Raw genomic sequence first — 142,250 nt, 5'->3', positions numbered from 1 at the left:
CTGCCAGGCGGGCCAGGGCTATATTTAGGGTTGCTGTGAAAGAGCGAATACGGAGGGTCCAGTTGCATGTGGGGCTGCGTTAAGGCTCCCCTGGGGAGTTCACTTGTACCCAAAGCCTTCCTCTGGGGGCACTTTTGGATGGGCGAATTAGGCTTTTAACGCATTTTCTGGGGCCCGAGTTTTCAGTCGACTGCCAGGCGGGCCACGGCTATATTTAGCGTTGCTGTGAAAGAGCGAATACGGAGGGTCCAGTTGCATGTGGGGCTGCATAAAGGCTCCCCTGGGGAGTTCAGTTGTACCCAAAGCCTTCCTTTGGGGGCACTTCTGGATGGGCGAAAGGGGCTTGAAACGCTTTTTCTGTGGCCCGAGTTTTCAGTCTTCTGCCATGCTGGCTAGGGTTAAATTTAGGGTTGCTGTAAAGAGCGAACACGGAGGGTCCAGTTGCATGTGGGGCTGCGTAAAGGCTCCCCTGGGGAGTTCAGATGTACCCAAAGCCTTCCTTTGGGGGCACTTTTGGATGGGCGAATGGGGCTCGTAACACATTTTCTGTGGCCCGAGCTTTCAGTCGACTGCCAGGCGGGCCAGGGCTCTATTTAGGCTTGCGGTGAAAGAGTGAACCCGGAGGGTCCAGTTGCATGTGGGGCTGCGTAAAGGCTCCCCTGGGGAGTTCAGTTGTACCCAAAGCCTTCCTCTGGGGGCACTTTTGAATGGGCGAATTAGGCTTTTAACGCATTTTCTGGGGCTCGAGTTTTATATATAGCCCTGCCAGGCGGGCCAGGGATATATTTAGGGTTGCTGTGAAAGAGCGAATATGGAGGGTCCAGTTGCATGTGGGGCTGCGTTAAGGCTCCCCTGGGGAGTCCAGTTGTACCCAAAGCCTTCCTTTGGGGGCACTTTTGGATGGTCCAAGGGGAATCGAAATGCGTTTTCTGAGGCCCGCATTTTCAGTATTTTCCCATTGCGCCGAGGGCTATATTTAGGCCTGCGGTGAAAGAGTGAACGCGGAGGGTCCAGTTGCATGTGGGGCTGCATAAAGGCTCCCCTGGGGAGTTCAGTTGTACCCAAAGCCTTCCTTTGGGGGCACTTCTGGTTGGGTGAATGGGGCTTGAAACGCATTTTCTGGAGCCCGAGTTTTCAGTCTTCTGCCCTGGTGGCTAGGGGTATATTTAGGGTTGCTCGTAAACAGTGAACAAGGAGGGTCCAGTTGCATGTGGGGCTGCATAAAGGCTCCCCTGGGGAGTTCAGATGTACCCAAAGCCTTCCTTTGGGGCACTTTTGGATGGGCGAATGGGGCTCGTAACACATTTTCTGTGGCCCGAGCTTGCAGTCGACTGCCAGGCGTGCTAGGGCTCTATTTAGGCTTGCGGTGAAAGAGTGAACCCGGAGGGTCCAGTTGCATGTGGGGCTGCATAAAGGCTCCCCTGGGGAGTTCACTTGTACCCAAAGCCTTCCTTTGGGGGCACTTTTGGATGGGCGAATTAGGCTTTTAATGCATTTTCTGGGGCCCGAGTTTTCAGTCGACTGCCAGGCGGGCAAGGGTTATATTTAGGGTTGCTGTGAAAGAGCGAATACGGAGGGTCCAGTTGCATGTGGGGCTGCGTTAAGGCTCCCCTGGGGAGTTCACTTGTACCCAAAGCCTTCCTCTGGTGGCACTTTTGGATGGGCGTATTAGGCTTTTAACGCATTTTCTGGGTCCCGAGTTTTCAGTCGACTGCCAGGCGGGCCACGGCTATATTTAGGGTTGCTGTGAAAGAGCGAATACGGAGGGTCCAGTTCCATGTGGGGCTGCATAAAGGCTCCCCTGGGGAGTTCAGTTGTACCCAAAGCCTTCCTTTGGGGGCACTTCTGGATGGGCGAAAGGGGCTTGAAACGCTTTTTCTGTGGCCCGAGTTTTCAGTCTTCTGCCATGCTGGCTAGGGTTAAATTTAGGGTTGCTGTAAAGAGCGAACACGAAGGGTCCAGTTGCATGTGGGGCTGCGTAAAGGCTTGTCCTGGTTTCAGTTAGCACAGAATTAATTTTCTTCCTAGTAGCTGGTGGAATGCTGTGTTTTGGCTTAGAATGAGAAGAGTGCTGATAACACCCCGATGCTTTAATTGTTGCAGAGCAGTGCTTATACTAAGCCAAGGACATCTCAGCCTTTTGCTCTGTCCTGCCAACGGGCAGGCTGGGGGTGCAGTAAGAGCTGGGAGGGGACAGACCCAGGACAGGTGACCCAAACTAGCCAAAGGGGTATTCCATACCATCTGACGTCATGCTAAACAATATATAGGGGTGGCTAGCCGGGGGGGAAGGGGCCGGACTGCTCGGGGTTAGGCTGGGCATCGGTCAGCGAGTGGTGAGCAATTGCATTGTGCATCACTTGTTTGTACATACTATTATTACTTTCCTATTATCATCATTGTATTATTATTGTTATTATTTTTATTATTATTTTGTTATTATTATTTTCCTGTCTTATTAAACTGTCTTTATCTCAACTCACGGGCTTCACTTTCCATTTCTCTCCCCCGTCCCGGAGAGGGAGGGGGGAGGGTGAGCGAACGGCTGCGTGGTGTTTAGCTGCCGGCCGGGTTAAACCACAACAGCCTTTTTGGCGCCCAACGTGGGGCCCGAAAGGTTGAGATAACGGCAGATCTGACCAGAGTGTGTTAAACTAAAATTGGTGTAAGGATTAGACCTGCTTAATAGTCACTTGTCATAATGCTGATTGCTTTAATCTCAACTTTGCTGCGCCTGTTTTCCAAATTGAGTATTATAGTACATTATTTTCCGTATTTACTCTCTGTCGTGTTGTTTATCCTCTCCGGGCCCTGGTTTCAGATCATTATGGTGCTGTGTGTTGTAGCAATGGCTTATGAGACGATGAAATATGTGGTCATGACTCTAACTTGTTATTTGTATTCAGTAACATCGTCGACTCTGTACTTTGGAAACTGTATCTTGGAAACTATTAGCAATTATACCTATTGTTTTTTTCCATTAAGGAGTCAATCTGTGGAGGGGAAAGGGGAGGATATTTTTCCTTACTTGCTTACTCTCCCTTTCTCCTTCACCACCCCTGTATCCTCCTGGGTCACTCTGCCTTCCTCCTTCACCACCCTCTTATCCCCTGAGCTTGTCACAATAGCTCTCCAAGATATTGAATATTTCTGGAATACTCAGAGTACCATAGTCTTGTTGTTCTGCCTCATGAATGCACTTCAGGTTCTGCTTAAAGTTAAACAACTACTTGGGAAGCTCTTCTGGAGATCTGCCCGGGGGCAGGATAGTTGTGGGTGGCAGGGAGTATGGGCGGATATGGGCAGGCATCTAGAGCAGTTGGCACCCCCAGTGTGTTGGAAATTCACCCCTGAACAATGGCAAAATCCTCAAAAACTGGCAGAATGCTTGAAAAAAAGGTGTCATGATTCTGGCAGTTCTAAAGTAACACAAATCATTGTAACGTGCTGGGGCCTGGCTCATGCCTATCGAGCTGCCATTGATACTGCTATCAACTTAGTGACAGACCCTGCGGCCACTCCAAGCCCTGTGACAGATCCAACGGCCACTGTGACCCCTACGGTGGACTCGGCAGCCGCTCCAGATCCGGTTCCTGCAGCCGCTCCAGATCCGGTTCCTGCAGCCGCCCCAGCTCCAGCTCCTGCAGCCGCCCCAGCTCCAGCTCCTGCAGCCGCTCCAGTCCCAGCTCCTGCAGCCGCTCCAGTCCCAGCTCCTGCAGCCGCTCCAGTCCCAGCTCCTGCAGCCGCTCCAGATCCGGTTCCTGCAGCCGCCCCAGCTCCAGCTCCTGCAGCCGCTCCAGTCCCAGCTCCTGCAGCCGCTCCAGTCCCAGCTCCTGCAGCCGCTCCAGTCCCAGCTCCTGCAGCCGCTCCAGTTCCAGCTCCTGCAGCCGCTCCAGTTCCAGCTCCTGCAGCCGCTCCAGCTCCAGCTCCTGCAGCCGCTCCAGCTCCAGTTCCTGCAGCCGCTCCAGCTCCAGCTCCTGCAGCCGCTCCAGTCCCAGTTCCTGCAACTGCTCCAGCTCCAGCTCCAGCTCCTGTAGCCGCTACAGCTCCGGTTCCTGCAACTGCTCCAGCTCCTGCAGCCGCTCCAGCTCCTGTGGCCGTGTCAGAGAAACGAGCTGTAGCAGTGCAAGTTGACCCTGCAGAGGGTATTCCAATCCCTGTGGCAGACCCTGTAACAAAGTCAGAGAAACGAGCAGTAGCAGTGCAAGCTGCCCCTGTAGAGAAGGTGAAAATATGGTACAGAAATTCAAGTCGTTTAGAACGCAGAGAGTCTTCTGCCAATCCAGGTAAGGCTTCTGCCAAAACTAAGTATAGAGATGACGAAGATGATGACGACGCTGGGCCATCAAGGATTCAGGAGGAGGAAGATGAGGATGCCGAAAGAGCAACAGTAACTACGCGAAGCCTAAACGAGCGCGAGCTACGAGATGTGCGAAAAGATTTTGGTCGCTGTATAGGTGAGCAGCTTGTCACCTGGCTGCTCCGGTGCTGGGACTCTGGAGCCAATTGTGTGGAATTAGACGGCAGGGAAGCCAGACGGTTGGGATCCCTTGCTCGAGACGCCGGCATTGACAAAGCAATTGCAGATGGAGCACGACCCACCAGCCTCTGGAGGCGTCTCCTCTCAGCTGTGAGGGAAAGGTATCCCTTCAAGGAAGATATTTTATGTGTACCAGGCAAGTGGACCACTATGGAGAAGGGAATCCAGTACCTGAGGGAATTAGCCGTACGGGAAGTGATTTATGAGGATCCAGACCAGACACAAACATCCAAAGATCCAGATGGAGTCAAGTGTACACGACCCATGTGGCGGAAGTTTGTACGGAGTGCACCATCATCATATGCCAGCTCATTGGCAGTAATGGCCTGGAAAGAGGATGAGGAACCCACAGTGGATGAAGCGGCTAAACAACTCCGGCAGTACGAAGAAAGTCTCTCCTCTTCCTTACAGGCCTGCGTCTCAGCTGTGGAGAAACTGTCTGAAGAGGTCCACCAACTTAAAGAGAATCTATCTTCCCCCCAACCTGAACCAACCAGTGTCCAACGACCGAAAGAGAACACCTGGGAGAAACTTTCTGAAAAGTTTCACCAACTTGAAGAGAGATTATTCTCCTCCGCACCTGTACAAAGCAGTGTCTCAGCTATCAGGGGTAGGCGTTCATCCACACAAGGAAGACGATATAGTGGGTACTCACCCCGTGCCACCCTGTGGTTTTACTTACGAGACCATGGAGAGGACATGAGAAAATGGGATGGAAAATCTACCGCGACCCTAGAGGCACGGGTACGTGAGTTGCAAAAGAAAACAATCAGGAAAAAAGGATTCTCCGAAAAGTTTGCTGCTCCAACTTCCAGCAGACAATCCTTCAAACACAGAAACGAAGAAGATTCTGACCAGGATTAGGGGGGCCCTGCCTCCAGCCAGGGGGAGGAAAGGGACAATCGAGTTTATTGGACTGTGTGGATTCGATGGCCTGGCACATCACGCGCACAGAAGTATAAGGCTTTAGTAGACACCGGTGCACAATGTACTATAATGCCATCGAGCTATAAAGGACCAGAGCCCATCTATATTTGTGGAGTGACAGGAGGATCTCAGCAGTTGACTGTATTGGAGGCTGAAGTAAGTCTGACTGGGAATGAGTGGGAAAAGCACCGCATTGTGACTGGCCCGGATGCTCCATGTATCCTTGGCATAGACTATCTTAGAAGAGGATATTGCAAGGACCCAAAAGGGTTCCGGTGGGCTTTTGGTATAGCTGCCTTAGAGACAGAGGGCATTAAACAATTATCTACCTTGCCTGGTCTCTCAGAGGACCCCTCTGTTGTGGGGTTGCTGAGGGTCGAAGAACAGCAAGTGCCAATCGCTACCACAACTGTGCACCGGCGGCAATATCGCACTAACCGAGACTCCCTGATTCCCATCCATAAGCTAATTCGTCAATTGGAGAGCCAAGGAGTGATCAGCAAGACCCATTCACCTTTCAATAGCCCCATATGGCCAGTGCGAAAGTCTAATGGCGAGTGGAGACTAACAGTGGACTATCGTGGCCTGAACGAAGTCACGCCACCACTGAGTGCTGCAGTGCCGGACATGCTGGAACTTCAGTATGAACTTGAATCGAGGGCAGCCAAGTGGTACGCCACAATTGATATCGCTAATGCATTTTTCTCCATCCCTCTAGCAGCAGAGTGCAGGCCACAATTTGCCTTCACTTGGAGGGGAGTTCAATATACTTGGAATAGGCTGCCCCAGGGGTGGAAACACAGCCCTACCATTTGCCATGGGCTGATCCAGTCTGCGCTAGAGCAGGGGGAAGCTCCTGAACACCTGCAGTACATCGATGACATTATTGTGTGGGGTGACACAGCAGAGGAAGTTTTCGAGAAAGGGAAGAAAATAGTCCAAATCCTTCTGAAAGCCGGTTTTGCCATAAAACAGAATAAAGTCAAAGGACCTGCACGAGAGATCCAGTTTTTAGGAATAAAATGGCAAGATGGACGTCGTCAAATCCCAATGGATGTGATCAACAAAATAACAGCTATGTCTCCACCAACTAACAAAAAAGAAACACAGACTTTCCTAGGTGTTGTGGGGTTTTGGAGAATGCACATCCCAAATTACAGTCTGATTGTAAACCCGCTCTACCAAGTAACCCGTAAGAAGAATGAGTTTGAATGGGGCCCTGAACAACGACAAGCCTTTGAACAAATCAAGCAGGAAATAGTCCATGCAGTAGCCCTTGGGCCAGTTCGAACAGGACCAGATGTAAAGAATGTGCTCTACACTGCAGCCGGGGAGAACGGCCCCACCTGGAGCCTCTGGCAGAAAGAACCTGGGGAAACTCGAGGTCGGCCCCTGGGGTTTTGGAGTCGGGGATACAGAGGATCTGAGGCCCGCTATACTCCAACTGAAAAGGAGATATTGGCAGCATATGAAGGAGTTCGATCTGCTTCGGAGGTGGTCGGTACTGAAGCGCAACTCCTCCTAGCACCCCGATTGCCAGTACTAGGCTGGATGTTCAAGGGAAGGGTCCCCTCTACGCATCATGCAACTGATGCTACATGGAGCAAGTGGGTTGCATTGATTACTCAGCGGGCTCGAATAGGAAACCCCAGTCGCCCAGGAATATTGGAAGTGATCATGGACTGGCCAGAAGGCAAATACTTTGGGATATCATCAGAGGAGGAGGTGGGTCGTGCTGAAGAAGCCCCACTGTACAACCAGTTGCCAGAGAATGAAAAGAAATATGCCCTGTTCACTGATGGGTCCTGTCGTATTGTGGGGAAGCATCGGAGATGGAAGGCTGCTGTATGGAGTCCTACGCGACGAGTTGCAGAAGCTGCTGAGGGAGAAGGTGAATCGAGTCAGTTTGCAGAAGTGAAAGCCATTCAGCTGGTTTTAGACATTGCTGAACGAGAAAAATGGCCAGTTCTCTATCTCTACACCGATTCATGGATGGTAGCAAATGCCCTGTGGGGATGGTTACAGCAATGGAAGCAAAACAACTGGCAGCGTAGGGGCAAACCCATCTGGGCTGCTGCATTGTGGCAAGATATTGCTGCTCGGGTAGAGAACCTGGCTGTGAAAGTACGCCACGTAGATGCTCATGTGCCCAAAAATCGGGCTACTGAAGAACATCAAAACAACCAGCAGGTGGATCAGGCTGCTAAGATTGAAGTAGCTCAGGTGGACTTGGATTGGCAGCATAAAGGTGAATTATTTATAGCCCGATGGGCCCATGACACCTCAGGCCATCAAGGTAGAGATGCAACATACAGATGGGCTCGTGATCGAGGGGTGGACTTGACCATGGATGCTATAGCACAGGTTATTCATGACTGTGAAACATGTGCTGCAATCAAGCAAGCCAAACGGTCAAAGCCTCTTTGGTATGGAGGACGATGGCTGAAATATAAATATGGAGAGGCCTGGCAGATTGATTACATCACACTCCCTCAAACTCGCAATGGCAAGCGCCACGTACTTACAATGGTGGAAGCAACCACCGGATGGCTGGAAACATATCCTGTGCCTCATGCCACCGCCCGGAACACCATCCTGGGCCTTGAAAAGCAAGTCCTATGGCGACATGGCACCCCAGAAAGAATAGAATCAGACAATGGGACTCACTTCCGAAACAACCTTATAGACACTTGGGCCAAAGAACATGGTATTGAATGGGTGTATCACATCCCCTATCATGCACCAGCCTCCGGGAAAGTTGAACGATACAATGGCCTGTTAAAGACTACCTTGAAAGCAATGGGCGCTGGGACGTTCAAAAACTGGGATACGCATTTAGCAAAGGCCACTTGGTTAGTCAATACTAGGGGATCTACCAACCGAGCTGGACCTGCCCAATCAAACCTGTTACGTACTGTAGATGGGGATAAAGTTCCTGTAGTGCATGTAAAAAATATGCTGGGTAAAACAGTCTGGGCTACTCCTGCCTCAGGAAAAGGCAAACCTATTCGTGGAATTGTTTTCGCTCAGGGACCTGGATACACTTGGTGGGTGATGCAAAAGAACGGAGAGGTCCGGTGTGTACCTCAAGGAGATTTAATACTGGGTGAGAATAGCCCATGAACTGAATTGTACCATGTTAAATAGTATATTATACTGTATGTTATCACTACCATGATTACTATAGGTGACTAATTAGAATGTATGGAAAAGAGTGTAACCTGAGCATGACATAAATGGTATGGAATAAGGGGTGGATAGATGTCCTGGTTTCAGTTAGCACAGAATTAATTTTCTTCCTAGTAGCTGGTGGAATGCTGTGTTTTGGCTTAGGATGAGAAGAGTGCTGATAACACCCCGATGCTTTAATTGTTGCAGAGCAGTGCTTATACTAAGCCAAGGACATCTCAGCCTTTTGCTCTGTCCTGCCAACGGGCAGGCTGGGGGTGCAGTAAGAGCTGGGAGGGGACAGACCCAGGACAGGTGACCCAAACTAGCCAAAGGGGTATTCCATACCATCTGACGTCATGCTAAACAATATATAGGGGTGGCTAGCTGGGGGGAGGGGGCCGGACTGCTCGGGGTTAGGCTGGGCATCGGTCAGCGAGTGGTGAGCAATTGCATTGTGCATCACTTGTTTGTACATACTATTATTACTTTCCTATTATCATCATTGTATTATTATTGTTATTATTTTTATTATTATTTTGTTATTATTATTTTCCTGTCTTATTAAACTGTCTTTATCTCAACTCACGGGCTTCACTTTCCATTTCTCTCCCCCGTCCCGGAGAGGGAGGGGGGAGGGTGAGCGAACGGCTGCGTGGTGTTTAGCTGCCGGCCGGGTTAAACCACAACAAGGCTCCCCTGGGGAGTTCAGATGTACCCAAAGCCTTCCTTTGGGGGCACTTTTGGATGGGCGAATGGGGCTCGTAACACATTTTTTGTTGCCCGAGCTTTCATTCGACTGCCAGGCGGGCCAGGGCTCTATTTAGGCTTGCGGTGAAAGAGTGAACCCGGAGGGTCCAGTTGCATGTGGGGCTGCGTAAAGGCTCCCCTGGGGAGTTCAGTTGTACCCAAAGCCTTCCTCTGGGGGCACTTTTGAATGGGCGAATTAGGCTTTTAACGCATTTTCTGGGGCTCGAGTTTTATATATAGCCCTGCCAGGCGGGCCAGGGCTATATTTAGGGTTGCTGTGAAAGAGCGAATATGGAGGGTCCAGTTGCATGTGGGGCTGCGTTAAGGCTCCCCTGGGGAGTCCAGTTGTACCCAAAGCCTTCCTTTGGGGGCACTTTTGGATGGTCCAAGGGGAATCGAAATGCGTTTTCTGAGGCCCGCATTTTCAGTATTTTCCCATTGCGCCGAGGGCTATATTTAGGCCTGCGGTGAAAGAGTGAACGCGGAGGGTCCAGTTGCATGTGGGGCTGCATAAAGGCTCCCCTGGGGAGTTCACTTGTACCCAAAGCCTTCCTTTGGGGGCACTTCTGGTTGGGTGAATGGGGCTTGAAACGCATTTTCTGGAGCCCGAGTTTTCAGTCTTCTGCCATGCTGGCTAGGGGTATATTTAGGGTTGCTCGTAAACAGTGAACAAGGAGGGTCCAGTTGCATGTGGGGCTGCATAAAGGCTCCCCTGTGGAGTTCACTTGTACCCAAAGCCTTCCTTTGGGGGCACTTTTGGATGGGCGAAAGGGGCTTGAAACGCTTTTTCTGTGGCCCGAGTTTTCAGTCTTCTGCCATGCTGGCTAGGGTTATATTTAGGGTTGCTGTAAAGAGCGAACACGGAGGGTCCAGTTGCATGTGGGGCTGCGTAAAGGCTCCCCTGGGGAGTTCAGATGTACCCAAAGCCTTCCTTTGGGGTCACTTCTGGATGGGTGAATGGGGCTTGAAACGCATTTTCTGGAGCCCGAGTTTTCAGTCTTCTGCCATGCTTGCTAGGGGTATATTTAGGGTTGCTCGTAAACAGTGAACAAGGAGGGTCCAGTTGCATGTGGGGCTGCGTAAAGGCTCCCCTGGGGAGTTCACTTGTACCCAAAGCCTTCCTTTGGGGGCACTTTTGGATGGGCGAATTAGGCTTTTAACGCATTTTCTGGGGCCCGAGTTTTCAGTCGACTGCCAGGCGGGCCAGGGCTATATTTAGGGTTGCTGTGAAAGAGCGAATACGGAAGGTCCAGTTGCATGTGGGGCTGCGTTAAGGCTCCCCTGGGGAGTTCAGTTGTACCCAAAGCCGTCCTTTGGGGGCACTTCTGGATGGGTGAATGGGGCTTGAAACGCATTTTCTGGAGCCCGAGTTTTCAGTCTTCTGCCATGGTGGCTAGGGGTATATTTAGGGTTGCTCGTAAACAGTGAACAAGGAGGGTCCAGTTGCATGTGGGGCTGCATAAAGGCTCCCCTGGGGAGTTCACTTGTACCCAAAGCCTTCCTTTGGGGGCACTTTTCGATGGGCGAAAGGGGCTTGAAACGCTTTTTCTGTGGCCCGAGTTTTCAGTCTTCTGCCATGCTGGCTAGGGTTATATTTAGGGTTGCTGTAAAGAGCGAACACGGAGGGTCCAGTTGCAAGTGGGGCTGCGTAAAGGCTCCCCTGGGGAGTTCAGATGTACCCAAAGCCTTCCTTTGGGGGCACTTTGGGATGGGCGAATGGGGCTCGTAACACATTTTCTGTGGCCCGAGCTTTCAGTCGACTGCCAGGCGTGCTAGGGCTATATTTAGGCTTGCGGTGAAAGAGTGAACCCGGAGGGTCCAGTTGCATGTGGGGCTGCATAAAGGCTCCCCTGGGGAGTTCACTTGTACCCAAAGCGTTCCTTTGGGGGCACCTCTGGATGGGTGAATGGGGCTTGAAACGCATTTTCTGGAGCCCGAGTTTTAAGACTTCTGCCATGGTGGCTAGGGGTATATTTAGGGTTGCTCGTAAACAGTGAACAAGGAGGGTCCAGTTGCATGTGGGGCTGGGTTAAGGCTCCCCTGGGGAGTCCAGTTGTACCCAAAGCCTTCCTTTGGGGGCACTTTTGGATGGTCCAAGGGGAATCGAAATGCGTTTTCTGAGGCCCGCATTTTGAGTATTTTCCCAATTCGCCGAGGGCTATATTTAGGCCTGCGGTGAAAGACTGAACGCGGAGGGTCCAGTTGCATGTGGGGCTGCATAAAGGCTCCCCTGGGGAGTTCACTTGTACTCAAAGCCTTCCTTTGGGGGCACTTCTGGATGGGTGAATGGGGCTTGAAACGCATTTTCTAGAGCCCGAGTTTTCAGTCTTCTGCCCTGGTGGCTAGGGGTATATTTAGGGTTGGTCGTAAACAGTGAACAAGGAGGGTCCAGTTGCATGTGGGGCTGCGTAAAGGCTCCCCTGGGGAGTTCAGATGTACCCAAAGCCTTCCTTTGGGGCACTTTTGGATGGGCGAATGGGGCTCGTAACACATTTTCTGTGGCCCGAGCTTGCAGTCGACTGCCAGGCGTGCTAGGGCTCTATTTAGGCTTGCGGTGAAAGAGTGAACCCGGAGGGTCCAGTTGCATGTGGGGCTGCATAAAGGCTCCCCTGGGGAGTTCAGTTGTACCCAAAGCCTTCCTTTGGGGGCACTTTTGGATGGGCGAATTAGGCTTTTAACGCATTTTCTGGGGCCCGAGTTTTCAGTCGACTGCCAGGCGTGCTAGGGCTATATTTAGGGTTGCTGTGAAAGAGCGAATACGGAGGGTCCAGTTGCATGTGGGGCTGCGTTAAGGCTCCCCTGGGGAGTTCAGTTGTACCCAAAGCCGTCCTTTGGGGGCACTTCTGGATGGGTGAATGGGGCTTGAAACGCATTTTCTGGAGCCCGAGTTTTCAGTCCTCTGCCATGGTGGCTAGGGGTATATTTAGGGTTGCTCGTAAACAGTGAACAAGGAGGGTCCAGTTGCATGTGGGGCTGCATAAAGGCTCCCCTGGGGAGTTCACTTGTACCCAAAGCCTTCCTTTGGGGGCACTTTTGGATGGGCGAAAGGGGCTTGAAACGCTTTTTCTGTGGCCCGAGTTTTCAGTCTTCTGCCATGCTGGCTAGGGTTATATTTAGGGTTGCTGTAAAGAGCGAACACGGAGGGTCCAGTTGCATGTGGGGCTGCGTAAAGGCTCCCCTGGGGAGTTCAGATGTACCCAAAGCCTTCCTTTGGGGTCACTTCTGGATGGGTGAATGGGGCTTGAAACGCATTTTCTGGAGCCCGAGTTTTCAGTCTTCTGCCATGCTTGCTAGGGGTATATTTAGGGTTGCTCGTAAACAGTGAACAAGGAGGGTCCAGTTGCATGTGGGGCTGCGTAAAGGCTCCCCTGGGGAGTTCACTTGTACCCAAAGCCTTCCTTTGGGGGCACTTTTGGATGGGCGAATTAGGCTTTTAACGCATTTTCTGGGGCCCGAGTTTTCAGTCGACTTCCAGGCGGGCCAGGGCTATATTTAGGGTTGCTGTGAAAGAGCGAATACGGAAGGTCCAGTTGCATGTGGGGCTGCGTTAAGGCTCCCCTGGGGAGTTCAGTTGTACCCAAAGCCGTCCTTTGGGGGCACTTCTGGATGGGTGAATGGGGCTTGAAACGCATTTTCTGGAGCCCGAGTTTTCAGTCTTCTGCCATGGTGGCTAGGGGTATATTTAGGGTTGATCGTAAACAGTGAACAAGGAGGGTCCAGTTGCATGTGGGGCTGCATAAAGGCTCCCCTGGGGAGTTCACTTGTACCCAAAGCCTTCCTTTGGGGGCACTTTTCGATGGGCGAAAGGGGCTTGAAACGCTTTTTCTGTGGCCCGAGTTTTCAGTCTTCTGCCATGCTGGCTAGGGTTATATTTAGGGTTGCTGTAAAGAGCGAACACGGAGGGTCCAGTTGCAAGTGGGGCTGCGTAAAGGCTCCCCTGGGGAGTTCAGATGTACCCAAAGCCTTCCTTTGGGGGCACTTTGGGATGGGCGAATGGGGCTCGTAACACATTTTCTGTGGCCCGAGCTTTCAGTCGACTGCCAGGCGTGCTAGGGCTATATTTAGGCTTGCGGTGAAAGAGTGAACCCGGAGGGTCCAGTTGCATGTGGGGCTGCATAAAGGCTCCCCTGGGGAGTTCACTTGTACCCAAAGCGTTCCTTTGGGGGCACCTCTGGATGGGTGAATGGGGCTTGAAACGCATTTTCTGGAGCCCGAGTTTTAAGACTTCTGCCATGGTGGCTAGGGGTATATTTAGGGTTGCTCGTAAACAGTGAACAAGGAGGGTCCAGTTGCATGTGGGGCTGGGTTAAGGCTCCCCTGGGGAGTCCAGTTGTACCCAAAGCCTTCCTTTGGGGGCACTTTTGGATGGTCCAAGGGGAATCGAAATGCGTTTTCTGAGGCCCGCATTTTGAGTATTTTCCCAATTCGCCGAGGGCTATATTTAGGCCTGAGGTGAAAGAGTGAACGCGGAGGGTCCAGTTGCATGTGGGGCTGCATAAAGGCTCCCCTGGGGAGTTCAGTTGTACCCAAAGCCTTCCTCTGGGGGCACTTTTGGATGGGCGAATTAGGCTTTTAATGCATTTTCTCTGGCCCGATTTTTCAGTCGACTGCCAGGCGGGCAAGGGATATATTTAGGGTTGCTGTGAAAGAGTGAACCCGGAGGGTCCAGTTGCATGTGGGGCTGCATAAAGGCTCCCCTGGGGAGTTCAGTTGTACCCAAAGCCTTCCTCTTGGGGCACTTTTGGATGGGCGAATTAGGCTTTTAACAGTTTTTCTGGGGCCCGAGTTTTCAGTCGACTGCCAGGCGGGCCAGGGCTATATATAGGGTTGCTGTGAAAGAGCGAATACGGAGGGTCCAGTTGCATGTGGGGCTGCGTTAAGGCTCCCCTGGGGAGTTCAGTTGTACCCAAAGCGTTCCTTTAGGGGCACTTCTGGATGGGTGAATGGGGCTTGCAACGCATTTTCTGGAGCCCGAGTTTTCAGTCGACTGCCAGGCGTGCTAGGGTTATATTTAGGGTTGCTGTGAAAGAGTGAACCCGGAGGGTCCAGTTGAATGTGGGGCTGCATAAAGGCTCCCCTGGGGAGTTCAGATGTACCCAAAGCCTTCCTCTGGGGGCACTTTTGGATGGGCGAATTAGGCTTTTAACGGATTTTCTGGGGCCCGAGTTTTCAGTCTTCTGCCATGCTGGCTAGGGTTATATTTAGGGTTGCTGTAAAGAGCGAACACGGAGGGTCCAGTTGCATGTGGGGCTGCGTAAAGGCTCCCCTGGGGAGTTCAGATGTACCCAAAGCCTTCCTTTGGGGGCACTTCTGGATGGGCGAATGGGGCTCGTAACACATTTTCTGTGGCCCGAGCTTTCAGTCGACTGCCAGGCGTGCTAGGGCTATATTTAGGCTTGCGGTGAAAGAGTGAACCTGGAGGGTCCAGTTGCATGTGGGGCTGCGTAAAGGCTCCCCTGGGGAGTTCACTTGTACCCAAAGCCTTCCTCTGGGGGCACTCTTGGATGGGCGAATTAGGCTTTTAATGCATTTTCTGGGGCCCGAGTTTTCAGTCGACTGCCAGGCGGGCCAGGGCTATATTTAGGGTTGCTGTGAAAGAGCGAATACGGAGGGTCCAGTTGCATGTGGGGCTGCGTTAAGGCTCCCCTGGGGAGTCCAGCTGTACCCAAAGCCTTCCTCTTGGGGCACTTTTGGATGGTCCAAGGGGAATCGCAATGCGTTTTCTGAGGCCCGCTTTTTCAGTCTTCTCCCATTGCGCCGAGGGCTATATTTAGGCTTGCGGGGAAAGAGTGAACCCGGAGGGTCCAGTTGCATGTGGGGCTGCGTTAAGGCTCCCCTGGGGAGTTCAGTTGTACCCAAAGCCTTCCTTTGGGGGCACTTCTGGATGGGTGAATGGGGCTTGAAACGCATTTTCTGGAGCCCCAGTTTTCAGTCTTCTGCCATGGTGGCTAGGGGTATATTTAGGGTTGGTCGTAAACAGTGAACAAGGAGGGTCCAGTTGCATGTGGGGCTGCGTAAAGGCTCCCCTGGGGAGTTCAGTTGTACCCAAAGCCTTCCTTTGGGGGCACTTCTGGATGGTGAATGGGGCTTGAAACGCTTTTTCTGTGGACCGAGTTTTCAGTCTTCTGACATGCTGGCTAGGGTTATATTTAGGGTTGCTGTAAAGAGCGAACACGGAGGGTGCAGTTGCATGTGGGGCTGCGTAAAGGCTCCCCTGGGGAGTTCAGATGTACCCAAAGCCTTCCTTTGGGGGCACTTTTGGATGGGCGAATGGGGCTCGTAACACATTTTCTGTGGCCCGAGCTTTCAGTCGACTGCCAGGCATGCTAGGGATATATTTAGGCTTGCGGTGAAAGAGTGAACCCGGAGGGTCCAGTTGCATGTGGGGCTGCATAAAGGCTCCCCTGGGGAGTTCAGTTTTACCCAAAGCCTTCCTTTGGGGGCACTTCTGGATGGGTGAATGGGGCTTGAAACACATTTTCTGGAGCCCGAGTTTTCAGTCTTCTGCCATGGTGGCTAGGGGTATATTTAGGGTTGCTTGTAAACAGTGAAAAAGGAGGGTCCAGTTGCATGTGGGGCTGCGTAAAGGCTCCCCTGGGGAGTTCAGATGTACCCAAAGCCTTCCTTTGGGGGCACTTTGGGATGGGCGAATGGGGCTCGTAACACATTTTCTGTGGCCCGAGCTTTCAGTCGACTGCCAGGCGTTCTAGGGTTATATTTAGGCTTGCCGTGAAAGAGTGAACCCGGAGGGTCCAGTTGCATGTGGGGCTGCATAAAGGCTCCCCTGGGGAGTTCACTTGTACCCAAAGCCTTCCTTTGGGGGCACTTCTGGATGGGTGAATGGGGCTTGAAACGCATTTTCTGGAGCCCGAGTTTTCAGTCTTCTGCCATGGTGGCTAGGGGTATATTTAGGGTTGCTCGTAAACAGTGAACAAGGAGGGTCCAGTTGCATGTGGGGCTGCATAAAGGCTCCCCTGGGGAGTTCAGATGTACCCAAAGCCTTCCTTTGGGGGCACTTTTGGATGGTCGAATGTGGCTGTAGCACGTTTTCTGGGGCCCGATTTTTCAGTCGTCTGCCATGCGGGCCAGGGTTATATTTAGGGTCGCTGTGAAAGAGCGAATACGGAGTGTCCAGTTGCATGTGGGGCTGCATAAAGGCTCCCCTGGGGAGTTCAGTTGTACCCAAAGCCTTCCTTTGGGGGCACTTCTGGATGGGCGAATGGGGCTCGTAACACATTTTCTGTGGCCCGAGCTTTCAGTCGACTGCCAGGCGTGGTAGGGCTATATTTAGGCTTGCGGTGAAAGAGTGAACCCGGAGGGTCCAGTTGCATGTGGGGCTGCGTAAAGGCTCCCCTGGGGAGTTCAGATGTACCCAAAGCCTTCCTTTGGGGGCACTTTGGGATGGGCGAATGGGGCTCGTAACACATTTTCTGTGGCCCGAGCTTTCAGTCGACTGCCAGGCGTGCTAGGGCTATATTTAGGCTTGCGGTGAAAGAGTGAACCCGGAGGGTCCAGTTGCATGTGGGGCTGCATAAAGGCTCCCCTGGGGAGTTCACTTGTACCCAAAGCCTTCATTTGGGGGCACTTCTGGATGGGTGAATGGGGCTTGAAACACATTTTCTGGAGGCCGAGTTTTCAGTCTTCTGCCATGGTGGCTAGGGGTATATTTAGGTTTGCTCGTAAACAGTGAACAAGGAGGGTCCAGTTGCATGTGGGGCTGCATAAAGGCTCCCCTGGGGAGTTCACTTGTACCCAAAGCCTTCCTTTGGGGGCACTTCTGGATGGGCGAAAGGGGCTTGAAACGCTTTTTCTGTGGCCCGAGTTTTCAGTCTTCTGCCATGCTGGCTAGGGTTATATTTAGGGTTGCTGTAAAGAGCGAACACGGAGGGTCCAGTTGCATGTGGGGCTGCATAAAGGCTCCCCTGGGGAGTTCAGTTGTACCCAAAGCCTTCCTCTGGGGGCACTTTTGGATGGGTGAATGGGGCTTGAAACTCTTTTTCTGTGGCCCGAGTTTTCAGTTTTCTGCCATGCTGGCTAGGGTTATACATAGGGTTGCTTGTAAACAGCGAACAAGGGGGTCCAGTTGCGTATGGGCCTGCATAAAGGCTCCCCTGGGGAGTTCAGTTGTACCCAAAGCCTTCCTTTGGGGGCACTTTTGGATGGTCGAATGTGGCTTGTAGCACGTTTTCTGGGGCCCGAGTTTTCAGTCTTCTGCCATGCTGGCTAGGGTTATATTTAGGGTTGCTGTGAAAGAGCGAATACGGAGGGTCCAGTTGCATGTGGGGCTGCATAAAGGCTCCCCTGGGGAGTTCAGTTGTACCCAAAGCCTTTCTTTGGGGGCACCTCTGGATGGGCGAAAGGGGCTCGTAACACATTTTCTGTGGCCCGAGCTTTCAGTCTTCTGCCATGCTGGCTAGGGTTATATTTAGGGTTGCTGTAAAGAGCGAACACGGAGGGTCCAGTTGCATGTGGGGCTGCGTAAAGGCTCCCCTGGGGAGTTCAGATGTACCCAAAGCCTTCCTTTTGGGGCACTTCTGGATGGGCGAATGGGGCTCGTAACACATTTTCTGTGGCCCGAGATTTCAGACGACTGCCAGGCGTGCTAGGGCTCTATTTAGGCTTGCGGTGAAAGAGTGAACGCGGAGGGTCCAGTTGCATGTGGGGCTGCGTAAAGGCTCCCCTGGGGAGTTCACTTGTACCCAAAGCCTTCCTCTGGGGGCACTTTTGGATGGGCGAATTAGGCTTTTAATGCATTTTCTCTGGCCCGAGTTTTCAGTCGACTGCCAGGCGGGCCAGGGCTATATTTAGGGTTGCTGTGAAAGAGCGAATACGGAGGGTCCAGTTGCGTGTGGGGCTGCGTTAAGGCTCCCCTGGGGAGTCCATCTGTACCCAAAGCCTTCCTCTGGGGGCACTTTTGGATGGGCAAAAGGGGCTTGAAACGCTTTTTCTGAGGCCCGAGTTTTCAGTCTTCTGCCATGCTGGCTAGGGTTATATTTAGGGTTGCTGTAAAGAGCGAACACGGAGGGTCCAGTTGCATGTGGGGCTGCATAAAGGCTCCCCTGGGGAGTTCAGTTGTACCCAAAGCCTTCCTTTGGGGGCACTTCTGGATGGGTGAATGTGGCTTGAAACGCATTTTCTGGAGCCCGAGTTTTCAGGCTTCTGCCATGGTGGCTAGGGTTATATTTAGGGTTGCTGTAAAGAGCGAACACGGAGGGTCCAGTTGCATGTGGGGCTGCGTAAAGGCTCCCCTGGGGAGTTCAGTTGTACCCAAAGCCTTCCTCTGGGGGCACTTTTGGAGGGGCGAAATAGGCTTTTATTGCATTTTCTGGGGCCTGAGTTTTCATTCGACTGCCAGGCGGGCCAGGGCTATATTTAGGGTTGCTGTGAAAGAGAGAATACGGAGGGTCCAGTTGCATGTGGGGCTGCGTTAAGGCTCCCCTGGGGAGTCCAATTGTACCCAAAGCCTTCCTTTGGGGGCACTTTTGTATGGTACAAGGGGAATCGCAATGCGTTTTCTGAGGCCCGCTTTTTCAGTCTTCTCCCATTGCGCCGAGGGCTATATTTAGGCTTGCGGTGAAAGAGTGAACCCGGAGGGTCCAGTTGCATGTGGGGCTGCATAAAGGCTCCCCTGGGGAGTTCACTTGTACCCAAAGCCTTCCTTTGGGAGCACTTCTGGTTGGGCGAAAGGGGCTTGAAACGCTTTTTCTGTGGCCCGAGTTTTCAGTCTTCTGCCATGCTGGCTAGGGTTATATTTAGGGTTGCTGTAAAGAGCGAATACGGAGGGTCCAGTTGCATGTGGGGCTGTGTAAAGGGTCCCCTGTGGAGTTCAGATGTACCCAAAGCCTTCCTTTGGAGGAACTTTTGGATGGGCGAATGGGGCTCGTAACACATTTTCTGTGTCCCGAGCTGTCAGTCGACTGCCAGGCGTGCTAGTGCTATATTTAGGCTTGCGGTGAAAGAGTGAACCCGGAGGGTCCAGTTGCATGTGGGGCTGCATAAAGGCTCCCCTGGGGAGTTCACTTGTACCCAAAGCCTTCCTTTGGGGGCACTTCTGGATGGGTGAATGGGGCTTGAAACGCATTTTCTAGAGCCCGAGTTTTCAGTCTTCTGCCATGGTGGCTAGGGGTATATTTAGGGTTGCTCGTAAACGGTGAACAAGGAGGGTCCAGTTGCATGTGGGGCTGCGTTAAGGCTCCCCTGGGGAGTCCAGTTGTACCCAAAGCCTTCCTTTGGGGGCACTTTGGGATGGTCCAAGGGGAATCGCATTGCTTTTTCTGAGGCCCGCTTTTTCAGTCTTCTCCCATTGCGCCGAGGGCTATATTTAGGCTTGCGGTGAAAGAGTCAACCCGGAGGGTCCAGTTGCATGTGGGGCTGCATAAAGGCTCCCCTGGGGAGTTCACTTGTACCCAAAGCCTTCCTTTGGGGGCACTTCTGGATGGGTGAATGGGGCTTGAAACGCATTTTCTAGAGCCCGAGTTTTCAGTATTCTGCCATGGTGGCTAGGGGTATATTTAGGGTTGCTCGTAAACAGTGAACAAGGAGGGTCCAGTTGCATGTGGGGCTGCGTAAAGGCTCCCCTGGGGAGTTCACTTGTACCCAAAGCCTTCCTCTGGGGGCACTTTTGGATGGGCGAATTAGGCTTTTAATGCATATTCTGGGGCCCGAATTTTCAGTCGACTGCCAGGCGGGCTAGGGCTATATTTAGGGTTGCTGTGAAAGAGCGAATACGGACGGTCCAGTTGCATGTGGGGCTGCGTTAAGGCTCCCCTGGGGAGTTCAGTTGTACCCAAAGCCATCCTCTGGGGGCACTTTTGGATGGTCCATGGGGAATCGCAATGCGTTTTCTGAGGCCCGCTTTTTCAGTCTTCTCCCATTGCGCCGAGGGCTATATTTAGGCTTGCGGTGTAAGAGTGAACCCGGAGGGTCCAGTTGCATGTGGGGCTGCATAGAGGCTCCCCTGGGGAGTTCAGTTGTACCCAAAGCCTTCCTTTGGGGGCACTTCTGGATGGGTGAATGGGGCTTGAAACGCATTTTCTGGAGCCCGAGTTTTCAGTCTTCTGCCATGGTGGCTAGGGGTATATTTAGGGTTGCTCGTAAACAGTGAACAAGGAGGGTCCAGTTGCATGTGGGGCTGCGTAAAGGCTCCCCTGGGGAGTTCAGTTGTACCCAAAGCCTTCTTCTGGGGGCACTTCTGGATGGGCGAAAGGGGCTTGAATCGCTTTTTCTGTGGCCCGAGTTTTCAGTCTTCTGCCATGCTGGCTAGGGTTATATTTAGGTTTGCTGTAAAGAGCGAAAACGGAGGGTCCATTTGCATGTGGGGCTGTGTAAAGGGTCCCCTGTGGAGTTCAGATGTACCCAAAGCCTTCCTTTGGAGGCACTTTGGGATGGGCGAATGGGGCTCGTAACACATTTTCTGTGGCCTGAGCTTTCAGTCGACTGCCAGGCGTGCTAGGGCTATATTTAGGCTTGCGGTGAAAGAGTGAACCCGGAGGGTCCAGTTGCATGTGGGGCTGCATAAAGGCTCCCCTGGGGAGTTCAGTTGTACCCAAAGCCTTCCTTTGGGGGCACTTCTGGATGGGTGAATGGGGCTTGAAACGCATTTTCTGGAGCCCGAGTTTTCAGTCTTCTGCCATGGTGGCTAGGGGTATATTTTGGGTTGCTCGTAAACGGTGAACAATGTTATAAATGGCTCAGGATTCAAATTAGGATTAAATAAAAAAATAGGATTTATTAAAAGAATATAAAGGAATAGAGGTAAGCAAACAGCGCTGGGTGCACCGGGAGTCTCCGCTCCACCAGGACGCACACCAGTTACATCAAGCAGCTGATTTTTATGCACCTAGACTAATACATATTCATTACTACTTCTAAAAAAGTAGATTATTATAATTAGCTTCCGGGGTCCAGTTCCTCCTACTGGAGCATGCGCATCAGTCTCCTCTGGGGGTCTCTAGGGGTCTTTCATGCTGAAGGCTCGTAGTCTTCCTCTCACCCTTTGTACTTACTTGGCACTATTCCAAGTTTATGGAACACTCTCTGTACACTCTCCACAGGTCTTGTCTCCCAACCGTCCTTCAGCTTCTTTTTCCTTCCTCTTAATCTCTTGGCCCCCCTGGCCAGATACCAAGGATCCTCATAGTATCCCATAACAGTCACTAGTTGTTATCAGTTGTTCTGAAACTCCCAGACATCAAACACAAACAGCTTTCTTATTTGACGCTTCACGAGTAATTAAAACATTCTTCCCCAGCCATTCACAGACACATCTATAGCAGTGTTAAGTTAATCTCGAAGAAGACAGGAAAAAAGGCTGTAACTGTTAGAACTAGAAGTCAGGAATAACAAAAGCAAACAGGTTCATAAATTTAAGGAGTGTTTTCTGAAGACGTGATAAATTGACTGGAATGAGGGGGAGACTGGGGCACACTGCATCTGTGGTTCAAGAATTAAACTGCCAGTGCAGGGCCCAGAGGCAGACAGGATTCAAACAGAATTATTCTTTATGGACACGAATTTATGGACACGAATTGGAATTGTTAAAACATTCCTCACAATCCCTTATCTTCTTTTTAATATCCCCAATTCGTGTCTCTTCTGTTATTAATAATTGGATTTCATCAGTTTGTTCTTGGAGGGTCCAATTCTTAAGCATCATAATTGACATATTCCCTTCCTTTTTTAATGAAATTATTACCAATGTACTATTTATCACCCAGTGTATCAATAATGTAAGACAAGGTATCATACAAGGTATAGACAATAACATCTTTACACCACATAACAATAAAAATAACACTCTTTTAACCCATGGTCCACCAGGCAGCCATGAAAATAAATCCCATTCCATATCCTTCCAGGTTTGTGTTTGCTCGCTCACCTCCCCTTTCTCCTTCTCTGGGATGGGAGAGAGAAATGGGAAAGTGAAGCCTGTGAGTTGAGATAAAAACAAGAAAATAATAATAATAATAATAATAACAATAATGATTATAATAGCACTACTAGTAATAATGTGTACGAAACAAGTGATGCACAATGCAATTGCTCACCACCTGCTGTCCGATGCCCAACCTAACCCCGAGCAGTCCGGCCCTCCTCCCAGCCTGCCTGCTGACAGGACAGTGAGAAGCTGAATTTAGCTTGGTCCTTGGCTTGATGTAAGCACTGCTCTGTAACAATTAAAAACAATTAAAACATCAGCATATTATTAACATTCTTCTCATCCTAAACCAGAACATAACATTCTATCAGCTACTAGGAAGAAACACCCTTTTTATCAATCTTTAAACAGCAATTACTAAAGCTAAATTTTCCACAGACTTCTCCTTCTTGAGCTAGTAAATAATCCAAAGCTAGGCAATTTTGATACAAAGCAGTTCTCATCATTTATAACTATTTCTATTACAGCTAATAACCTAATTATTCTATTAAGTATATATACTGGGGTCCTATAGTCCCACGATCTGTCTTCTGCCCACGTATCTGGATCATAATAGGCAAACACCTTCAGGGTTGATTCAGGCTTGTGTTACCATTCGGCCTGTCAGGGTGATCCAGCTCCTTAGTGTGGGAGAAGTCCAGTCGAGGCCCTCTCACTCGGCAGTCAATACCCATAGGGGTTGCTTCCCTCGGTAGACCATACACACCGCAGTGGAGGGTCCTGCCCTGGTCTTGCCTTCTCCCTTTCCTCCCTTCAGGCTTGTCCCCTTTATTTGGCATCCTTAATTCATGCAGAGCCTCGTTGCCAGAATATTAGTTCTTCCTTAGCTTGAGTTTCAGTTTCCCAGGAGTGGACTCATCCCTCCAAGTTTCAGTAGTTACTGGTCCTTTTATTCTGGATGCATGGGTCCCTTCCTGCAGTCCTCACAGCTGTTTCAGTAGTCAGTAAAACAAGGTACAGTCCCTCACACCGAGGGTTCAGTGATTCTTCCCTCCCGTGGCTGCTTGTTGAAACACTTTCTTTTTTATCTTCTGACAAGTTAAATAACAGTTATCTAATTTGCTTTGCCGTATGGCCCTTTTCAGGTTCCCGTAGCAGGATTCATCTGATAGCCTTTCAGGTTGATACAGATTTGACTACAGATACCAGGGTTTTGGCATTCATCACTATCTCCACAGTTTCCCAGCTGGACAGTCACATTCATTTTTGTTGCATTCCTTCAGGGGCTCATCACCCCAGTCCTTGCAGTCTCTCTGCTGGTTACACACTTTATTGATCTGCACTTGAATTTGCCAGGTCCAGAGCACTGAATAACATTGTTACAGTTTGCTTCATCAGTGCCATCCAGACCACTGCACTGTCTACCCCCATGGACACAGTTCCCATCTTCACATCCAGGAAGGGCAGTTAATTTCATCACTTCCATCCTTGCAATAAGGATCTCTGTCACATCACCACTTGTAGATACATTCACCTGAGCCACACTGCACCTCACTCACAGAACACTTCACCGGAGGTGCAGGCTGGCAGCCACACTGCTCCAAAGATTCATCTGAGTGGTCAGAGCAGTCACCTTGACCATTGCAGACAAAGCTTTTGGAAATACATTGTCCACTACTGCATGTGAACTCTGCTGCACTACAAGTCACATTGCCACAATTCTCTTCATCTTCTCCACTGTCACAGTCTCTTTAGTCTCTTTCACCATCACATTTCCACGACACTGGGATACACTGGGTCAACTGAGGACCACAGCTGATTTCATTTACCTGGCATGTTCTCATATGACACAGCTCAGCACTTTCGTCAGACCCATCTTCACAGTCCGGATCCCCATCACACTGCCATCTATTTGGCACACACTGACCACTGTTGCACACAAAGTCAGATTCAGCACACATCTTTTTCACATATCTTCTTCACACAAGCACTCTCATCACTGCCATCTGAGCAGTCTTCACATTTTACTCTAGCACTGTCGTCAGCAGTGCACAGTCAGGTGAGGGCGAGCAGCAGGCAGAGTGCCCTGCACCGTCACCTGTGTCACTTATACTACTCCTATTACCCATGCTGTTAGTGTCAGTGGCATCCTCCTTGTACCGTTTCTGTCTTTGTCTCCCCCCTTTTCTTTTTGTCACTGGCCATTCACCACAAATGGATGAGACACATGATTACTAGTTAGGAAAGAGAGTGTAACGTCTGCTATACGGCTGCAGGCAGTGCCAGCTGCAACCTTAGGTTTGTGAAAGAGCCTGCCGGTGGTCATTTGGCAGTGTGATCTGCGTCTCTGCACTCCTGCCCCGCAATAGAGCTAAGTCGTCATTAGTAATAGTTATAACACCGATCTGGGGACGAATAGTCTTTTTTACATTGCAAGATAAACCTTTTATAAAAAGAATGCTAGAGTGAAGCAGCACAGCCGCTGCTGCCGCTGCCTCCATGGTTATGTCAGACAGGCTGCAGGGTCCTGATGTCCGCCCCTCTGCTCTGTGCCGACTCGCCACACGGTGAGGGTCAGCTACCGGTGTCCACTGACGCCTCTGGTCTCCCGTAGCAACTCGATCTCGGATGTTCCGCAATTACTTCAATTTCCCCGCGTTTTGCAGCTTCTGTCAGGTCTATTCTGTGTCTCTCAGAGCCGTCCGTGGCTCTGCAGCGTCTCTCAGAGCTCTCTCCATCCAGCGGTAGTCCCTCCGTAGTGTCTCGGGTCTCCCAGCACCGCTCCGGTCTCTCGGCGCCGCTCAGGTCTCTCGGCCTGTTCAGGTCTCAGCGAGTCTGGGTCTCAGCGAGTCCAGGTCTCGGCCTGTGCGGGCCTCATATGTTGCAGGAAGCATGTCATATCATGCTCCTGCCTTTTTCTTGTCACAGTCAAAACATTTAAGAGCAAAAATAGGATACACAAGATACACAAGATACACCGGGCCCATATATTAGGCACCACCACTCAAAACTTGGATAAAACAGCACTTCTTTTCAGTCTGTCAAGCACTTTGTTTGTCTCTGCCCACTCCCTTTGCGGAGAGTACGGAACAACGGATCGGAACTCTGCACTCGCTTTGCAGCAACGCTGCGTCTCACTCACACAGCACACTCGCACACGGAGGCCTCCAGCACATCTCATTCATACCACAGGAATATAATTTAGAATGATAACCAACCAAATAAGTATTGTCTCTGACTGTGTTTTTCATGAAGTGACTTGTAACACTTTGTTTCAAACCCTTACATTTACACAAATACTTTCAACACAAAATACATACATAAAAACACATACAGTTATTAACACTCCAGATAGTATCCCTCCAGCAGCCGAAAACATACCGTTTGTCTGCAGTTTCAGGAGATCTTTGCTCCTGCGGTGAGCAGCTGAGAGTGGAGTCCCCTCCGAGCAAAAACACTCAGGGTGCACCTAGGGGCGTCCACGCTGCAGCCGATCCCGCAGCCGAGCAGAGTGTCTCCTGCCTGGCTCACCAAAATGACTCACAGAAAGCTGACTCCACAGTCAGTAAGATTGTAAAGTAGGTATGTTTACTCAGTTCCGTGCAGCACGGGGCGGGTAGTCCCCCCAAAGTCGTGCAGGCCTAACGTGACAAATTGCTTTAGTAAAGAGTTACATATACATAAACATTCCTATACATATACATAACCTGTCCCTTTGTGAACAGTCCTCCTTATCTTAGACCCCTTGGTTAAAGTCTGAACCATGAGGTTGTTTTTGATCTGGTTCTCTGGGTCCGAGAGGCTCCTGTTATCTGGTGGTATAAGTGCAGCACAGGCACAAATGGAGCACATATTCATTCTTAATCAATTGCTCTCTAAATTCTAATTCCAATGTTTCAGCTTGCTCTTTTCGGGATCCACAGGTATTCTACTATTAATGTTCAAAGCCTGACAGACCCCGTCCTCCGTGGATCAAAATACAGGGGGTCTTAAGGGTTCTTTTGGTCATTCTATCATAAAATACTGGATCATTTTTAATTTACTCTTTAATTTTCTGGGGCCCCTATTGTTCCAATTTCTAATCATTATTCATAATGGACTTTTTGGACATATATCTAGTAATTTGCTCCCTTTCTGGTCCTTGGTCTTCGATTTTATCTGACCCATCCGGGAATTTTACTAGTGGCAATTCCCACAGCCCTTGGCTGCCCAGTGAGAGTGTCTTGCAGGGGGTTTAGGACCTATCACCCACCCACGTATCCCTCTTCTCACCAGCCCAGCCCCCCCGACAGGAGATTAGAACCAGTGAGAAAACAAAAAGACCTCCACGCTGACTTTAAAAGTCTCAGTTACACTCTCACACACAAAAACTGGCAACCGTACCCTTACCCAACCGGACGGTATCTTACAGAATCACAGAATCACAGAATCACAGAATCTCTAGGTTGGAAGAGACCTCAAGATCATCGAGTCCAACCTCTGACCTAACACTAACAGTCCCCACTAAACCATATCCCTAAGTTCTACATCTAAACGTCTTTTGAAGACTTCCAGGGATGGTGACACAACCACCTCCCTGGGCAGCCTGTTCCAATGTCTAACAACCCTTTCAGTAAAGAAATTCTTCCTAACATCTAACCTAAAACTCCCCTGGCGCAACTTTAGCCCATTCCCCCTCGTCCTGTCACCAGGCACATGGGAGAACAGGCCAACCCCCATCTCGCTAGAGCCTCCTTTAATATACTTATACAGAGTGATAAGGTCACCCCTGAGCCTCCTTTTCTCTAGGCTGAACAAGCCCAGCTCCTTCAGCCGCTCCTCATAGGACTTGCTCTCCAGGCCCCTCACCAGCTTCGTCGCCCTTCTCTGGACCCGCTCAAGCACCTCGATGTCCTTCTTGTAGCGAGGGGCCCAGAACTGAACACAGTACTCGAGGTGCGGCCTCACCAGAGCCGAGTACAGGGGGATGATCACCTCCCTAGCCCTGCTGGTCACAGTGTTTCTGATACAAGCCAGGATGCCGTTGGCCTTCTTGGCCACCTGAGCACACTGCTGGCTCATATTCAGCCGACTGTCCACCATCACTCCCAGGTCCTTCTCTGCCTGGCAGCTCTCCAGCCATTCCTCTCCCAGCCTGTAGCTCTTCTTGGGGTTATTGCGCCCCAGGTGCAGGACCCGGCACTTGGCCTTGTTAAACTTCATACAGTTGACCTCAGCCCATCGGTGCAGCCTATCCAGATCCTCCTGCAGAGCCTTCCTACCCTCAAGCAGATCGACACACGCACCTAGCTTGGTGTCATCTGCAAACTTACTGAGGGTGCACTCAATGCCCTCATCCAGATCATTGATGAAGATGTTAAAGAGGACCGGCCCCAGCACCGAGCCCTGGGGGACGCCACTAGTGACTGGCCTCCAACTGGACTTGGCTCCATTTACCACAACTCTCTGGGCCCGGCTATCCAGCCAGTTTCTAACCCAACGAAGCGTGCGCCAGTCCAAGCCAAGAGCAGCCAGTTTCTTGAGGAGAATGCTGTGGGAAACGGTGTCAAAAGCCTTGCTGAAGTCAAGGTAGACCACATCCACAGCCTTTCCCTCGTCCACCCAGCGCGTCACTTTGTCGTAGAAGGAGATCAGGTTCGTCAAGCAGGATCTGCCTTCCATAAACCCATGCTGACTGGGCCTGATCACCTGCTTGCCCTTCAAGTGCCGCATGATGACTCCCAAGAGGATCTGCTCCATGAGCTTCCCTGGTACTGAGGTCAAACTGACCGGCCTGTAGTTCCCCGGGTCTGCCCTCCGGCCCTTCTTGTAGATGGGCGTCACGTTTGCTAGCCGCCAGTCAGCTGGGACCTCCCCCGATAGCCAGGACTGCTGATAAATGATGGATAGGGGCTTGGCCAGCTCCTCTGCCAGTTCTCTCAGTACCCTTGGGTGGATCCCATCCGGCCCCATCGACTTGTGCACATCCAAGTGCCGTAGCAGGTCACCAACCAGTTCTTCGTGGATGGTGAGGGCCACATCCTGCTCCCCGTCCCCTTCCACCAGTTCTGGGTACTGGGTATCCAGAGAGCAACCGGTTTTACCACTAAAGACTGAGGCAAAGAAGGCATTGAGCACCTCCGCCTTTTCCTCATCTCTTGTAACTAAGTTTCCCCCCGCATCCAGTAAAGGATGGAGATTCTCCTTAGTCCTCCTTTTTGTGTTGATGTATTTATAAAAGCGTTTTTTGTTATCTTTAACGGCAGTAGCCAGCTTGAGCTCCAGATGAGCTTTGGCCTTCCTAATTTTGTCCCTGCACAGCCTCGCTACATCCTTATAGTCCTCCCTAGTGGCCTGCCCAATTTTCCAAAGATTATAAACCCTCTTTTTCCTCCTAAGCTCAAGCCACAATTCTCTGTTGAGCCAGGCTGGTCGTCTTCCCCGCTGGCTCATCTTTGGGCACATGGGGATAGACCGCTCCTGTGCCATTAGGATTTGCCTCTTGAATAGCACCCAGCCTTCCTGAACCCCTCTGCCCTTCAGAACCGCCTCCCATGGGACTCCACCAACCAGTGTCCTGAGCAGCCCAAAGTCAGCCCTCCGAAAGTCCAATACAGTGGTTTTACTGGTTCCCTTCCTGGCCCCGCCAAGAATAGAGAACTCCACCATTTCGTGGTCACTCTGCCCAAGACTGTTCCCGACAATCACATCCTCCACCAGTCCTTCTCTGTTTGTGAAGAGAAGGTCTAGCAGGGCACCACCCCTGGTAGGTTCACTAATCAGCTGCGTCAGGAAGCTATCTTCCACTTTCTCCAGAAACCTCCTAGACTGCTTCCTCTGGGCTGTGTTGTGCTTCCAGGATATGTCAGGGAAGTTGAAGTCCCCCACGAGTACAAGCGCTGACGATTTTGCAACTTCTGTCAGCTGCCTGTAGAACTCCTCATCCGTCTCCTCATCCTGGTTCGGCGGTCTATAGCAGACCCCGACCAGGACACTAGCCTTGTTGTCCCTGCCGATCCTAACCCAAAGGGACTCGATCTTGTCATTCCTAGCCTCGAGTTCTACAACATCGAAAGACTCTCTAATATAGAGAGCCACACCGCCACCCCTTCTGTGCTGCCTGTCCCTTCTGAAGAGCCTATAGCCAGGCATCGCAGCACTCCAGTCATGAGACTGGTCCCACCACGTTTCCGTGATGGCAACCAAGTCGTAGCCTGCCCGCTGCACGATGGCTTCCAGCTCCTCCTGTTTGTTACCCATGCTGCGTGCATTGGTGTAGATGCACTTCAGCTGGGCCTTTACCTTATCCTCCGGCCTTGCCACTGCTCCCCCTGGTACAGCCCCAACAGTCCTCGCTCCAGCCCCATCCCCCTTCTTACCTAGTTTAAAGCCCTATCAATGAGCCCCGCCAGCTCCTGGCCCAGGATCCTTTTTCCCCTAAAGGATAGGGACCCGTCTACGGCCACCAGACCAGGTGCTGAGTAAACTGCCCCATGGTCGAAAAACCCAAGATTTCTGCGTAGGCACCAGCCCCGGAGCCACATGTTTAACAGGTGGGCTTTCGTTGTCCTCTCCGTACCCCTCCCTGTCAACGTAGGGACGGACGAAAAAACTACTTGCACTCCTGCTCCGTCCACTAACCGTCCCAGTCCCCTAAAGTCTCTTTTGATAGCCTTCAGGCTTCTGTTGTCAATGTCATCAGTGCCCGCCTGGATTATCAGGAGCGGATAATAATCAGAGGGGCGCACCAGGTTGGGGAGCTTCCTGGCCACGTCCCTGACCCTGGCCCCAGGGAGGCAGCAGACTTCCCTACGGGTAGGGTCAGGCCGACAAATAGGGCCCTCTGTCCCCCTAAGGACAGAGTCTCCCACGACAATCACCTTTCTTTCTTTCTTGGTGGAGGCAGTTCTGATGCGTGGAGTCGACCTCCTCGCCCTAGGCATCCTCCTGGGAACACTTTCTATCTCTTCCTCAGCTACCGGTCTCTCAATCTCCAGGGCCTCAAACCTGTTTTGTAAGGGCACCTGGGAAGGTGGGGCCGGAGGGGGAGGGCATCGCCTGCCAGGTCGCACAGGGACCTGTCTCCACTCCTCCTCAGTTCCCAGATCCCCTCCCTCAGCCCGACGGCGACAGGGCAAGGGGTCCACCCCCGTTTGGGGTGTCTCACCCCGGTACCTCTCCTTGATGCCCTGCAGGGAGTTGCTCCAGAAGTCAATCTCCCGCTCACACTCCCTGATGGCCCTCAGCCTCTCCACCTCCTCCTTGCTCCGCCACCATGCGGACCAGGTCATCCACCTGCTCACACCTCACACACGCAGCGTCTCTGCCTCCCGTTGATGGCAGCAGCAGGCTCTGACACTCCCTGCATCCTGCATTACGAATCAGTCGTCTTCGTCCAGACTCCAATCGGACGGTATCCACCAGCGTCTCTGCTGTCTTCGTCTGGGATCGAACCAGACGGTATCCAAACGACTGTCGTCTTCATCCGGTTCGATTCCGGACACCAGAATCCAACCGAACGGTATCCAAACGACCCTGTCGTCTTCGTCCGGATCTTCGCGCGCAGAATTACGGGCAAAAAACAGCCGGCAACACGGGAGCTCAAAAAAAATTAAATTCTTTGCTTACCTTTATTCAGGTTCAGGATGGCATTAGTCCCGATCTGACTCAAACAGGAGCCACCAAATGGTGGGGCGCCTCTCCTAGATTAAATCAGAATTCAGGAACTATAGCCATCCCGGACGAGCCCCCAAATTGTTATAAATGGCTCAGGATTCAAATTAGGATTAAATAAAAAAATAGGATTTATTAAAAGAATATAAAGGAATAGAGGTAAGCAAACAGCGCTGGGTGCACCGGGAGTCTCCGCTCCACCAGGACGCACACCAGTTACATCAAGCAGCTGATTTTTATGCACCTAGACTAATACATATTCATTACTACTTCTAAAAAAGTAGATTATTATAATTAGCTTCCGGGGTCCAGTTCCTCCTACTGGAGCATGCGCATCAGTCTCCTCTGGGGGTCTCTAGGGGTCTTTCATGCTGAAGGCTCGTAGTCTTCCTCTCACCCTTTGTACTTACTTGGCACTATTCCAAGTTTATGGAACACTCTCTGTACACTCTCCACAGGTCTTGTCTCCCAACCGTCCTTCAGCTTCTTTTTCCTTCCTCTTAATCTCTTGGCCCCCCTGGCCAGATACCAAGGATCCTCATAGTATCCCATAACAGTCACTAGTTGTTATCAGTTGTTCTGAAACTCCCAGACATCAAACACAAACAGCTTTCTTATTTGACGCTTCACGAGTAATTAAAACATTCTTCCCCAGCCATTCACAGACACATCTATAGCAGTGTTAAGTTAATCTCGAAGAAGACAGGAAAAAAGGCTGTAACTGTTAGAACTAGAAGTCCGGAATAACAAAAGCAAACAGGTTCATAAATTTAAGGAGTGTTTTCTGAAGACGTGATAAATTGACTGGAATGAGGGGGAGACTGGGGCACACTGCATTTGTGGTTCAAGAATTAAACTGCCAGTGCAGGGCCAAGAGGCAGACAGGATTCAAACAGAATTATTCTTTATGGACACGAATTTATGGACACGAATTGGAATTGTTAAAACATTCCTCACAACAAGGAGGGTCCAGTTGCATGTGGGGCTGCGTTAAGGCACCCCTGGGGAGTTCACTTGTACCCAAAGCCTTCCTCTGGGGGCACTTCTGGATGGGTGAATGGGGCTTGAAACGCTTTTTCTGTGGCCCGAATTTTCAGTTTTCTGCCATGCTGGCTAGTGTTATATTTAGGGTTGCTTGTAAACAGCGAACACGGGGGGTCCAGTTGCGTATGGGCCTGAATAAAAGCTCCCCTGGGGAGTTCAGATGTACCCAAAGCCTTCCTTTGGAGGCACTTTTGGATGGTCAAATGGCGCTTGTAGCACGTTTTCTGTGGCCTGATTTTTCAGTCGTCTGCCATGCGGGCCAGGGTTATATTTAGGTTTGCTGTGAAAGTGCGAATACGGAGGGTCCAGTTGCATGTGGGGCTGCATAAAGGCTCCCCTGGGGAGTTCACTTGTACCCAAAGCCTTCCTTTGGGGGCACTTTTGGATGGGCGAAAGGGGCTTGAAACGCTTTTTCTGTGGCCCGAGTTATCAGTCTTCTGACATGCTGGCTAGGGTTATATTTAGGGTTGCTGTAAAGAGCGAACACGGAGGGTCCAGTTGCATGTGGGGCTGCGTAAAGGCTCCCCTGGGGAGTTCACTTGTACCCAAAGCCTTCCTCTGGGGGCACTTTTGGATGGGCGAATGGGGCTTCTAGCACGTTTTCTGGGGCCCGAGTTTTCAGTCGTCTGCCAGGCGGGCCAGGGCTATATTAAGGCTTGCTGTGAACGAGCAAATACGGAGGGTCCAGTTGCATGTGGGGCTGCGTAAAGGCTCCCCTGGGGAGTTCAGTTGTACCCAAAGCCATCCTCTGGGGGTACTTTTGGATGGGCGAATTAGGCTTTTAACGCATTTTCTGTGGCCCGAGTTTTCAGTCGACTTCCAGGCGGGCCAGGGCTATATTTAGGGTTGCTGTGAAAGAGTGAACCCGGAGGGTCCAGTTGCATGTGGGGCTGCATAAAGGCTCCCCTGGGGAGTTCACTTGTACCCAAAGCCTTCCTTTGGGGGCACTTCTGGATGGGTGAATGGGGCTTGTAGCACGTTTTCTGGGGCCCGATTTTTCAGTCCTCTGCCATGCTGGCTAGGGTTATATTTAGGGTTGCTGAAAAGAGCGAACACGGAGGGTCCAGTTGCATGTGGGGCTGCGTAAAGGCTCCCCTGGGGAGTTCACTTGTACCCAAAGCCTTCCTCTGGGGGCACTTTTGGATGGGCGAATTAGGCTTTTAATGCATTTTCTGGAGCCCGAGTTTTCAGTCTTCTGCCATGGTGGCTAGGGCTATATTTAGGGTTGCTGTGAAAGAGCGAATACGGAGGGTCCAGTTGCATGTGGGGCTGCGTTAAGGCTCCCCTGGGGAGTCCAGTTGTACCCAAAGCCTTCCTTTGGGGGCAGTTTTGGATGGTCCAAGGGGAATCGCAATGCGTTTTCTGAGGCCCGCTTTTTCAGTCTTCTCCCATTGCGCCGAGGGCTATATATAGGCTTGCGGTGAAAGAGCGAACCCGGAGCGTCCAGTTGCATGTGGGGCTGTGTAAAGGCTCCCCTGGGGAGTCCAGTTGTACCCAAAGCCTTCCTTTGGGGGCACTTTTGGATGGTCCAAGGGGAATCGCAATGCGTTTTCTGAGGCCCGCTTTTTCAGACTTCTCCCATTGCGCCGAGGGATATATTTAGGCTTGCGGTGAAAGAGTGAACCCGGAGGGTCCAGTTGCATGTGGGGCTGCATAAAGGCTCCCCTGGGGAGTTCACTTGTACCCAAAGCCTTCCTTTGGGGGCACTTCTGGATGGGTGAATTGGGCTTGAAACGAATTTTCTGGAGCCCGAGTTTTCAGTCTTCTGCCATGCTGGCTAGAGTTATATTTAGGTTTGCTGTAAAGAGCGAACACAGACGGTCCAATTGCATGTGGGGCTGTGTAAAGGATCCCCTGGGGAGTTCAGATGTACCCAAAGCCTTCCTTTGGGGGCACTTTTGAATGGGCGAATGGGGCTCGTAACACATTTTCTGTGGCCCGAGCTTTCAGTAGACTGCCAGGCGTGCTAGGTCTATATTTAGGCTTGCGGTGAAACAGTGAACCCGGAGGGTCCAGTTGCATGTGGGGCTGCGTAAAGGCTCCCCTGGGGAGTTCAGATGTACCCAAAGCCTTCCTTTGGGGGCACTTTTGGATGGGCGAATGGGGCTCGTAACACATTTTCTGTGGCCCGAGCTTTCAGTCGACTGCCAGGCGTGCTAGGGCTATATTTAGGATTGCGGTGAAAGAGTGAACCCGGAGGGTCCAGTTGCATGTGGGGCTGCATAAAGGCTCCCCTGGGGAGTTCACTTGTACCCAAAGCCTTCCTTTGGGGGCACTTCTGGATGGGTGAATGGGGCTTGAAACGCATTTTCTGGGGCCCGAGTTTTCAGTCTTCTGCCATGGTGGCTAGGGGTATATTTAGGGTTGCTCGTAAACAGTGAACAAGGAGGGTCCAGTTGCATGTGGGGCTGCGTAAAGGCTCCCCTGGGGAGTTCACTTGTACCCAAAGCCTTCCTTTGGGGGCACTTTTGGATGGGCGAATTAGGCTTTTAACAGTTTTTCTGGGGCCCGAGTTTTCAGTCGACTGCCAGGCGGGCCAGGGATATATTTAGGGTTGCTGTGAAAGAGTGAACCCGGAGGGTCCAGTTGCATGTGGGGCTGCATAAATGCTCCCCTGGGGAGTCCAGTTGTACCCAAAGCCTTCCTTTGGGGGCACTTTTGGATGGGTGAATGGGGCTTGAAACGCATTTTCTGTGGCCAGAGTTTTCAGTTTTCTGCCATGCTGGCTAGTGTTATATTTAGGGTTGCTTGTAAACAGCGAACACGGGGGGTCCAGTTGCGTATGGGCCTGCATAAAGGCTCCCCTGGGGAGTTCAGATGTACCCAAAGCCTTCCTTTGGGGGCACTTTTGGATGGGCGAATGGGGCTTGTAGCACGTTTTCTGGGGCCCGATTTTTCAGTCGTCTGCCATGCGGGCCAGGGTTATATTTAGGGTTGCTGTGAAAGAGCGAATACGGAGGGTCCAGTTGCATGTGGGGCTGCATAAAGGCTTCCCTGGGGAGTTCAGTTTTACCCAAAGCCTTCCTTTGGGGGCACTTTTGGATGGGCGAATGGGGCTCGTAACACATTTTCTGTGGCCCGAGCTTTCAGTCGACTGCCAGGCGTGCTAGGGCTATATTTAGGCTTGCGGTGAAAGAGTGAACCCGGAGGGTCCAGTTGCATGTGGGGCTGCATAAAGGCTCCCCTGGGGAGTTCATTTGTTCCCAAAGCCTTCCTTTGGGGGCACTTCTGGATGGGTGAATGGGGCTTGAAACGCATTTTCTGGAGCCCGAGTTTTAAGTCTTCTGCCATGCTGGCTAGGGGTATATTTAGGGTTGCTCGTAAACAGTGAACAAGGAGGGTCCAGTTGCATGTGGGGCTGCGTAAAGGCTCCCCTGGGGAGTTCAGTTGTACCCAAAGCCTTCCTCTGGGGGCACTTTTGCTTGGTCCAAGGGGAATCGCAATGCGTTTTCTGAGGCCCGCTTTTTCAGTCTTCTCCCATTGCGCCGAGGGCTGTATTTAGGGTTGCTGTGAAGGAGTCAACCCGGAGGGTCCCGTTGCATGTGGGGCTGCATAAAGGCTCCCCTGGGGAGTTCAGTTGTACCCAAAGCCTTCCTTTGGGGGCACTTCTGGATGGGTGAATGGGGCTTGAAACGCTTTTTCTGTGGCCCGAGTTTTCAGTTTTCTGCCATGCTGGCTAGTGTTATATTTAGGGTTGCCTTAAACAGCGAACACGGGGGGTCCAGTTGCGTATGGGACTGAATAAAAGCTCCCCTGGGGAGTTCAGATGTACCCAAAGCCTTCCTTTGGGGGCACTTTTGGATGGTCAAATGGCGCTTGTAGCACGTTTTCTGTGGCCTGATTTTTCAGTCGTCTGCCTTACGGGCCAGTGTTATATTTAGGTTTTCTGTGAAAGAGCGAATACGGAGGGTCCAGTTGCATGTGGGGCTGCATAAAGGCTCCCCTGGGGAGTTCACTTGTACCCAAAGCCTTCCTTTGGGGGCACTTCTGGATGGGCGAAAGGGGCTTGAAACGCTTTTTCTGTGGCCCGAGTTATCAGTCTTCTGACATGCTGGCTAGGGTTATATTTAGGGTTGCTGTAAAGAGCGAACACGGAGGGTCCAGTTGCATGTGGGGCTGCGTAAAGGCTCCCCTGGGGAGTTCAGATGTACCCAAAGCCTTCCTCTGGGGGCACTTTTGGATGGGCGAATGGGGCTTGTAGCACGTTTTCTGGGGCCCCAGTTTTCAGTGGTCTGCCAGGCGGGCCAGGGCTATATTAAGGCTTGCTGTGAAAGAGCAAATACGGAGGGTCCAGTTGCATGTGGGGCTGCGTAAAGGCTCGCCTGGGGAGTTCACTTGTACCCAAAGCCTTCCTCTGGGGGCACTTTTGGATGGACGAATTAGGCTTTTAACGCATTTTCTGTGGCCCGTGTTTTCAGTCGACTGCCAGGCGGGCCAGGGCTATATTTAGGGTTGCGGTGAAAGAGCGAATACGGAGGGTCCAGTTGCATGTGGGGCTGCATAAAGGCTCCCCTGGGGAGTCCAGTTGTACCCAAAGCCTTCCTCTGGGGGCACTTTTGCATGGTCCAAGGGGAATCGCAATGCGTTTTCTGAGGCCCGCTTTTTCAGTCTTCTCCCATTGCGCCGAGGTCTATATTTAGGCTTGCGGTGAAAGAGTGAACCCGGAGGGTCCAGTTGCATGTGGGGCTGCATAAAGGCTCCCCTGGGGAGTTCACTTGTACCCAAAGCCTTCCTTTGGGGGAACTTCTGGATGGGTGAATGGGGCTTGAAACGCTCTATCTGTGGCTTGAGTTTTCAGTTTTCTGCCATGCTGGCTAGTGTTATATTTAGGGTTGTTTGTAAACAGCGAACACGGGGGGTCCTGTTGCGTATGGGCCTGCATAAAGTCTCCCCTGGGGAGTTCACTTGTACCCAAAGCCTTCCTTTGGGGGCACTTTTGGATGGGCGAATTAGGCTTTTAATGCATTTTCTGGGGCCCGATTTTTCAGTCGTCTGCCATGCTGGCTAGGGTTATATTTAGGGTTGCTGTAAAGAGCGAACACGGAGGGTCCAGTTGCATGTGGGGCTGCATAAAGGCTCCCCTGGGGAGTTCAGTTGTACCCAAAGCCTTCCTTTGGGGGCACTTTTGGATGGGTGAATGGGGCTTGAAACGAATTTTCTGGAGCCCGAGTTTTCAGTCTTCTGCCATGCTGGCTAGGGGTATATTTAGGGTTGATCGTAAACAGTGAACAAGGAGGGTCCAGTTGCATGTGGGGCTGCGTAAAGGCTCCCCTGGGGACTTCAGTTGTACCCAAAGCCTTCCTCTGGGGGCACTTTTGGATGGGCGAATTAGGCTTTTAATGCATTTTCTGTGGCCCGAGCTTTCAGTAGACTGCCAGGCGTGCTAGGTCTATATTTAGGCTTGCGGTGAAAGAGTGAACCCGGAGGGTCCAGTTGCATGTGGGGCTGCGTAAAGGCTCCCCTGGGGAGTTCACTTGTACCCAAAGCCTTCCTTTGGGGGCACTTTTGGATGGGCGAATGGGGCTCGTAACACATTTTCTGTGGCCCGAGCTTTCAGTCGACTGCCAGGCGTGCTAGGGCTATATTTAGGCTTGCGGTGAAAGAGTGAACCCCAGGGTCCAGTTGCATGTGGGGCTGCATAAAGGCTCCCCTGGGGAGTTCACTTGTACCCAAAGCCTTCCTTTGGGGGCACTTCTGGATGGGTGAATGGGGCTTGAAACTCATTTTCTGGAGCCCGAGTTTTCAGTCTTCTGCCATGCTGGCTAGGGGTATATTTAGGGTTGATCGTAAACAGTGAACAAGGAGGGTCCAGTTGCATGTGGGGCTGCGTAAAGGCTCCCCTGGGGACTTCAGTTGTACCCAAAGCCTTCCTCTGGGGGCACTTTTGGATGGGCGAATTAGGCTTTTAACAGTTTTTCTGGGGCCCGAGTTTTCACTTGACTGCCAGGCGGGCCAGGGATATATATAGGCTTGCTGTGAAAGAGTGAACCCGGAGGGTCCAGTTGCATGTGGGGCTGCATAAAGGCTCCCCTGGGGAGTTCACTTGTACCCAAAGCCTTCCTTTGGGGGCACTTTTGGATGGGTGAATGGGGCTTGAAACGCTTTTTCTGTGGCCCGAGTTTTCAGTCTTCTGCCATGGTGGCTAGTGTTATATTTAGGGTTGCTTGTAAACAGCGAACACGGGGGGTCCAGTTGCGTATGGGCCTGCATAAAGGCTCCCCTGGGGAGTTCAGATGTACCCAAAGCCTTCCTTTGGGGGCACTTTTGGATGGGCGAATGGGGCTTGTAGCACGTTTTCTGGGGCCCGATTTTTCAGTCGTCTGCCATGCGGGCCAGGGTTATATTTAGGTTTGCTGTGAAAGAGCGAATACGGAGGGTCCAGTTGCATGTGGGGCTGCGTAAAGGCTCCCCTGGGGAGTTCAGTTGTACCCAAAGCCTTCCTTTGGGGGCACTTTTGGATGGGCGAATGGGGCTCGTAACACATTTTCTGTGGCCCGAGCTTTCAGTCGACTGCCAGGCGTGCTAGGGTTATATTTAGGTTTGCTGTGAAAGAGCGAATACGGAGGGTCCAGTTGCATGTGGGGCTGCATAAAGGCTCCCCTGGGGAGTTCACTTGTACCCAAAGCCTTCCTTTGGGGGCACTTCTGGATGGGCGAAAGGGGCTTGAAACGCTTTTTCTGTGGCCCGAGTTATCAGTCTTCTGACATGCTGGCTAGGGTAATATTTAGGGTTGCTGTAAAGAGCGAACACGGAGGGTCCAGTTGCATGTGGGGCTGCGTAAAGGCTCCCCTGGGGAGTTCAGATGTACCCAAAGCCTTCCTCTGGGGGCACTTTTGGATGGGCGAATGGGGCTTGTATCACGTTTTCTGTGGCCCCAGTTTTCAGTCGTCTGCCAGGCGGTCCAGGGCTATATTAAGGCTTGCGGTGAAAGAGTGAACCCGGAGGGTCCAGTTGCATGTGGGGCTGCGTAAAGGCTCCCCTGGGGAGTTCAGTTGTACCCAAAGCCTTCCTCTGGGGGCACTTTTGGATGGGCGAATTAGGCTTTGAACGCATTTTCTGGGGCCCGAGTTTTCAGTCGACTTCCAGGCGGGCCAGGGCTATATTTAGGGTTGCTGTGAAAGAGTGAACCCGGAGGGTCCAGTTGCATGTGGGGCTGCATAAAGGCTCCCCTGGGGAGTTCAGTTGTACCCAAAGCCTTCCTTTGGGGGAACTTCTGGATGGGTGAATGGGGCTTGAAACGCTCTATCTGTGGCTTGAGTTTTCAGTTTTCTGCCATGCTGGCTAGTGTTATATTTAGGGTTGTTTGTAAACAGCGAACACGGGGGGTCCAGTTGCATGTGGGGCTGCATAAAGGCTCCCCTGGGGAGTTCACTTGTACCCAAAGCCTTCCTTTGGGGGCACTTTTGGATGGTCGAATGGGGCTTGTAGCACGTTTTCTGTGGCCCGAGTTTTCAGTTTTCTGCCATGCTGGCTAGGGTTATATTTAGGGTTGCTGTAAAGAGCGAACACGGAGGGTCCAGTTGCATGTGGGGCTGCATAAAGGCTCCCCTGGGGAGTTCAGTTGTACCCAAAGCCTTCCTTTGGGGGCACTTCTGGATGGGTGAATGGGGCTTGAAACGCATTTTCTGGAGCCCGAGTTTTCAGTCTTCTGCCCTGGTGGCTAGGGGTATATTTAGGGTTGCTCGTAAACAGTGAACAAGGAGGGTCCAGTTGCATGTGGGGCTGCGTAAAGGCTCCCCTGGGGAGTTCAGTTGTACCCAAAGCCTTCCTCTGGGGGCACTTTTGGATGGGCGAATTAGGCTTTTAATGCATTTTCTGTGGCCCGTGTTTTCAGTCGACTGCCAGGCGGGCCAGGGCTATATTTAGGGTTGCTGTGAAAGAGCGAATACGGAGGGTCCAGTTCCATGTGGGGCTGCATAAAGGCTCCCCTGGGGAGTCCAGTTGTACCCAAAGCCTTCCTTTGGGGGCACTTTTGCATGGTCCAAGGGGAATCGCAATGCGTTTTCGGAGGCCCGCTTTTTCAGTCTTCTCCCATTGCGCCGAGGGCTATATTTAGGGTTGCGGTGAAAGAGTGAACCTGGAGGGTCCAGTTGCATGTGGGGCTGCATAAAGGCTCCCCTGGGGAGTTCACTTGTACCCAATGCCTTCCTTTGGGGGCACTTCTGGATGGGTAAATGGGGCTTGAAACACATTTTCTGGAGCCCGAGTTTTCAGTCTTCTGCCATGGTGGCTAGGGGTATATTTAGGGTTGATCGTAAACAGTGAACAAGGAGGGTCCAGTTGCATGTGGGGCTGCGTAAAGGCTCCCCTGGGGACTTCAGTTGTACCCAAAGCCTTCCTCTGGGGGCACTTTTGGATGGGCGAATTAGGCTTTTAATGCATTTTCTGGGGCCCGAGTTTTCAGTCGACTGCCAGGCGGGCCAGGGATATATTTAGTGTTGCTGTGAAAGAGTGAACCCGGAGGGTCCAGTTGCATGTGGGGCTGCATAAAGGCTCCCCTGGGGAGTTCACTTGTACCCAAAGCCTTCCTTTGGGGGCACTTCTGGATGGGCGAAAGGGACTTGAAACGTTTTTTCTGTGGCCCGAGTTTTCAGTCTTCTGCCATGCTGGCTAGAGTTATATTTCGGGTTGCTGTAAAGAGCGAACACTGAGGGTCCAGTTGCATGTGGGGCTGTGTAAAGGCTCCCCTGGGGAGTTCAGATGTACCCAAAGCCTTCCTTTGGGGGCACTTTTGGATGGGCGAATGGGGCTCGTAACACATTTTCTGTGGCCCGAGCTTTCAGTCGACTGCCAGGCGTGCTAGGGCTATATTTAGGCTTGCTGTGAAAGAGTGAACCCGGAGGGTCCAGTTGCATGTTGGGCTGCGTTAAGGCTCCCCTGGGGAGTTCAGTTGTACCCAAAGCCTTCCTTTGGGGGCACTTCTGGATGGGTGAATGGGCTTGAAACGCATTTTCTGTGGCCCGAGTTTTCAGTTTTCTGCCATGCTGACTAGTGTTATATTTAGGGTTGCTTGTAAACAGCGAACACGGGGGGTCCAGTTGCGTACGGGCCTGCATAAAGGCTCCCCTGGGGAGTTCAGATGTACCCAAAGCCTTCCTTTGGGGGCACTTTTGGATGGGCGAATGGGGCTTGAAAAACGTTTTCTGGGGCCCGATTTTTCAGTCGTCTGCCATGCGGGCCAGGGTTATATTTAGGGTTGCTGTGAAAGAGCGAATACGGAGGGTCCAGTTGCATGTGGGGCTGCATAAAGGCTCCCCTGGGGAGTTCACTTGTACCCAAAGCCTTCCTTTGGAGGCACTTTTGGATGGGCGAATGGGGCTCGTAACACATTTTCTGTGGCCCGAGCTTTTAGTCGACTGCCAGGCGTGCTAGGGCTATATTTAGGCTTGCGGTGAAAGAGTGAACCCGGAGGGTCCAGTTGCATGTGGGGCTGCATAAAGGCTCCCCTGGGGAGTTCATTTGTTCCCAAAGCCTTCCTTTGGGGGCACTTCTGGATGGGTGAATGGGGCTTGAAACGCATTTTCTGGAGCCCGAGTTTTAAGTCTTCTGCCATGGTGGCTAGGGGTATATTTAGGGTTGCTCGTAAACAGTGAACAAGGAGGGTCCAGTTGCATGTGGGGCTGCGTAAAGGCTCCCCTGGGGAGTTCACTTGTACCCAAAGCCTTCCTCTGGGGGCACTTTTGCATGGGCGAATTAGGCTTGAAACGCTTTTTCTGTGGACCGAGTTTTCAGTCTTCTGCCATGCTGGCTAGGGTTATATTTAGGGTTGCTGTAAAGAGCTAATACGGAAGGTCCAGTTGCATGTGGGGCTGTGTAAAGGCTCCCCTGGGGAGTCCAGTTGTACCCAAAGCCTTCCTTTGGGGGCACTTTTGGATGGGCGAATTAGGCTTTTAACGCATTTTCTGGGCCCCGAATTTTCAGTCGACTGCCAGGCGGGCCAGGGCTATATTTAGGCTTGCGGTGAAAGAGTGAACCCGGAGGGTCCAGTTGCATGTGGGGCTGCATAAAGGCTCCCCTGGGGAGTTCACTTGTACCCAAAGCCTTCCTTTGGGGGCACTTCTGGATGGGTGAATGGGGCTTGAAACGCATTTTCTGGAGCCCAAGTTTTCAGTCTTCTGCCATGGTGGCTAGGGGTATATTTAGGGTTGCTCGTAAAGAGTGAACAAGGAGGGTCCAGTTGCATGTGGGGCTGCGTAAAGGCTCCCCTGGGGAGTTCAGATGTACCCAAAGCCTTCCTCTGGGGGCACTTTTGGATGGGCGAATTAGGCTTTTAACGCATTTTCTGGGGCCCGAGTTTTCACTCGACTGCCAGGCGGGCCAGGGCTATATTTAGGGTTGCTGTGAAAGAGCGAATACGGAGGGTCCAGTTGCATGTGGGGCTGCGTTAAGGCTCCCCTGGGGAGTTCACTTGTACCCAAAGCCTTCCTCTGGGGGCACTTTTGGATGGGCGAATTAGGCTTTTAACGCATTTTCTGGGTCCCGAGTTTTCAGTCGACTGCCAGGCGGGCCACGGCTATATTTAGCGTTGCTGTGAAAGAGCGAATACGGGGGTCCAGTTGCATGTGGGGCTGCATAAAGGCTCCCCTGGGGAGTTCACTTGTACCCAAAGCCTTCCTTTGGGGGCACTTCTGGATGGGCGAAAGGGGCTTGAAACGCTTTTTCTGTGGCCCGAGTTTTCAGTCTTCTGCCATGCTGGCTAGGGTTAAATTTAGGGTTGCTGTAAAGAGCGAACACGGAGGGTCCAGTTGCATGTGGGGCTGCGTAAAGGCTCCCCTGGGGAGTTCAGATGTACCCAAAGCCTTCCTTTGGGGGCACTTTTGGATGGGCGAATGGGGCTCGTAACACATTTTCTGTGGCCCGAGCTTTCAGTCGACTGCCAGGCGGGCCAGGGCTCTATTTAGGCTTGCGGTGAAAGAGTGAACCCGGAGGGTCCAGTTGCATGTGGGGCTGCGTAAAGGCTCCCCTGGGGAGTTCAGTTGTACCCAAAGCCTTCCTCTGGGGGCACTTTTGGATGGGCGAATTAGGCTTTTAACGCATTTTCTGGGGCTCGAGTTTTATATATAGCCCTGCCAGGCGGGCCAGGGCTATATTTAGGGTTGCTGTGAAAGAGCGAATATGGAGGGTCCAGTTGCATGTGGGGCTGCGTTAAGGCTCCCCTGGGGAGTCCAGTTGTACCCAAAGCCTTCCTTTGGGGGCACTTTTGGATGGTCCAAGGGGAATCGAAATGCGTTTTCTGAGGCCCGCATTTTCAGTATTTTCCCATTGCGCCGAGGGCTATATTTAGGCCTGCGGTGAAAGAGTGAACGCGGAGGGTCCAGTTGCATGTGGGGCTGCATAAAGGCTCCCCTGGGGAGTTCAGTTGTACCCAAAGCCTTCCTTTGGGGGCACTTCTGGTTGGGTGAATGGGGCTTGAAACGCATTTTCTGGAGCCCGAGTTTTCAGTCTTCTGCCCTGGTGGCTAGGGGTATATTTAGGGTTGCTCGTAAACAGTGAACAAGGAGGGTCCAGTTGCATGTGGGGCTGCGTAAAGGCTCCCCTGGGGAGTTCAGATGTACCCAAAGCCTTCCTTTGGGGCACTTTTGGATGGGCGAATGGGGCTCGTAACACATTTTCTGTGGCCCGAGCTTGCAGTCGACTGCCAGGCGTGCTAGGGCTCTATTTAGTCTTGCGGTGAAAGAGTGAACCCGGAGGGTCCAGTTGCATGTGGGGCTGCATAAAGGCTCCCCTGGGGAGTTCAGTTGTACCCAAAGCCTTCCTTTGGGGGCACTTTTGGATGGGCGAATTAGGCTTTTAATGCATTTTCTGGGGCCCGAGTTTTCAGTCGACTGCCAGGCGGGCCAGGGTTATATTTAGGGTTGCTGTGAAAGAGCGAATACGGAGGGTCCAGTTGCATGTGGGGCTGCATAAAGGCTCCCCTGGGGAGTTCACTTGTACCCAAAGCCTTCCTCTGGGGGCACTTTTGGATGGGCGAATTAGGCTTTTAACGCATTTTCTGGGTCCCGAGTTTTCAGTCGACTGCCAGGCGGGCCACGGCTATATTTAGGGTTGCTGTGAAAGAGCGAATACGGAGGGTCCAGTTCCATGTGGGGCTGCATAAAGGCTCCCCTGGGGAGTTCTCTTGTACCCAAAGCCTTCCTTTGGGGGCACTTCTGGATGGGCGAAAGGGGCTTGAAACGCTTTTTCTGTGGCCCGAGTTTTCAGTCTTCTGCCATGCTGGCTAGGGTTAAATTTAGGGTTGCTGTAAAGAGCGAACACGGAGGGTCCAGTTGCATGTGGGGCTGCGTAAAGGCTCCCCTGGGGAGTTCATATGTACCCAAAGCCTTCCTTTGGGGCCACTTTTGGATGGGCGAATGGGGCTCGTAACACATTTTTTGTTGCCCGAGCTTTCATTCGACTGCCAGGCGGGCCAGGGCTCTATTTAGGCTTGCGGTGAAAGAGTGAACCCGGAGGGTCCAGTTGCATGTGGGGCTGCGTAAAGGCTCCCCTGGGGAGTTCAGTTGTACCCAAAGCCTTCCTCTGGGGGCACTTTTGAATGGGCGAATTAGGCTTTTAACGCATTTTCTGGGGCCCGAGTTTTCAGTCGACTGCCAGGCGGGCCAGGGCTATATTTAGGGTTGCTGTGAAAGAGCGAATACAGAGGGTCCAGTTGCATGTGGGGCTGCGTTAAGGCTCCCCTGGGGAGTTCAGTTGTACCCAAAGCCGTCCTTTGGGGGCACTTCTGGATGGGTGAATGGGGCTTGAAACGCATTTTCTGGAGCCCGAGTTTTCAGTCCTCTGCCATGGTGGCTAGGGGTATATTTAGGGTTGCTCGTAAACAGTGAACAAGGAGGGTCCAGTTGCATGTGGGGCTGCATAAAGGCTCCCCTGGGGAGTTCACTTGTACCCAAAGCCTTCCTTTGGGGGCACTTTTGGATGGGCGAAAGGGGCTTGAAACGCTTTTTCTGTGGCCCGAGTTTTCAGTCTTCTGCCATGCTGGCTAGGGTTATATTTAGGGTTGCTGTAAAGAGCGAACACGGAGGGTCCAGTTGCATGTGGGGCTGCGTAAAGGCTCCCCTGGGGAGTTCAGATGTACCCAAAGCCTTCCTTTGGGGTCACTTCTGGATGGGTGAATGGGGCTTGAAACGCATTTTCTGGAGCCCGAGTTTTCAGTCGACTGCCATGCTTGCTAGGGGTATATTTAGGGTTGCTCGTAAACAGTGAACAAGGAGGGTCCAGTTGCATGTGGGGCTGCGTAAAGGCTCCCCTGGGGAGTTCACTTGTACCCAAAGCCTTCCTTTGGGGGCACTTTTGGATGGGCGAAAGGGGCTTGAAACGCATTTTCTGTAGCCCGAGATTTCAGTCTTCTGCCATGCTGGCTAGGGGTATATTTAGGGTTGATCGTAAACAGTGAACAAGGAGGGTCCAGTTGCATTTGGGGCTGGGTTAAGGCTCCCCTGGGGAGTCCAGTTGTACCCAAAGCCTTCCTTTGGGGGCACTTTTGGATGGTCCAAGGGGAATCGAAATGCGTTTTCTGAGGCCCGCATTTTGAGTATTTTCCCAATTCGCCGAGGGCTATATTTAGGCCTGCGGTGAAAGAGTGAACGCGGAGGGTCCAGTTGCATGTGGGGCTGCATAAAGGCTCCCCTGGGGAGTTCACTTGTACCCAAAGCCTTCCTTTGGGGGCACTTCTGGATGGGTGAATGGGGCTTGAAACGCATTTTCTAGAGCCCGAGTTTTCAGTCTTCTGCCATGGTGGCTAGGGGTATATTTAGGGTTGCTCGTAAACAGTGAACAAGGAGGGTCCAGTTGCATGTGGGGCTGCGTAAAGGCTCCCCTGGGGAGTTCACTTGTACCCAAAGCCTTCCTCTGGGGGCACTTTTGGATGGGCGAATTAGGCTTTTAACGCATTTTCTGGGGCCCGAGTTTTCAGTCGACTGCCAGGCGGGCCAGGGCTATATTTAGGGTTGCTGTGAAAGAGCGAATACGGAGGGTCCAGTTGCATGTGGGGCTGCGTTAAGGCTCCCCTGGGGAGTTCACTTGTACCCAAAGCCGTCCTTTGGGGGCACTTCTGGATGGGTGAATGGGGCTTGAAACGCATTTTCTGGAGCCCGAGTTTTCAGTCTTCTTCCATGGTGGCTAGGGGTATATTTAGGGTTGCTCGTAAACAGTGAACAAGGAGGGTCCAGTTGCATGTGGGGCTGCATAAAGGCTCCCCTGGGGAGTTCACTTGTACCCAAAGCCTTCCTTTGGGGGCACTTTTGGATGGGCGAAAGGGGCTTGAAACGCTTTTTCTGTGGTCCGAGTTTTCAGTCTTCTGCCATGCTGGCTAGGGTTATATTTAGGGTTGCTGTAAAGAGCGAACACGGAGGGTCCAGTTGCATGTGGGGCTGCATAAAGGCTCCCCTGGGGAGTTCAGATGTACCCAAAGCCTTCCTTTGGGGGCACTTTGGGATGGGCGAATGGGGCTCGTAACACATTTTCTGTGGCCCGAGCTTTCAGTCGACTGCCAGGCGTGCTAGGGCTATATTTAGGCTTGCGGTGAAAGAGTGAACCCGGAGGGTCCAGTTGCATGTGGGGCTGCATAAAGGCTCCCCTGGGGAGTTCAGTTGTACCCAAAGCCTTCCTTTGGGGGCACCTCTGGATGGGTGAATGGGGCTTGAAACGCATTTTCTGGAGCCCGAGTTTTCAGTCTTCTGCCATGCTGGATAGGGTTATATTTAGGGTTGCTCGTAAACAGTGAACAAGGAGGGTCCAGTTGCATGTGGGGCTGCGTTAAGGCTCCCCTGGGGAGTCCAGTTGTACCCAAAGCCTTCCTTTGGGGGCACTTTTGGATGGTCCAAGGGGAATCGAAATGCGTTTTCTGAGGCCCGCATTTTGAGTATTTTCCCAATTCGCCGAGGGCTATATTTAGGCCTGCGGTGAAAGAGTGAACGCGGAGGGTCCAGTTGCATGTGGGGCTGCGTTAAGGCTCCCCTGGGGAGTTCACTTGTACCCAAAGCCTTCCTTTGGGGGCACTTCTGGATGGGTGAATGGGGCTTGAAACGCATTTTCTGGAGCCCGAGTTTTCAGTCTTCTGCCATGGTGGCTAGGGGTATATTTAGGGTTGCTCGTAAACAGTGAACAAGGAGGGTCCAGTTGCATGTGGGGCTGCGTAAAGGCTCCCCTGGGGAGTTCACTTGTACCCAAAGCCTTCCTCTGGGGGCACTTTTGGATGGGCGAATTAGGCTTTTAATGCATTTTCTGGGGCCCGAGTTTTCAGTCGACTGCCAGGCGGGCCAGGGCTATATTTAGGGTTGCTGTGAAAGAGCGAATACGGAGGGTCCAGTTGCATGTGGGGCTGCGTTAAGGCTCCACTGGAGAGTTCAGTTGTACCCAAAGCCGTCCTTTGGGGGCACTTCTGGAAGGGTGAATGGGGCTTGAAACGCATTTTCTGGAGCCCGAGTTTTCAGTCTTCTGCCATGGTGGCTAGGGGTATATTTAGGGTTGCTCGTAAACAGTGAACAAGGAGGGTCCAGTTGCATGTGGGGCTGCATAAAGGCTCCCCTGGAGAGTTCACTTGTACCGAAAGCCTTCCTTTGGGGGCACTTTTGGATGGGCGAAAGGGGCTTGAAACGCTTTTTCTGTGGCCCGAGTTTTCAGTCTTCTGCCATGCTGGCTAGGGGTATATTTAGGGTTGCTGTAAAGAGCGAACACGGAGGGTCCAGTTGCATGTGGGGCTGCGTAAAGGCTCCCCTGGGGAGTTCAGATGTACCCAAAGCCTTCCTTTGGGGGCACTTTGGGATGGGCGAATGGGGCTCGTAACACATTTTCTGTGGCCCGAGCTTTCAGTCGACTGCCAGGCGTGCTAGGGCTATATTTAGGATTGCGGTGAAAGAGTGAACCCGGAGGGTCCAGTTGCATGTGGGGCTGCATAAAGGCTCCCCTGGGGAGTTCACTTGTACCCAAAGCCTTCCTTTGGGGGCACCTCTGGATGGGTGAATGGGGCTTGAAACGCATTTTCTGGAGCCCGAGTTTTCAGTCTTCTGCCATGGTGGCTAGGGGTATATTTAGGGTTGCTCGTAAACAGTGAACAAGGAGGGTCCAGTTGCATGTGGGGCTGCGTTAAGGCTCCCCTGGGGAGTTCAGTTGTACCCAAAGCCTTCCTCTGGGGGCACTTTTGGATGGGCGAATTAGGCTTTTAATGCATTTTCTCTGGCCCGATTTTTCAGTCGACTGCCAGGCGGGCAAGGGCTATATTTAGGGTTGCTGTGAAAGAGTGAACCCGGAGGGTCCAGTTGCATGTGGGGCTGCATAAAGGCTCCCCTGGGGAGTTCAGTTGTACCCAAAGCCTTCCTCTTGGGGCACTTTTGGATGGGCGAATTAGGCTTTTAACAGTTTTTCTGGGGCCCGAGTTTTCAGTCGACTGCCAGGCGGGCCAGGGCTATATTTAGGGTTGCTGTGAAAGAGCGAATACGGAGGGTCCAGTTGCATGTGGGGCTGCGTTAAGGCTCCCCTGGGGAGTTCAGATGTACCCAAAGCGTTCCTTTAGGGGCACTTCTGGATGGGTGAATGGGGCTTGCAACGCATTTTCTGGAGCCCGAGTTTTCAGTCGACTGCCAAGTGTGCTAGGGTTATATTTAGGGTTGCTGTGAAAGAGTGAACCCGGAGGGTCCAGTTGCATGTGGGGCTGCATAAAGGCTCCCCTGGGGAGTTCAGTTGTACCCAAAGCCTTCCTCTGGGGGCACTTTTGGATGGGCGAATTGGGCTTTTAACAGTTTTTCTGTGGCCCGAGTTTTCAGTCGACTGCTAGGCGGCCCAAGGCTATATTTACGGTTGCTGTGAAAGAGCGAATACGGATGGTCCAGTTGCATGTGGGGCTGCGTTAAGGCTCCCCTGGGGAGTTCAGATGTACCCAAAGCGTTCCTTTAGGGGCACTTCTGGATGGGTGAATGGGGCTTGCAACGCATTTTCTGGAGCCCGAGTTTTCAGTCGACTGCCAGGCGGGCAAGGGCTATATTTAGGGTTGCTGTGAAAGAGTGAACCCGGAGGGTCCAGTTGCATGTGGGGCTGCATAAAGGCTCCCCTGGGGAGTTCAGTTGTACCCAAAGCCTTCCTCTGGGGGCACTTTTGGATGGGCGAATTGGGCTTTTAACAGTTTTTCTGTGGCCCGAGTTTTCAGTCGACTGCTAGGCGGGCCAGGGCTATATTTAGGGTTGCTGTGAAAGAGCGAATACGGAGGGTCCAGTTGCATGTGGGGCTGCGTTAAGGCTCCCCTGGGGAGTTCAGATGTACCCAAAGCGTTCCTTTAGGGGCACTTCTGGATGGGTGAATGGGGCTTGCAACGCATTTTCTGGAGCCCGAGTTTTCAGTCGACTGCCAGGCGGGCAAGGGCTATATTTAGGGTTGCTGTGAAAGAGTGAACCCGGAGGGTCCAGTTGCATGTGGGGCTGCATAAAGGCTCCCCTGGGGAGTTCAGTTGTACCCAAAGCCTTCCTCTGGGGGCACTTTTGGATGGGCGAATTGGGCTTTTAACAGTTTTTCTGTGGCCCGAGTTTTCAGTCGACTGCTAGGCGGCCCAAGGCTATATTTACGGTTGCTGTGAAAGAGCGAATACGGATGGTCCAGTTGCATGTGGGGCTGCATAAAGGCTCCCCTGGAGAGTTCAGTTGTACCCAAAGCCTTCCTTTGGGGGCACTTCTGGATGGGTGAATGGGGCGTGAAACGCATTTTCTGGAGCCCGAGTTTTCAGTTTTCTGCCATGGTGGCTAGGTGTATATTTAGGGTTGCTCGTAAACAGTGAACAAGGAGGGTCCAGTTGCATGTGGGGCTGCGTAAAGGCTCCCCTGGGGAGTTCACTTGTACCCAAAGCCTTCCTCTGGGGGCACTTTTGGATGGGCGAATTAGGCTTTTAACAGATTTTCTGTGGCCCGAGTTTTAAGTCGACTGCCAGGCGGGCCAGGGTTATATTTAGGGTTGCTGTGAAAGAGCGAATAAGGAGGGTCCAGTTGCATGTGTGGCTGCATAAAGGCTCCCCTGGGGAGTTCAGTTGTACCCAAAGCCTTCCTCTGGGGGCACTTTTGGATGGGCGAATTAGGCTTTTAATGCATTTTCTGGGGCCCGAGTTTTCAATCGACTGCCAGGCGGGCAAGGGCTATATTTAGGGTTGCGGTGAAAAAGCAAATACGGAGGGTCCAGTTGCATGTGGGGCTGCATAAAGGCTCCCCTGGGGAGTTCACTTGTACCCAAAGCCTTCCTCTGGGGGCACTTTTGGATGGGCGAATTAGGCTTTTAACGCATTTTCTGGGGCCCGAGTTTTCAGTCGACTGCCAGGCGGGTCAGGGTTATATTTAGGGTTGCTTGTAAACAGCGAACACAGGGGGTCCAGTTGCATATGGGCCTGCATAAAGGTTCCCCTGGGGAGTTCAGTTGTACCCAAAGCCTTCCTTTGGGTGCACATTTGGATGGTCGAATGGGGCTTGTAGCACGTTTTCTGGGGCCCGATTTTTCAGTCGTCTGCCATGCGGGCCAGGGTTATATTTAGGGTTGCTGTGAAAGAGCGAATACTGAGGGTCCAGTTGCATGTGGGGCTGCATAAAGGCTCCCCTGGGGAGTTCAGTTGTACCCAAAGCCTTCCTCTGGGGGCACTTTTGGATGGGCGAATTGGGCTTTTAACAGTTTATCTGGGGCCCGAGTTTTCAGTCGACTGCCAGGCGGCCCAAGGCTATATTTACGGTTGCTGTGAAAGAGCGAATACGGAGGGTCCAGTTGCATGTGGGGCTGCGTAAAGGCTCCCCTGGGGAGTTCACTTGTACCCAAAGCCTTCCTTTGGGAGCACTTTGGGATGGTCCAAGGGGAATCGCCATGCGTTTTCTGAGGCCCGCTTTTTCAGTCTTCTCCCATTGCGCCGAGGTATATATTTAGGCTTGCATTGAAAGTGTGAACCCGGAGGGTCCAGTTGCATGTGGGGCGGCATAAAGGCTCCCCTGGGGAGTTCACTTGTACCCAAAGCCTTCCTTTGGGGGCACTTCTGGATGGGTGAATGGGGCTTGAAACGCATTTTCTGGAGCCCGAATTTTCAGTCTTCTGCCATGGTGGCTAGGGGTATATTTAGGGTTGCTCGTAAACATTGAACAAAGAGGGTCCAGTTGCATGTGGGGCTGCGTAAAGGCTCCCCTGGGGAGTTCACTTGTACCCAAAGCCTTCCTCTGGGGGCACTTTTGGATGGGCGAATTAGGCTTTTAACAGTTTTTCTGTGGCCCGAGTTTTCAGTCGACTGCCAGGCGGGCCAGGGTTATATTTAGGGTTGCTGTGAAAGAGCGAATACGGAGGGTCCAGTTGCATGTGTGGTTGCATAAAGGCTCCCCTGGGGAGTTCACTTTTACCCAAAGCCTTCCTTTGGGGGCACTTTTGCATGGGTGAATGGGGCTTGAAACGCTTTTTCTGTGGCCCGAGTTTTCAGTTTTCTGCCATGTTGGCTAGTGTTATATTTAGGGTTGCTTGTAAACAGCGAACACGGGGGGTCCAGTTGCGTATGGGCCTGCATAAAGGTTCCCCTGGGGAGTTCAGTTGTTCCCAAAGCCTTCCTTTGGGGGCACTTTTGGATGGTCGAATGGGGCTTGTAGCACGTATTCTGTGGCCTGAGTTTTCAGTATTCTGCCATGCTGGCTAGGGTTATATTTAGGGTTGCTCTAACGAGCGAACACGGAGGGTCCAGTTGCATGTGGGGCTGCGTAAAGGCTCCCCTGGGGAGTTCACTTGTACCCAAAGCCTTCCTTTCGGGGCACTTTGGTATGGTCCAAGGGGAATCGCAATGCGTTTTCTGAGGCCCGCTTTTTCAGTCTTCTCCCATTGCGCCGAGGGCTATATTTAGGCTTGCGGTGAAAGAGTGAACCCGGAGGGTCCAGTTGCATGTGGGGCTGCATAAAGGGTCCCCTGGGGAGTTCACTTGTACCCAAAGACTTCCTTTGGGGGCACTTCTGGATGGGCGAAAGGGGCTTGAAACGCTTTTTCTGTGGCCCGAGTTTTCAGTCTTCTGCTATGCTGGCTAGGGATATATTTAGGGTTGCTGTAAAGAGCGAACACGGAGGGTCCAGTTGCATGTGGGGCTGCGTAAAGGCTCCCCTGGGGAGTTCACTTGTACCCAAAGCCTTCCTTTGGGGGCACTTTTGGATGGGCGAATGGGGCTCGTAACACATTTTCTGTGGCCCGAGCTTTCAGTCGACTGCCAGGCATGCTAGGGCTATATTTAGGCTTGCGGTGAAAGAGTGAACTCGGAGGGTCCAGTTGCATGTGGGGCTGCATAAAGGCTCACCTGGGGAATTCAGCTGTACCCAAAGCCTTCCTTTGGGGGCACTTCTCGATGGGTGAATGGGGCTTGAAACGCATTTTCTGGAGCCCGAGTTTTCAGTATTCTGCCATGGTGGCTAGGGGTATATTTAGGGTTGCTCGTAAACAGTGAACAAGGAGGGTCCAGTTGCATGTGGGGCTGCGTAAAGGCTCCCATGGGGAGTTCAAATGTACCCAAAGCCTTCCTTTGGGGGCACTTTTGGATGGGCGAATGGGGTTCGTAACAAATTTTCTGTGGCCCGAGCTTTCAGTCGACTGCCAGGCGTGCTAGGGCTATATTTAGGCTTGCGGTGAAAGAGTGAACCCGGAACGTCCAGTTGCATGTGGGGCTGCATAAAGGCTCACCTGGGGAGTTCAGCTGTACCCAAAGCCTTCCTTTGGGGTCACTTCTGGATGGGTGAATGGGGCTTGAAACGCTTTTTCTGTGGCCCGAGTTTTCAGTTTTCTGCCATGTTGGCTAGTGTTATATTTAGGGTTGCTTGTAAACAGCTAACACAGGGGGTCCAGTTGCGTATGGGCCTTCATAAAGGTTCCCCTGGGGAGTTCAGTTGTACCCAAAGCCTTCCTTTGGGTGCACATTTGGATGGTCGAATGGGGCTTGTATCACGTTTTATGGGGCCCAATTTCTCAGTCGTCTGCCATGCGGGCCAGGGTATATTTAGGGTTGCTGTGAAAGAGCGAATACGGAGGGTCCAGTTGCATGTGGGGCTGCATAAAGGCTCCCCTGGGGAGTTCAGTTGTACCCAAAGCCTTCCTCTGGGGGCACTTTTGGATGGGCGAATTAGGCTTTTAACAGTTTTTCTGGGGCCCGAGTTTTCAGTCGACTGCCAGGCGGGCCAGGGATATATTTAGGGTTGCTGTGAAAGAGCGAACACGGAGGGTCCAGTTGCATGTGGGGCTGCATAAAGGCTCCCCTGGGGAGTTCAGATGTACCCAAAGCCTTCCTTTGGGGGCACTTCTGGATGGGTGAATGGGGCTTGAAACGCTTTTTCTGGAGCCCGAGTTTTCAGTCTTCTGCCATGCTGGCTAGGCATATATTTAGGGTTGCTGTAAAGAGCGAACACGGAGGGTCCAGTTGCATGTGGGGCTGCGTAAAGGCTCCCCTGGGGAGTTCAGATGTACCCAAAGCCTTCCTTTGGGGGCACTTTTGGATGGGGGAATGGGGCTCGTAACACATTTTCTGTGGCCCGAGCTTTCAGTCGACTGCCAGGCCTGCTAGGGCTATATTTAGGCTTGCGGTGAAAGAGTGAACCCGGAGGGTCCAGTTGCATGTGGGGCTGCATAAAGGCTCCCCTGGGGAGTTCACTTGTACCCAAAGCCTTCCTTTGGGGGCACTTCTGGATGGGTGAATGGGGCTTCAAACGCATTTTCTGGAGCCTGAGTTTTCAGTCTTCTGCCATGGTGGCTAGGGGTATATTTAGGGTTGCTCGTAAAGAGTGAACAAGGAGGGTCCAGTTGCATGTGGGGCTGCATAAAGGCTCCCCTGGGGAGTTCAGTTGTACCCAAAGCCTTCCTTTGGGGGCACTTTTGGATGGTCGAATGGGGCTTGTAGCACGTTTTCTGTGGCCCGAGTTTTCAGTATTCTGCCATGCTGGCTAGAGTTTTGTTTAGGGTTGCTGTAAAGAGCGAACACGGAGGGTCCAGTTGCATGTGGGGCTGCGTAAAGGCTCCCCTGGGGAGTTCAGATGTACCCAAAGCCTTCCTTTGGAGGCACTTTTGAATGGGCGAATGGGGCTCGTAACACATTTTCTGTGGCCCGAGCTCTCAGTGGACTGCCACGCGTGCTAGGAGTATATTTAGGCTTGCGGTGAAAGAGTGAACCCGGAGGGTCCAGTTGCATGTGGGGCTGCATAAAGGCTCCCCTGCGGAGTTCAGTTAAACCCAAAGCCTTCCTTTGGGGGCACTTCTGGATGGGTGAATGGGGCTTGAAACGCATTTTCTGGAGCCCGAGTTTTCAGTCTTCTGCCATGGCGGCTAGGGGTATATTTAGGGTTGCTCGTAAACAGTGAACAAGGAGGGTTCAGTTGCATGTGGGGCTGCGTTAAGGCTCCCCTTGGGAGTCCAGTTGTACCCAAAGCCTTCCTTTGGGGGACTTTTGGATGGGCGAATTAGGCTTTTAATGCATTTTCTGGAGCCCGAGTTTTCAGTCGACTGCAAGGCGGGCCAGGGCTATATTTAGGGTTGCTGTGAAAGAGCGAATACGGAGGGTCCAGTTGCATGTGGGGCTGCGTTAAGGCTCCCCTGGGGAGTTCACTTGTACCCAAAGCCTTCCTTTGGGGGCACTTTGGGATGGTCCAAGGGGAATCGCGATGGGTTTTCTGAGGCCCGCTTTTTCAGTCTTCTCCCACTGCGCCGAGGGATATATTTAGTCTTGCGGTGAAAGAGTGAACCCGGAGGGTCCAGTTGCATGTGGGGCTGCATAAAGGCTCCCCTGGGGAGTTCACTTGTACCCAAAGCCTTCCTTTGGAGGCACTTCTGGATGGGCGAAAGTGGCTTGAAATGCTTTTTCTGTGGCCTGAGTTTTCACTCTTCTGCCATGGTGGCTAGTGGTATATTTAGGGTTGCTGTAAAGAGCGAACACGGAGGGTCCAGTTGCATGTGGGGCTGCGTAAAGGCTCCCCTGGGGAGTTCAGATGTACCCAAAGCCTTCCGTTGGGGGCACTTTTGGATGGGCGAATGGGGCTCGTAACACATTTTCTGTGGCCCGAGCTTTCAGTCCACTGCCAGGCGTGCTAGGGCTATATTTAGGCTTGCGGTGAAAGAGTGAACCCGGAGGGTCCAGTTGCATGTGGGGCGGCATAAAGGCTCCCCTGGGGAGTTCAGTTGTACCCAAAGCCTTCCTTTGGGGGCACTTCTCGATGGGTGAATGGGGCTTGAAACGCATTTTCTGGAGCCCGAGTTTTCAGCCTTCTGCCATGGTGGCTAGGGGAATATTTAGGGTTGCTCGTAAACAGTGAACAAGGAGGGTCCAGTTGCATGTGGGGCTGCATAAAGGCTCCCCTGGGGAGTTCACTTGTACCCAAAGCCTTCCTCTGGGGGCACTTTTGGATGGGCGAATTAGGCTTTTAACGCATTTTCTGGGGCCCGAGTTTTCAGTCGACTGCCAGGCGGGGCAGGGCTATATTTAGGGTTGCTGTGAAAGAGTGAACCCGGAGGGTCCAGTTGCATGTGGGGCTGCATAAAGGCTCCCCTGGGGAGTTCAGTTGTACCCAAAGCCTTCCTTTGGGGGCACTTCTGGATGGGTGAATGGGGCTTGAAACGCTTTTTCTGTGGCCCGAGTTTACAGTTTTCTGCCACGCTCGCTGGTGTTATATTTAGGGTTGGTTGTAAACAGCGAATACGGGGGGTGCAGTTGCGTATGGGCCTGCATAAAGGCTCCCCTGGGGAGTTCAGTTGTACCCAAAGCCTTCCTTTGGGGGCACTTTTGGATGGTCGAATGGGGCTTGTAGCACGTTTTCTGTGGCCCGAGCTTTCAGCCTTCTGCCATGCTGGCTAGGGTTATATTTAGGCTTGTGGTGAAAGAGTGAACCCGGAGGGTCCAGTTGCATGTGGGGCTGCATAAAGGCTCCCCTGGGGAGTTCAGATGTACCCAAAGCCTTCCTTTGGAGGCACTTTTGGATGGGCGAATGGGGCTCGTAACACATTTTCTGTGGCCCGAGCTTTCAGTCGACTGCCAGGAGTGCTAGGGCTATATTTAGGCTTGCGGTGAAAGAGTGAACCCGGAGGGTCCAGTTGCATGTGGGGCTGCATAAAGGCTCCCCTGGGGAGTTCAGCTGCACCCAATGCCTTCCTTTGGGGGCACTTCTGTAGGGGTGGATGGGGCTTGAAACGCTTTTTCTGTGGCCCGAGTTTTCAGTTTTCTGCCATGCTGGCTAGTGTTATATTTAGGGTTGCTTGTAAACAGCGAACACGGAGGGTCCAGTTGCGTACGGGCCTGCATAAAGGCTCCCCTGGGGAGTTCACTTGTACCCAAAGCCTTCCTTTGGGGGCACTTCTGGATGGGTGAATGGGGCTTGAAACGCTTTTTCTGGAGCCCTAGTTTTCAGTCTTCTGCCATGGTGGCTAGGGGTATATTTAGGGTTGCTCGTAAACAGTGAACAAGGAGGGTCCAGTTGCATGTGGGGCTGCGTAAAGGCTCCCCTGGGGAGTTCATTTGTACCCAAAGCCTTCCTCTGGGGGCACTTTTGGATGGGCGAATTAGGCTTTTAACGCATTTTCTGGGTCCGAGTTTTCAGTCAACTACCAGGCGGGCCAGGGCTATATTTAGGGTTGCTGTGAAAGAGTGAACCCGGAGGGTCCAGTTGCATGTGGGGCTGCATAAAGGCTCCCCTGGGGAGTTCAGATGTACCCAAAGCCTTCCTTTGGGGGCACTTTTGGATGGTCGAATGGGGCTCGCAACACGTTTTCTGTGGCCCGAGCTTTCAGTCGACTGCCAGGCGTGCTAGGGCTATATATAGGCTTGCGGTGAAATAGTGAACCCGGAGGGTCCAGTTGCATGTGGGGCTGCATAAAGGCTCCCCTGGGGAGTTCAGTTGTACCCAAAGCCTTCCTCTGGGTGCACTTTTGGATGGGTGAATTAGGATTTTAACGCATTTACTGTGGCCCGAGTTTTCAGTCCACTAACAGGCGGGCAAGGGCTATATTTAGGGTTGCTGTTAAAGAGCGAATACGGAGGGTCCAGTTGCATGTGGGGCTGCATAAAGGCTCCCCTGGGGAGTTCAGTTGCACCCAATGCCTTCCTTTGGGGGCACTTCTGGAGGGGTGGATGGGGCTTGAAACGCTTTTTCTGTGGCCCGAGTTTTCAGTTTTCTGCCATGCTGGCTAGTGTTATATTTAGGGTTGCTTGTAAACAGCGAACACGGGGAGTCCAGTTGCGTACGGGCCTGCATAAAGGCTCCCCTGGGGAGTTCACTTGTACCCAAAGCCTTCCTTTGGGGGCACCTCTGGATGGGCGAAAGGGACTTGAAACACTTTTTCTGTGGCCCGAGTTTTCAGTCTTCTGCCATGCTGGCTAGGGTTATATTTAGGGTTGCTGTGAAAGAGTGAACCCGGAGGGTCCAGTTGCATGTGGGGCTGCATAAAGGCTCCACTGGGGAGTTCACTTGTACCCAAAGCATTCCTTTAGGGGCATTTTTGGATGGTCCAAGGGGAATCGCAATGCGTTTTCTGAGGCCCGTTTTTCAATCTTCTCCCATTGCGCCGAGGGCTATATTTAGGCTTGTGGTGAAAGAGTGAACCCGGAGGGTCCAGTTGCATGTGGGGCTGCATAAAGGCTCCCCTGGGGAGTTCACTTGTACCCAAAGCCTTCCTCTGGGGGCACTTTTGGATGGTCCAAGGGGAATCGTAATGCGTTTTCTGATGCCCGCTTTTTCAGTCTTCTCCCATTCCGACGAGGGCTATATTTAGGCTTGCGGTGAAAGAGTGAACGCGGAGGGTCCAGTTGCATGTGGGGCTGCATAAAGGCTCCCCTGGGGAGTTCACTTGTACCCAAAGCCTTCCTCTGGGGGCACTTTTGAATGGACGAGAGGGGCTCAAAAAGCGTTTTCTGGGGCCATAGTTTTCAGTCGTCTCCCATGCCGGCTAGTGTTCTATTAAGAGTTGCTCGGAAACAGCGAACCCGGAGGGTCCAGTTGCATGTGGGGCTGCATAAAGGCTCCCCTGGGGAGTTCACTTGTACCCAAAGCCTTTTTTTAGGGACACATCTGGATGGGCGACCGGTTCTTGAAACACTTTTTCTGTGGCCCGAGTTTTCAGTCTTCTGCCATGCTGGCTAGGGTTATATTTAGGGTTGCTCGGAAACAGCGAACCCAGAGGGTCCAGTTGCATGTGGGGCTGCATAAAGGCTCCCCTGGGGAGTTCACTTGTACCCAAAGCCTTCCTCTGGGGGCAATTTTGAATGGGCCAAAGGGGCTCAGAAAGCGTTTTCTGTGTCCCGAGTTTTCAGTCGTCTCCCATGCCGGCTAGGGCTATGTTTAGTGTTGCTAGGAAAGACCGAACCCGGAGGGTCCAGTTGCATGTGGGGCTGCATAAAGGCTCCCCTGGGGAGTTCACTTGTACCCAAAGCCTTCCTCTGGGGGCACTTTTGAATGGGCCAAAGGGGCTCAGAAAGCGTTTTCTGGGGCCCGAGTTTTCAGTCGTCTCCCATGCCAGCTAGGGCTATGTTTAGTGTTGCTCGGAAAGACCGAACCCGGAGGGTCCAGTTGCATGTGGGGCTGCATAAAGGCTCCCCTGGGGAGTTCACTTGTACCCAAAGCCTTTTTTAGGGACACATCTGGATGGGCAAAAGGGGCTCGGAAAGCGTTTTCTGGGGCCCGAGTTTTCAGTCGTCTCCCATGCCGGCTAGGATTATGTTTATTGTTGCTTGGAAAGAGCGAAGCCAGAGGGTCCAGTTGCATGTGGGGCTGCATAAAGGCTCCCCTGGGGAGTTCACTTGTACCCAAAGCCTTCCTCTGGGGGCACTTTTCAATGGTCCAAGGGGAATCGTAATGCGTTTTCTGATGCCCGCTTTTTCAGTCTTCTCCCATTGCGCCGAGGGCTATATTTAGGCTTGCGGTGAAAGAGTGAACGCGGAGGGTCCAGTTGCATGTGGGGCTGCATAAAGGCTCCCCTGGGGAGTTCACTTGTACCCAAAGCCTTCCTTTGGGGGCACTTCTGGATGGGTGAATTGGGATTGAAACGCTTTTTCTGTGGCCCGAGTTTTCAGTCTTCTGCCATGCTGGCTAGTGTTATATTAAGTGTTGCTCGGAAACAGCGAACCCAGAGGGTCCAGTTGCATGTGGGGCTGCATAAAGGCTCCCCTGGGGAGTTCACTTGTACCCAAAGCCTTCCTCTGGGGGCACTTTTGAATGGGCGAAAGGGGCTCAGAAAGCGTTTTCTGTGTCCCGAGTTTTCAGTCGTCTCCCATGCCGGCTAGGGCTATGTTTAGTGTTGCTCGGAAAGAGCGAACCCGGAGGGTCCAGTTGCATGTGGGGCTGCATAAAGGCTCCCCTAGGGAGTTAACTTGTACACAAAGCATTCCTTTAGGGGCATTTTTGGATGGTCCAAGGGGAATCGCAATGCGTTTTCTGAGGCCCGTTTTTCAGTCTTCTCCCATTGCGCCGAGGGCTATATTTAGGCTTGTGGTGAAAGAGAGAACCCGGAGGGTCCAGTTTCATGTGGGGCTGAATAAAGGCTCCCCTGGGGAGTTCAGTTGTACCCAAAGCCTTCCTTTGGGGGGAACATTTGGATGGGCGAATGGGGCTTGTAACGCGTTTTCTGGGGCACGGTTTTTCAGTCATCTGCCATGCGGGCCATGGTTATATTTAGGGTTGCTGTGAAAGAGTGAACTCGGAGGGTCCAGTTGCATGTGGGGCTGCATAAAGGCTCCCCTGGGGAGTTCACTTGTACCCAAAGCGTTCCTTTCGGGGCACTTCTGGATGTGTGAATGGGCTTGAAACGCGTTTTCTGTGGCCCGAGTTTTCAGTCTTCTGCCATGCTGGCTAGGGGTATATTTAGGGTTGCTAGGAAACAGCGAACCCAGAGGGTCCAGTTGCATGTGGGGCTGCATAAAGGCTCCCCTGGGGAGTTCACTTGTACCCAAAGCCTTCCTCTGGGGGCACTTTTGAATGGGCGAAAGGGGCTCAGAAAGCGTTTTGTGGGGCCCGAGTTTTCAGTTGTCTCCCATGCCGGCTAGGATTATGTTTATTGTTGCTTGGAAAGAGCGAAGCCGGAGGGTCCAGTTGCATGTGGGGCTGCATAAAAGCTCCCCTGGGGAGTTCACTTGTACCCAAAGCCTTCCTCTGGGGGCACTTTTGGATGGTCCAAGGGGAATCGTAATGCGTTTTCTGATGCCCGCTTTTTCAGTCTTCTCCCATTCCGACGAGGGCTATATTTAGGCTTGCGGTGAAAGAGTGAACGCGGAGGGTCCAGTTGCATGTGGGGCTGCATAAAGGCTCCCCTGGTGAGTTCACTTGTACCCAAAGCCTTCCTCTGGGGGCACTTTTGAATGGACGAAAGGGGCTCAGAAAGCGTTTTCTGGGGCCATAGTTTTCAGTCGTCTCCCATTCCGGCTAGTGTTATATTCAGAGTTGCTCGGAAACAGCGAACCCGGAGGGTCCAGTTGCATGTGGGGCTGCATAAAGGCTCCCCTGGGGAGTTCACTTGTACCCAAAGCCTTTTTTAGGGACACATCTGGATGGGCGACCGGTTCTTGAAACACTTTTTCTGTGGCCCGAGTTTTCAGTCTTCTGCCATGCTGGCTAGGGTTATATTTAGGGTTGCTCGGAAACAGCCAACACGGAGGGTCCAGTTGCATGTGGGGCTGCGTAAAGGCTCTCCTGGGGAGTTCAGTTGTACCCAAAGCCTTCCTTTGGGGGCACTTTTGGATGGGTGAATGGGGCTTGAAACTCTTTTTCTGTGGCCCGAGTTTTCAGTCTTCTGCCATGCTGGCTAGTGTTATATTAAGTGTTGCTCGGAAACAGCGAACCCAGAGGGTCCAGTTGCATGTGGGGCTGCATAAAGGCTCCCCTGGGGAGTTCACTTGTACCCAAAGCCTTCCTCTGGGGGCAATTTTGAATGGGCCAAAGGGGCTCAGAAAGCGTTTTCTGTGTCCCGAGTTTTCAGTCGTCTCCCATGCCGGCTAGGGCTATGTTTAGTGTTGCTAGGAAAGACCGAACCCGGAGGGTCCAGTTGCATGTGGGGCTGCATAAAGGCTCCCCTGGGGAGTTCACTTGCACCCAAAGCCTTCCTCTGGGGGCACTTTTGAATGGGCCAAAGGGGCTCAGAAAGCGTTTTCTGGGGCCCGAGTTTTCAGTCGTCTCCCATGCCAGCTAGGGCTATGTTTAGTGTTGCTCGGAAAGACCGAACCCGGAGGGTCCAGTTGCATGTGGGGCTGCATAAAGGCTCCCCTGGGGAGTTCACTTGTACCCAAAGCCTTTTTTAGGGACACATCTGGATGGGCAAAAGGGGCTCGGAAAGCGTTTTCTGGGGCCCGAGTTTTCAGTCGTCTCCCATGCCGGCTAGGATTATGTTTATTGTTGCTTGGAAAGAGCGAAGCCAGAGGGTCCAGTTGCATGTGGGGCTGCATAAAGGCTCCCCTGGGGAGTTCACTTGTACCCAAAGCCTTCCTCTGGGGGCACTTTTCAATGGTCCAAGGGGAATCGTAACGCGTTTTCTGATGCCCGCTTTTTCAGTCTTCTCCCATTGCGCCGAGGGCTATATTTAGGCTTGCGGTGAAAGAGTGAACGCGGAGGGTCCAGTTGCATGTGGGGCTGCATAAAGGCTCCCCTGGGGAGTTCACTTGTACCCAAAGCCTTCCTCTGGGGGCACTTTTGAATGGACGAAAGGGGCTCAGAAAGCGTTTTCTGGGGCCATAGTTTTCAGTCGTCTCCCATGCCGGCTAGGGATATGTTTAGTGTTGCTCGGAAAGAGCGAACCCGGAGGGTCCAGTTGCATGTGGGGCTGCATAAAGGCTCCCCTGGGGAGTTCACTTGTACCCAAAGCCTTCGTTTGGGGGCACTTTTGGATGGTCCAAGGGAAATTGCAATGTGTTTTCTGAGGCCCGCTTTTTCAGTCTTCTCCCATTGCGCCGAGGGCAATATTTCGGCTTGCGGTGAAAGAGTGAACACGAAGGGTCCAGTTGCATGTGGGGCTGCATAAAGGCTCCCCTGGGGAGTTCACTTGTACCCAAAGCCTTCCTTTGGGGGCACTTTTGGATGGTCCAAGGGGAATCGCAATGCGTTCTCTGAGGCCCGCTTTTTCAATCTTCTCCCTTTGCGCCGAGTGCTATATTTAGTCTTGCGGTGAAAGAGTGAACGCGGAGGGTCCAGTTTCATGTGGGGCTGCATAAAGGCTCCCCTGGGGAGTTCAGTTGTACCCAAAGCCTTAATTGGGGGGCACTTTTGGATGGGCGAATGGGGTTTGTAACGCGTTTTCTGGGCCCGATTTTTCAGTCGTCTGCCATGCAGGCCAGGGTTATATTTAGGGTTGCTGTGAAAGAGTGAACTCGGAGGGTCCAGTTGCATGTGGGGCTGCATAAAGGCTCCCCTGGGGAGTTCACTTGTACCCAAAGCCTTCCTTTGGGCGCACTTTTGAATGGGTGAAAGGGGCTCAGAAAGCGTTTTCTGGGTCCCGAGTTTTCAGTCGCCTCCCATGCCGGCTAGGGATATGTTTAGTCTTACTCGGAAAGAGCGAACCCGGAGGGTCCAGTTGCATCTGGGGCTGCATAAAGGCTCCCCTGGGGAGTTCAGTTGTACCCAAAACCTTCCTTTGGGGGCACTTCTGGATGGTGGAATGAGGCTTGAAACTCTCATTCTGTGGCCCGAGTTTTCAGTCTTCTGCCATGCTGGCTAGGGTTATATTTAGATTTGGTCGGAAACAGCGAACCCGGAGGGTCCAGTTGCATGTGGGGCTGCATAAAGGCTCCCCTGGGGAGTTCAGATGTACCCAAAGCCTTCCTTTGGGGACACTTTTGGATGCTCCAAGGGGAATCACAATGCGTTTTCTGAGACCCAGCTTTTCAGTCTTCTCCCATTGCGCCGAGGGCTATATTTCGGCTTGCGGTGAAACAGTGAACCAGGAGGGTCCAGTTGCATGTGGGGCTGCATAAAGGCTCCCCTGGGGAGTTCACTTGTACCCAAAGCCTTCCTCTGGGGGCACTTTTGAATGGGCGAAAGGGGCTCGGAATGCGTTTTCTGGTGCCCGAATTTATAGTCGCCTCCCATGCCGGCTAGGGCTATGTTTAGTGTACTCGGAAACAGCGAACCCGGAGGGTCCAGTTGCATGTGGGGCTGCATAAAGGCTCCCCTGGGGAGTTCACTTGTACCCAAAGCCTTCCTTTGGGGGCACTTTTGGATGGTCCAAGGGGAATCACAATGCGTTTTCTGAGACCCAGTTTTTCAGTCTTCTCCCATTGCGCCGAGGGCTATATTTAGGCTTGTGGTAAAAGAGTGAACCCGGAGGGTCCAGTTGCATGTGGGGCTGCGTAAAGGCTCCCCTGGGGAGTTCACTTGTACCCAAAGCCTTCCTTTGGGGGCACTTTGGGATGGGCGAATGGGGCTTGTAACGCGTTTTCTGGGGCACGATTTTTCAGTCATCTGCCATGCGGGCCATGGATATATTTAGGGTTGCTGTGAAAGAGTGAACTCGGAGGGTCCAGTTGCATGTGGGGCTGCATAAAGGCTCCCTTGGGGAGTTCACTTGTACCCAAAGCCTTCCTTTGGGGGCACTACTGGATGGGTGAATGGGCTTGAAACGCGTTTTCTGTGGCCCGAGTTTTCAGTTTTCTGCCATGCTGGCTAGGGTTATACATAGGGTTGCTTGTAAACAGCGAACAAGGGGGTCCAGTTGCGTATGGGCCTGCATAAAGGCTCCCCTGGGGAGTTCACTTGTACCCAAAGCCTTCCTCTGGGGGCACTTTTGAATGGACGAAAGGGGCTCAGAAAGCGTTTTCTGGGGCCATAGTTTTCAGTCGTCTCCCATGCCGGCTAGTGTTATATTAAGGGTTGCTTGGAAACAGCGAACCCGGAGGGTCCAGTTGCATGTGGGGCTGCATAAAGGCTCCCCTGGGGAGTTCACTTGTACCCAAAGCCTTCCTTTGGGCGCACTTTTGGATGGTCCAAGGGGAATCGCAATGCGTTTTCTGAGGCCCGCTTTTTCAGTCTTCTCCCATTGCGCCGAGGGCTATATTTAGGCTTGTGGTGAAAGAGAGAACCCGGAGGCTCCAGTTGCATGTGGGGCCGCATAAAGGCTCCCCTGTGGAGTTCACTTGTACCCAAAGCCTTCCTTTAGGGGCACTTCTAGATGGGCGAACGGGGCTGGAAACTCTTTTTCTGTGGCCCGAGTATTCAGTCTTTTACCATGCTGGCTAGGGATATATTTAGTGTTGCTCGTAAACAGCGAACACAGAGGGTCCAGTTGCATGTGGGGCTGCATAAAGGCTCCCCTGGGGAGTTCAGTTGTACCCAAAGCCTTCCTTTTGGGGTACTTCTGGATGGTGGAATGGGGCTTGAAAAGATTTTTCTGTGGCCCGAATTTTCAGTCTTCTGCCATGCTGGCTAGGGATATATTAATGGTTGCTCGGAAACAGCGAACCCGGATGGTCCAGTTGCATGTGGGGCTGCGTAAAGGCTCCCCTGGGGAGTTCACTTGTGCCCAAAGCCTTCCTTGGGGGGCACTTTTGAATGGGTGAAATGGGCTCAGAATGCGTTTTCTGGGGCCCGAGTTTTCGGTCATCTCCCACACCGGCTAGGGCTATGTTTAGTGTTGCTCGGAAAGAGCGAACCCGGAGGGTCCAGTTGCATGTGGGGCTGCATAAAAGCTCCCCTGGGGAGTTCACTTGTACCCAAAGCCTTCCTCTTGAAAAACGGGAAAGACATTGGCATTCTTGGCGTTCGGGAAAGACGGCGGCCTCTCCGGGACGGACAGTTGCTGAGCGAACGGATCACAGCCTCCTGCTTCGCAGCAAGGCAGGAAGCCAGACCGCTGTGGCCGGTCACCCTTGTCTTGCGATCACTTTCGTCCAGTTGCCCAAGGCGGGACCCGGACCCCGGCGCGGCTAGCACACACGTCGCGCAGGACCGGAGCCCAGGGACCACATCCGGACGACTGCCGCTCTGGACTGTCTGAATCCCCGGTCCCCGGCACTGCGTAACGCCGAGCCGCTGAACGACAACCTCCACTTCTCGACACGGCTGGCAGCCACAGCGCTTGTGGCCGGACAACCGTGTCGTAGGATCTCCTTCCCTGAGGCGCCCGAAAGGGGATCCGGAGCCCGGTGCGGCGAGCAAACACGACACCCAGGATGGAGCCAAAGGGCTCGGCAAGCCGGACCCACGCTGCCCGTGGAGGTACACTCGTCTCCTGCGATCGAAAGAGCGGAGACGACCGAGGTCCCACCCGGACCCCAGTGCGGCTAGCACACAGGTCGCCCAGGATAGGAGCGTGGCTCTTCGGGACGGACGGCTGCCGCTCCGGAGAGGACAGAACCCCATGTCCCCGCGACTGCCAGCTCACGAGCCAGCGGAGGACAGCCACACGCTTCGCGGAATGTCTGTCTCCCTTGCCGCTCGTGGCCGCACAACCGTGTCATGGGATCGTTGTCCCCAAAACACCCGAAACGGGATTCTTACACTTGCGCGGCTAGCATACACATCTCCCAGGACCGGAGTCTTGGCGTTCGGGAAAGACGGCGGCCTCTCCGGGACGGACAGTTGCCGAGCGAACGGAACACAGCCTCCTGCTTCGCGGCAAGGCTGGAAGCCACACCGCTGTGGCCGCTCACCCGTGTCTTGCGATCACTTTTGTCGAGCCGCCCAAGGCGGGACCCGGACCCCGGCGCGGCTAGCACAAACGTCGCGCAGGACCGGAGCCTAGGGGCAAGGGAAGCCGGACCCACACTGCCCGTGGAGGGACACTCGTCTCCTGCCATCGAAAGAGCGGAGCCGACCGAGGTCCCACCCGGACCCCGGCGTGGCTAGCACACACGTCGCCCAGGATAGGAGCGTGGCTGTTCGGGACGGACGGCTGCAGCTACGGAGAGGACAGAACCCCATGTCCCCGCGACTGCCAGCCCACGAGCCGGCGGAGGACAGCCACACGCTTCGCGGCAAGGCTGGAAGCCACACCGCTTGTGGCCGGACACCCGTGTCTTGCGATCACTTTCGTCCAGCCGCCCAAGGCGGGACCCGGACCCCGGCGCGGCTAGCACACACGTCGCGCAGGACCGGAGCCCAGGGACCACATCCGGACGACTGCCGCTCTGGACTGTCTGAATCCCTGGTCCCCGGCACTGCGTAACGCCGAGCCGCTGAACGACAACCTCCACTTCTTGACACGGCTGGCAGCCACAGCGCTTGTGGCCGGACAACCATTTCGTAGGATCTCCTTCCCTGAGGCGCCCGAAAGGGGATCCGGAGCCCGGTGCGGCGAGCAAACACGACACCCAGGATGGAGCCAAAGGGCTCGGCAAGCCGGACCCACGCTGCCCGTGGAGGTACACTCGTCTCCTGCGATCGAAAGAGCGGAGCCGACCGAGGTCCCACCCGGACCCCGGCGCGGCTAGCACACACGTCGCACAGGACCGGAGCCAAGGGGCAAGGGAAGCCGGACCCACGCTGCCCGTGGAGGGACACTCGTCTCCTGCCATCGAAAGAGCGGAGACGACCGAGGTCCCACCCGGACCCCAGTGCGGCTAGCACACACGTCGCCCAGGATTGGAGCGTGGGTGTTCGGGACGGACGGCTGCCGCTCCGGAGAGGAAAGAACCCCATGTCCCCGCAACTGCCAGCCCACGAGCCGGCGGAGGACAGCCACACGATTCGCGGCAAGGCTGGCACCCACACCGCTTGTGGCCGATCACCCGTGTCTTGCGATCACTTTCGTCGAGCCGCCCAAGGAGGGACCCAGACCCCAGCGCGGCTAGCACAAACGTCGCGCAGGAACGGAGCCTAGGGGCAAGGGAAGCCGGACCCACACTGCCCGTGGAGGGACACTCGTCTCCTGCCATCGAAAGAGCGGAGACGACCGAGGTCCCACCCGGACCCCGGCGCGGCTAGCACACACGTCGCCCAGGATAGGAGCGTGGCTGTTCGGGACGGACGGCTGCCGCTCCGGAGAGGACAGAACCCCATGTCCCCGCGACTGCCAACTCACGAGCCTGCAGAGGACAGCCACACGCTTCGCGGAAAGTCTGGCTCCCATGCCGCTCGTGGCCGGACAACCGCGTCATGGGATCGTTGTCCCCTTTCCGCCCGAAACGGGATTCTTACACTTGCGCGGCTAGCATACACATCTCCCAGGACCGAAGTCTTGGCGTTCGGGAAAGACGGCGGCCGCTCCGGGACGGACAGTTGCCGAGCGAACGGAACACAGCCTCCTGCTTCGCGGCAGGGCTGGCACCCACACCGCTTGTGGCCGGTCACCCGTGTCTTGCGATCACTTTCGTCCAGCCGCCCAAGGCGGGACCCGGACCCCCGTGCAGCTAGCACACACGTCGCCCAGGACCGGAGCCTAGGGTCCACATCCGGACGCCTGCCGCTCTGGACTGTCTGAATCCCCGGTCCCCGGCACTGCGTAACTCCGAGCCGCTGAACGACAGCCTCCACTTCTTGACACGGCTGGCAGCCACAGCGCTTGTGGCCGGACAACCATTTCGTAGGATCTCCTTCCCTGAGGCGCCCGAAAGGGGATCCGGAGCCCGGTGCGGCGAGCAAACACGACACCCAGGATGGAGCCAAAGGGCTCGGCAAGCCGGACCCACGCTGCCCGTGGAGGTACACTCGTCTCCTGCGATCGAAAGAGCGGAGCCGACCGAGGTCCCACCCGGACCCCGGCGCGGCTAGCACACACGTCGCACAGGACCGGAGCCAAGGGGCAAGGGAAGCCGGACCCACGCTGCCCGTGGAGGGACACTCGTCTCCTGCCATCGAAAGAGCGGAGACGACCGAGGTCCCACCCGGACCCCAGTGCGGCTAGCACACACGTCGCCCAGGATTGGAGCGTGGGTGTTCGGGACGGACGGCTGCCGCTCCGGAGAGGAAAGAACCCCATGTCCCCGCAACTGCCAGCCCACGAGCCGGCGGAGGACAGCCACACGATTCGCGGCAAGGCTGGCACCCACACCGCTTGTGGCCGATCACCCGTGTCTTGCGATCACTTTCGTCGAGCCGCCCAAGGAGGGACCCAGACCCCAGCGCGGCTAGCACAAACGTCGCGCAGGAACGGAGCCTAGGGGCAAGGGAAGCCGGACCCACGCTGCCCGTGGAGGGACACTCGTCTCCTGCCATCGAAAGAGCGGAGACGACCGAGGTCCCACCCGGACCCCGGCGCGGCTAGCACACACGTCGCCCAGGATAGGAGCGTGGCTGTTCGGGACGGACGGCTGCCGCTCCGGAGAGGACAGAACCCCATGTCCCCGCGACTGCCAACTCACGAGCCTGCAGAGGACAGCCACACGCTTCGCGGAAAGTCTGGCTCCCATGCCGCTTGTGGCCGGACAACCGTGTCATGGGATCGTTGTCCCCTTTCCGCCCGAAACGGGATTCTTACACTTGCGCGGCTAGCATACACATCTCCCAGGACCGGAGTCTTGGCGTTCGGGAAAGACGGCGGCCGCTCCGGGACGGACAGTTGCCGAGCGAACGGAACACAGCCTCCTGCTTCGCGGCAGGGCTGGCACCCACACCGCTTGTGGCCGGTCACCCGTGTCTTGCGATCACTTTCGTCCAGCCGCCCAAGGCGGGACCCGGACCCCCGTGCAGCTAGCACACACGTCACCCAGGACCGGAGCCTAGGGTCCACATCCGGACGCCTGCCGCTCTGGACTGTCTGAATCCCCGGTCCCCGGCACTGCGTAACTCCGAGCCGCTGAACGACAGCCTCCACTTCTTGACACGGCTGGCAGCCACAGCGCTTGTGGCCGGACAACCATTTCGTAGGATCTCCTTCCCTGAGGCGCCCGAAATGGGATCCGGAGCCCGGTGCGGCGAGTAAACACGACACCCAGGATGGAGCCAAAGGGCTCGGGAAGCCGGACCCACGCAGCCCGTAGAGGGACACACGTTTCCTGTGATCAAAATAGCGGAGCCGACCGAGGTCCCTCCCGGACCCCAGTGCGGCTAGCACACACGTTGTCCAGTACCGTAGCTTGGCTGTTCGGGAAGGACGGCCGCTGCTCCGGACGGGACTGAAGCTTTGGTCTCGGGGACAGGCAGCCCCCGAGCCTGCGGATGACAACCTCCTGTTTCAGAACATGGCTGCTTGGCATGCAGCTCGTGGCCGCACAACTGTTTCATGGGATCGCCTTTTCCGATCCACCCGAGACGGGGCCCGGACCGTGGTGTGGCTAGCACACACGTTGCCCATGACCTGCGTCAAGGGGCTCGGGACGGTCGGCTCCCGCGTTTCCGAACGGATATAACCGGGAGCGTGGGATGGTCGTTCGCCGATCCGCACAGGATAGAACGGGAGCGGCAAGTCCCAATAGCAGAGGACACCAGCCTCCCGCTTCACGGCACGGCCGGCCAACGTGCCGATTGAGGCCGGACACCCGGGACACGGGACAGTCTGCCGGCATGCCGCCCAACACAGTCCACAGATTTCGGAACAGCCGGTCCCAGAACGTCTCGACAGCAACAACCTCATTCAACGCACGGCAAGCACCGCATCGTATGTGGCCAGATACCTGTGCCATTGGATAGCCGTCTCGGAGACACCCGAGGTCGGCTCTGGACCCCGGTGCGGCTAGCACTATTGTCTCCCAGGACCGGAACCAAGGGGCTCGGGACGGTCTGCTTCCTCGCCTCCGGACGGAGGTACCCAGGAGCTCGGGACGGCAAGCCTCCCATCCGCATGGGACTGAACCCCGGCACCGGGACAGACACTATATTAACCCTTCCCGTTCCTATTCCCGTTCCCGTTACCCTTCTCCTTCCCCTTCCCCTTTCCATTCCCCGTCCTCTTCCCCTTCCTCTAACCCTTTAACACTTACCCTAACTCGAACCCTTACTCTTATCCAAAACTTAACCCTTAACCTTACGCTAAAAAAAAGTTACACTAAACCTAAAACTTATCATTACACTAAACCTAATTCTCTAACCCTATCCCTAAACCTAACCCTAATACTCTCACCCTAAACTAAACCTAACCAGAACCCGAAACATTAACCTATCCCACTCACCATATCCTTAAATGAACGCGTTTTCTGGGGCCCAATTTTTCAGGCTGTGTGAAGGTCCCCTGGGGAGTTCACTTGTACCCAAAGCCTTCCTTTGGGGGCACTTTTCGATGCGTGAAAGGGGATTTGAATGACTTTTCTGGGGCCTTCTTTTGAATTCCTCTCCGAATCCGTGGAAGGATATTATTGGGGTTGCTCAGAAAGAGCGAACACAGAGGGTCCAGTTGCATGTGGGGCTGTGTGAAGGCTCCCCTGAGGAGTTTAGTTGTACCCAAAGCCTTTCTAAGGGCGCACTTTTGGATGGGTGAAAGGGGCTTTGAACGCATTTTCTCGGGCAATATTTTGAATTCCTCTCCAATGCCGGGTAAGGATATGTTTCGTGTACTTCAGAAACAGGAAACAGAAAAGGTCCAGTTTCATGTGGAGCTGCGTGAAGGCTCCACAGGGGAGTTGAGTTGTACCCAGAGCCTTCCTTTGGGGGCACTGTTTAAGAGCAACACTAAATATAGCCCGAACCGGCATGGGAGACGACTGAAAAATCGGGCCAAATAAAACGCCTTACAAAACCCTTTCGCCCATCCAAAAGTGCCCCCAAAGGAAGGCTTTGGGTACAAGTGAACTCACCAGGGGAGCCTTTTTGCAGCCCCACATGCAACTGGACCCTCCCTATTCGCTGTTTCCGAGCAACCATAAATATAACCCTAGCCAGCATGGCAGAAGACTGAAAACGCGGGCCCCAGAAACTGCGTTACAAGTCCAATTCACCCATCCAAAAGTGCCCCCAAAGGAAGGCTTTGGGTACAAGTGAACTCCCCAGGGGAGCCTTTATGCAGCCCCACATGCAACTCGACCCTCCGGGTTCGCTCATTCCGAGCAACACTAAAGATAGCCCTAGCCGCAAAGGGAGAAGACTGAAAAAGCGGGCCTCAGAAAACGCATTGCGAGCCCCTTTCGCCCATCCAGAAGTGCCCCCAAAGGAAGGCTTTGGGTACAAGTGAACTCCCCAGGGGATCCTTTATGCAGCCCCACATGCAACTGGACCCTCCGTATTCGCTCATTCACAGCAAGCCTAAATATTACCCTAGCCGTAATCGGAGATGACTGAAAAATCGGGTCAAAGAAAAGGCCTTACAAGACCCTTTGGCCCATCCAAAAGTGCCCCCAAAGGAAGTCTTTGGGTACAAATGAACTCCCCAGGGGAGCCATTATGCAGCCCCACATGCAACTCGACCCTCCGGGTTCGCTGTTTCCGAGCAACACTAAATAGAGCCATAGCCGGCATGGAAGACGACTGAAAACTCGGGCCCTAGAAAACGCATTCGGAACCCCTTTTGCCCATCCAAAAGCGCCCCCAGAGGAAGGCTTTGGGTAGAAGTGAACTCCCCAGGGGAGCCTTTACGCAACCCCACATGCAACTGGACCCTCCGTGTTCGATGTTTACGAGCAACCATAAATATAACCCTACCCAGCATTGCAGAAGACTGAAAACTCGGGCCACAGAAAAATCGTTTGAAGCCCCTTTCGCCCATCCAGAAGTGCCCCAAAAGGAAGACTTTCGGTACAAAAGAACTGCCCAGGGGAGCCTTTACGCAGCCCCAGATGCAACTGGACCCTCCGTATTCGCTCTTTCACAGCAACCCTAGATATAGCCCTGGCCCTCATGGCAGACGACTGAAAAATCGGGCCCCAGAAAAAGCGTTAGAAGCCCCTTTCGCCCATCCAGAAGTGCCCCCAAAGGAAGGCTTTGGGTACAAGTGAACTCCCCAGGGGAGCCTTTACGCAGCCCCACATGCAACTGGACCCTCCGGGTTCACTCTTTCACCGCAAGACTAAATATAGCCCTAGCCGCAAAGGGAGAAGACTGAAAAAGCGGGCCTCAGAAAACGCATTGCGTGTCTCTTTCGCCCATCCAAAAGTGCCCCCAGAGGAAGGCTTTGGGTACAAGTGAACTCCCCAGGGGAGCCTTTACGCAGCCCCACATGCAACTGGACCCTCCGTGTTCGCTGTTTATGAGCATCCCTAAATATAACACTAGCCAGCATGGCAGAAGACTGAAAACTCGGGCCACAGAAAAAGCGTTTCAAGCCCCATTCGCCCATCCAGAAGTGCCCCCAAAGGAAGACTTTCGGTACAACAGAACTCCCCAGGGGAGCTTTTATGCAGCCCCACATGCAACTGGACCGTCCGGGTTCGCTCTTTCACAGACACCCTAAATATAACCCTGGCCCTCACGGCAGACGACTGAAAAATCGGGCCCAGAAAACACGCTAGAAGCCCCATTTGCCCATCCAGAAGTGCCCCCAAAGGAAGGCTTTGAGTACAACTGAACTCCCCAGTGGAGCCTTTATGCAGCCCCACATGCAACTCGACCCTCCGGGTTCGCTGTTTCCGAGCAACACTAAATAGAGCCATAGCCGGCATGGGAGACGACTGAAAACTCGGGCCCTAGAAAACGCATTCTGAGCCCCTTTCGCCCATCCAAAAGTGCCCCCAGAGGAAGGCTTTGTGTAGAAGTGAACTCCCCAGGGGAGCCTTTATGCAGCCCCACATGCAACTGGACCCTCCGTATTAGCTCTTTCACAGCAACCCTAAATATAGCCCTGGCCCGCCTGGCAGACGACTGAAAACTCGGGCCCCAGAAAATGCGTTACAAGCCCCATTCGCCCATCCAAAAGTGCCCCCAAATGAAGGCGTTGGGTACAAGTGAACTCCCCAGGGGAGCCTACACGAATCACCACATGCAGCTGGACCCTCTGTGTTCGATCTTTCCTAGCAACCCAAATCATAGCCCTAGTCGGTATGGGAGAGGAATTGAAAATACGGCCCCAGAATAAGCATTCATAGACCCTTTCGCCCATCCAAAAGTGCCCCCAAAGTAAGGCTTTGGGTACAAGTGAACTCCCCAGGGGAGCCTTTATGCAGCCCCACATGCAACTTGACCCTCCGTATTCACTCTTTCACAGCAACACTAAATATAACCCTAGCCAGAATGGCAGAAAACTGAAAATTCGGGCCACAGAAAAAGCGTTTCAAGCCCCAATCGCCCATCCAGAAAAGCCCCCAAAGGAAGGCTTTGGGTACAACTGAACTCCCCAGGAGAGCCTTTATGCAGCCCCACATGCAACTGGACCCTCCGTATTCGCTCTATCACAGCAACCCTAAATATAACCCTAGCCAGCATGGCAGAAGACTGAAAACTCGGGCCCCAGAAAATGCATTCCGAGCCCCATTCGCCCATCCAGAAGTGCCCCCAGAGGAAGGCTTTGGGTACAACTGAACTCCCCAGGGGACTCTTTACGCAGCCCCACATGCAACTGGACCCTCCGCGTTCACTCTTTCTACGCAAGCCTAAATATAGCCCTAGCCGCAAAGGGATAAGACTCTAAAAGCGGGCCTCAAAAAACGCATTGCGAGTCTCTTTCGACCATCCAGAAGTGACCCCAAAGGAAGGCTTTGGGTACAAGTGAACTCCCCAGGGGAGTCTTTACGCAGCCCCACATGCAACTGGACCCTCCGTATTCGCTCTTTCACACCAAGCCTAAATATAACCCTGGCCCTCATGGCAGATGACTAAAAACTCGGGCCACAGAAAACGCGTTACGAGCCCCATTCGACCATCCAAAAGTGCCCCCAAAGGAAGGCTTTGGGTACAAGTGAACTCCCCAGGGGAGCCTTTACGCAGCCCCACATGCAACTGGACCCACCGTATTCGCTCTTTCACAGCAACCCTAAATATATCCCTTGTCCGCACGGCAGACGACTGAAAAATCGGCCCCAGAAAACGCTTTCCGAGCCCCTTTCACCCATCCAGAAGTGCCCCCAGAGGAAGGCTTTGGGTACAAGTGAACTCCCCAGGGGAGCCTTTATGATGCCCCACATGCAACTCGACCCTCCGGGTTCACTCTTTCTCCGCAAGCCTAAATATAGCCCTCGGAGCAATGGGAGAAGACTGAAAAAGCGGGCCTCAGAAAACGCATTCTGATTCCCCTTGGACCATCCAAAAGTGCCCCCAAAGGAAGGCTTTGGGTACAAGTGAACTCCCCAGGGGAGCCTTTACGCAGCCCCACATGCAACTGGACCCTCCCTATTCGCTGTTTCCGAGCAACCTTAAATATAACACTAGCCAGCATGGCAGAAGACTGAAAACTCGGGCCCCAGAAAATGCATTCCGAGCCCCATTCGCCCATCCAGAAGTGTCCCCAAAGGAACAGTTTGGTGTCGTGGTTTAACCCGGCCGGCAGCTAAACACCACACAGCCGTTCGCTCACCCTCCCCCCTCCCTCTCTGGGACGGGGGAGAGAAATGGAAAGTGAAGCCCGTGAGTTGAGATAAAGACAGTTTAATAAGACAGGAAAATAATAATAATAAAATAATAATAAAATGATAACAATAATAATACAATGGTGATAATAGGAAAGTAATAATAGTATGTACAAACAAGTGATGCACAATGCAATTGCTCACCACTCGCTGACCGATGCCCAGCCTAACCCCGAGCAGTCCGGCCCCCTCCCCCCAGCTAGCCACCCCTATATATTGTTTAGCATGACGTCAGATGGTATGGAATACCCCTTTGGCTAGTTTGGGTCACCTGTCCTGGGTCTGTCCCCTCCCAGCTCTTACTGCACCCCCAGCCTGCCCGTTGGCAGGACAGAGCAAAAGGCTGAGATGTCCTTGGCTTAGTATAAGCACTGCTCTGCAACAATTAAAGCATCGGGGTGTTATCAGCACTCTTCTCATCCTAAGCCAAAACACAGCATTCCACCAGCTACTAGGAAGAAAATTAATTCTGTGCTAACTGAAACCAGGACATTTGGGTACAAGTGAATTCCCCAGGGGAGCCTTTATGCAGCCCCACATGCAACTGGACCGTCCGTTTTTGCTCTTTCACAGCAAGCCTAAATATAGCCCTGGCCCGCTTGGAATTCGAGTGAAAACTCGGGCCCCAGAAAATGCGTTACAAGCCCCATTCGCCCGTCCTGAAGTGCCCTCAAAGGAAGGCTTTGGGTACAAGTGACCTCCCCAGGGGAGCCTTTACGCAACCCCACATGCAACTGGACCCTCCGCGTTCACTCTTTCTAGGCAAGCCTAAATATAGCCCGAGCCGCAAAGGGATAAGACTGAAAAAGCGGGCCACAAAAAACGCATTGCGAGTCTCTTTCGACGATCCAAAAGTGCCCCCAAAGGAAGGCTTTGGGTACAAGTGAACTCCCCAGGGGAGCCTTTACGCAGCCCCACATGCAACTGGACCCTCCGTATTCGCTCTTTCACAGCAACCCTAAATATAACCCTGGCCCTCATGGCAGATGACTGAAAACTCGGGCCACAGAAAACGTGTTACGAGCCCGTTTCGCCCATCAAGAAGTGCCCCCAAAGGAAGGCTTTGGGTACAACTGAACTCCCCAGGGGAGCCTTTATGCAGCCCCACATGCATCTAGACGCTCCAAATTCACTCTTCCTCCGCAAGCCTAAATATATCTCTCGGCGCAATGGGAGAAGACTGAAAAAGCGGGCCTCAGAAAACGCATTGCGATGCACCTTGGACCATCCAAAAGTGCCCCCGAAGGAAGGCTTTGGGTACAACTTAAAGCCCCTTTATGCAGCCCCACATGCAACTGGACCCTCCGGGTTCACTCTTTCCGAGCAACACTAAACATAGCCCTAGCCGGCATGGGAGACGACTGAAAAATCGGGCCAAATAAAAGGCCTTACAAGACCCTTTCGCCCATCCAAAAGTGCCCCCAGAGGAAGCCTTTGGGTACAAGTGAACTCCCCAGGGGAGCCTTTACGCAGCCCCACATGCAACTGGACCCTCCCTATTCGCTGTTTCCGAGCAACCATAAATATAACCCTAGCCAGAATGGCAGAAGACTGAAAACTCGGACACCAGAAAATGCCTTACAAGCCCCTTTCGCCCATCCAAAAGTGCCCCCAGAGGAAGGCTTTGAGTACAAGTGAACTCCCCAGGGGAGCCTTTACGCAGCCCCACATGCAACTGGATCCTCCGGGTTCATTCTTTCCGAGCAACACTAAACATACCCCTAGCCAGCATGGGAGACGACTGAAAACTCAGGCCCAAAAAACTCTTTCCGAGCCCCTTTCGCCCATCCAAAAGTGTCCCCAAAGGAAGAGTTTGGGTACAAGTGAACTCCCCAGGGGAGCCTTTATGCAGCCCCACATGCAACTGTACCTCCGTGTTCGCTCTTTACAAGCAACACTAAATATAACCCTAGCCAGCATGGCAGAAGACTGAAAACTCTGGCCACAGAAAAAGCGTTTCAAGCCCCATTCACCCATCCAGAAGTGCCCCCAAAGGAAGGCTTTGGGTAGAAGTGAACTCCCCAGGGGAGCCTTTTTGCAGCCCCACGTGCAACTGGACCCTCCGGGTTCGCTCTTTCCGAGCAACACTAAACATACTCCTGGCCGGCATGGGAGACAACTGAAAAATCGGGCCCCAGAAAACGCGTTACAAGCCCCATTCACCCATCCAAATTGCCCCCAAAGGAAGGCTTTGGGTACAAGTGAACTCCCCAGGGAAGCCTTTATGCAGCCCCACATGCAACTGGACCCTCCGGGTTCACTCTTTCATGCAAGACAATATATAGCCCTAGCCTCAAAAGGAGAAGACTGAAAAAGCGGGCCTCAGAAAATGCATTGCGATTAACCTTGGACCATCAAAAAGTGCCCCCAAAGGAAGGCTTAGGGTACAAGTGAACTCCCCAAGGGAGCCTTTATTAAGCCCCACATGCAACTGGACCCTCCGTATTCACTCTTTCACAGCAATGCTAAATATATCCCTTGTCCGCACGGAAGACGACTGAAAAATCGGCCCCAGAAAATTCGTTACAAGCCCCATTCGCCCATCCTGAAGTGCCCCCAAAGGAAGGCTTTGGGTACAACTGAACTCCCCAGGGGAGCCTTTATGCAGCCCCACATTCATCTGGACCCTCCGTATTCGCTCTTTCACAGGAAGCCTAAATATAACCCGTGTCCGCAAAGGGAGAAGACTGAAAAAGCGGGCCTCAGAAAACGCATTGCGAGTCCCTTTCGACCATCCAAAAGTGCCCCCAAAGGAAGGCTTTGGGTACAAGTGAACTCCCCAGGGGAGCCTTTACGCAGCCAGACATCCATCTAGACACTCCGAATTCACTCTTTCTCCGCAAGCCTAAATATAGCCCTCGGCGCAATGGGAGAAGACTGAAAAAGCGGGCCTCAGAAAACGCATTGTGATTCCCCTTGGACCATCCAAAAGTGCCCCCGAAGGAAGGCTTTGGGTACACGTTAAAGCCCCTTTATGCAGCCCCACATGCAACTGGACCCTCCGGGTTCACTCTTTCCGAGCAACACTAAACAGATCCGTAGCCGGCATGGGAGACGACAGAAAAATCGGGCCAAATAAAAGGCCTTACAAGACCCTTTCGCCCATCCAAAAGTGCCCCCAAAGGAAAGCTTTGGGTACACGTGAACTCCCCAGGGGAGCCTTTACGCAGCCCCACATGCAACTGGACCCTCCGGGTTCGCTGTTTCCGAACAACCCTAAATATAGCCCTAGCCAGCATGGCAGAAGACTGAAAACTCGGACACCAGAAAATGCCTTACAAGCCCCTTTTGCCCATCCAAAAGTGCCCCCAGAGGAAGGCTTTGGGTACACCTGAACTCCCCAGGGGAGCCTTTACGCAGCCCCACATGCATCTAGACGCTCCGAATTCACTCTTTCTCCGCAAGCCTAAATATAGCCCTCGGAGCAATGGGAGAAGACTGACAAAGCGGGCCTCAGAAAACGCATTCTGATTCCCCTTGGACCATCCAAAAGTGCCCCCAAAGGAAGGCTTTGGGTACAAGTGAACTCCCCAGGGGAGCCTTTACGCAGCCCCACATGCAACTGGACCCTCCCTATTCGCTGTTTCCGAGCAACCATAAATATAACACTAGCCAGCATGGCAGAAGACTGAAAACTCGGGCCCCAGAAAATGCATTCCGAGCCCCATTCGCCCATCCAGAAGTGTCCCCAAAGGATGTTTGGTGTCGTGGTTTAACCCGGCCGGCAGCTAAACACCACACAGCCGTTCGCTCACCCTCCCCCCTCCCTCTCTGGGACGGGGGAGAGAAATGGAAAGTGAAGCCCGTGAGTTGAGATAAAGACAGTTTAATAAGACAGGAAAATAATAATAATAAAATAATAATAAAATGATAACAATAATAATACAATGGTGATAATAGGAAAGTAATAATAGTATGTACAAACAAGTGATGCACAATGCAATTGCTCACCACTCGCTGACCGATGCCCAGCCTAACCCCGAGCAGTCCGGCCCCCTCCCCCCAGCTAGCCACCCCTATATATTGTTTAGCATGACGTCAGATGGTATGGAATACCCCTTTGGCTAGTTTGGGTCACCTGTCCTGGGTCTGTCCCCTCCCAGCTCTTACTGCACCCCCAGCCTGCCCGTTGGCAGGACAGAGCAAAAGGCTGAGATGTCCTTGGCTTAGTATAAGCACTGCTCTGCAACAATTAAAGCATCGGGGTGTTATCAGCACTCTTCTCATCCTAAGCCAAAACACAGCATTCCACCAGCTACTAGGAAGAAAATTAATTCTGTGCTAACTGAAACCAGGACATCTATCCACTCCTTATTCCATACCATTTATGTCATGCTCAGGTTACACTCTTTTCCATACATTCTAATTAGTCACCTATAGTAATCATGGTAGTGATAACATACAGTATAATATACTAATTAACATGGTACAATTCAGTTCATGGGCTATTCTCACCCAGTATTAAATCTCCTTGAGGTACACACCGCACCTCTCCGTTCTTTTGCATCACCCACCAAGTGTATCCAGGTCCCTGAGCGAAAACAATTCCACGAATAGGTTTGCCTTTTCCTGAGGCAGGAGTAGCCCAGACTGTTTTACCCAGCATATTTTTTACATGCACTACAGGAACTTTATCCCCATCTACAGTACGTAACAGGTTTGATTGGGCAGGTCCAGCTCGGTTGGTAGATCCCCTAGTATTGACTAACCAGGTGGCCTTTGCCAAATGCATATCCCAGTTTTTGAACGTCCCAGCGCCCATTGCTTTCAAGGTAGTCTTTAACAGGCCATTGTATCGTTCAACTTTCCCGGAGGCTGGTGCATGATAGGGGATGTGATACACCCATTCAATACCATGTTCTTTGGCCCAAGTGTCTATAAGGTTGTTTCGGAAGTGAGTCCCATTGTCTGATTCTATTCTTTCTGGGGTGCCATGTCGCCATAGGACTTGCTTTTCAAGGCCCAGGATGGTGTTCCGGGCGGTGGCATGAGGCACAGGATATGTTTCCAGCCATCCGGTGGTTGCTTCCACCATTGTAAGTACGTGGCGCTTGCCATTGCGAGTTTGAGGGAGTGTGATGTAATCAATCTGCCAGGCCTCTCCATATTTATATTTCAGCCATCGTCCTCCATACCAAAGAGGCTTTGACCGTTTGGCTTGCTTGATTGCAGCACATGTTTCACAGTCATGAATAACCTGTGCTATAGCGTCCATGGTCAAGTCCACCCCTCGATCACGAGCCCATCTGTATGTTGTGTCTCTACCTTGATGGCCTGAGGTGTCATGGGCCCATCGGGCTATAAATAATTCACCTTTATGCTGCCAATCCAAGTCCACCTGAGCTACTTCAATCTTAGCAGCCTGATCCACCTGCTGGTTGTTTTGATGTTCTTCAGTAGCCCGATTCTTGGGCACATGAGCATCTACGTGGCGTACTTTCACAGCCAGGTTCTCTACCCGAGCAGCAATATCTTGCCACAATGCAGCAGCCCAGATGGGTTTGCCCCTACGCTGCCAGTTGTTTTGCTTCCATTGCTGTAACCATCCCCACAGGGCATTTGCTACCATCCATGAATCGGTGTAGAGATAGAGAACTGGCCATTTTTCTCGTTCAGCAATGTCTAAAGCCAGCTGAATGGCTTTCACTTCTGCAAACTGACTCGATTCACCTTCTCCCTCAGCAGCTTCTGCAACTCGTCGCGTAGGACTCCAGACAGCAGCCTTCCATCTCCGATGCTTCCCCACAATACGACAGGACCCATCAGTGAACAGGGCATATTTCTTTTCATTCTCTGGCAACTGGTTGTACAGTGGGGCTTCTTCAGCACGACCCACCTCCTCCTCTGATGATATCCCAAAGTATTTGCCTTCTGGCCAGTCCATGATCACTTCCAATATTCCTGGGCGACTGGGGTTTCCTATTCGAGCCCGCTGAGTAATCAGTGCAACCCACTTGCTCCATGTAGCATCAGTTGCATGATGCGTAGAGGGGACCCTTCCCTTGAACATCCAGCCTAGTACCGGCAATCGGGGTGCTAGGAGGAGCTGCGCTTCAGTACCGATTACCTCCGAAGCAGATCGAACTCCTTCATATGCTGCCAATATCTCCTTTTCAGTTGGAGTATAGCGGGCCTCAGATCCTCTGTATCCCCGACTCCAAAACCCCAGGGGCCGACCTCGAGTTTCCCCAGGTTCTTTCTGCCAGAGGCTCCAGGTGGGGCCGTTCTCCCCGGCTGCAGTGTAGAGCACATTCTTTACATCTGGTCCTGTTCGAACTGGCCCAAGGGCTACTGCATGGACTATTTCCTGCTTGATTTGTTCAAAGGCTTGTCGTTGTTCAGGGCCCCATTCAAACTCATTCTTCTTACGGGTTACTTGGTAGAGCGGGTTTACAATCAGACTGTAATTTGGGATGTGCATTCTCCAAAACCCCACAACACCTAGGAAAGTCTGTGTTTCTTTTTTGTTAGTTGGTGGAGACATAGCTGTTATTTTGTTGATCACATCCATTGGGATTTGACGACGTCCATCTTGCCATTTTATTCCTAAAAACTGGATCTCTCGTGCAGGTCCTTTGACTTTATTCTGTTTTATGGCAAAACCGGCTTTCAGAAGGATTTGGACTATTTTCTTCCCTTTTTCGAAAACTTCCTCTGCTGTGTCACCCCACACAATAATGTCATCGATGTACTGCAGGTGTTCAGGAGCTTCCCCCTGCTCTAGCGCAGACTGGATCAGCCCATGGCAAATGGTAGGGCTGTGTTTCCACCCCTGGGGCAGCTGATTCCAAGTATATTGGACTCCCCTCCAAGTGAAGGCAAATTGTGGCCTGCACTCTGCTGCTAGAGGGATGGAGAAAAATGCATTAGCGATATCAATTGTGGCGTACCACTTGGCTGCCCTCGATTCAAGTTCATACTGAAGTTCCAGCATGTCCGGCACTGCAGCACTCAGTGGTGGCGTGACTTCGTTCAGGCCACGATAGTCCACTGTTAGTCTCCACTCGCCATTAGACTTTCGCACTGGCCATATGGGGCTATTGAAAGGTGAATGGGTCTTGCTGATCACTCCTTGGCTCTCCAATTGACGAATTAGCTTATGGATGGGAATCAGGGAGTCTCGGTTAGTGCGATATTGCCGCCGGTGCACAGTTGTGGTAGCGATTGGCACTTGCTGTTCTTCGACCCTCAGCAACCCCACAACAGAGGGGTCCTCTGAGAGACCAGGCAAGGTAGATAATTGTTTAATGCCCTCTGTCTCTAAGGCAGCTATACCAAAAGCCCACCGGAACCCTTTTGGGTCCTTGCAATATCCTCTTCTAAGATAGTCTATGCCAAGGATACATGGAGCATCCGGGCCAGTCACAATACGGTGCTTTTCCCACTCATTCCCAGTCAGACTCACTTCAGCCTCCAATACAGTCAACTGCTGAGATCCTCCTGTCACTCCACAAATATAGATGGGCTCTGGTCCTTTATAGCTCGATGGCATTATAGTACATTGTGCACCGGTGTCTACTAAAGCCTTATACTTCTGTGCGCGTGATGTGCCAGGCCATCGAATCCACACAGTCCAATAAACTCGATTGTCCCTTTCCTCCCCCTGGCTGGAGGCAGGGCCCCCCTAATCCTGGTCAGAATCTTCTTCGTTTCTGTGTTTGAAGGATTGTCTGCTGGAAGTTGGAGCAGCAAACTTTTCGGAGAATCCTTTTTTCCTGATTGTTTTCTTTTGCAACTCACGTACCCGTGCCTCTAGGGTCGCGGTAGATTTTCCATCCCATTTTCTCATGTCCTCTCCATGGTCTCGTAAGTAAAACCACAGGGTGGCACGGGGTGAGTACCCACCATATCGTCTTCCTTGTGTGGGTGAACGCCTACCCCTGACAGCTGAGACACTGCTTTGTACAGGTGCGGAGGAGAATAATCTCTCTTCAAGTTGGTGAACCTTTTCAGAAAGTTTCTCCCAAGTGTTCTCTTTTGGTCGGTGGGCACTGGTTGGTTCAGGTGGGGAGGACAATAGATTCTCTTCAAGTTGGTGAACCTTTTCAGAAAGTTTCTCCACAGCTGAGACGCAGGCCTGTAAGGAAGAGGAGAGACTTTCTTCGTACTGCCGGAGTTGTTTAGCCGCTTCATCCACTGTGGGTTCCTCATCCTCTTTCCAGGCCATTATTGCCAATGAGCTGGCATATGATGATGGTGCACTCCGTACAAACTTCCGCCACATGGGTCGTGTACACTTGACTTCATCTGGATCTTTGGATGTTTGTCTGAGGTCTGGATCCTCATAAATCACTTCCCGTACGGCTAATTCCCTCAGGTACTGGATTCCCTTCTCCATAGTGGTCCACTTGCCTGGTAGACATAAAATATCTTCCTTGAAGGGATACCTTTCCCTCACAGCTGAGAGGAGACGCCTCCAGAGGCTGGTGGATTGTGCTCCATCTGCAATTGCTTTGTCAATGCCGGCGTCTCGAGCAAGGGATCCCAACTGTCTGGCTTCCTTGCCGTCTAATTCCACACAATTGGCTCCAGAGTCCCAGCACCGGAGCAGCCAGGTGACAAGCTGCTCACCTATACAGCGACCAAAATCTTTTCGCACATCTCGTAGCTCGCGCTCGTTTAGGCTTCGGGTAGTTACTGTTGCTTTTTCGGCATCCTCATCTTCCTCCTCCTGAATCCTTGATGGCCCAGCGTCGTCATCATCTTCGTCATCTCTATACTTAGTTTTGGCAGAAGCCTTACCTGGATTGGCAGAAGACTCTCTGCGTTCTAAACGACTTGAATTTCTATACCATATTTTCACCTTCTCTACAGGGGCAGCTTGCACTGCTACTGCTCGTTTCTCTGACTTTGTTACAGGGTCTGCCACAGGGGTTGGAATGCCCTCTGCAGGGTCAACTTGCACTGCTACAGCTCGTTTCTCTGACCCCGTTACAGGGGTTGGAATACCCTCTGCAGGGTCAACTTGCACTGCTACAGCTCGTTTCCCTGACCCCGTTACAGGGATTGGAATACCCTCTGCAGGGTCAACTTGCACTGCTACAGCTCGTTTCTCTGACACGGCCACAGGAGCTGGAGCAGTTGCAGGAACCGGAGCTGTAGCGGCTACAGGAGCTGGAGCTGGAGCTGGAGCAGTTGCAGGAGCTGGGACTGGAGCAGCAGTAGGAGCTGGAGCTGGAGCGGCTTCAGGAGCTGGAGCTGGAGCAGCTTCAGGAGCTGGGACTGGAGCAGTTGCAGGAACTGGGACTGGAGTAGCGGCCGGAGCTGGAACTGGAGCGACTGCAGGAACTGGAACTGGAGCGACTGCAGGAGCTGGAGCTGGAGCGGCTGCAGGAGCTGGAGCTGGAGCGGCTGCAGGAGCTGGAGCTGGAGCGGCGGCAGGAGCTGGAGCTGGAGCGGCTGCAGGAGCTGGGACTGGAGCAGCTGCAGGAGCTGGATTTGGAGTGGCTGCAGGAACCGGATCTGGAGCGGCTGCAGGAACCGGATCTGGAGCGGCTGCCGAGTCCACCGTAGGGGTCACAGTGGCCGTTGGATCTGTCACAGGGCTTGGTGTGGCCGCAGGGTCTGTCACTAAGTTGATAGCAGTATCAATGGCAGCTCGATAGGCATGAGCCAGGCCCCAGCACGTTACAATGATTTGTGTTACTTTAGAACTGCCAGAATCATGACACCTTTTTTTCAAGCATTCTGCCAGTTTTTGAGGATTTTGCCATTGTTCAGGGGTGAATTTCCAACACACTGGGGGTGCCAACTGCTCTAGATGCCTGCCCATATCCACCCATACTCCCTGCCACCCACAACTATACTGCCTCCGGGCAGATCTCCGGATGAGCTTCCTAAGTAATTGTTTAACTTTAAGCAGAACCTGAAGTGCATTCAGGAGGCAGAACAACAAGACTATGGTGGTCTGAGTATCCCAAGAATATTCAATATCTTGGAGAACTATTGTGACAAGCTCAGGGGATAAGAGGGTGGTGAAGGAGGAAGGCAGAGTGACCCAGGAGGATACAGGGGTGGTGAAGGAGAAAGGGAGAGTAAGCAAGTAAGGAAAAATATCCTCCCCTTTCCCCTCCACAGATTGACTCCCTAATGGAAAAAAACAGTAGGTATAATTGCTAATAGTTTCCAAGATACTGTTTCCAAAGTACAGAGTCGACGATGTTACTGAATACAAATAACAAGTTAGAGTCATGACCACATATTTCATCGTCTCATAAGCCATTGCCACAACACACAGCACCATAATGATCTGAAACCAGGGCCCGGAGAGGATAAACAACACGACAGAGAGCAAATACGGAAAATAATGTACTATAATACTCAATTTGGAAAACAGGCGCAGCAGAGTTGAGATTAAACCAATCAGCATTATGACAAGTGACTATTAAGCAGGTCTAATCCTTACAACAATTTTAGTTTAACACACTCTGGTCAGATCTGCCGTTATCTCAATCTTTCGGGCCCCACGTTGGGCGCCAAAAAGGCTGTCGTGGTTTAACCCGGCCGGCAGCTAAACACCACACAGCCGTTCGCTCACCCTCCCCCCTCCCTCTCTGGGACGGGGGAGAGAAATGGAAAGTGAAGCCCGTGAGTTGAGATAAAGACAGTTTAATAAGACAGGAAAATAATAATAATAAAATAATAATAAAATGATAACAATAATAATACAATGGTGATAATAGGAAAGTAATAATAGCATGTACAAACAAGTGATGCACAATGCAATTGCTCACCACTCGCTGACCGATGCCCAGCCTAACCCCGAGCAGTCCGGCCCCCTCCCCCCGGCTAGCCACCCCTATATGTTGTTTAGCATGACGTCAGATGGTATGGAATACCCCTTTGGCTAGTTTGGGTCGCCTGTCCTGGGTCTGTCCCCTCCCAGCTCTTACTGCACCCCCAGCCTGCCTGTTGGCAGGACAGAGCAAAAGGCTGAGATGTCCTTGGCTTAGTATAAGCACTGCTCTGCAACAATTAAAGCATCGGGGTGTTATCAGCACTCTTCTCATCCTAAGCCAAAACACAGCATTCCACCAGCTACTAGGAAGAAAATTAATTCTGTGCTAACTGAAACCAGGACATTTGGGTACAAGTGAATTCCCCAGGGGAGCCCTTATGCAGCCCCACATGCAACTGGACCCTCCGTTTTTGCTCTTTCACAGCAAGCCTAAATATAGCCCTGGCCCGCTTGGAATTCGAGTGAAAACTCGGGCCCCAGAAAATGCGTTACAAGCCCCATTCGCCCGTCGTGAAGTGCCCTCAAAGGAAGGCTTTGGGTACAAGTGACCTCCCCAGGGGAGCCTTTACGCAGCCCCACATGCAACTGGACCCTCCGTATTCGCTCTTTCACAGCAACCCTAAATATAACCCTGGCACGCATGGCAGATGACTGAAAACTCGGGCCACAGAAAACGCGTTACGAGCCCGTTTCGCCCATCAAGAAGTGCCCCCAAAGGAAGGCTTTGGGTACAAGTGAACTCCCCAGGGGAGCCTTTATGCAGCCCCACATGCATCTAGACGCTCCAAATTCACTCTTTCTCCGCAAGCCTAAATATAGCTCTCGGCGCAATGGGAGAAGACTGAAAAAGCAGGCCTCAGAAAACGCATTGCGATTCCCCTTGGACCATCCAAAAGTGCCCCCGAAGGAAGGCTTTGGGTACAACTTAAAGCCCCTTTATGAAGCCCCACATGCAACTGGACCCTCCGGGTTCACTCTCTCCGAGCAACACTAAACAGAGCCGTAGCCGGCATGGGAGACGACTGAAAAATCGGGCCAAATAAAAGGCCTTACAAGACCCTTTCGCCCATCCAAAAGTGCCCCCAAAGGAAGCCTTTGGGTACAAGTGAACTCCCCAGGGGAGCCTTTACGCAGCCCCACATGCAACTGGACCCTCCCTATTCGCTGTTTCCGAGCAACCCTAAATATACCCCTAGCCAGAATGGCAGAAGACTGAAAACTCGGACACCAGAAAATGCCTTACAAGCCCCTTTCGCCCATCCAAAAGTGCCCCCAGAGGAAGGCTTTGAGTACAAGTGAACTCCCCAGGGGAGCCTTTACGCAGCCCCACATGCAACTGGATCCTCCTGGTTCATTCTTTCCGAGCAACACTAAACATACCCCTAGCCAGCATGGGAGACGACTGAAAACTCAGGCCCAAAAAACTCTTTCCGAGCCCCTTTCGCCCATCCAAAAGTGTCCCCAAAGGAAGAGTTTGGGTACAAGTGAACTCCCCAGGGGAGCCTTTATGCAGCCCCACATGCGACTGGACCCTCCGTGTTCGTTCTTTCCGAGCAACCCTAAATATATCCCTGGCCCGCATGGCAGACGACTGAAAAATCGGGCCCCAGAAAACGCGTTTCAAGCCCCATTCGCCCATCCAGAAGTGCCCCCAAAGGAAGGCTTTGGGTACAAGTGAACTCCCCAGGGGAGCCTTTATGCAGCCCCACATGCAACTGTACCTCCGTGTTCGCTCTTTACAAGCAACCCTAAATATATCCCTAGCCACCATGGCAGAAGACTGAAAACTCTGGCCACAGAAAAAGCGTTTCAAGCCCCATTCACCCATCCAGAAGTGCCCCCAAAGGAAGGCTTTGGGTACAAGTGATCTCCACAGGGGAGCCTTTATGCAGCCCCACATGCAACTGGACCCTCCGGGTTCACTCTTTCATGCAAGACAATATATAGCCCTAGCCTCAAAAGGAGAAGACTGAAAAAGCGGGCCTCAGAAAACGCATTGCGATTCACCTTGGACCATCAAAAAGTGCCCCCAAAGGAAGGCTTAGGGTACAAGTGAACTCCCCAAGGGAGCCTTTATTAAGCCCCACATGCAACTGGACCCTCCGTATTCACTCTTTCACAGCAATGCTAAATATATCCCTTGTCCGCACGGAAGACGACTGAAAAATCGGCCCCAGAAAATACGTTACAAGCCCCATTCGCCCATCCTGAAGTGCCCCCAAAGGAAGGCTTTGGGTACAACTGAACTCCCCAGGGGAGCCTTTATGCAGCCCCACATGCAACTGGACCCTCCGTATTCGCTCTTTCAAAGCAACCCTAAATATAACCCGTGTCCGCAAAGGGAGAAGACTGAAAAAGCGGGCCTCAGAAAACGCATTGCGAGTCCCTTTCGCCCATCCTGAAGTGCCCCCAAAGGAAGGCTTTTGGTACAAGTGAACTCCCCAGGGGAGCCTTTACGCAGCCAGACATCCATCTAGACACTCCGAATTCACTCTTTCACAGCAATCCTAAATATAGCCCTCGGCGCAATCGGAGAAGACTGAAAAAGCGGGCCTCAGAAAACGCATTGTGATTCCCCTTGGACCATCCAAAAGTGCCCCCGAAGGAAGGCTTTGGGTACACGTTAAAGCCCCTTTATGCAGCCCCACATGCAACTGGACCCTCCGGGTTCACTCTTTCCGAGCAACACTAAACAGATCCGTAGCCGGCATGGGAGACGACAGAAAAATCGGGCCAAATAAAAGGCCTTACAAGACCCTTTCGCCCATCCAAAAGTGCCCCCAAAGGAAAGCTTTGGGTACACCTGAACTCCCCAGGGGAGCCTTTATGCAGCCCCACATGCAACTGGACCCTCCGTATTCGCTCTTTCACAGCAACCCTAAATATAACCCTGGCCCTCATGGCAGATGACTGAAAACTCGGGCCACAGAAAACGCGTTACGAGCCAGTTTCGCCCATCAAGAAGTGCCCCCAAAGGAAGGCTTTGGGTACAACTGAACTCCCCAGGGGAGCCTTTACGCAGCCCCACATGCAACTGAACCCTCCCTATCCGCTCTTTCCGAGCAACCCTAAATATATCCCTAGCCAGTATGGCAGATGACTGAAAACTCGGGCCACAGAAAACGCGTTACGAGCCCGTTTCGCCCATCCAAAAGTGCCCCCAGAGGAAGGCTTTGAGTACAAGTGAACTCCCGAGGGGAGCCTTTATGAAGCCCCACATGCAACTGGACCCTGCGGGTTCGCTGTTTCCGAGACACCCTTAATATAACACTAGCCGGCATGGGAGACGACAGAAAAATCGGGCCACAGAAAAAGCGTTACAAGCCCCATTCGCCCATCCAAAAGTACCCCCAAACAAAGGCGTTGGGTACAAGTGAACTCCCCAGGGGAGCATTTACGCAGCCCCACATCCATCTAGACACTCCGAATTCACTCTTTCTCCGCAAGCCTAAATATAGCCCTCGGCGCAATGGGAGAAGACTGAAAAAGCGGGCCTCAGAAAACGCATTGTGATTCCCCTTGGACCATCCAAAAGTGCCCCCGAAGGAAGGCTTTGGGTACAATTTAAAGCCCCTTTATGCAGCCCCACATGCAACTGGACCCTCCGTATTCGCTCTTTCACAGCAACCCTAAATATAACCCTGGACCTCATGGCAGATGACTGAAAATTCGGGCCACAGAAAACGCGTTACGAGCCCCATTCGCCCATCCAAAACTGCCCCCAAAGGAAGGCTTTGGGTACAAGTGAACTCCCCAGGGGAGCCTTCACGCAGCCCCACATGCAACTGGACCCTCCGGGTTCGCTGTTTACGAGCAACCCTAAATATATCCCTAGCCAGCATGGCAGAAGACTGAAAACTCGGGCCCCAGAAAATGCATTCCGAGCCCCTTTCGCCCATCAAGAAGTGCCCCCAAAGGAAGGCTTTGGGTACAACTGAACTCCCCAGGGGGCCTTTTTGCAGCCCCACATGCAACTGAACCCTCCCTATTCGCTGTTTCCGAGCAACCATAAATATAACCCTAGCCAGCATGGCAGAAGACTGAAAATTCGGTCCCAAGAAAATGCGTTACAAGCCCCTTTCGCCCATCCAAAAGTGCCCCCAGAGGAAGGCTTTGGGTACAAGTGAACTCCCCAGGGGAGCCTTTACGCAGCCCCACATGCAACTGGACCCTCCGTATTCGCTCTTTCACAGCAACCCTAAATATAGCCCTGGCCCGCCTGGCAGTCGAGTGAAAACTCGGGCCCCAGAAAATGCGTTACAAGCCCCATTCGCCCATCCAAAAGTGCCCCCAAATGAAGGCGTTGGGTACAAGTGAACTCCCCAGGAGAGCCTTCACGAAGCCCCACAAGCAACTGGACCCTCTGTGTTCAATCTTTCCGAGCAACCCGAATCATAGCCCTAGTCGGTATGGGAGAGGAATTGAAAGTACGGCCCCAGAAAACGCTTTCCGAGCCCCTTTCGCCCATCCAAAACTTCCCCCAGAGGAAGGCTTTGGGTACAAGTGAACTCCCCAGGGGAGCCTTTACACAGCCCCACATGCAACTGGACCCTCTGTGTTCGGTGTTTATGAGCAACCCTAAATATAACCGTAGCCAGCATGGCAGAAGACTGAAAATTCGGTCCCAAGAAAATGCGTTACAAGCCCCATTCGCCCATCCAAAAGTGCCCCCAAAGGAAGGCTTTGGGTACAAGTGAACTCCCCAGGGGAGTCTTTACGCAGCCCCACATGCAACTGGACCCTCCGCGTTCACTCTTTCTACGCAAGCCTAAATATAGCCCTAGCCGCAAAGGGATAAGACTGAAAAAGCGGGCCTCAAAAAACGCATTGCGAGTCTCTTTCGACCATCCAAAAGTGCCCCCAAAAGAAGACTTTGGGTACAAGTGAACTCCCCAGGGGAGCCTTTACGCAGCCCCACATGCAACAGGATCCTCCAGGTTCGCTCTTTCACAGCAACCCTAAATATAACCCTGGCCCTCATGGCAGAAGACTGAAAACTCGGGCCCCAGAAAATGCATTCCGAGCCCCATTCGCCCATCCAGAAGTGTCCCCAAAGGAATACTTTGGGTACAAGTGAATTCCCCAGGGGATCCTTTATGCAGCCCCACATGCAACTGGACCCTCCGGATTCCCTCTTTCCGAGCAACTCTAAAGATAGCCCTAACCGCAATGGGAGAAGACTTAAAAAGCGGGCCTCAGAAAACGCATTGCGAGTCTCTTTCCACCATCCAAAAGTGCCCAAAAAGGAAGGCTTTGGGTACAACTGAACTCCCCAGAGGACCCTTTATGCAACCCCACATGCAACTGGACCCTCCGGGTTCGCTGTTTATGAGAAACCCAAATATATCCCTAGCCAGCATGGAAGAAGACTGAAAACTCGAGCCACAGAAAATGCGTTTCAAGCCCCATTCGCCCATCCAGAAAAGCCCCCAAAGGAAAACTTTGGGTACAACTGAACTCCCCAGGGGAGCCTTTATGCAGCCCCACATGCAACTGGACCCTCCGTGTTCGTTTTTTCCGAGCTACCTTAAATACAGCCCTAGCCAGCATCGGAGACGAATGAAAACTAATGCCCAAGAAAACCCATTACAAGCCCATTTTGCCCATCCAAAAGTGCCCCCAAACGAAGGCTTTGGGTACAACTGAACTCCCCAGGGGAGCCTTTTTGCAATCCCACATGCAACTGGCCCCTCCGGGTTCGCTCATTCCCAACAACCCTGAATAAATCCCTCGTCCGCATGGGAGACGGCTGAAAATTCGGGCCCCGGAAAACGCGTTATTAGACCCTTTCGCCCATCCAAAACTGCCCCCAATGGAAGGCTTTGCGTACAAGTGAACTCCCCATGGGAGCCTTTACGCAGCCCCACATGCAACTTGACCCTCCTTATTCACCGCAATCCTAAATATACCCCTAGCCGCAATGGGAGAAAACTGAAAAAGCGGGCCTCAGAAAACGCATTGCGAGTCACTTTGGACATTCCAAAAGTGCCCAAAAAGGAAGGCTTTGCGTACAAGTGAACTCCCCAGGGGAGCCTTTACGCAGACCCACATGCAGCTGGACCCTTCTTATTCACTCTTTCACAGCAAACCTAAATATAACCCTGGCCCTCATGGCAGACGACTGAAAAATCAAGCCAAATAAAACGCGTTACAAGCCCCTTTCGCCCATCCAAAAGTGCCCCCAAAGGAAGGCTTTGGGTACATCTAAACTCCACAGGGGAGCCTTTATGCAGCCCCACATGCAACTGGACCCTCCGTATTCGCTATTGCACCGCCTGCCTAAATATATCCCTAGCCGGCATCGGAGATGACTGAAAAATCGGGCCAAAGAGAACGCGTTACAAGACCGTTTCGCCCATCTAAAAGTGCCCCCAGAGGAAGGCTTTGGGTACAAGTGAAGTCCCGAGAGGACCCTTTACGCAGCCCCACATGCAACTGGACCCTTCTTATTCGATCTTTCACAGCAAACCTAAATGTAACCCTGGCCCGCATGGCAGACGACTGAAAAATCAAGCCAAATAAAACGCGTTACATGCCCCTTTCGCCCATCCAAAAGTGCCCCCAGAGGAAGGCTTTGGGTACAACTGAACTCCCCAGGGAGCCTTTTTGCAGTTCCACATGCAACTTGCCCCTCCGGGTTCGCTCTTTCCCAACAACGCTAAATACATCCCTGGTCCGCATGGGAGACTGCTGAAAACTCGGGCCACAGAAAACGCAGTACAAGCCCTTTTAGCCCATCCAAAAGTGCCCCCAAAGGAAGGCTTTGGGTACAAGTGAACTCCCCAGGGGAGCCTTTACGCAGCCCCACATGCAACTTTACCCTCCTTATTCACCGTAAGCCTAAATATAGCCCTCGGCGCAATGGGAGAAGACTGCAAAAGCGGGCCCCAGAAAACGCATTTCGAGTCATTTTGGACCATCCAAAAGTGCCCCCAAAGGAAGGCTTTGGGTACAAGTGAACTCCCCACGGGAGCCTTTACGCAGCCCCACATGCAACTTGACCCTCCTTATTCACCGCAATCCTAAATATACCCCCAGCTGCAATGGGAGAAGACTGAAAAAGCGGGCCTCAGAAAACGCATTGCGAGTCACTTTGGACATTCCAAAAGTGCCCAAAAAGGAAGGCTTTGCGTACAAGTGAACTCCCCAGGGGAGCCTTTACGCAGACCCACATGCAGCTGGACCCTTCTTATTCACTCTTTCACAGCAAACCTAAATATAACCCTGGCCCTCATGGCAGACGACTGAAAAATCAAGCCAAATAAAACGCGTTACAAGCCCCTTTAGCCCATCCAAAAGTGCCTCCAAAGGAAGGCTTTGGGTACAACTGAACTCCCCAGGGGAGCCTTTTTGCAGCCCCACATGCAGCTGGACCCTCCTTATTCGCTGTTTCACAGCAACCCTAAACATATCCCTAGCCGGCATCGGACACGACTGAAAAATCATGCCCCAGAATACGCATTACAAGACCCATTCGCGCATACAAACGTGCCCCCAAAGGAAGGCTTTGCGTACAACTGAACTCCCCAGGGGAGCCTTTATGCAGCCCCACATGCAACTGGACCCTCCTTATTCGCTCTTTCACCACAAGACTAAATATATTCCTAGCCGCAATGGGAGAAGACTGAAAAAGCAGTCCCAAGAAATTGCATTCCGAGTCCCTTTCGCCCATCCAAAAGTGCCCCCAAAGGAAGGCTTTGGGTACAAGTGAACTCCCCAGGGGAGCCTTTATGCAGTCCCACATGCAACTAGACCCTCCGGGTTCAGTCTTTCAACGCAAGCCTAAGTATATTCCTAGTCGGCATGGAAGAAGACTGAAAAATTAGGCCCCAGAAAACACGTTCCGAAATCCTTTCACCCATCCAAAGTGCCCCCAAAGGAAGGCTTGGGTAACTGAACTCCCCAGGGGAGCCTTTATGCAGCCCCACATGCAACTGGACCCTCCGGGTTCACTTTTTCACCGCAACACTAATTATAACCCTAGCTTCAATGGGAGAAGACTGAAAGCGATCCTCAGAATACGCATTTCGAGTCATTTTGGACCATGCAAAAGTATCCCCAAAGAAGGCTTTGGGTACAACTGAAATCCCCAGGGGAGCCTTTATGCAGCCTTACACTCAGCTGTACCCTCCTTGTTCGCTCTTTCATAGCAAACCTAAATATATTCCTGGCCCACATCGGAGACGACTGAAAACACGTGCCCCAGAAAACGCGTTACAAGACCATTTTGCCCATTCAAAAGTGCCCGAAAAGGAAGGCTTTGGGCACAACTGAACTCCCCAGGGGCGGCTTTATGCAGCCCCACATGCAGCTGGACTCTCCGTATTCGCTCTTTCACAGCAAACCTTAATATAGCCCTGGCCCGCATGGCAGACGACTGAAAATTCATGCCAGAGAAAACGCATTCCGATCCCCTTTCGCTCATTCAAATATGCCCCCAGAGGAAGGCTTTGGGTACAACTGAACTCCCCAGAGGAGCCTTTACGCAGCCCCACATGCATCTGGACTCTCCGTGTTCGCTGTTTCCGAGCAACCCTAAATATAGCCCTAGCTGGCTTGGAGACGACTGAAAACTTGGGCCCTAGAAAGCGTGTTTTTAGACCCTTTAGCCCATCCAAAAGTGCCCCCAGAGGAAGGCTTTGGGTACAAGTGAACTCCCCAGGGGAGCCTTTACGCAGCCCCACATGCAAGTGAGCCCTCATTATTCGCTCTTTCACTGGAAGCCTTAATATAGCCCTAGCCGGCATCGGAGAGGACGGAAAAATCAGACCAAAGAAAAAGCGTTCCGAGCCCCTTTCGCCCATCCAAAAGTGCCCCCAGAGGAAGGCTTTGGGTACAACTGAACTCCCCAGGGGAGCCTTTACGCAGCCCCACATGCATCTGTACCCTCCTTGTTCGCTCTTTCAAAGCAACCCTAAATATAGTCCTTGCCGGCTTGGGAGAAGACTGAAAACTCGGGCCCTAGAAAGCGCGTTATTAGACCCTTTCGCCCATCCAAAAGTGCCCCCCAAAGGAAGGCTTTGGGTACAAGTGAACTCCCCAGGGGAGCCTTTATGCACCCCCACATGCAACTGGTCCCTCCGTGTTCGCTTTTTCCGTGCAACCCTAAACATAGCCCTAGCCAGCATGGGAGACGATTGAAAAAACGGGCCAAAGAAAACGTGTTCCGAGCTGCTTTTGCCCATCCAAACGTGTCCCCAAAGAAAGGCTTTGGGTAGAACAAAACTCCCCAGGAGAGACTTTACGCAGTCCCGCATGCAACTGGACTGTCCAATTCGCTCTTTCCGAGCAAACCTAAATACATCCCTGGCAGGCATTGGAGACGACTGAAAAATCAGGCCCCAGAAAACGCGTTATTAGACCCTTTCACCCATCCAAAAGTGCTTCCAGAGGAAGGCTATTGGTACAAGTGAACTCCCCAGGAGAGCCTTTATGTAGCCTCACATGCAACTGGACCCTCCTTATTCGCTCTTTCACAGCAAGCCTATATATATCGCTAGCCCGCATCGGAGACAACTGAAAAACCGGACCAAAGAAAACGCGTTTGGAGACCCTTTCGCCCATCCAAAAATGCACCCAGAGGAAGGCTTTGGGTACAAGTGAACTCCCCAGGGGAGCCTTTACGCAGCCCAACATGCAACTCGACCCTCCGTGTTCGCTGTTTACAAGCAACACTAAACATATGCCTAGTCAGCATGGGAGATGAATGAAAACTCGGGCCACAGAAAATAGGTTACAAGTCCATTTCGCCCTTCCAAAAGTGCCCCCAAAGGAAGGCTTTGTGTACATCTGAACTCCCCAGGGAAGCCTTTATGCAGCCCCACGCTCAGCTGGACCCTCCGTATTCGCTCTTTCACAGCAACCCTAAATATAACCCTGGCCCTCATGGCAGACGACTGAAAACTTGGGCCCCAGAAAACGCGTTACGAGCCCCATTCACCCATCCAAAAGTGCCCCCAATGGAAGGCTTTGGGTACAACTGAACTCCCCAGGGGAGCCTTTTTGCAGCCCCACATGGAACTGGACCCTCCGGGTTCGCTGTTTACGAGCAACCCAAATATATCCCTAGCCAGCATGGAAGAAGACTGAAAACTCGAGCCCCAGAAAATGCGTTTCAAGCCACATTCGCCCATCCAGAAAAGCCCCCAAAGGAAAATTTGGGTACAACTGAACTCCCCAGGGGAGACTTTATGCAGCCCCACATGCAACTGGACCCTCAGTATTCGCTCTATCACAGCAACCCTAAATATAACCCTGGCCCGCATGGCAGACGACTGAAAAATCAAGCCCCAGAAAACGCGTTACAAGCCCAATTCGCCCATCCAAAAGTGCCCACAAATGAAGGCTTTGGGTACAACTGAACTCCCCAGGGGAGCCTTTACGCAGCCCCACATGCAACTGGACCCTCTGGGTTCGCTGTTTTCAAGCAAACCTATATATAACCCGACCCAGCATTGAATATGACTGAAAACTCGGGCCCCAGAAAACGCGTTATTAGACCGTTTCGCCCATCCAAATGTGCCCCCAGAGGAAGGCTTTGGGTTACACTGAACTCCCCAGGGGAGCCTTTCCGTAGCCCCACATGGAACTGGACCCTCCGTATTCGCTCTTTCACCTCAAGCATAAATATAGCCCTAGCCGCAATGGGAGAAGACTGAAAAAGCGATCCTCAGAAAACCCATTGCGAGTCCCTTTGGACCATCCAAAAGTGCCCCCAAAGGAAGGTTTTCAGTAGCACTGAACTCCCCAGGGGAGCCTTTACGCAGCCCCACATGCAGCTGGACCCTCTGGGTTCGCTGTTTCTGAGCAACCCTAAACATAGCGCTAGCCGGCATGGGAGAAGAATGAAAAATTGAAAAATTTCTGAACCCAGAAAATGCGTTCCGATCCCCTTTCGCCCATCCAAAAGTGCCCCCAGAGGAAGGCTTTCGGTACAAGTGAACTCCCCAGGGGAGCCTTTAAGCAGCCCCACATGCAGCTGGACCCTCCGTATTCGCTCGTTCCCAACATCCATAAATGCAGCCCTAGCCCGCATCGGAGTCGACTGAAAATTCATGCCCCAGAAAATGCGTTACGAGCCCCATTCGCCCATCCAAAAGTGCCCCCAAAGGAAGGCTTTGGGTACAACTGAACTCCCCAGGGGAGCCTTTATGCAGCCCCACATGCAAATGGACCCTCCGGGTTCAGTCTTTCACCGCAAGCCTAAATACATTCCTAGCCGGCATGGAAGACTGAAAAATAGGGCCCCAGAAAAAGCGTTCCGAGTCCCTTTCACTCATCCAAAAGTGCCCCCAAAGGAAGGCTTTGGGCACAAGTGAACTCCCCAGGAGAGCCTTTTTGCAGTCCCACATACAACTGGACCCTCCGGGTTCGCTCTTTCCCAACAACCCTATATACAGCCCTGGTCTGCATGGGACACGACTGAAAACTCGGGTCCCGGAAATCGCGTTACAAGTCCTTTTCGCCCATCCAAAAGTGCCCCCAAAGGAAGGCTTTGGGTACAAGTGAACTCCCCACGGGAGCCTTTTTGCAGTCCCACATACAGCTGGACCCTCCTTATTCACCGCAAGCCTAAATATAGCCCTAACTGCAATGGGAGAAGACTGAAAAAGCGGGCCTCAGAAAACGCATTGCGAATCCCTTTGGACCATCCAAAAGTGCCCCCAAAGGAAGGCTTTGGGTACAACTGAACTCCCCAGGGGAGCCTTTACGCAGACCCACATGCAACTGGACCCTTCTTATTCACTCTTTCACAGCAAACCTAAATATAACCCTGGCCGGCATGGCAGACGACTGAAAAATCAAGCCAAATAAAACGCGTTACAAGACCCTTTCGCATATCCAAACCTGCCCCCAGAGGAAGGCTTTGGGTACATCTGAACTCCCCAGTGGAGCCTTTTTGCAGTCCCACATGCAACTGGACCCTCCGGGTTTGCTCTTTCCCAACAACCCTAAATACATCCCTGGCAGACATCGGAGATGACTGAAAAATCTGACAAAAGAAAACGCCTTACAAGACCGTTTAGCCCATCCGGAAGTGACCCAAAGGAAGGCTTTGGGTACAACTGAACTCCCCAGGGGAGCCTTTTTGCAGCCCCACATACAACTGGACCCTCCGTGTTCGCTTTTTCTGTGCAACCCTAAACATAGCCCTAGCCAGTATGGGAGACGACTGAAAAACCGGGCCAAAGAAAACGCGTTCCGAGCCGCTTTTGACCATCCAAACGTGCCCCCAAAGAAAGGCTTTGGGTAGAACTGAACTCCCCAGGAGAGCCGTTACGCAGTCCCACATGCAACTGGACCGTCCGGATTCGCTCTTTCCGAGCAACCCTAAATACTGCCTTGGCCGGCCTGGAAGACGACTGCAAAGTCGGGCCCCAGAAAACGCGTTATTAGACCCTTTCACCCACCCAAAAGTGCCCCCAGAGGACGGCTATGGCTACAAGTGAACTCCCGAGGAGAGCCTTTATGCAGCCCCACATACAACTGGACCCTCCTTATTCGCTCTTTCACGTGAAGCCTAAATACAGCCCTAGCCCGCATCGGAGTCGACTGAAAATTCATGCCCCAGAAAATGCGTTACGAGCCCCATTCGCCCATCCAAAAGTGCCCCCAAAGGAAGGCTTTGGGTACAACTGAACTCCCCAGGGGAGCCTTTATGCAGCCCCACATGCAAATGGACCCTCCGGGTTCAGTCTTTCACCGCAAGCCTAAATACATTCCTAGCCGGCATGGAAGACTGAAAAATAGGGCCCCAGAAAAAGCGTTCCGAGTCCCTTTCACTCATCCAAAAGTGCCCCCAAAGGAAGGCTTTGGGCACAAGTGAACTCCCCAGGAGAGCCTTTTTGCAGTCCCACATACAACTGGACCCTCCGGGTTCGCTCTTTCCCAACAACCCTATATACAGCCCTGGTCTGCATGGGACACGACTGAAAACTCGGGTCCCGGAAATCGCGTTACAAGTCCTTTTCGCCCATCCAAAAGTGCCCCCAAAGGAAGGCTTTGGGTACAAGTGAACTCCCCACGGGAGCCTTTTTGCAGTCCCACATACAGCTGGACCCTCCTTATTCACCGCAAGCCTAAATATAGCCCTAACTGCAATGGGAGAAGACTGAAAAAGCGGGCCTCAGAAAACGCATTGCGAATCCCTTTGGACCATCCAAAAGTGCCCCCAAAGGAAGGCTTTGGGTACAACTGAACTCCCCAGGGGAGCCTTTACGCAGACCCACATGCAACTGGACCCTTCTTATTCACTCTTTCACAGCAAACCTAAATATAACCCTGGCCGGCATGGCAGATGACTGAAAAATCAAGCCAAATAAAACGCGTTACAAGACCCTTTCGCATATCCAAACCTGCCCCCAGAGGAAGGCTTTGGGTACATCTGAACTCCCCAGTGGAGCCTTTTTGCAGTCCCACATGCAACTGGACCCTCCGGGTTTGCTCTTTCCCAACAACCCTAAATACATCCCTGGCAGACATCGGAGATGACTGAAAAATCTGACAAAAGAAAACGCCTTACAAGACCGTTTAGCCCATCCGGAAGTGACCCAAAGGAAGGCTTTGGGTACAACTGAACTCCCCAGGGGAGCCTTTTTGCAGCCCCACATACAACTGGACCCTCCGTGTTCGCTTTTTCTGTGCAACCCTAAACATAGCCCTAGCCAGTATGGGAGACGACTGAAAAACCGGGCCAAAGAAAACGCGTTCCGAGCCGCTTTTGACCATCCAAACGTGCCCCCAAAGAAAGGCTTTGGGTAGAACTGAACTCCCCAGGAGAGCCGTTACGCAGTCCCACATGCAACTGGACCGTCCGGATTCGCTCTTTCCGAGCAACCCTAAATACTGCCTTGGCCGGCCTGGAAGACGACTGCAAAGTCGGGCCCCAGAAAACGCGTTATTAGACCCTTTCACCCAAACTAAATATAACCCTAGCCTCAATGGGAGAAGACTGAAAGCGATCCTCAGAATACGCATTTCGAGTCATTTTGGACCATGCAAAAGTATCCCCAAAGAAGGCTTTGGGTACAACTGAAATCCCCAGGGGAGCCTTTATGCAGCCCCACATGCAACTGGACCCTCCGTGTTCGCTTTTTCTGTGCAACCCTAAACATAGCCCTAGCCAGTATGGGAGACGACTGAAAAACCGGGCCAAAGAAAACGCGTTCTGAGCCGCTTTTGACCATCCAAACGTGCCCCCAAAGAAAGGCTTTGGGTAGAACTGAACTCCCCAGGAGAGCCGTTACGCAGTCCCACATGCAACTGGACCGCCCGGATTCGCTCTTTCCGAGCAACCCTAAATACTGCCTTGGCCGGCCTGGAAGACGACTGCAAAGTCGGGCCCCAGAAAACGCGTTATTAGACCCTTTCACCCACCCAAAAGTGCCCCCAGAGGACGGCTATGGCTACAGGTGAACTCCCGAGGAGAGCCTTTATGCAGCCCCACATACAACTGGACCCTCCTTATTCGCTCTTTCACGTGAAGCCTAAATACAGCCCTAGCCCGCATCGGAGACGACTGAAAAATCGGGAAAAGAAAACGCGTTACAAGACCCTTTCGCCCATCCAAAAGTGCCCCCAGAGGAAGGCTTTGGGTACAACTGAACTCCCCAAGGGATCCTTTTTGCAGTCCCACATGCAACTGGACCCTCATTGTTCGCCCTTTCAAAGCAACACTAATTATAGCCCTAGCCGGCATCGGAGAGAACTGAAAAATCGGGCCACAGAAAACGTGTTACAAGCCCATTTCGCCCATCCAAAAGTGCCCCCAAAGGAAGGCTTTGGGTACATCTGAACTCCCCAGGGGAGCCTTTATGCAGTCCCACTTGCAACTGGAATCTCATTGTTCGCCCTTTCACAGCAACCCTAATTATAGCCCTAGCCGGCATCGGAGACGACTGAAAAATCGGGCCAAAGAAAACACGTTACAAGACCCATTCGCCCATCCAAAAGTGCCCCCAAAGGAAGGCGTTGGGTACATCTGAACTCCCCAGGGGCGCCTTTACGCAGAGCCACATTCAACTGGACCCTCCGGGTTCACTCTTTCACCGCAAGCCTAAATATAGCCCTAGCTGCAATGGGAGAAGACTCCAAAAGCGAGCCGAAGAAAACGCATTGCGAGTCCCTTTAGACCATCCAAAAGTGCCCCCAAAGGAAGGCTTTGGGTACATCTGAACTCCCCAGGGGAGCCTTTATGCAGCCCCACATGCAACTGGACCCTCATTGTTCGCCCTTTCAAAGCAACACTAATTATAGCCCTAGCCGGCATCGGAGAGAACTGAAAACTCGGGCCAAAGAAAACGCGTTACAAGCCCCTTTCGCCCATCCAAAAGTGCCCCCAAAGGAAGGCTTTGGGTACAATTGAACTCCCCAGGGGAGACTTTTTGCAGCCCCACATGCATCTGGACCCTCCGGGTTCGCTCTTTCCCAAAAACACTAAATAAAGCCCTGGTCGGCATCGGAGACGACTGAAAACTTGAGCCCCAGAAAACGTGTTATTAGACCCTTTCACCCATCCAAAAGTTCCCCCAAAGGAAGGCTTTGGGTACAACTGAACTCCCCAGGAGAGCCTTTACACAGCCACACATGCAGCTGGACCCTCCGTATTCGCTCTTTCACAGCAACACTGGACCCAAATGCAACTGGACCCACCGGGTTCTTTCTTTCCGAGAAACCCTAAACATAACCCTAACCAGCATAGGACACGACTGAAAAGTCGGGCCAAACAGAACGCGTTACAAGCCCCTTTCGCCCACCCAAAAGTGCCCACAAAGGAAGGCTTTGGGTACACCTGAACTCCCCAGGGGAGCATTTATGCAGACCCACATGAATCTGGACCATAGTTATTCGCTCTTTCACAGGAAGCCTAAACATAACCCTAGCAGGCATGGCAGACGACTGAAAAATAGGGCCCGAGAAAACGCATTCCGAGCAACTTTCGCCAATCCAAAAGTGCCCCCAAAGGAAGGCTTCGGGTACAAATGAACTCCCCAGGAAAGCCTTTACACAGCCACACATGCAGCTGGACCCTCCGCATTCGCTCTTTCACAGCAACACTAAATATACCTCTGGCCCGCATGGCAGACGACTGAAAACTCAGATCCCATAAAACGCGTTCAGAGCCCCTTTCGCCCATCCAAAAGTGCCCCCAGAGGAAGGCTTTGGGTACAACTGAACTCCCGAGGGGAGCCTTTACGCAGCCCCACATGCATCTGGACCATAATTATTTGCTGTTCCAAAGAAGCCTAAATATATCCCTAGCACAATGCAGACGACTGAAAAATAGGGCCCCAGAAAACGCGTTCCGAGCCCCATTCGCCCATCCAAAAGTGCCCCCAGAGGAAGGCTTTGGGTACAACTGAACTCCCGAGGGGAGCCTTTACGCAGCCCCACATGCATCTGGACCATAATTATTTGCTGTTCCAAAGAAGCCTAAATATATCCCTAGCACAATGCAGACGACTGAAAAATAGGGCCCCAGAAAACGCGTTCCGAGCCCCATTCGCCCATCCAAAAGTGCCCCCAAAGGAAGGCTTTGGGTACAAGTGAACTCCCCAGGGGAGACTTTTTGCAACCCCACATGCAACTGGAACCTCCTGGTTCACACTTTCACCGCAAGCCTAAATATAGCCCTAGCCGACATGGTAGAAGAATGAAAAAGCGGGCCTCAGAAAACGCATTGCGAGTCCCTTTGGACCATCCAAAAGTGCCCACAAAAGAAGGCTTTGGGTATATCTGAACTCCCCAGGGGATCCTTTATGCAGCCCCACATGCAGATGGGCCCTCCGTATTCGCTCTTTCCGAGCAACGCTAAACATAGCCCTAGCCTACATGGGAGACGTCTGAAAAATCGGGCTCCAGAAAACAGGTTCAATGCCCCTTTCGCCCATCCCAAAGTGCCCCAAAGGAAGGCTTTGGGTACAACTGAACTCCCCAGGGGAGCCTTTACACAGCACCACATGTAACTAGACCCTCCGGGTTCACTCTTTTACCGCAAGCCTAAACATAACCCTAGCAAGCATGGGAGACGACTGAAAAATCGGGCCCCAGAAAACATATTGGGAGTCCCTTTGGACCATCCAAAAGTGCCCCCAAAAGAAGGATTTGGGTACATTTGAACTCCCCAGGGGAGCCTTTACGCACGTCTACATGCAGCTGGACCCCCCGTATTCGCTGTTTCACAGCAATTGTAAATATAGCCCTGGCCCGCATGGCAGACGACTGAAAAGTAATGCCCTAGAAAACACGTTCTGAGCCTTTTTTGCCCATCCAAAAGTGCCCCCAAAGGAAGGCTTTGGGTACAAGTGAACTCCCCAGGGGAGCCTTTAAGCAGCCCCACATGTAACTGGACCCTCCGTGTTCGCCCTTTTACCGCAAGCCTTAACATAGCCCTAGCCGGCATCGGAGACGACTGAAAACTCGTGACCCAGAGAACGCGTTCCGAGCCGCTTTCACCCATGCAAATGTGACCCCAAAGAAAGGCTTTGGGTACAAGTGAACTCCCCAGGGAAGCCTTTACGCAGCCCCACATGCAACTGGACCCTCTGTCTTCGCTCTTTCTGAGCAAACCGAAATATATCCATACCCAGAATCGGAGAAACATTCAAAACATGGCGCCAGAAAATGTGTTCAAAGCCCCTTTTGCCCAACCAAAAGTGCCGCCAAAGTTAGGCTTTGTGTACAACTGAACTCCGCAGGGGAGCCTTCACGAAATCCCATATGCAACTGGACCCTCTGTGTTCGCTCTTTCTGAGCAACCCCTAAAAATATCCTTCCCTGGATACAGAGAGGAATTCAAAACAGGGCCCCAGAAAATGCGTTCAAAGCCACTTTCGCCCATCCAAAAGTGCCCCTAAAGGAAGGTTTGGGTACAACTGAACTCCCCAGGGGAGCGTTCACAAAGCCCCACATGCCGCTGGACCCTCTGTCTTCACTCTTTCTGAGCAACCAGAAACATATCCATATCCAGTATGGGAGAGGCATTCAAAATATGGCCCGAGAAAATGCGTTCAATGACCCTTTCGCCCAACCAAAAGTGCCCCCAAAGGAACGCTTTGGGTACAACTGAACTCCCCAGGGGAGCCTTCACGCAGCCCCACATGCAACTGGACCCTCTGTCGTCCCTCTTTCTAACAACGCGAACAATAGCCCTCTCCAGAATCTGAGACGAATGAAAAATAGTGTCCCAGAAAAGGCGTTCAATGCCCCTTTCGCCCAACCAAAAGTGCCCCAAAAGAAGGCTTTGGGTACAACTGAACTCCCCAGGGGAGCCTTTACGCAGCCCCACATGCAACTGGACCCTCCGGGTTCACTCTTTTACCGCAAGCCTAAACATAGCCCTAGCAAGCATGGGAGACGACTGAAAAATCGGGCCCCAGAAAACGCATTCCGAGTCCCATTGGACCATCCAAAAGTGCCCCCAAAGGAAGGATTTGGGTACATTTGAACTCCCCAGGGGAGCCTTTACGCAGCTCTACATGCAGCTGGACCCTCCGTATTCGCTCTTTCACAGCAATGGTAAATATAACCCTGGCCCGCATGGCAGACGACTGAAAACTCATGCCCCAGAAAACACGTTCTGAGCCCCTTTTGCCCATCAAAAAGTGCCCCTAAAGGAAGGCTTTGGGTACATCTGAACTCCCCAGGGGAGCCTTTATGCAGCCCCACATGCAACTGGACCCTCCGTGTTCACTCTTTTTGAGCAACCCTAAACAAAGCCCTAGCCGGCATGGGAGAAGCCTGAAAATGCGGGCCCCAAAAAACGCATTGCGAGTCCCTTTCGCCCATCCAAAAGTGCCCCCAAAGGAAGGCTTTGGCTATAATTGAACTTGCCAGGGGAGCCTTCATGCAGCCCCACATGCCACTGGATCCTCTCTCTTCACTCTTTCTATCAACGCAAACCATAGCCCTCTTTGGAATCTAAGATGAATGAAAAATAGGGCTTCAGAAAATGTGTGCAAAGCCCCTTTCACCCATCCAAAAGTGCCCCTTAGAAAGGCTTTGGGTACAACTGAATTCCCCAGGGGAGCCTTCAGGAAATCCCACATGCAACTGGACCCTCAATGTTTGGTCTTTCTGAGCAACCCCAAAAATATCCTTCCCCGGAAACGGAGAGGAATTCAAAATAGGGCCCGAGAAAACGCATTCAAAGCCCCTTTCGCCCATCCAAAAGTGCCCCCAAAGGAAGGCTTTGGCTATAATTGAACTCGCCAGGGGAGCCTTCACACAGCCCCACATGCAACTGGACCCTCTGTCTTCGCTCTTTCTGAGCAACCAGAAACATAGCCCTACCTGGAATCTGAGACGAATGAAAAATAGGGCCCCAGAAAATGCATTCAAAGCCCCTTTCACCCATCGAAAAGTGCTCCCTTAGAAAGGCTTTGGGTACAACTGGACTCCCCAGGGGAGCCTTCACGCGGCCCCACATGCCACTGGACCCTCTGTCTTTGCTCTTTCTGAGCATAACGAAATAAATCCATACCCGGAAACGGAGAAGCATTCAAAATAGTGCCCCAGAAAATGCGTTCAAAGCCTCTTTCACCCATCCAAAGCTGACCCCAAAGGAAGGCTTTGGGTACAACAGAACTCCCCAGGGGAGATTCACGCAGCCCCACATGGAACTGGACCCTTTGTGTTCTCTCTTTCCGAGCAGCCCGAAACATATCCCTGCCTGGCATGGGAAAGGAATTGAAAATATGGCCCCAGAAAACATGTTCAAAGCCTCTTTTGCCCATCCAAAAGTGCCCCAAAGGAAGGCTTTGGGTAAAACTGAACTCCTCCGGGGAGCCGTTACGGAATCCCACATGCCACTGGAACCTCTGTCTTCGCTCTCTCTGAGCAAGCCGAAATATATCCATACCCAAAAACGGAGAAGCATTCAAAATAGGGCCCCAGAAAAGGCGTTCAAAGCCCCTTTCGCCCATCCAAAAGTGTCCCCAAAGGAACGCTATGGGTACAAATGAAATCCCCAAGGGAGCGTTCACAAAGCCCCACATGCAACTGGACCTCTGTGTTCGCTCTTTCTGAGCAACCAGAAATATAGCCATACCCAGTATGGGAGAGGAATTCAAAATATGGCCCGAGAAAATGCATTCAAAGCCCCGTTCTCCCATAAAAAAGTGCCCCAAAGGAAGGCTTTGGGTACAACTGAACTCCCCAGGGGAGCTTTCACAAAGCCTCACGTGCAACTGGACCCTCTGTCTTCGCTCTTTCTGAGCAGCCCGAAATATATCCGTACCCGGCATGGGAGAGTAATTCAAAAGAGGGCCCCAGAAAAAGCGTACAAAGTCCCTTTCACCCAACAAAAAGTGCTCCAAAGGAAGGCTTTGGGTACAACTGAACTCCCCAGGGGAGCGTTCACAAAGCCCCACATGCCGCTGGACCCTCTGTCTTCGCTCTTTCTGAGCAACCACAAAAATAACCATAGCCAGTATGGGAGAGGCATTCAAAATATGGCCCGAGAAAATGCGTTCAAAGCCCCTTTTGCCCATCCAAAAGTGTCCCCTTAGAAAGGCTTTGGGTACAACTTAACTCCCCAGGGGAGCCTTCACGTAGACCCACATGCCACTGGACCCTCTGTCTTCGCTCTTTCTGAGCAACCACAAAAATAACCATAGCCAGTATGGGAGAGGCATTCAAAATATGGCCCGAGAAAATGCGTTCAAAGCCCCTTTTGCCCATCCAAAAGTGTCCCCTTAGAAAGGCTTTGGGTACAACTGAACTCCCCAGGGGAGCCTTCACGAAATCCCACATGCAACTAGACCCTCTGTATTCGCTCTTTCTGAGCAGCGCGAAACATATCCCTACCAGGCATGGGAAAGGAATTGAAAATATGGCCCGAGAAAATGCGTTCAAAGCCGCTTTTGCCCATCCAAAAATGCCTTCAAAGAAGGGCTTTGGGTACAACTGAACTCCCCAGGGGAGCCTTTAAGCAGCCCCACATGCAACTGGACCCTCTGTGTTCTCTCTTTCTGAGCAGCCCAAAACATAGCCCTACCCGGAATGGGAAAGGAATTGAAAGTATGGCCCGAGAAAACACGTTCAAAGCCCGTTTCGCCCATCCAAAAGTGCCCCCAAAGAAAGGCTTTGGGTACAACTAAACTCCGCAGGTAGCCTTCACACAGCCCCACATGCAACTGGACCCTTTGTCTTTGCTCTTTCTGAACAACCCAAAACACAGCCCTCCCCGGGATATGACACCAATGAAAAATAGTGCCCGAGTAAAAGCATTCAAATCCCCTTTCGCCCATCCAAAAGTGCCCCCAAAGGAAGGCTTTGGATACAACTGCACTCCCCAGGGGAGCCTTCACGAAATCCCACATGCAACTGGACCCTCTGTAATCGCACTTTCTGAGCAATCCGAAACATAGGCGTACCCAGAATCAGAGAGGCATTCAAAATAGGGCCCGAGAAGATGCGTTCAAAGCCCCTTTCACCCATCAAAAAGTGCCCCCTTAGAAAGGCTTTGGTACATCTGAACTCCCCAGGGGAGCTTTCACAAAGCCCCACGTGCAACTGGACCCTCTGTGTTTGCTCTTTCTGAGCAACCCGAATCATAGCCCTATCCGGCATGGGAGAGGTATTGAAAATATGGCCCGAGAAAATGCGTTCAAAGTCCCTTTCCCCCATCCAAAAGTGCCCCCTTGTGTTGGTCTGTCTGAGCTGGAGTCACCTTTTCCCTGCAGCAGCCCGCACAGTGCTTTGCTCTGCACTCGTAGCTGGAACAGCACTGATATCACTCCAGTGTTGTGTCTATTGCTGCGTAGTGCTGGCACAGCATCAGGACTCCTAAGCCCCCAAGAGCCAGCAGGCTGGGGGTGGGCAAGTGATGGGGAGGGGACATTGCCGGGGCAGCTGACCTAAACCAACCAAAGGGATATTCCATAACACCTGATTTCACACTCCGCAATAAAAAGGGGGGGCTCTCGTGGGGGAGGGGGCTGTTCCTCCTGAACAACCACTACGCGTTTGAGGCCCTGCTTCCCAGGAGGTGGCCGAACACCGCTCGCTGATGGGAAGTAGAGAATAATTTTTCTCTCTCTCTGTGCTTCCGTGCAGACTGATTGTTTCTTTTGTATCTGTTTTTCCTTCCCATTCCCTTTCCCTATAATTAAACTTTTCTCATCTCAAACCTCGAGTTCTCTGTGTTGTATTTTCTCCCCCTCCCTTCTGAGGAAAGGGGGAGGGAGAAAGCGGTTGTGGTGGAGCTTGGCTGCCCACCTGAGTAGAACCACCACACCTTCTTCTTCTTCGTTTTCATAATCTTTTTCGTTTCTTCTTCTTCTTCTTCTTCTTCTTCTTCTTCTTCTTCTTCTTCTTCTTCTTCTTCTTCTTCTTCTTCTTCTTCTTCTTCTTCTTCTTCGTCTTCATATTCGTCTGCGTCTTCTTCTTCGTTTTCTTAATCTTTATCGTTTCTTCTTCGTCGTTATCGTCTTCTTCTTCTTCTTCATTATTTCTTCTACATCGTTATACTCTTCTTCTTCTTCTTCGTTTCTTCTTCATCGTTATCTTCTTCTTCTGCTTCATCTTCATTTCTTCTTCATCGTTATCCTCTTCTTCTGATTCTTCTTCTTCTTCTTTATCGTCTTCGTCTTCTTCACCTTTTTTTTCTTAATTTTTTCGTTTCTTCTTCGTCATTATCATCTTCTTCTTCTTCTTCTTCTTCTTCTTCTTCTTCTTCTTCTTCTTCTTCTTCTTCTTCCTCTTCTTCTTCTTCGTCGTCGTCGTCGTCGTTTTTTTAATCTTTTTCATTTCTTCTTAGTCTTTATCGTCTTCTTCTTCTTCATTTCTTCTTCATCGTCATCCTCTTCTTCTTCTTCTTCTTCTTCTTCGTCTAATTCTAATTCGAATTCTAATCGAATTATAATTCTAATATTTCTTCTTCTTTTTCCAATACTTCTTCTTTTTCTAATTCTTTTTCTTCTTCTTCTTCTTACTCTTCTTCTTCTTCTTCTTCTTGTACTTCTCCTTCTTCTTCTTCTTCTCCTTCTTGTTCATTTTCTTCATCTTCTTCGTTTCTTCATTGTTATCGTCTTCTTCTGCTTCTTCTTCTTCTTCTTCTTCTTCTTCAACTTCTTCATCTTTTTCTTCTTCATTTTCTTAATCATTTTTGTTTATTCTTCGTCTTCTTCTTCTTCTTCGTCTTCTTCTTCTTCTTCTTCTTCTTCTTCTTCTTCTTCTTCTTTTTCGTCATTATCGTCATCTTCTTCTTCTTCTTCTTCTTCTTCTTCTTCTTCTTCTTCTTCTTCTTCTTCTTCTTCTTCTCCTTCGTTTCTTCATTGTCATCCTCTTCTTCTTCTTCAACTTCTTCTTTTTTTTTTCTTAAACTTTTTCGTTTCTTCTTCGTCATTATCGAATTCTTCTTCTTGTTCATCTTCTTTTTATTCATGTGTTTTTTCAAATTATTCATCTCCTTTCTCATGAAAATATTCTAATATTTATTCTTCTTCTTCATCGTCATAATCTACATTTTCTTCTTCTTCTTCTTCTTCTTCTTCTTCTTCTTCTTCTTCTTCTTCTTCTTCTTCTCTTCTTCTTCTTCTTCTTCTTCTTCTTCTTCTTCTTCTTCTTCTTCTTCTTCTTCTTCTTCTTCTTCTTCTTCCTCTTCGTCTTCTTCTTCTTCATGTTCTTCTTCTTCTTCGTTTTCTTCATCTTCTACGTTTCTTCATTGTTATCGTCTTCTTCTGCTTCTTTTTCTTCTGTTTCTTCTTCTTCTTCTTCTTCTTCTACTTCTTCTTCTTCTTCTTCTACTACTTCGTCTTTTTCTTCTACATTTTCTTAATCTTTTTAGTTCATTCTTCGTCGATATATTCTTCTTCTTCTTGTTCTTGTTCTTCTTCTTGTTCTTCTTCTTCTTCTTGTTCTTCCTCTTCTTCTTCTTCTTCCTCTTCTTCTTCTTCTTCCTCTTCTTCTTCTTCTTCTTCATCTGTATTTTCAAATTCTTCATCTCCTCCTTTCTCATGAAAATATTCTAATATTTATTCTTCTTCTTCGTCGTCATCATCTACATTTTCTAATACTTCTTCTTCTTCTTCTTCTCCTCTTCTTCTTCTTCTTCTTCTTCTTCTTCTTCTTCTTCTTCTCCTCTTTTTCTTCTTCTTCTTCTTCTTCTTCTTCTTCTTCTTCTTCTTCTTCTTCTTCTCTTCTTCTTCTTCTTCTTCTTCTTCTTCTTCTTCTTCTTCTTCTTCCTCTTCTTCTTCTTCTTCATGTTCTTCTTCTTCTTCGTTTTCTTCATCTTCTACGTTTCTTCATTGTTATCGTCTTCTTCTGCTTCTTTTTCTTCTGTTTCTTCTTCTTCTTCTTCTTCTTCTTCTTCTTCTCCTCCTTCTCCTTCTCCTTCTCCTTCCCCTTCTCCTTCTCCTTCTTCTTCTTCTTTTTCTTCATCTTCTTCTTTCCTTCTTCGTCATTATCGTCTTCTTCTTCTTCTTCTTCTTCGTCTTCTTCTTCTTCTTCTTCTTCGTCTTCTTCTTCTTCTTTTTCTTTACTTGTTCGTCATTATCGTCTTCTTCTTTTTCTTCTACTTCTGGTTTTTCTTCTAATTCTAATTCTAATTATATTTATAATTCTAACTCTAATTCTAATTCTAGTTCTAATTTTTCTTCTTCTTTTTCTACTATTTCGTCTTCTTTTTCTATTATTTCTTCTTTTTCTAATTCTTCTTCTTCTTCTTCTTCCCCTTCTTCTTCTTCTTCTTCTTTTCCTTGTTCTTCTTCTTCTCCTTCTTCTTTGTTTTCTTCATCTTCTTCGTTTCTTCATTGTTATCGTCTTCTTCTTCTTCTTCTTCTTCTTCTTCTTCTTCTTCTTCTTCTTCTTTTAATCTTTTTCATTTCTTCTTAGTCTTTAAAGTCTTCTTCTTCTTCGTTTCTTCTTCATCGTCATCCTCTTCTTCTTCTTCTTCTTCTTCTTCTTCTTCTGCTTCTTCTTCTTCATCTTCATCTTCTTTTTTTTCCTTAACCTTGTTTATTTCTTCGTCATCATTATCAAATTCTTCTTCTTGTTCATCTTCTTCTTCTTCTTCTTCATCTGTATTTTCAAATTCTTCATCTCCTCCTTTCTCATGAAAATATTCTAATATTTATTCTTCTTCTTCGTCGTCATCATCTATATTTTCTAATACTTCTACATCTTCTTCTTCTTCTTCTTCTTCTTCTTCTTCTTCTGCTTCTGCTTCTGCTTCTGCTTCTGCTTCTTCTTCTTCTTCTTCTTCTGCTTCTTCTTCTTCTTCTTCATTTTCTTCATCTTCTTCTTTTCTTCTTCATTGTTATCGTCTTCTGCTACTTCTTCTTCTTCTTCTTTTTCTTCTTCTATTTCTTCGTCTTTTTCTTCTTCATTTTCTTAATCTTTTTCATTTCTTCTGCGCCGTTACGGTCTTCTTCTTATTCTTTTTATTCTTCTACTTCTTTATTTTCTTCTAATTCTAATTCTAATTCTTAAAATTTCTTCTTCTTCTTCTAATTCTTCTTCTTCTATATATTCTTCTCCTTGTAATTCTAATTCTAATTCTAATTCTAATTCTAATTCTAATTCTAATTCTAATTCTAATTCTAATTCTAATTCTTTAATTCATTTCTTCTTCTTCTTCTATATCTTCTTCTTCCTCTAATTCTAATTCTTTTTCTTCTTATTATTTTTCCTCTAATCCTTCTTCTTCTAAATCTTCTTCTTATTCTAATTTTTCTTTTCTTCTTCTTCTTCTTCTTCTTCTTCTTCTAATTCTTCTTCTTCTAAATCTTCTTCTTATTCTAATTTTTCTTTTCTTCTTCTTCTTCTTCTTCTTCTTCTAATTCTAATTCCTATTCTAATTCTAATCTAATTATAATTCTAAATTTTCCTCTTCTTTTTTCTAATATTTCTTCTTCTTTTTCTAATTCTTCTTCTTCTTCTTCTTCTTCTTCTTCTTCTTCTTCCTCATCTTTTTCTTCCTCATTTTCTTATTATTTTTGTTTCTTTTTCATTATAGTCTTCTTCTTCTTCGTCTTCTTCTTCTTCTCCTTCTTCGTCTATATTTTAAAACTCTTCTTCATCTCCTTGTTTTTCGTGAATTCTTTCTTATTTTTCTTCTTCTTCTCTTTCTTCTTTTTCTTCTTCTTCTTCGTTGTCTTCATCTTCTTCGTTTCTTCTTCATCGTTATCGTCTTAGTCTGCTTCTTCTTCTATTTCTTCTTCTTTTTCTTCTTCTCCTTCTTCTTCTTCTTCTTCTTCTTCTTTCCTTCTTTGTCATTATCGTCTTCTTCTTCGTTTTATTAATCTTTTTCATTTCTTCTTCGTCTTTATCCTCTTCTTCTTCTTCGTCTTCTTCTTCTTCTTCTTATTCTTCTTCTTCTTCTTCTTCTACTTCTTCGTATGTTTCTTCTTCATTTTCTTAATCTTTTTCGTTTCTTCTTCGTCGTTATAGTCTTCTTCTTTGTCTTCTTCTTCTTCTTCGTCTGTATTATAAAATTCTTCTTCATCTCGTTGTGTGTCGTGAAACTGTTCTAATTTTTCTTCTTCTCTTTCTTCTTTCTCTTCATCTTCTTCGTTTATTCTTCATTGTTATCGTCTTAGTCTGCTTCTTCTTCGTTTTCTTAATCTTTTTCGTTTCATCTTTTTCTTCTTCTTCTTCTTCTTCTTCTTCTTCTTCTTCTTCTTCTCCTCCTTCTCCTTCTCCTTCTCCTTCCCCTTCTCCTTCTCCTTCTTCTTCTTCTTTTTCTTCATCTTCTTCTTTCCTTCTTCGTCATTATCGTCTTCTTCTTCTTCTTCTTCTTCGTCTTCTTCTTCATCTTCTTCTCCTTCTTCTTTTTAATCTTTTTCATTACTTCTTAGTCTTTATCGTCTTCTTCTTCTTCGTTTCTTCTTCATCGTCATCCTCTACTTCTTCTTCTTCTTCTTCTTCTTCTTCTTCTTCTTCTTCTTCTTCTTCTTCTTCTTCTTCTTCTTCTTCTTCTTCTTCATCTTCTTCTTCTTCTTCTTCTTCTTCTTTTTCTTTTTAATCTTTTTCATTTCTTCTTAGTCTTTATCGTCATCTTCGTCTTCGTTTCTTCTTCATCGATATCCTTCTTCTTCTTCGTCTTCATCATCTTCTTTTTTTTTCTTAAACTTTTTCGTTTCTTCTCCGTCATTATTGAATTCTTCTTCTTGTTCATCTTCTTCCTCTTCTTCTTCATCTGTATTTTCAAATTCATCATCTCCTCCTTTCTCATGAAAATATTCTAATTTTTATTCTTCTTCTTCGTCGTCATCATCTACATTTTCTAATACTTCTACTTCTTCTCCTCTTCTTCTTCTTCTTCTTCATTTTCTTCATCTTCTTCTTTTCTTCATTATTATTCTCTTCTTCTTCTTCTTCTTCTACTTCTTCTTCTTCTTCAACTTCTTCGTCTTTTTCTTCTTCATTTTCTTAATCTTTTTTCTTTATTCTTCGTCGTTATATTCTTCTTCGTCGTCTTCTTCTTCTTCTTCTTCTTGTTCTTCTTTTTCTTCTTCTTCTTCTTCTTCTTTCTTCTTCATTATCTTCTTCTTCTTCTTCTTCTTCTTCTTCTTCTCCTTCTTCATTTCTTCATCGTCATCCTCTTCTTCTTCTTCTTCCTCTTCTTCTTCTTTTTTTTTTCTTAAACTTTTTCATTTCTTCTTCGTCATTATCGAATTCTTCTTGTTCATCTTTTTCTTCTTCATGTGTTTTTTCAAATTCTTCATCTCCTCCTTTCTCATGAAAATACTCTAATATTTATTCTTCTTCTTCGTCGTCATAATTTACATTTTCTAATACTTCTTCTTCTTCTTCTTCTTCTGTTTCTTCTTCTTCTTCTTCTTCTTCTTCTTCTTCTGCTGCTGCTGCTGCTGCTGCTGCTGCTGCTGCTTCTTCCACTTCTTCGTCTTTTTCTTCTTCATTTTCTTAATCTTTTTTGTTTATTCTTCGTCGTTATATTCTTCTTCTTCTTCGACTTCTTGTTCTTCTTGTTCTTCTTGTTCTTCTTCTCCTTCTTCTTCTTCTTCTTCTTCTTCTTCTTCTACTTCTTCTTCTTCTTCTTCTTCTTCTTCTTCTTCTTCTTCTTCTTCTTCTTCTTCTTCGTTTCTTCTTCATCGTTATAGTTATCGTTTTCTTCTTCTTCTTCTTCTTCTTCTTCTTCTTCTTCTACTACTACTACTTCTACTTCTTCATCTTTTTCTTCCTCATTTTCTTTTTTTTTTGTTTCTTTTTCATTATATTCTTCTTCGTCTTCTTCTTCTTCTTCGTTTATATTTTAAAACTCTTCTTCATCTCCTTGTTTGGCGTGAATTCTTTCTTATTTTTCTTCTTCTTCTCTTTCTTTTTCTTCTTCTTCGTTTTCTTCATCTTCTTCGTTTCTTCTTCATTGTTATCGTCTTACTCTGCTTCTTCTTCTATTTCTTCTTCTTTTCTTCTTCTTCTTCTTCTTCTTCTTCTTCTTCTTTCCTTCTTTGTCATTATCGTCTTCTTCTTCTTCTTCTTCTTCTTCTTCTTCTTCGTTTCTTCTATATAGATATCCTCTTCTTCTTCTTCTTCTTCTTCTTCTTCTACTTCTTCTACTTCTTCGTATGTTTCTTCTTCATTTTCTTAATCTTTTTCGTTTCTTCTTCGTCGTTATAGTCTTCTTTGTCTTCTTCTTCTTCTTCGTCTGTATTTTAAAATTCTTCTTCATCTCGTTGTGTGTCTTGAAACTGTTCTAATTTTTCTTCTTCTCTTTCTTCTTTTTCTTCATCTTCTTCGTTTCTTCTTCATTGTTATTGTCTTAGTCTGCTTCTTCTTCGTTTTCTTATATTTCGTCTTCTTCTTCTTCGTTTTCTTAATCTTTTTCGTTTCTTCTTTTTCTTCTTCTTCTTCTTCTTCTTCTTCATCTTCTTCTTCTTCTTCTTCTCGTCTTCTTCTTCTTCTTCTTCTTCTGCTTCTTCTTCTTCTACTTCTTCTTCTTTCCTTGTTCGTCTTTATCTTCTTCTTCTTCTTCTTCTTCTTCTTCTTCTTCTTCTTCTTCTTCTTCTTCTTCTTCTTCTTCTTCTTCTTCTTCTTCTTCTTCTTCTTTCCTTCTTTGTCATTATCATCTTCTTCTTCTTCTTCGTTTTATTAATCTTTTTCATTTCTTCTTCGTCTTTATCGTCTTCTTCTTCTTCTTCTTCTTCGTTTCTTCTTTATAGATATCCTCTTCTTCTTCTTCTTCTTCTTCTTCTTCGTATGTTTCTTCTCCATTTTCTTAATCTTTTTCGTTTCTTCTTCGTCGTTATAGTCTTCTTTGTCTTCTTCTTCTTCTTCGTCTGTATTATAAAATTCTTCTTCATCTCGTTGTGTGTCTTGAAACTGTTCTAATTTTTCTTCTTCTCTTTCTTCTTTTTCTTCATCTTCTTCGTTTCTTCTTCATTGTTATCGTCTTAGTCTGCTTCTTCTTCGTTTTCTTATATTTCGTCTTCTTCTTCTTCTTTTTCTTAATCTTTTTCGTTTCTTCTTTTTTTTCTTCTTCTTCTTCTTCTTCTTCTTCTTCTTCTTCTTCTTCTTCTTCTTCTTCTTCTTCTTCTTCTTCTTCTTCTTCCTTTTCTTACTCTTTTAACATTCTTGTTCGTCGTTATCTTCTTCTGTTTCTTCATCTTCTTCCTCTTCTTCTTCGTCTGTATTTTCAAATTCTTCATCTCCTCGTTTCTCATGAAAATATTCTAATATTTATTCTTCTTCTTCGTCGTCATCCTCTATATTTTCTTCTTCTTCTTCTTCTTCTTCTTCTTCTTCTTCTTCTTCTTCTTCTTCTTCTTCTTCTTCTTCTTCTTAGTCTTTTTCTTCTTCCTTTTCTTAATCTTTTTCGTTTCTTCTTCTCCTTCTTCTTCTTCTTCATCTTCATCTTCTTCTTCTTTTTTTTTCTTAATCTTTTTCATTTCTTCGTCTTCATTATCAAATTCTTCTTCTTGTTCATCTTCTTCTTCTTCATCTGTATTTTCAAATTCTTCATCTCCTCCTTTCTCATGAAAATATTCTAATTTTTATTCTTCTTCTTTGTCGTCATCATCTACATTTTCTAATACTTCTTCTTCTTCTTCTTCTTCGTCTTCTTCTTCTTCTTCTTCTTCTTCTTCTTCTTCTTCCTCATCTTTTTCTTCCTCATTTTCTTATTATTTTTGTTTCTTTTTCATTATATTCTTCTTCTTCTTCGTCTTCTTCTTCTTCTTCTTCTTCGTTTATATTTTAAAACTCTTCTTCATCTCCTTGTTTGGCGTGAATTCTTTCTTATTTTTCTTCTTCTTCTCTTTCTTCTTTTTCTTCTTCTTCGTTTTCTTCATCTTCTTCGTTTCTTCTTCATTGTTATCGTCTTACTCTGCTTCTTCTTCTATTTCTTCTTCTTTTTTTCTTCTCCTTCTTCTTCTTCTTCTTCTTCTTCTTTCCTTCTTTGTCATTATCGTCTTCTTCTTCTTCGTTTTATTAATCTTTTTCGTTTCTTCTTCGTCTTTATCGTCTTCTTCTTCTTCTTCTTCCTCTTCTTCTTCTTCTTCTTCATTTTCTTCATCTTCTTCTTTTCTTCATTGTTATTTTCTTCTTCTTCTTCTTCTTCTTCTTCTACTTCTTCTTCTTCTTCAACTTCTTCGTCTTTTTCTTCTTCATTTTCTTAATCTTTTTTCTTTATTTTTCATCATTATATTCTTCTTCTTCGTCTTCTTCTTCTTCTTGTTCTTCTTTTTCTTCTTCTTCTTCTTCTTCTTTCTTCGTCATTATCTTCATCTTCTTCTTCTTCTTCTTCTTCTTCTTCTTCTTCTTCTTCTTCTTCTTCTCCTTCTTCATTTCTTCATCGTCATCCTCTTCTTCTTCTTCTTCCTCTTCTTCTTCTTTTTTTTTTCTTAAACTTTTTCATTTCTTCTTCGTCATTATCGAATTCTTCTTGTTCATCTTTTTCTTCTTCATGTGTTTTTTCAAATTCTTCATCTCCTCCTTTCTCATGAAAATATTCTAATATTTATTCTTCTTCTTCGTCGTCATAATTTACATTTTCTAATACTTCTTCTTCTTCTTCTTCTTCTGTTTCTTCTTCTTCTTCTTCTTCTTCTGCTGCTGCTGCTGCTGCTGCTGCTGCTTCTTCTTCCACTTCTTCGTCTTTTTCTTCTTCATTTTCTTAATCTTTTTTGTTTATTCTTCGTCGTTATATTCTTCTTCTTCTTCGACTTCTTGTTCTTCTTGTTCTTCTTGTTCTTCTTCTCCTCCTTCTTCTTCTTCTTCTTCTTCTACTTCTTCTTCTTCTTCTTCTCCTTCTTCTTCTTCTTCATCTTCATCTTCTTCTTCTTTTTTTTTCTTAATCTTTTTCATTTCTTTGTCGTCATTATCAAATTCTTCTTCTTGTTCATCTTCTTCTTCTTCATCTGTATTTTCAAATTCTTCATCTGCTCCTTTCTCATGAAAATATTCTAATTTTTATTCTTCTTCTTTGTCGTCATCATCTACATTTTCTAATACTTCTTCTTCTTCTTCTCCTTTTTCTCTTCTTCTCTTCTTCTTCTTCTTCTTCTTCTTCTTCTTCTTCTTCTTCTTCTTCTTCTTCTTCTTCTTCTTCTACTACTACTACTTCTTCATCTTTTTCTTCCTCATTTTCTTTTTTTTTTTGTTTCTTTTTCATTATATTCTTCTTCTTCTTCGTCTTCTTCTTCTTCTTCTTCGTTTATATTTTAAAACTCTTCTTCATCTCCTTGTTTGGCGTGAATTCTTTCTTATTTTTCTTCTTCTTCTCTTTCTTTTTCTTCTTCTTCGTTTTCTTCATCTTCTTCGTTTCTTCTTCATTGTTATCGTCTTACTCTGCTTCTTCTTCTATTTCTTCTTCTTTTCTTCTTCTTCTTCTTCTTCTTCTTCTTTCCTTCTTTTTCATTATCGTCTTCTTCTTCGTTTTATTAATCTTTTTCATTTCTTCTTCGTCTTTATCATCTTCTTCTTCTTCTTCTTCTTCTTCTTCTTCTTCGTTTCTTCTTTATAGATATCCTCTTCTTCTTCTTCTTCTTCTTCTTCTTCTTCTTCTACTTCTTCGTATGTTTCTTCTTCATTTTCTTAATCTTTTTCGTTTCTTCTTCGTCGTTATAGTCTTCTTTGTCTTCTTCTTCTTCTTCGTCTGTATTATAAAATTCTTCTTCATCTCGTTGTGTGTCTTGAAACTGTTCTAATTTTTCTTCTTCTCTTTCTTCTTTTTCTTCATGTTCTTCATTTCTTCTTCATTGTTATCGTCTTAGTCTGCTTCTTCTTCGTTTTCTTATATTTCTTCTTCTTCTTCTTCGTTTTCTTAATCTTTTTGGTTTCTTCTTCTTCTTCTTCTTCTTCTTCTTCTTCTTCTTCTTCTTCTTCTTCTTCTTCGTTTTCTTACTCTTTTAACATTCTTGTTCGTCGTTATCTTCTTCTGTTTCTTCATCTTCTTCCTCTTCTTCTTCGTCTGTATTTTCAAATTCTTCATCTCCTCGTTTCTCATGAAAATATTCTAATATTTATTCTTCTTCTTCGTCGTCATCATCTATATTTTCTTCTTCTTCTTCTTCTTCTTCTTCTTCTTCTTCTTCTTCTTCTTCTTCTTCTTCTTCTTCTTCTTCTTCTTCTTCTTCTTCTTCTTCTTCTTCTTCTTCTTCTTAGTCTTTTTCTTCTTCCTTTTCTTAATCTTTTTCGTTTCTTCTTCTTCTTCTTCTTCTTCATCTTCATCTTCTTTTTTCTTTTTTTTTCTTAATCTTTTTCATTTCTTCGTCGTCATTATCAAATTCTTCTTCTTGTTCATCTTCTTCTTCTTCATCTGTATTTTCAAATTCTTCATCTCCTCCTTTCTCATGAAAATATTCTAATTTTTATTCTTCATCTTTGTCGTCATCATCTACATTTTCTAATACTTCTTCTTCTCCTTTTTCTCTTCTTCTCTTCTTCTTCTTCTTCTTCTTCTTCTTCTTCTTCTTCTTCTTCTTCTTCTTCTTCTTCTTCTTCTTCTTCTTCTTCTTCTTCTTCTTCTTCTTCTTCTACTACTACTACTTCTTCATCTGTTTCTTCCTCATTTTCTTTTTTTTTTTGTTTCTTTTTCATTATATTCTTCTTCTTCTTCTTCTTCTTCTTCTTCTTCTTCTTCGTTTATATTTTAAAACTCTTCTTCATCTCCTTGTTTGGCGTGAATTCTTTTTTATTTTTCTTCTTCTTCTCTTTCTTCTTTTTCTTCTTCTTCGTTTTCTTCATCTTCTTCATTTCTTCTTCATTGTTATCGTCTTACTCTGCTTCTTCTTCTATTTCTTCTTCTTTTTTTCTTCTCCTTCTTCTTCTTCTTCTTCTTTCCTTCTTTGTCATTATCGTCTTCTTCTTCTTCTTCGTTTTATTAATCTTTTTCGTTTCTTCTTCGTCTTTATCGTCTTCTTCTTCTTCTTCTTCTTCTTCTTCTTCTTCTTCTTTGTTTCTTCTTTATAGATATCCTCTTCTTCTTCTTCTTCTTCTTCTTCTTCTTCTTCTACTTCTTCGTATGTTTCTTCTTCATTTTCTTAATCTTTTTCGTTTCTTCTTCGTCGTTATAGTCTTCTTTGTCTTCTTCTTCTTCTTCGTCTGTATTATAAAATTCTTCTTCATCTCGTTGTGTGTCTTGAAACTGTTCTAATTTTTCTTCTTCTCTTTCTTCTTTTTCTTCATCTTCTTCGTTTCTTCTTCATTGTTATCGTCTTAGTCTGCTTCTTCTTCGTTTTCTTATATTTCTTCTTCTTCTTCTTCGTTTTCTTAATCTTTTTCGTTTCTTCTTTTTCTTCTTCTTCTTCTTCTTCTTCTTCTTCTTCTTCTTCTTCTTCGTTTTCTTACTCTTTTAACATTCTTGTTCGTCGTTATCTTCTTCTGTTTCTTCATCTTCTTCCTCTTCTTCTTCGTCTGTATTTTCAAATTCTTCATCTCCTCCTTTCTCATGAAAATATTCTAATATTTCTTCTTCTTCTTCTTCTTCTTCTTCTTCTTCTTCTTCTTCTTCTTCTTCTTCTTCTTCTTCTTCTTCTTCTTCTTCTTCTTCTTCTTCTTAGTCTTTTTCTTCTTCCTTTTCTTAATCTTTTTCGTTTCTTCTTCTCCTTCTTCTTCTTCTTCATCTTCATCTTCTTCTTCTTTTTTTTTTCTTAATCTTTTTCATTTCTTCATCGTCATTATCAAATTCTTCTTCTTGTTCATCTTCTTCTTCTTCATCTGTATTTTCAAATTCTTCATCTGCTCCTTTCTCATGAAAATATTCTAATTTTTATTCTTCTTCTTTGTCGTCATCATCTACATTTTCTAATACTTCTTCTTCTTCTCCTTTTTCTCTTCTTCTCTTCTTCTTCTTCTTCTTCTTCTTCTTCTTCTTCTTCTTGTTCTTCTTCTTCTTCTACTTCTTCGTCAATTTCTTCTTCATTTTCTTAATCTTTTTCGTTTCTTCTTCTTCTTCTTCTTCTTCATCTTCCTCATCTTCTTCGATTCTTCTTCATTGTTATCGTCTTCTTCTGCTTCTTCTTCCTTTTCTTCTTCTTCTTCTTCTTCTACTTCTTCGTCTTTTTCTTCTTCAGTTTCTTAATCTTTTTCGTTTCTTCTTCGTTGTTATATTCTTCTTCTTCTTCTTCTTCTTCTTCTTGTTCTTCTTCTTCTTCTTCTTCTTCTTCTTCTTCTTCTTTTTCTTCTTCTTCTTCTTCTTTCCTTCTTCGTCATTATCGTCATCTTCTGCTTCTTCTAATTCTTCATCATCTTTTTCTTCTTTTTCTTCTTCTTCTGCTTCTTCTTCCTTTTCTTCTTCTTCTTCTTCCTCTTCTAATTCTAATTCTATTTCTAATCTAATTATAATTCTAATTTTTCCTCTTATTTTTCTAATACTTCTTCTTTTTTTTCTAATTCTTCTTCTTCTTCTTCTTCTTCTTCTTCTTCTTCTTCTTTACTTGTTCGTCATTATTGTCTTCTTCTTTTTCTTCTACTTCTTCTACATTTTCTTTTAATTCTAACTCTGATTCTGATTCTAATTCTAATTCTAATTCTAATTCTAATTCTAACTCTAATTCTAATTCTAATTCTAATTCCAGTTCTAATTTTTCTTCTTATTTTTCTATTACTTCTTCTTCTTTTTCTAATTCTTCTTCTTCTTCTTCGTTTATTTAATCTTCTTTGTTTCTTCTTCATCTTTATTGTCTTCTTCTTCTTCTTTATTTTCTTTAGGTACTTCCTTTCTTCATCGCCGTTATCATCTTCTTCTTTTTCTTCCTCTTCTTCATTTTCTTAATCTTCTTCTTCATTTTTATGGTCTTCTTTTTCTTCTTCTTCTTTTTCTGAATCTTCTTTGTTTCTTATTCGTTGTTATCATCTTTGAGTACTTCTTCTTTTTCTTAATCTTCATTGTTTCTTCTTCATTGTTATACTTGTCTTCGTCTTCTTCTTCTGTGGGATTATTCTGGGTTGTGCCTGCGTTCATTTAAGGTATTGTCTGGGGTGCCTGCGAGCACAGTAGGAGCGGTCCTGGGTTCCTGGGTGGGACGCTTTGACACTATATAAGATAATGTCATGCAGTAATAAATTGGCTTACGGCACAGAACGCTGGTCGTTGTGTCCGTTTGTCCCGGGGCTTTCGGTCGGGTTATCCTACATATGGTGACCCCCATGTGATACGAAACCCGATGTGCAACCGGTTGGCGCGAGTTAGGCGTGGCGCAAGTTAGGCGCGGTGCGTACGTGGTAGGTGCTCAGGTGGCCATGGGGCCTGGAGTCGATGAGGTGGTGAGTGCTTTAAAATCTTTGGCCAAGGAAGTAGGAATAACTTTATGAAAGATAAAAAAACAATCTAAAGTAGGGGTCAGGACAGGCGAAGGAGAAGGCTCGATCGGGGGATGAAAATAATGTGGAGCAAGAGAAAGAAGAGGGTGGGAAACCTTTTGTGGCCCCCCTGCGAGTTCGGTTGCATCGTGAAAGAATAGCAACACCTAGTGCTCCTCCGGCGGAAGGGAGCACCGTACATACTTCATCGGACGTGTCCTTTTGGGGAGTAAATAAGAAGGGCTCCCTTATTCTCTTCCTTGCCAGGGGTCCTGAAGGGGCATGGATGGCATCCGGGCAGGTGCCAGCGTTTTCGGGCTCCCTCCAGCCGCCGCTGTATGCAGCCCCCCCCCCCCCCGCGTTTGACCCTGGAGAGCGGGAGGGGGGGAAGCGCGGGTGGAGCTTTTTTCGGAGAAGCCCCTACCATCGTCCGTGTGTCGCATTCCCATTCCATCAGGTGCTGCGTCCCGAGAGAGAGAACGAGTGGATAGTGAGAGTTCAACCGATGAGGAGTCTTGGGATCCTAGACAGGCTACCCCGCGGCAGCCGATGCACATCCGCGAGGAGGTGCAAAAGGCAAGAGAAAAATGGACTATTAGTGTGAGAGAATGTCTTCTCTCGGGTTGTGAAATAACGCCAAGTCCTGTGCGGATAGGGTGCTATCCTGTTTTCACGGGGTCTCAAGGACATCAGTGGCAGACGGTAGATTATAAGATGCTGCTACAGTTAAAAAAGGCTGTACAGGAGGGGGGATTCTCTAGCCCACAGACACAGGTTTTGTTGGATGCGGTGGCCTTGCAAGGGCCCCTGATGTTTGATTGGCGGCAGGTTGCCCGGGCTTGCCTGATGGCAGCGAAGGTACCCATGTTTGAGTCTTTGCTAGAAGAGGAAGGTGAAGCGTTAATGGCGCGTGCATGGGCGAATCCCCAGGACCCTTTACATGGTATGCCTGGGGAAGCGTTGTTGGGACGGGGGCGGTGGAATATTCCGCCGCAACCCGTGATGATTGCCGCTGCTGATTTGGGCCGTAGAACATTAGAGTGGATGAATGCTGTAGTCAGCCCGACTCCCAGTTATCTCCGTATTCAGCAAAAACCTGAGGAACACTTTTGGGCGCTTTGCAGATAGAGTGCAGACAGCTGTGGCGAGCAGTAATTTACCACCGGAAGTGCAAGATGTTGTTTTGAGAGAATGCTTAAGAATGGGAGCTCTACCTGAGTTCAAGGCCGCTCTTGCAGCGCTTCTAGCTTCTGCAAGCGCGGGCGAGCTGATTGCTCGCAGATGTGTGTTTGGCAAGGCTCAGGAGATGCAGCCTCTTGCTGCTGCTCTCAGTGAGCAGATGGTTGGGGTCACATCCGCCCTCCAGGCGTTTGCTCTCCAGATTCATCCTGGAGGTTGTTTTTGTTGTGGACAGCGTGGTCACGTAGCTCATGATTGTTCCAAGAAAAGGGAACCTGTGATCAAAAACAGCCGTGTCCGTTGTTGGGTGTGTGGGCGATCTGGCCACTGCGCTCGCGAGTGTTCACAACGAAAAGGGGAGGTAAAAGAGGAAAAGAGGGGGGGCTGTCGGGAAACGCCAGTGCTGGGACGAAAAGGGACCCACCGTCTCGGCCGCAAGCGTGGGTCCCAACCCCCATCGAGCAGGGGTGGACAAGTCCGCCGTCCAGTCTCGGGCCAGAAAACGATTGGTAAATACAGAAGCTTGGCTTGCAGGTGCACGAGTGGTGGAGCAAGGAGTGGAGATTCCCGTGCAGCTGCAGACTGCCACAGCTGAGCCCACTGTATTCCCTCTGGTAACCGAAAGTGATAATGGACTCTCTAGCGCGAATTATCCCCTGATACAAGTTAGCTTTGACATGGGTTCTCGGCCAACTTTGCCTGCCCGAGTAGCTATTCAAGGTGTTAAAGATCCATTTCCACCGGTAGCCACTATAACCTTTTTAGTGGACTCCGGTGCAGATGTCACCTCCATTTCCGCCGCACACTGGCCTCAACAATGGCCGCTAGATCTGCTGCCCCGAGTGGTCAGTGGGGTGGGTGGTTTGGTGGAAGGTCATCGCAGCCATCATCAAGTATTGATTCGCTGGGATGACGCTGGTGTCCGGCGGGAGGTGGGGCCCCTCAGACCCTACGTTCTAGCCATTCCTATATCTCTGTTAGGTCGTGATGCATTAGTGTTAGCAGGAGCTCGTTTGCATATTGAACCTTCACAGCAGGTTCTATACAAGGGGCCACTGGGGAGCCGCACCCCTGTTGGCATTTAACATGGCGGTCGGATGACCCCATATGGGTTGCCCAGTGGCCCATCACAAAAGAAAAGCTTATCGCTCTGCATGAACTCGTCAAACAAGAAGTGCAACAAGGACATCTCGTTCTGTCGACTAGCCCTTGGAATTCCCCTGTATTTGTAATTAAGAAAAAATCTGGGAAATGGCGCTTTTTACATGATTTACATGCGGTTAACGCCTCAATGGAGGACATGGGGCCCTTACAGCCCAGGTTGCCATTACCTACTATGATCCTTAGAGATTGGCAATGTATGGTTATAGATTTGAAGGACTGTTTTTTCAGCATACCTTTGCATCCCGATGACACCAAGCATTTTGCTCTAACCATTCCATCGTTGAACAATATGCAGCCAGCAGCCCGGTATGAATGGGTTGTCCTCCCTCAAGGTATGAAGAATTCCCCTACAATTTGTCAGATGTATGTGTCCAAAGCCCTCGAGGCAGTTCGTCAGCAGCACCCCACTATTTTGGTAGTCCATTATATGGATGACCTGCTGCTTGCTGCCCCCGTTCTGCCTTCAGGTCTGTATGATCAAATAGAGGCCGCTCTATTGAGATTTGGTCTGACCATCGGGAAAGATAAAACTCAGCTGGTGGCTCCATACAAATATCTGGGGACTCAGCTTACAGAACACCTTGTGCAGCCTCAAAAATTGTTAGTCACAGAGAATTCCTGTGACTGGGGTGTTGCGATAGATGGTTACAGGCTCTTCAGGAGGGACAGGCAGGGTAGGCGAGGTGGTGGGGTGGCGATGTATGTGAAGCAGGGGCTGGACTGTGTGGAACTCCAGGTCGGCGATGGCAAAGTTGAGAGCCTCTGGGTAAGGATCAAGGGACGAACGAATAAAGGGGATGTCGTTGTGGGAGTCTATTACAGACCGCCTGGCCAGGACGATAGCGCCGATAACTTATTCTTTACAGAACTAAGAGAGGCCTCGAGATTAACTCCCCTTGTCCTTATGGGGGACTTCAACTTGCCAGACGTTAACTGGGAATGCCACACGGCTGACACGAGCAAGTCCAGGAGGTTCATGAAGCACCTAGATGATAACTTCTTGGTGCAGGTGCTAACGGAGCCAACTAGGAAAGGTGCCCTACTAGACCTGTTGCTAGAAAACAGAGAGGGTCTGGTGGGAGATGTGGTGATTGGTGGCCACCTCGGTCATAGCGACCATGAAGTGGTTGAGTTCAAAATTTACGGTGACAGAAGGAAAAGTGCCACCAAAACCTCATCCCTAGATATGGGGAAGGCGGACTTCAGGCTGCTAGGGGAACTAGTCAGCAAGGTCCCCTGGGAAGCTGCTCTTGAAGGCCTTGATGTCCACCAGTGCTGGTCATTCTTTAAGCGATGCCTCCTAGAAGCACAAGATCAGGCAATTCCTAAATATCGCAAGTCAGGCAGGCGCGGCAGGAGGCCGGCGTGGCTGACCAGGAACATTCTTATGGAGATTAGGCGGAAACAGAGAGTGTTTCGCTACTGGAAGGAGGGCCAGGTGTCATGGAAAGAATACAGGGATGCTGTTCGTGTTTGTAGGAAGAAAATTCGTGTGGCTAAAGCACACCTAGAGTTGAAGCTGGCTGTGTCTGTGAGAGAAAATAAAAAGGGTTTTTTTAGATATGTGAATGGAAAAAGGAGAACTAAAGAATACATAGGCCCGCTCCTTGATAGGGAAGGTCTCCTCACAGACAATGACATAGGCAAAGCAGAGACGCTTAACGCCTTCTTTGCCTCTGTCTTCAATGCCGATGATGGGCTTCGGGACCCAGGGTGCCCTGAGCTGGAGGACCGGGACGGTGGGGATGACAAACTCCCAACCGACCCTGAACGTGTGCGGGATTTGCTACTCCACCTGGATCCCTACAAGTCCATGGGTCCGGATGGGATTCATCCCCAGGTGCTGAAGGAGCTGGCAGACGTCATCGCGGAACCTCTCTCAATTATTTTTCAACGATCCTGGGAGTCTGGAGAGGTCCCGGTAGACTGGAAGCTGGCAAATGTTGTGCTGATTTTCAAGAAGGGTCAGAAAGAAGACCCTAGCAATTACAGGCCTGTCAGTCTCACGTCAGTGCCTGGTAAAATCATGGAGAAGATAGTTCTCAAACATATTGAGGCGCACCTGGGGGACAATGCAGTCACTGGTCCCAGCCAGCATGGGTTTGTGAAGGGTAGGTCCTGCCTAACTAACCTGATTTCCTTTTATGATAAGATCACCCGTATGGTGGACCAAGGGAAACCAGCTGATGTGATTTTTTTGGACTTCAGCAAGGCTTTTGACATGGTTTCCCATAGGATCCTACTGGACAAAATGTCCACCATACAGCTAAATAAAAACATCATACGATGGGTGAGCAATTGGCTAATGGGCAGGGCCCAAAGGGTTATGGTGAATGGGGCTGCGTCAGGCTGGCGGGCGGTCACTAGTGGGGTCCCTCAAGGCTCCATTTTAGGGCCGGTACTTTTCAATATTTTTATAAACGATCTGGATGTAGGAATAGAAGGTATTTTGAGCAAGTTTGCTGATGACACCAAACTTGGAGGAGTTGTGGACTCGAATGAGGGTGGAAAGGCCTTGCAGAGGGATCTGGATAGGTTGGAGAGCTGGGTGATCGCCAACCGCATGAAGTTCAATAAGAGCAAGTGCCGGGTCCTGCACCTGGGACGGGGAAACCCTGGCTGCACGTACAGACTGGGCGATGAGACGCTGGAGAGCAGCCTAGAAGAGAGGGATCTGGGGGTCGTGGTAGACAGGAAGTTGAATATGAGCCAGCAGTGTGCCCTGGCAGCCAGGAGGGCCAACCGTGTCCTGGGGTGCATCAAGCACGACATCGCTAGTAGGTCGAGGGAGGTGATTGTCCCGCTCTACTCTGCGCTGGTGCAGCCTCACCTCGAGTACTGTGTGCAGTTCTGGGCACCACAGTATAAAAAGGACATGAAACTGTTGGAGAGTGTCCAGAGGAGGGCTACGAAGATGGTGAAAGGCCTGGAGGGGAAGACGTATGAGGAACGGCTGAGGGCACTGGGCCTGTTCAGCCTGGAGAAGAGGAGGCTGAGGGGAGACCTCATCGCAGTCTACAACTTCCTCGTAAGGGGGTGTCGAGAGGCAGGAGACCTTTTCTCCATTAACACCAGTGACAGGACCCGCGGGAACGGGGTTAAGCTGAGGCAGGGGAAGTTTAGGCTTGACATCAGGAGGGGGTTCTTCACAGAGAGAGTGGTTGCACACTGGAACAGGCTCCCCAGGGAAGTGGTCACTGCACCAAGCCTGACTGAATTTAAGAAGAGATTGGACTGTGCACTTAGTCACATGGTCTGAACTTGGGTAGACCTGTGCGCTGTCAAGAGTTGGACTTGATGATCCTTAAGGGTCCCTTCCAACTCAGGATATTCTATGATTCTATGATTCTATGAATTCAGTTACTAACTTGCATCAGTTACAAGTGTTGGTTGGCGCCCTGCAGTGGCTCCGTCAATTTGTTCCGCTGCCCCCTGACAAGATACAATTATTTACTGATCAGTTACGGGGCGACACTGACCTGACAGCCCCGTGCCAGCTGTCTTCCCAACATCAGCACATATTAGAGCGCTTTATGCAACGCCTCCAAAAGCAAGGCTTATGGCGTCGCGATGCCGCACAGCCCTTACTTGCACACATCCTTCTGCAGGTACAGGGAGCTATTATTATTCTACATCAGGGCCAGCTGCAGCGCCCACTGCTTTTTGGCTATGTGTCTGTGCCCCGCGTTGCATTTCCACAATGGGATGAACTCCTTGCCCTCGCTATAGAGTGGGCTCGAACAAAGGTACATGCAATAGATGGCAGTGAACCGCGCCTGTTGTCAGTGGAACCACGGCCAAATGCCCTGGTGTCTCTTTTACAACAATCTATGTGGTTGCAGACTGCCCTAGAAGCTTACCCTTATGCTTTGCAGGCATATCCAAAGTCGCCTTATGCGAATCTATTTTCCGTACTTGATGTAATTCCTGCTTTGCCGATCTCTCCAGAGCCATTGCAGGCTCGAACTGTTTTCACTGATGCAGCTGGCTCCACTCACAAGTTTGCTGTGGTGTGGTGGACTGGCTCGGAATGGGAAGGCCAAGTGCGCTGCAACACTTCTGTTTCTTTACAGCATCTTGAAATGCTTGCTATTTGTCTCGCGCTCTCTCTTTTTCCCACAGAGCCTTTGAATATTGTAACAGATAGCCAATACTGTTTTCGCTCTGCCACCCTCTGCCGTTTCTGCAGTGCACCAAGGACTGAAACCGCAGTCCTCCTATATAATGCTATTTCTTGGCGCAACCAGCCTGTTTTTTTAATGCATGTCAACAGCCATACCCAGTTACCTGGTTTCATTACAGCGGGTAACGCGGCAGCAGACTTGGCATGCTACCCCGCTCTTGTCGATACCCACATAGCTGCTGCCCAGTCGCACTGCCAATTTCACCAATCAGCTTTGTCGTTGCATCGTCTATTTAAAATTCCGCTAGCTGACGCACGGTCTATAATAGCCGCATGTCCAGCCTGTAGTCATCCTGCTCCTCTGCCGTCTGGGGTAAATCCGAGAGGACTGTGCCCCAACGAGCTGTGGCAGATGGACGTTACAGAATATGCGCCTTTCCAACGTTTCCAGTTTCTCCACATCATGGTGGATACCTGTAGTGGTATGATGTGGGCTACTGCTCGCACAGCACAGAAAGCTCGAGAGTGCATTTGTGCCCTGCGCATTGCAGTTGCAGTCATGGGCATCCCGCACACTCTAAAAACAGATAATGGTCCAGGCTACACTAGTCGGCTCTTTGGCCAATGGTGTTGCACCTGGGGCATCACTCATATCTTGGGTATTCCGCATAATTCTACTGGGCAAGCCATTATTGAGTGTACTCATCTGACTTTGAAAGCTCGCCTCGATGCCCTTAAAGAGGGGGGAACGGAGGTGACTGGCTATGGAGATTCCTGTCCGCACACTTTGTTATTAAAGGCCCTTTTTAGTTTAAATCATTTGGAAGGTCGATCCGCAGACCATGCTATGACAGAACGCATACATTTAGGGGTTGTTCAGGTACGCCTGGATGGTGGGCCATGGAATCGGGATCCGGTACCCCTGTTAGTTATGGGTCGGGGTTACGCCTGTGTACAACTACCATCGCGGGTTCGATGGGTTCCAGACCGATGGGTACATCCGTTCCCTGAGCAGGTGGACTCAAAGGAACAGCCATTCCCTGAGCAGGTGGACTCAAAGGAACAGGAAATGAGTAAGTAATTTTCTCCTCTTTACAGCGACTCCTGCTTGTCCTCGCCTTGTGCCCTGCAGTGTACGAGGGCTACTGGCAAAAGTATGCTGTGGGCTACTGGACCGCTCCGCTGTTTCCAACGCCATATGCTTACAACCTACGGTCTGCTGAGCCAGTACTCAACGGGACATTTCGTGGGTTGTTCCCGCCTGTTACTTGCCGGGGAAGGAAGATGACTACCATCCGTATCAATGCCAACGTGCAGGCAGGTATCAATCTGACACATGAAATACACTTGTCATCGGACGGCACCACACATGCGACGGAGGACGGAAAAGAAACCATTCTGCCGGTGGCGCAATTGTGCGGCTCCATTGACATTTGGGATAATGGGACAATAGTGGATGTGACCATTCCGCCATGGACAGTTAAGACCATGGTGCGCAATCAGTCGGTGGCCTGGTTGTGGGTAGGGCCACCGGGCCAAGCTCCTGCACCGGTGGACTTTTTCCCTGGGGATGCTTGGACTGTAAATAGCCGTGCGACGGCCCTTTATCAATCAGTCCGCGTCGCGCATGTTTCGAACTCTGTTCATTGGCGTTTACCTAACCCCTATTGGTTGCTCTGTTCTCAGGAACGTGCTTAGAAGGTGATTCCAGCTAACACGACACTTGGTTTGTGCTCTGTGGGTCTGCTATTGTGGCCGCATCGCACTGCTCGCAGCCCTTGAGCAACCCGAGGAGTCTGTAAAATTCCGGTGTTGTTAAAAATGAGAGATAAAAGGTCAGCTCAGTACACACAGCAAGCAAGGAGCAATCAAGAGGAAAATTTAATGATAGGGTTAATTAGAGATTTCGAAAAAATGCAGAATGTGAGTCAAGTGACCGCTTGTTTACCTATACCTAAATCCACAGGTGATCCTATACCCTGGGGTATAATCACATCACCGATACCCCAGATTGAGAAAAACAAAACAATCCAATGTGAATCGGAAACAGTCATAGAGACAGAAAGGCTGGAAGGGTTTTATAGAGAGTGTCAGATTCGCCTTTATTCTGGGTGTCAAAAGGAAAGAAATTACATATTTACGGACCTAGACAACGAGGATGGATGACCAGAGATGTGTGAGTATGATGCACCACGCACACGACAAAAGGAAAAGGTTATATGGAAGTGTAAAGAAGGTAACGAGATAGGAGGATTAGAGGGTTGGGAGTCAGCATGGGCATTAAATATACTGCAGATATACCAATATGGGGGGAATACTCCTTGGTGTTTGCAGTGGGTAGGAAGGACGAATAATGACCAGAGTTTACTATATGAGACGGCTCAGAGGGAAACTAGTAGTCGGGAGAGGGTAAAGGCATTCCTGTGGTGGAATTGTACATAAATATTCAATTGTGACACTGCTTTAGAAAAAATATCTCTGCTCCCGGTAAAGATAGCCTTAGCCACCGGATGTGCATGCAGAGGTCTACAAGTTAACATGAGTATAACCAATCGGAATATAGCCAGCCAGACTGGTAGGGAAAAGACCTTAGTGAATTGTAAATCTTTGACTATACGAAGCATGGGACATTTTGTGTGGGCTGCCAGTGATGGAACTTGGACGACTCATTTAAGTTTGGATGGCCCAATAAAAGAAATAACTTTAGGATTGCCCACCCTTTGCCCGCTTTGGAAAAAATCTCTCATAGAGAGAAGGACAAAAAGAGAAGTAAGTGAAGAAGATGATGAGTGGCAGGAACCGTCCACTGGGATAAAGATAGGATGGGTGTATAATCGTTGTTTGCCCCAATAGCCTCCTACCACAACAGGGAGCTGATATACAATTTGATGGGGCAAGTACATAGACTGGCCAACATAACCAAAAGGGGGTTTAAGGAATTAAATATGCAGTTACAAGCCACAACAAGAATGACCCTGCAGAATAGATTGGCCCTGGATATGCTTCTGTTAAAGGAACATGGCGTCTGTGGATACCTTAAAGATAAGGTTGACCATTGTTGTATACACATTCCGAATGTAACTGCCGATGTAGAACGTGACATATCCCAAATAGCCCAGGTAGAAGACAAAATAAAAGAAGAGCAGCGTGACGCAGAACAGAATTGGCTGGGGGCAACACTCGAGGGGTTAGGCTTTCAGCTAGAAGGATGGCTTAAATCGCTCTTACAAACAATATTGCTACTGGTAATAGTATTCATTGTGATAGGGCTAGTATATGCATGTATTAAAACAAAAATAGCTAGAAGCAGTATAATGAATCGCAGCATGCTGACCATTCTCACCAAAAATCATGAAGGGTTCCCATTGTCACTGCTTGCTCCTGGGACGAATACTCGTCCCTAAACAGTTAATATTAAATCACGCTTAGCGTAACAGGTTAAAGGGGGTACATTACTGCATAAAGAGGGGGGAGATGTGGGATTATTCTGGGTTGTGCCTGCGTGCACGAAAGGAGGGGTCTGGGGTGCCTGCGAGCATAGTGGGAGGGGTCCTGGGTTCCTGGGTGGGACGCTTTGACACTATATAAGAAAATGTCATGCAGTAATAAATTGGCTTAGGCACAGATTGCTGGTCATTGTATCCGCTTGTCCCGGGGCTTTCGGTCGGGTTATCCTACATTCTTCTTCTTCTTCTTCTTCTTCTTCTTCTTCTTCTTCTACTTGGTTTTCTTAAACTTCTTCATTTCTTTTTCATCGTTACCATCTTCATCTTCATCATCTTCTTCTTCATCTTCGTCTTCGTTTTCTTCTTCTTCGTTACGTCTTCATAGTTATCGTCTACTTCTTCTTCTTCTTCTTCTTCTTCTTCTTCTTCTTCTTCAACTATGTTACCTTAGTCGTCTTCATTTCTTCTTCTTCTTCTTCATCTTCGTTTTCTTACTCTTCTTCGTTTCCTTTTCGTCATCATCATCTTCTTCTTATCTTCTTGTTCTTGTTCTTGTTCTTCTTGTTCTTGTTCTTCTTCTTGTTCTTCTTGTTCTTCTTGTTCTTCTTGTTCTTGTTCTTCTTCTTCTTCGTCTTCTTCTTCTTCGTCTTCTTCTTCTTCTCAATAATGAGAAATTCTCAATAATGAGAAACCCATAAAATAAATTCCATCCCTTTAAGCAAAACTACATTCACAAAGAATTACAGTCAGAATCTGACCGTCAGTTAAAATACATAGCAAAGACTTCTGCTACTCATCTGGGGCCCCCCATCACAAGAAGGGCATAGACCTATTAGAATGAGTCCAGAGGAAGGCCACAAGGACAATCAAGGTGTTGGAACACCTCACCTACAGAGACAGGGTGGGGGAGTTGAGACTGTTCAGAAGAGAAGGCTCCAGAGACCTTAAGGGGTTCTACAGCAAAGCTGGGGAGGGACTCTATCAGAGAATGTAGGGATAAGACAAGGGGGTATGGCTTTACACCAAAAGAGGGTCGATTTAGAAAGACCTTAGGAAGACATTCTTTTCTGTGAGGGTGGTGAGGCACTGGAACAGGCTGTCAGAGAAGCTGTGGATGCCCCATCCCTGGAAATGTTCAAGGCTGGGTTGGATGGGGCTTTGGACAACTGGGCTGGTGGGAGGTATCCCTGCCTGCTGCCAGGGGAAGTTGGAAATAAATGGCCGTTAAGGTCTCTTCCAACCCAAACCATTCTATGATACGAACTCTTTCCACTTCAGCCTCTCCAAAAATTAAATATATAATATTATAAACACAACTCAGAGATTAGCAGTTGGTCAGAGAAAAAAGGAGTCTCATTTTAGCTTGGTACTTGTGGAAGAATTTGTTTCAGAACAAAGTAGAATTTCAATATAGTATCTAGTAAACCAAAGCCATTCCTTGCAAGACAAAGTACATGCAGAGATGAGAGAAGTTTAAATTTAAAATATTTTTGCAGCACTAATATAAGTAAAATTGCACTCCAGATATTAACTTTCATGATCAGGTGCTCACTGTGGCAGTGTATTCTATTACTTACACAGTCAATTGTCGCAAGTCTAATGTTAAATGAAAAAATAAGTGTGTGATGATTTCCAACAAGCGTATGACAGCTGCCTAATGTCTAAAGGAAGTTCAAAAAGTTCTGGACTTTCATTCCATCATAGACATTGCAAATATTGTGTTTCATGGGCATAGAAAAAAACATGTTATAAAGCATCTTCACTTCCTGTGCTTCTTGATAATGTAGCATATTATATCTCCTTGGATTCTTATTTTAGCATGTTTGAAATCCAGTAGCAACATTTCATGCCTAAATACACCTTTTTAGTATTTTCTAGGTATTGTGAACTTAATAGGGCTAACTACATAGCAAAGCCATTTCTATTTTGCCATAGAGTTGTTAAGAAAAACACAAACATGATGCATATTCCAGCAATATTATGGTCTCTCCTACCTTCCCTAAATTAATGGCCACTAACCACTTTTGAAACATGTGCTTTCAACATTGCTGTGTTTAACCATCATCCCGGTGTTGACTCTAATTCTAGTTTTTCAGACATACTCCTAAATTGCAGTATTCCTGTCCGGCACTCTTCCTGATTTGTGAGATTCTGCATCTTGCAGTCTCCAACCCTACACTGAGCTTTTAGTGCTTGCATGTGCTCTCTTCTAAGAGGGAGGCTCCCAAACTGTGGCCTATACAGCACATTATGCAATATAAAGCAACACTTCAGATGGGTTTCCTATTCCAGGAAATGTCGATAGGGCTGCATGCAGATTTAGAAACCCATCCATGTAAGAGCAAATATAGAGACATAAGCATCTGATAGCTGTGTCACTGAAGTCTGGCAGAAGCAAAGGTAATGAACTTTCAGGCCAAGATCCCAGGCTTAGAAAAGCCAGTATAACTTGCAGAGCTAATTGTTTGGGACTGCACAATGTTTTGGAGGGTAGTCCTCAGTACAAGAGGCACACTGACATACTGAAGAGACCCCAGTGATGAGCCACAAAGATGATCAAAGCACCCCTCCTCTGAAGAGGGGCTGAGAAAGCCAGGGCTGTTCAGCCCTGAGAAGAGAAGGCTCAGCAGGGAATGTGTCAATGAGTACAAACAGCAGAGCAGAGGGTGCAAGGAAGGGAGCCAGGCTCCTTGCAGTAGTGCCCCAGTGACATGAGAAGATATAACAGGCACAAACACAGGAGGGTCCATCTGATCATCAGGAAAGTCTGTGAGGGTCACTGAGCTCTGGCACAGGTTGCCTATAAAGGCTACGAAATCTCACTCCCTGGGAGGGAGAATTCTCCCTCCTTGATACTCAAAGGCTGTCTGGACCAATCCTAGGAACAGTTTCTAGGTGGCCCTGCTTTAATAAAGGGAGGTCCACAGATACAAACATAATCAACAAGACAATTACTCTCAATTGAACTTCACCTTGAAAATTTACTTCTATTCCAAACCTCAAGAAAGGTGGCTCTTCTTGAAAGTTTATCTACGTTTTTTTAGCTTTTACCTAGATTGATTAGTAACTTTCACTACAAACTATATGCCACCAACGGCTTTATGCCTTATAGATCACAGAAGATCACAGATCACAGAATTTCTAGGTTGGAAGAGACCTCAAGATCATCGAGTCCAACCTCTAACCTAACACTAACAGTCCCCACTAAACCATATCCCTAAGCTCTACATCTAAACGTCTTTTGAAGACTTCCAGGGATGGTGACTCCACCACCTCCCTGGGCAGCCTGTTCCAATGCCTCACAACCCTTTCAGTAAAGAAGCTCTTCCTAACATCTAACCTAAAACTCCCCTGGCGCAACTTTAGCCCATTCCCCCTCATCCTGTCACCAGGCACATGGGAGAACAGGCCAACCCCCACCTCTCTACAGCCTCCTTTAAGGTATCTGTAGAGAGCAATAAGGTCGCCCCTGAGCTTCCTCTTCCCCAGGCTGAACAAGCCCAGCTCCTTCAGCCGCTCCTCGTAGGACTTGTTCTCCAGGCCCCTCACCAGCTTCGTCGCCCTTCTTTGGACCCGCTCAAGCACCTTGATGTCCTTCTTGTAGCGAGGGGCCCAAAACTGAACACAGTACTCGAGGTGCGGCCTCACCAGAGCCGAGTACAGGGGGACAATCACCTCCCTAGCCCTGCTGGTCACACTGTTTCTGATACAAGCCAGGATGCCCTTGGCCTTCTTGGCCACCTGAGCACACTGCTGGCTCATATTCAGCCGACTGTCCACCATCACTCCCAGGTCCTTCTCTGCCTGGCAGCTCTCCAACCACTCATCTCCCAGCCTGTAGCTCTGCTTGGGGTTATTGCGCCCCAGGTGCAGGACCCGGCACTTGGCCTTGTTGAACTTCATGCAGTTGACCTCAGCCCATCGGTGCAGCCTATCCAGATCCTCCTGCAGAGCCTTCCTACCCTCAAGCAGATCGACACCGAGCAGCACCGAGCCCTGGGGGACGCCACTAGTGACTGGCCTCCAACTGGACTTGACTCCATTCACCACGACTCTTTGGGCCCGGCTATCCAGCCAGTTTCTAACCCAACGAAGCGTGCGCCAGTCCAAGTCAAGAGCAGCCAGTTTCTTGAGGAGAATGCTGTGGGAGACGGTGTCAAAAGCCTTGCTGAAGTCAAGGTAGACCACATCCACAGCCTTTCCCTCGTCCACCCAGCACGTCACTTTGTCATAGAAGGAGATCAGGTTCGTCAAGCAGGATCTGCCTTCCATAAACCCATGCTGACTGGGCCTGATCGCCTGCTTGCCCTGCAAGTGCCGCATGATGACTCTCAAGAGGATCTGCTCCATGAGCTTCCCTGGTACTGAGGTCAAACTGACAGGCCTGTAGTTTCCCGGGTCAGCCCTCCGGCCCTTCTTGTAGATGGGCGTCACATTCGCTAGCCGCCAGTCAGCTGGGACCTCCCCCGATAGCCAGGACTGCTGATAAATGATGGATAGGGGCTTGGCCAGCACCTCTGCCAGTTCTCTCAGTACCCTTGGGTGGATCCCATCCGGCCCCATCGACTTGTGCACATCCAAGTGCCGTAGCAGGTCACCAACCGGTTCTTCATGGATGGTGAGGGCCACATCCTGCTCCCCATCCCCTTCCACCAGCTCAGGGTACTGGGTATCCAGAGAACAACCGGTATTGCCGCTAAAGACTGAGGCAAAGAAGGCATTGAGCACCTCCGCCTTTTCCTCATCTCTTGTAACTAAGTTTCCCCCTGCATCCAGTAAAGGATGGAGATTCTCCTTAGTCCTCCTTTTTGTGTTGATGTATTTATAAAAACGTTTTTTGTTATCTTTAACGGCAGTAGCCAGATTGAGCTCCAGATGAGCTTTGGCCTTCCTAATTTTGTCCCTGCACAGCCTCGCTACATCCTTATAGTCCTCCCTAGTGGCCTGCCCACTTTTCCAAAGATTATAAACCCTCTTTTTTCTACTAAGTTCAAGCCACAGTTCTCTGTTCAGCCAGGCTGGTCTTCTTCCCCACTGGCTCATCTTTGGGCACATGGGAACAGACCACTCCTGCGCCATTAGGATTTGCCTCTTGAAGAGTGCCCAGCCTTCCTGGACCCCTCTGCCCTTCAGAACCGTCTCCCAAGGGATTCCACCAACTAGTGTCCTGAGCAGCCCAAAGTCAGCCCTCCGAAAGTCCAATACAGTGGTTTTACTGGTTCCCTTCCTGGCCTCGCCAAGAATAGTGAACTCCACCATTTCGTGGTCACTCTGCCCAAGACAGCTCCCGACAATCACATCCTCCACCAGTCCTTCTCTGTTTGTGAAGAGAAGGTCTAGCGGGGCACCACCCCTGGTAGGTTCACTAATCAGCTGCGTCAGGAAGCTATCTTCCACTTTCTCCAGAAACCTCCTAGACTGCTTTCTCTGGGCTGTGTTGTGCTTCCAGGATATGTCAGGGAAGTTGAAGTCCCCCACGAGTACAAGCGCTGAAGATTTCGCAACTTCTGTCAGCTGCCTGTAGAACTCCTCATCCGTCTCCTCATCCTGGTTCGGCGGTCTATAGCAGACCCCGACCAGGACACTAGCCTTGTTGTCCCTGCCGATCCTAACCCAAAGGGACTCGATCTTGTCATTCCTAGCCTCGAGTTCTACAACATCGAAAGACTCTCTAATATAGAGAGCCACACCGCCACCCCTTCTGTGCTGCCTGTCCCTTCTGAAGAGCCTATAGCCAGGCATAGCAGCACTCCAGTCATGAGACTGGTCCCACCACGTTTCCTTGATGGCAACCAAGTCGTAGCCTGCCCGCTGCACGATGGCTTCCAGCTCCTCCTGTTTGTTACCCATGCTGCGTGCATTGGTGTAGATGCACTTCAGCTGGGCCATTACCTTATTCCCCGGCCTTGCCATTGTTCCCCCTGGCACAGCCCCAACAATCCTTGTTTCACCCCCATCCCCCTTCTTACCTAGTTTAAAGCCCTATCAATGAGCCCCGCCAGCTCCTGGCCAAGGATCCTTTTTCCCCTAAAGGATAGGGACCCGTCTACGGCCATCAGACCAGGTGCTGAATAAACTGCCCCATGGTTGAAAAACCCAAGATCTCTGCGTTGGCACCAGCCCCGGAGCCCCGTGTTTAACAGGTGGGCTTTCCTGGTCCTCTCTGTACCTCTCCCTGTCACCGTAGGGATGGACGAAAACACTACCTGCACTCCCGCTCCGTCCACTAACCGTCCCAGCCCCCTAAAGTCTCTTTTGATTGCCTTCAGGCTTCTGTCTTCAATGTCGTCACTGCCCGCCTAGACTATCAGAAGAGGATAATAATCAGAGGGGCGTACCAGGTTGGGAAGCTTCCTGGCAACATCCCTGACCCTGGCCCCAGGGAGGCAGCAGACTTCCCTACGGGTAGGGTCAGGCCAACAAATAGGGCTCTCTGTTCCCCTAAGGATAGAGTCTCCCACAACAATCACCCTTCTTTCTTTCTTGATGGAGGCAGTCCTGAGGTGTGGAGTCGACCTCCTCACCCTAGGCATCCTCCTGGGAACACTTTCTACCTCTTCCTCAGTTGCTGTTGATCTCTCAGTCTCCAGGGCCTCAAACCTGTTGCGTAAGGGCACCTGGGAAGGTGGGGCCGGAAGGGGAGGGCATCGCCTGCAATGTCGAGCAGGGACCTGTCTCCATTCCTCCTCAACTCCCAGATCCCCTCCCTCTGCCCGACGGCGACAAGGCAGGGGCTCCACCCCCATTTGGGGTGTCTCAGCCCGGTGCCTCTCCTTGAGGCCCTGCAGGGAGTTACTCTACAAGTCTATCTCCCGCTCACACTCCCTGATGGCCCTCAACCTCTCCACCTCCTCCTTGAGCTCCGCCACCATGCGGATCAGGTCATCCACCTGCTCGCACCTCACGCACGCAGCGTCTCTGCCTCCCGCCGATGGCAGCAGCAGGCTCTGACACTCCCTGCATCCGGTGACCTGAACCGCTGCATTCTTTAACGGGTAGTCGGTCTGGGTGTGTACCGACCTCCTGGAGAGCGCACTGTGCCTGGTAGAGACCATTATCGCCTAGCTAACGACTGTCGTTAAGAGGTGTTCGTGTGGGCAGGGGGTTGCTTTCCGCCCTTCCTGCTCGCCCTGCCTGCGCCAACTGCCGCACTAACTGCCGCGCCACTCCCCTCTGACACGCCACGCCCTGTTTGCCCGCCCTGTTCGCCGCACTCCTGGTCGCTCGCGCTCCCTAGGGGCTGCTTTTGAACGGCCGGGGAGGGGGCGCTGCTGGCTCCGCCTTCGCCTCGTCAGCCTCCCTCACGAGGGCTGCCAGGTCCTGGCGGCTCCCTGAAGTCAGCTCGATGCTGGGAAATCAGCCCTGCCTGGCCCGATCCCCCGCTCCGCTACAGAACACGTCTGCCCTGGAGCCATTTGCCGAGGCGATCGGCTTATAGCTACAACAGAAGATATATTCAGAGGAACTCAAATTACACATTTTTCCCCTTTCATCACAACTATTCAGTTAACTTTTCTCAGGCTGTTTGCTACCATTATACTCAGAGCAATTCAAGTCTACAAGTATGAGACTTAAATGTTTCTGTAGTTTTCCAAAGAGCTGTGACAAGAATGAGGGTGGAAAGGCCTTGCAGAGGGATCTGGATAGGTTGGAGAGCTGGGCGATCGCCAACCGCATGAAGTTCAATAAGAGCAAGTGCCGGGTCCTGCACCTGGGACGGGGAAACCCTGGCTGCATGTACAGACTGGGCGATGAGACGCTGGAGAGCAGCCTAGAAGAGAGGGATCTGGGGGTCGTGGTAGACAGCAAGTTGAATATGAGCCGGCAGTGTGCCCTGGCAGCCAGGAGGGCCAACCGTGTCCTGGGGTGCATCAAGCACGGCATCGCTAGTAGGTCAAGGGAGGTGATTGTCCCGCTCTACTCTGCGCTGGTGCGGCCTCACCTCGAGTACTGTGTGCAGTTCTGGGCACCACAGTATAAAAAGGACATGAAACTGTTGGAGAGTGTCCAGAGGAGGGCTACGAAGATGGTGAAAGGCCTGGAGGGGAAGACGTACGAGGAACGGCTGAGGGCACTGGGCCTGTTCAGCCTGGAGAAGAGGAGGCTGAGGGGAGACCTCATCGCAGTCTACAACTTCCTCGTAAGGGGGTGTCGAGAGGCAGGAGACCTTTTCTCCATTAACACCAGCGACAGGACCCGCGGGAATGGAGTTAAGCTGAGGCAGGGGAAGTTTAGGCTTGACATCAGGAAGGGGTTCTTCACAGAGAGAGTGGTTGCACACTGGAACAGGCTCCCCAGGGAAGTGGTCACTGCACCGAGCCTGACTGAATTTAAGAAGAGATTGGACTGTGCACTTAGTCACATGGTCTGAACTTGGGTAGACCTGTGCGCTGTCAAGAGTTGGACTTGATGATCCTTAAGGGTCCCTTCCAACTCAGGATATTCTATGATTCTATGATTCTAAGACATGCTGTTCAGCTGGGTAGGGAGCAATCTCTTCTTCATCCCTTGACGTATCACATGCAAGGAACACTGTACACTTCCTAGAAGTACTGGGTACACTCACAGCTCAGATACATAGGACTTCAACTGAGGAGCCTTAGGAAAAACAGCAGCCGAGAATGCAATGTTGCAAGCAACTTGTGCAGCCTATACCCAATCCATCTTATGCTCATTCTTCTCATAACATTCCAAAGCATTTCCAGAGCCCTTAGCAAAAAGATAAAAGGAGAACCTTGAGCTGAGCAGTGGACCAAATGAATTGCCTTGATGGGATAAGAACATCCCAAATGCTAGTTACCTCACTCTGCTCTAAAGAGAATGAGAAACCCTCAGTAGAAATAAACCGAAGTTGCACAAGCAAACAAAATACACTAGTATTTAAAGCTGAAGACTCAGATAGATACTTAAAACACTTCTATCCTCTCATCTGTCTTGGTGTTCTTTTTCTAAGCCCTAATTTGACAAAGTGCTTAATCATTACTTTTAGAGCATCTCATGGCATCAAACATTCAGATGAAACACTGAATTGACCAAAATGGTTGTTTCAAATAGGTGCCCAAACAAAAAGTCCAGTAAGTGAACTTGGTTTAAGATGCACTAAATACTGTGAGAAACAAAGTTGTGTTTTTGCATGAAAGTTGTTTTTGCAGTGGAAAATCCACTAACCTTGAATATTCAAAAGTGATTGTGCAGGCATGACAATAACATAGCGGTGGGGAGTATGTTAAGCAGATAAGGGGAAGGTCCCACTGTCCCAAAATAATGAAGATAGCTAAGAAAACCAGGATGAGCAGTGCAAAATCCGTAAAAACAAAAATCACAGGCCCTCTAGTCACAAAAGAAGGAAAAAGGAAAATGAGAAGTTAACAGTTGCTCAAATAAAATTGTAAATATATGGTGTAGAAGTGCATCAAACAGTGTATGAACCTGTAGCACTCAGCCAATGAGGGAATGGGAGAAATCAGGTGTCGAGTAATAGGGAATATAAGGTTATGAAAAACTTTTACTGTGAGCTCCTGCTTGGAGGACACTCACCACCGCAACTGCGAATAAAATAGCTTCACAGAAGACCCTGTCTGAGAAACTTGAGATTTTTTGCACAGTACCAAGAATGTTCTGAAAGAATGCTGACCTGTTTATTGACTTCAGCCATTGACAGTTGTAACACCATCAGCATGCAATCTGCTCCACATACAGTAATTCTTTCTGAGTTTGAAAATAAGTGCCATTGTCTTCTGAAACGTTTGATCAAGTTTAAAATCTTCTGCTAGAAATCAACCATTGTCTAGAGTAGAACACAAAATTAAGAGAAATAAATGTGAAAAATAAATGAAAGGCCCACGCATGTTTTCACCTCCATTAAGCTACATATCTGCTGTTGTTTTCTTTTTTTTTTTTTTTACATCAAGTCCAGAGAATAAGTTCTTTCCACTAAACACATAGTGCATTAAGACTCACCTCACTAATGACAGAGCAACAATGAAAAGGCAGGGTAAAAAGTGCTTATGCATGATATCTTCACAAAGACCCCTTATTCTCCTTGTATATTTTACTAACTTGAAAGAATGAAAGTTATTACAAAGGACACTCTTTTGTCTCAGCAAGGACCCAATCTGAATACCCTAAAGTGTATCTTCAATACTACCTGCTTTCACTGCTTGTCCAGTCCATATCTATTAAAACAGTTTAAAACTGTAAAGATGACATTCACTATTGTTTCCAAGTTATTAATAAAAACATCTGATTTTTTGTTGTTGTTACCTATGCACAAAGCCTTTTTTCCTTTCCTCCCATAAGTCATCATTCTCCCTATTTCCTTTGGAAACGAGCATACTAGCTTGCTTTTGCAGACAGTCACTATTGCCGGCAATCCAAAAGAACCTGATTATCTGTTGCTGTAATAAACCATACTTGATTGCATTGTGATAACTCTCATTAAGTGCAACGAGGGTGAGGGTGGTTATCCGTGATAGTTCAGTGTTCTGAATCTTACCAGACCCCCAGGCGGTTAATGCATTTTTGGTTAATGTCCGAACGGACCCCCAGATGGTTAATGCGTTTTTGGTGAATGTCTGAACAGACCCCCAGACAGTTAATGCGTTTTTGGTGAATGTCTGAATGGACCCCCAGACAGTTAACGTATTTATGGTGAATGTCCGACTGGTTCAGTACCCTGAATCTGACCGGGCCCGTAACGGTTAATCAGCTACACCCCTTAACGCGACATCCCCTTATTTCATCTTGTTAACATGTAGGTCACTGCACTTATTTATTTATTGGTAAGTGGTATGATCAGGAACAGGAGAGGGGTGGGGAAAACAAAGAGACATCTTGCAACAAGTAACACAAAGCAACAGCTTACTTACCAAGATGTTTGCAGGGGAAGAGTTCAAATCACAGTATGGTTTGGGTTGGAAGGGCCCTTAAAGACCATCAGTTTCCAACCATGGAAAGCCATGGGCAGGGACACCTCCCACCAGATCAGGTTGCCCAGGGCCCCATGCAGCCTGGCCTTGAACATCTCCAGGGATGGGGCATCCACAGCTTCTCTGGGCAACCTGTGCCAGCACCTCACCATTGCCTAAGCAATCAATTTCTTCCCAATATCTAAAGTAAAGCCACAAGTTTCATTTAAGTTATGAAAGTTATAAGTTATTTAACTTTTAACGTACTCTCCCTTGTCTTATCATTACACTCCTTGATGATCAGTCCCTCCTTATCTTTCTTGCAGGCCCCCTCCAAGGGAGTTAAGTTGCTTTATTTTATCCTATTTTACTTTGACATGAACAAAAACCAGGAACCATAGCAAACAAAACTGTTGGATAGGTACAAATAAGCCTAGGGCAGGCATAACAAACTCTTGATAAGGGGTTGCTACCCCCTCACTTTCCTCAGCGGGAGATGCTTCTGAGGAACAATACAAGTCACTGGGAGCCAGCACCCACCCTAACAACCCCAAAAAGCCTGCAGGACAAGCCCTGGACCCTATTCCTGGCATTACGAGCCGGCATCGCCACCACCACCTAGGACCCACCCCGAGCTCTGAGGGTCCCCCCGCTTCTCCACCGCCCGGCTCCCTGGGCATGCAGCAAGGCCCCAGTGGGCTTAGGCTGCCCCCACTCACTGACCTCCGGCCCTCAGGAGGCCGGGGCTGCCAGCAGGG

The sequence above is a fragment of the Anas platyrhynchos genome, chromosome 34 (genome assembly GCF_047663525.1).
Source record: "Anas platyrhynchos isolate ZD024472 breed Pekin duck chromosome 34, IASCAAS_PekinDuck_T2T, whole genome shotgun sequence".
In the NCBI taxonomy this organism is placed as follows: domain Eukaryota; kingdom Metazoa; phylum Chordata; class Aves; order Anseriformes; family Anatidae; genus Anas; species Anas platyrhynchos.
This window is presented reverse-complemented; position numbering follows the sequence as displayed.